At 45.1% G+C, this 133733-nt stretch overlaps 4 protein-coding genes across 4 annotated transcripts in view; 3 read left to right on the forward strand and 1 right to left on the reverse strand.

Annotated features, from left to right (window-relative positions):
* Positions 1–25053, forward strand: part of PDCD4 (programmed cell death 4) — a 25331-nt gene extending 278 nt beyond the window's left edge. Inside the window, exons 2-13 of the mRNA XM_035330371.1 lie at positions 10972–10994; positions 12275–12371; positions 15212–15511; positions 16070–16164; positions 17833–17946; positions 18182–18403; positions 18681–18778; positions 19984–20098; positions 20886–20993; positions 22048–22158; positions 22884–23023; positions 24308–25053. Of these exons, the coding sequence (XP_035186262.1) occupies positions 12332–12371; positions 15212–15511; positions 16070–16164; positions 17833–17946; positions 18182–18403; positions 18681–18778; positions 19984–20098; positions 20886–20993; positions 22048–22158; positions 22884–23023; positions 24308–24368 (1404 nt within the window). The 5' untranslated portion in view covers positions 10972–10994; positions 12275–12331 and the 3' untranslated portion in view covers positions 24369–25053. The remainder of the gene's footprint in view (positions 1–10971; positions 10995–12274; positions 12372–15211; positions 15512–16069; positions 16165–17832; positions 17947–18181; positions 18404–18680; positions 18779–19983; positions 20099–20885; positions 20994–22047; positions 22159–22883; positions 23024–24307) is intronic.
* Positions 23146–25837, reverse strand: BBIP1 (BBSome interacting protein 1). Its single transcript, XM_035330372.1, has 3 exons — positions 25687–25837; positions 25416–25592; positions 23146–23389 (listed from the first exon to the last, which is right to left on the reverse strand). The coding sequence occupies exons 1-2, from the start codon at positions 25730–25732 to the stop codon at positions 25435–25437; spliced, it is 204 nt and encodes a 67-aa protein (XP_035186263.1). The 5' UTR covers positions 25733–25837; the 3' UTR covers positions 23146–23389; positions 25416–25434.
* Positions 25838–35396: 9559 nt separating this feature from the next.
* Positions 35397–101466, forward strand: SHOC2 (SHOC2 leucine rich repeat scaffold protein). The gene is made up of 9 exons (XM_035329818.1): positions 35397–35586; positions 60962–61895; positions 75224–75361; positions 87494–87624; positions 91182–91370; positions 92786–92908; positions 94977–95114; positions 95606–95723; positions 96909–101466. The coding sequence occupies exons 2-9, from the start codon at positions 61193–61195 to the stop codon at positions 97115–97117; spliced, it is 1749 nt and encodes a 582-aa protein (XP_035185709.1). The 5' UTR covers positions 35397–35586; positions 60962–61192; the 3' UTR covers positions 97118–101466.
* A 10727-nt stretch (positions 101467–112193) lies between these two features.
* ADRA2A (adrenoceptor alpha 2A) lies at positions 112194–115829 on the forward strand. Its single transcript, XM_035330472.1, has one exon. The coding sequence runs from the start codon at positions 112396–112398 to the stop codon at positions 113896–113898; it is 1503 nt and encodes a 500-aa protein (XP_035186363.1). The 5' UTR covers positions 112194–112395; the 3' UTR covers positions 113899–115829.
* The last annotated feature ends 17904 nt before the right edge of the window (positions 115830–133733 follow it).

The following is a 133733-nucleotide window of genomic DNA, read 5'->3' on the forward strand; positions in this document are numbered from 1 at the left end:
GGCAGCCTGAAGGAACAGGTTTGCCTTTGCTTACTTGCCTACCTCCGACTCTGCCAGCCTTCGCTTATCTCTGTCAATACAGTGAGCACTCCCCATCTGTTCGGCGTGTCTGATGCAATGCCGCACCACGAGGCCACGGGAGCATGAGTATGTATTCCTGGGGGAAAGGTGCCCCTGCTGTGGAGAAGGTGGGGACTGGGCAAAGCCCGTTGATCTTCCCTACCCCAGCTGGGCTGTCCTTAGTGGAACTGGGTAATGCAGCAGTGAAACAAAAGTTATCTTTTCCCCTTACACAAAAGGAAAACCCATAAGCATCAACCTTCTCACCAGAGGGACAGGGCTGCACATGGTACAGGCCATACTGGTGTGGACAGCAGGAACCCCCCGGCGTTTCTCTTGGCCCCGTTGCTCGACCTCCGCTGAGCTACAGTGCGTGGCAGCTTTATGCAGCACGCCATCTCGCTCTGGCCTAATGAGCTCCCAGCGCCGTGGAAACGTGGCTCCCCAGAGGCTGCGCTGAAACCAGCAGTGTCCAGCTCTTCCTACCTGTTCCCTTTTATTGATAACAGACGCTCCAGAGGGCCTCGCCCGGGGCTTGGAAGCAGGCAGGAGAGCTGCAGGGTCATCAGGACCTACCTGGCATGCTGTGGATGCTCTTGGGGTTCATCTGCACATAATTGCATCCACCTACTGCAGGGGGAGATTTCTAACCAGATACCCATGGTGATTAAAGCCAGAGAGCTCTCACATCGGGCTAACGCTGGCTGAACAGCCGTCTGCCAGGAGCAGCATTTAGCTACCTGAAGTAAGCTTCTTTTAAACTGAAATGGGAGCGTACATCAATTTTTAATTAACTGGGTCAAATCTAAATGAGTGGGCATGTCCAAAAGCTTTTTGTGAACTAGAAAGCTCCATAGGGCAGGCTGAATCCAGCCTGTTAAATGTTTAAATAATTGCCAGGCAGGGCCCTGGCCAATGTTCCTTCAGGTAAGACAGCATCAGCAGCGCAGCCCCGGCGGGAGGCAGCTTTTCCAGCCTGGTTTCTTCCCAGTGCCTTGGAAATGAGGGATCCTGTTTATAAGCTGCCCTCCCCTTATTTCTGAGCCTTGTTTGAGAACATGCTTATTAGTTCCACCTTCCTCAAACACAGCCTTTGTGTCTTTAAGAGGACACAGGAAGCCTGTTTTGTTTGTGGGTTTCTTCTCTGGCTGGGCTGTGTTTGCATTGCAGCTGGGTTATCTTTGGCAGATAGCAACGTGTTCTTGGCAGCAAACTTTCACCTTGAGCTCAGGGGGCGTAGCCAGGCAATGTTTTGCACACCTGTGGTGGGAAATTAGGAGAAATTTGCCTGTTTGCATCACTGCTGTGATGCTCAAACCAGTTCCACAGCAGTGCTATTAGTGCGTGCTTCCTAGCGTGCCTGGCCCCAAGAGGTGGGCACTTTATAGGGCACAGGGTGCACGCACGTGTGTGTGTGTGCAAGAGCAAGGCTTGTGCTGCCTCGCCTGGACTTTAGCATTGAGCAGTTGGCAATCAGGTGTACTTTGCTAACGTTACAATAACAAGTCATAACTTTTTGGTGTGTGCCCAAGCTGTTTTTAACCTCCTTATCTGCCCTGTTTGCTGTTACCTGCCCTAACACAGGGACTTGCTGTGCTGGAGAGGGGGCTGGTTTCTGTGCTACCTGAGGTGCCCCAACCAAAAAGTGCACGGAAACAAGGCAGACCTTACACAGGCGTGCCCACTTCAGGTCTGGCTGTGTGGAAGGCCACTGAGACTGCCTGGAAGAGCAGCTCAGGTCTGTCCTGGTGCTAATGGGGATCAGCACTGCTCTGGCTGGGCTACTCCAGGGCCTATTTCCATCTGAATGAAATTGGGAAAGATTAATGCAGTTAGGCACAATATGCTAGATATTAGATTGTCAACAGGTCAACAAGGCAGCCAGGATGCTGTAAATGATCTCAGGAGCCTTCTCTTTCCTTTTCTCTCACAGGTCAGGCTGGGTGGGAGGGTGTGAGGGTGAGGGGAGCTGTAGTGAGGCAGAATAGGAAAGAGCCTTTGGCCATTCCCTTCTGTGCCAGGCCCTGTTGCTGCAAGCTTGGACAAAAACCCGGCAGAAAGAAGTTGGTAAGCCCTGCGTTCATGGGTACTTCCCACCAGCAGGCCAATGTCTCTGTGGCTGCTCGTTCGCAGGCTGTGTGAATGCTGCTCTGCTTTTGTCCTCCTGCAAAGGCAGATGCTGCCTCTTATTCATGAGCTGCCCCTGTTCAGCCATCTGCATGTCTCTTCCCAAACATCCTCTGCAGACTGGGATCCCAAAAGTAGTAGTGAGAGCCTGGCTGAATCACCACCTGGGACTTAAGGTAAAGTAGGTCCCTTTTCCAACAGTTGAAGGTGAGCAGTGCCTAGCAGTGTGAGAAAGCACTGGGCTCAAGCAACACAGCAAAATAAGGAAAAAAAAAAAAAAAAAGACACATGAAACATGAAGTGAAAGAAACCCATCAGAAACATTTGGTCATGTTCTTCCTCAGAGCTGCTCCATCTCTTTGCACTCTGGGCATGTTCACGCCATGGCAACGAATTACATGAACTCACTTTCATGAGTTACTCCTTGCCAGCCAAGCAAAGTGGGACATGAATTGTGTTTGCTTAAAGCACTGTGCAGGCGCTCTAAGCAAGTGGATGTTACCTCAGAAGGAGCAGGCAAGGTGTGTGTGCACAAGGAGCTGGCGTGGGTCAGCTGGTACAGACTAACCAGCTCTGCTGTGGTATCTTGATTGCTGGTGATTGTGTGAACATGCCTGAGGATGCAGGCAGTACAAAGCAGAGCAGTGCTTATGAGGTTTTTGAAACTCACATCTGCTGTTACTTGGTCCTGGAGGCTTTCAGCAAAGACCACCCACTGAAACAAGAATCATTTTCCTGAAATGCAAGGGACCAAGATGTATTCAGTCTCATTCAATGCCCTTCTATGATCTTGTGGAGCCTTTGAATTCCTCTTTACCTACAAGAGGTTTACTGTGGTGCAAAATGAGTTCCTGGAGCAAAAAGACTCCTTTCTGAGGGGATCTGTGCTGTTAGGGCTCCAGGTCTTTAGTCTTTAAAGATTAATGCTTCAACGTGCATTATCATAGGTTGCTAAAATAATCTTTTTCCCACCAGTTTCCTCTTGTCAGCATTTCTGGAGCTCCAGTGCGTTGCGGCTGCTGTTATGTAAGGATTTATGAATGGCCACAAAGTTCAAAGGCATATTGGCAACCTCAAGTCCTGAAAAGCCAGCACTCAGCCCAAGCCTTGCCCCATTTCCCAAGAAGAAATTATTTGCCAAGTACTTCTTTTCCCAACTTTTTTTTTTTTTTTAATTATTATTAGCTACTGAACTTTAGGATCTCTTTATTCACTTCCGTATTTTGGAGCATTTAAGTCACACTGGTTTCACATTTTAAAATCTTTCATCCACAGCTTTGAGCACAAACTTTGTTTATAAATGGAAGCTGCAGTTCCCTTTTTTCAAGGAGCTGGGATTTTACAATATAGTCCCCAAAGGTTAAAAATCGGGATAAAATAAAATCACAGGAGTTGCCAGCAGCGCACAGAGTCTCCTCTGTTGGGGAGAGGAGGCGTTGGACTGCAGCGAGTTGCAGGCATCAGCTCCAGCTCCTGTTGTGTTAGTGAGTCAAATAAAAATAACCTCATGGTTACATGCAAGCCCTGCAGGCCGAGCTGAGAAGACAACCTCATCTCTTTTTATCTGCAGTGCATCACCAAAGAGCTCCCCCTGTAAACCTCTGGGTTGATTTCCCCACTCCGGGTCTCTCCCCAGAAGGCCCCGGCACCCCTGGCAGGGTGCACTCAGAGTACAACAAGCCCTCCCCGCCATGCAGGGCAGGACGTGCTGGCCGGGCACTTCTGGGACACGTGGCTGTGGCTGCTCCCAAACCAGGCACATTTCGGCCCGAGCGATCTTCCCTTCTCCCCTCTCTTTCCTCTTCACTGCCGCTTTAACTGCAGCTTCGTGCCTCTTTTCACGTAGCCCCCCTCAGCTTGAATCAGATCCCTATTGTCTGTGGTGTCAACACAGCTGCTTAAATCCCTTCCCCCAGATACTCCTGCCTTCCAGAGAGCTCCTGTCAGCGAGGAGCAGGCACCGCTCTGAGCTGGGGGCTTTTTGTCAGGTCCCGGGCTCAGGGCAGATTCCCGTTTGGCCCAGCGTGAGGGCAGAATGGAGCTGAGCTCAGGGAAATAAATCCTCTGCTCCAGCCAAGCCTGGTGCTCGCTGCCTGCACGCTGGCGACTTCTGCAGTGCTCCAGTCCGAGACTGACGGGCAAAGCAGAGAGAAGCGAATGATTAGCATTATTAAAAACGCTTTGCAATTATACAGCGTCTTTTCATCTAAACATTTCAAAGCTTCGCAGCACTCACAAAGTTACTTATTATCCCTGGCATTCAGCAGAGTCAGGAAATGAAGGAAAGCAGCTAAGTGACTCGCCTTAGGTCATGCAGTAAGTCGGCGTCAGAGGTGGGAACGCGGCCCCGAACTGCTGACTCCACCGCTGCTCATGCCCCAGCACGAGGCCACACCTCTCCTTTCGCTGTGCCGGGCCTTCTCCTGGGGGCGCAGAGCTGGGGGAGCTCCCCGAGGGTCAGCACAGCTCAGTCAGGGGGTGCCCGGCTGGGAGCAGCGCTGCCATGCTCCTCACAAAGGAGCCTCTCTCCGAGGGGCTGCTGTGGCTCTGTCATGCCTGGGGCCGCCGTCCGGCTTGTGGTGCAGTCAGCAGCTGCAGCCCCTAGTGCAGGCCCTGCAGGGTGAGGTGTGGTGTGGGGGACACCACTACCACAGCCCCCGTTGCCAGGATGTTCCCTGGCCTGCCTGCTGGCCATAAAGAGGACTTTCCTTTATGGCTGTCTTCCCAGGAGCCACTTCAAGCTGGATGGCCCAGAACGAGCTCTGCAGGAACCGGAGGCGCCCAGAAGCTTCTATCAGCACTGCGCTGGCCGCAGCCAAGGTGCGGCAGCACGGGCTGCCTCCTGACCAGGTGGTCCAAGGCTGCCGAGCAGCCAGGATATACGTTCATACACCCGCCAGGAGACCAGAAATACATTTCCAAAGTGTTCCTCTCCTTGGCTGGCCGAGCTAGCTGTGCTGAGTGGGACGCACCGGGTGCCAAACCCACCTGCCTTGCAGCAACTGAGCTGAAAAAGTCAAATTATATTTTTAAGGTTAAAAAAATATTTCTCAAAAGGGCAACAAATCTACTTCTGCTCTTCCATTCTGTTTTGCTGATATTTACCCTGGAAATAACAGAAAAAATCCACTTTTTTATTTATTTTTTTTTCCTGAAAGACTTGAGATGCTTCAGGCTTTTTAGTGACAACTAGTATCCTGCTTAAAGTATTACATCCTGCGATCAAGGCAAGCTTGACAGATTTCTAAGGTGTATTTAAACAAATAGCATTAACTAATCAATATTATCAGCTTTTCTTCTAGGAGCTTGAGGATTTACATGTCTCAGTGTTACTGGGATGAGACTCCAGGACTGGGAATAAAACTCCAGTTAATTAGGCATAACTTCACTAGGGATAAAACCCAGGCAAGGGGAAAAACCTGAAAGCAGATGCTGCAGTTAAATGAATTTCCACCTCAGAAATGGTATTGAGAATAAACAGTCACTACAAGGAATCATTCTTTAAAAAGCAAAATAACTGATTGGCTATAAAAGCTATGTCTCATAAGTCAGGCAGCGTTTGGATACCAAAGATTATTAATAAAACATTTTTTCTGGTTTCACATGGTTGAAGAAAACAGGGAAGGAGGAAAAAGAGCAGTTACTCTGCAGTGAGAATGGGATAGAGTTCAATTTATATTAGGTGTGTGTAAAACCCGAATTCATATGAACTCTCACTGAGGGTGAGGATGTTAAGCACGTGGCTGCAGCTGAGAAGGAGAATGGGATGGGGCCGTGGAAATGTTCACAGCCAGGACAGAAGAAAATCTCAGGGAACCCTCCTGCACTGAAGGCAGAGGAACGGGCTCATCCACATGCCAAAGCTCCTGAAGAACTGGCCCCAGCGTCTTCAGCAGATTCCTCCAGTGAGGGACCAGAGCAGAGCAAGCACACAGCCTGTGTGTATGAAGTGAACCAATCTGGACAAGAACAGGCATGAACGTTTCAGCTTAATGGCATATGAGAAGCTTCAGAGCAAACTGTGAAGGAAAGGATAGGTAAAGAGAGGGAGGTAAATGCTGTGAGATTAAATGGGTTTATCAAACCCATTTATCTTTCTTGGGTAAGGTAAGGCATTTGCTTAGTGAGGGAACTGGGGTGGATCTCATCCATCTGGGCTTAAATTACACAGTCCTTATGGTGCAATGTGGAAAGTCCTAAAAAAAAGGGTGAAGAGATTTTAGCACAAGGTGTAAATTCAGTAAAGACCTTCCATGAGAAGAGTGCAAGACTGCCAGGCTAAAGGGAAGTTACCAGGGGGTGTTAAACATCACTCCTGGAGATCTGGCAAAGTGCTCTTGTAAATGAGCTCGGCACAAATGTTGGTGGAGAACTGGTGAAATTGCCGATGACAGAAAATACAAAGCAACTTCAGGACAAAAGAGGCCTGAGGTGTTATACAGAAAAAAAAAAAAAAAAAAAAGTAGTCAGCTACAAGGAGAGAAATCAGCAGAAAGGGAAGGTTGTAGGCACAGATGACCAAACCCTTTCCTACAAGCAAACTGGCAGCTCACACTTTGATCACAGAATAGCTGACTTGCCAGCATGGTGGAAACATGAAGAAAGCAATGCTATCCTAGAATACAACGGGAAAGGCACAGCCCAGGCTGCAGTGAAAGCACATGTGTACTCAACAAGAGCCTATTTTCCTTGATTTTGCAGTGCAAGAGGATTTCTCTCTGTCAATACATCATGGAAGTATCTCCCAGGAAGGGAAAGGGAAGACCTAGTGGTACTAAAGGCCAGTACTGGTAGATAAATGAGCAAAAGGAGGCATCGGACATTTTGATCAGAAGACCATTACTAACCATTTGGCAATGTGGGAGGAACAGCCTGACAGTTGCAGTCGTGCATGCAAAATATTAAATTGTTCTGAAGACGGAACTTGGTAAGTTTGTGAGAAGGATTATATCACATGGTGCCTGTGATATGGGACGTGGTAGCCCAGAAGTTCCTGCCAGTCCTATGCACATAGGTAAATATTTTGTAACCCTCTGACAATATGGAGCATGTGATTATACACACACAGAAAGCGGGCACGTGATTTATTAATCACAAGACCTCAGCTTGTCAAATAATAATTACAAGACAATAACACACCTTGTTGTAATAAGTGGCTCCCTAAGATTTTCTCCCACAGTAAACCAGTAGAAAAAGGACAATTATGCTGAGGTAAGGACAGTATTACATGTTTCTGGTTGTTAGCTTTTAAATGAACTCACTGTCTGGAAGTCTTTACAGGCAAATCAAGGGCTCCCTTTTTCTGCACATTTCACAACTTCAGCCCTTTCCTGTAAAGTGTCTTTTCAGAGGCATGATTGTCTTTGTTAAGGCAAGAATGAACAGATGACAACTGTAACACAGAGGAGACATGCCTGAAAGAGTTTTACAATGCAAACCCAAACCTAGAGTGTCTGCCAGGAGGGTGCACTCAGAAACACGAACAGGGATGGGTTTTGTGCACCGTCAGGGTGCACAAGTCACGATACAGACAGGCAAGCTATGGTTTGGGAAAGTGTTTGTCCAAAGACATCTCAGCAAGCGACTCTTGAGTTTCCACACTCAGACAAACGTGAATGTACTCCCCTGCACCTCCCAGAGGTGCCCGTCCCCAGCAGGTGCTGCAGATGCAGGGCAGCCCTGTCCCAGCTTACACACGGGGCTGCAAGAGGATGTTCAAAAGCAAATCTAATTACCGAGCATTAAAAAAGCAAAGGCGTGCTTTAGCATCCTTTCAACCCGGAGCTGACGCTGACTGGTGAGGAATGGGAGTGCTGTGCTTGCAGTTCATTTTATGAAGGCACCTTGAAGCCCGTGCAGAAGACACAAAATAAAAGTGCATTGAAGGCAGAGAAACCAGAAGGCCAAGAGACAGGGAACTGAACAGATCAGATTGATTTAGCAGATACGATACATTTTTGCTGTCTGCGTTATGGATAGAAATCTATATTTTAAGTGACACTGCAACAGACTAGATTGTGATCAAACAGAACTGCTGAGGTTTCAAGATCGCACATGCTGCCTTTTGAAAACACTTAGAACAGAAAGTAAAACTCCGAGAAATCCGCAGTGGGGAGTGCAAAGAAAATGCCCTGCGATGTGTTTAACCAAAGGCAACCTCTCAGCTTTCTGCTGGTCTCTGCGGCGCGGGAGGGCCGATGGCCAACACGAGCCACGGTGGGATGAAAAGCAAAGGCCGGCAGCACGCCCACGCGGGTGCATGTGCTCCAGACCCGGGCTGGGGAAGGGCTGCTCCACGCGTTTTGGGGAACTTCAGCCAATGGTTTCCTCCCCTGGGTGTTATGGGAGGGCTTGGCCAGCGAGCGAGAAAGGGAGGGGAGAGTTTGAAAACAACCCAGCAGGCGCTAAGGGAGGAAGAGAGCTGGGAAGTGACCTGCTCGCCTCTCTTCCAGCACTCTGCTCCAGGTGGAGGGCAGCAGGGGCTCCCAGCGGCTCCCCACGCGGTGTGGCACGGTGTGGCACGGTGTGACACGGCGTGGTGGAGCTCCTGGCACAGGTAACCTCGCGTGGCAGCTGCAGGCTGCCCACAGATGCTCAGAAGGGCTTTTTTGTTGTTTTCTTTTTTTTTTTTTTTTTTTTTTTTTTCCTAAGAAAAACTGGGTTTGGTCTCAACGATGCATGAGCAGGAGGGAGGGTTTTCTGCCCTCTTGTTTGGAGGGGGATTTGGGAGGCATGTTGGCTATTAACACAGCTGGAGGATGGAGGCAGGGAGGGAGCAAGCAGCTCTCTGCAGCTCAGAGATTCATATGTGATTGGCTCTGTCTGTTCAATATTAAGGTTTTGAGGCTAGGAAGGCAAAATGGTGATATCTTTTAGTAGGCTGGTAGATAACAGTGGGAAAATACAAATAATCTTGCATGCACATCAGTCCTTTTTCACGTCACAGTGTCTTAGAAATCAGAAAGTATGGACAGTCAAATCTAGACGAGATTTTCAGTGGTTGATAACCAGGCTGCTAACAGTGACATGCAGCAGAAGAAAGGAAAACCACACTATTTTCTTGTCCGGAGGTGTGCTGGTTGGTTCAGGAGGGTTCATCTTCTTTTGCTTTAATCACCCTGCTTTTGGGCCTCTTGGAAGTGACCCAGTCCAAAATTTAACCAGAAAAATCCTCCGCCAGATTTTCTGCAGTGCTTTACACCAGGTAGCAGCAATTGCCATGGTGCACTGATGTGTTTTGTGGCATCTTCTTGCCACCGTCTCAGAATGCTTTCTCTGCCATCTCCTTTCTCCTCACATTGCACAATCTCTTTCAAGTTCCTCTCCCGTCTTGCTGCAGGGAAAGCTGAAATTCCCTGATCTTTGCTAATGGATAGAAATTATTTTCCAGATTTCCGAGCTGTGGTGGTGGTACGTGCTCCTCAGTTAGGGTGAAAGAGCAAACTAGAAATTATTTTTTGATTGATGGGGGGGGACACAACATAGTTTGAGGCTGCTTCTGGGTTGCTTATGAAAAAAGCCTTGTGTGAGCATGTGGAACTGTCCTGACTTGAAAATGCCTGGAAAAAATGCCTGGAACCTGGAGTCTTCAGGAACAAGAAAGATTTTCTTCCTGTCATTTGCCCGACAGGAGCAGCATTTATCACTAGAAACACAGCAATCACACCGCACGCTCTTTTAGCAGATCACTGTTGTTTTGATTCTTAACCCAACTTGTGATGATTCATGTGGAGCTGGGCCAGCAAATGAATTCAGAGCCTCTTACACAAGGGAAGCCTGGCTTTTAACTCACTCAAAACCACACCGATTTCGAGCAGAATTCTGCTGGAATAGTATGTAACAACCCCATAAAACTCAGCTCATAGGGCATTTATGTAAAAACAGTGTAAAAGCCGGCTCACAGGGTACGAACCGAGGGGGATTCTCTGTGGAGGCTGAAAAACCTACAGGGCAGAAACCCCTCACGGGGCGGTGTGTGGGTCTGGGGGGGACAGGCTGCGTCCATGTAAAACCTGCACATAAGGCAGGAAGGTGGAGGTTTGGGGCCGGGTGACGATGGAGGTGTGTAGGACTGTAGGTGTGTAGAGGTTTAGGACTGTAGGGTGTAGGGCTGTAGTGGTGTAGGGCTGTAGCGGTGCAGGTACAGGCCGCACCGCCCTAATGGTTCCGTCCCCCTCCCCCCGCCCCTCATGGTCTCGCCCCCCTCCTCTCCCTTCTTTGCCCAGCAGCCCGAGCCCCCTCCCATCTCCCCTGCAATCTCCGCTCGCTGATTGGCCGAGGCGGCGGGTGGGAGCCAGCCAATCGGCGGCGCCGCTCGCGGCCGTGTCGCTGGGGGGAAGAAAACCAAAACAAGCGGGGTGGGGGGCGGGGCCCGGCCGAGCAGGGCCGAACGGAGCCGAACGGAGCCGAGCCGAGCCGAGCCGAGCCGAGCCCCGCCCCTAACGGTACCGCTCCGGGCTGAGGGCTGAGGGGAGGCGCCCGGCCCGGCGGGCCCCCAGGGGCTCCCCTGAGGTGAGCGCCGTGTGGTGCTGTGTGTTGTGCTGCCCTGCGTGGGGAATTTCAGCCAGGGCTCTGTAATGGAAACGTATTATCCCACCTAAAACCTAGAGCTCTGTTATAAATGATGTCTCTGTATTAATTGGTGCTAAATATGGGGGTTTTGTCGTTTTTTTTTCGAAGAGGTGCACCAGCTGATGGGACGTCCCGCCGGGCGGTTCGCGTAGACCCATTGCACCGGGACCCACACAGGAGAGCTTGTGGCCAACAGCAACTGGGAACGCTCAGGAGCTGCTGGATGACTGCTTGAGGTAACTCGGAGAAACGTTGGCTTAAAGCATAAAGCAACCGTGTCTGAATTAAGCAAATGTTAAGCAAAATTCTATGGTCTGAATTTGTGGGTAGACCTGTGTGGTGCCAGGAGTTGGACTCGATGATCCTTACAGGTCCCTTCCAGCTCGGGATATCTGGGATGTTCAATGATTAAAAATGGTGTGGGGACAGGGAGGACTGTGCATTATATTAAATTATTAACTGTTGGGGTAGACGTTAGGAAATAACAAGGTCGTGGCAGTTTGATACTGTGCCCTAAACCTTGAGTTCGTTTACTGTCAGCGCTCTGTGATGAATCATTTGCAGTTGATAGGTCTGTGGTAGGAAAGTGGGCAAAAGGGGGGAAAACAAGGAAAGAAGAAAAGCGGAAGGGAGCGATGCCGTTTGGTGTCACAATCTTGCCACTCAACGGTAAGCTGTTCTCAGGGCAGCAACAGATGAGAAAGGGACAGAAGAGCCACCGTATTCTCATGGGACAGACACATACCAGTAATAGTCACAGCGCTACAAAGTGATCTGTGAAAATCTCACAGGTAAAAAAGTGTATGGGGAGTTGTGAGGCTGCTTTAATTTTGTATACATAAAGGGAAGATGGATGAGCTCTTTCACAGTGACCCGTGGTGGTTTGTGGAATAGCAGCTGCTAGGAAAAGAGAATAACAAAAAAAGTGAAATGTTCAAACTTAGACCTTGCTGATTGGCACAGAAACATACGAACATTTGACAGTTGTACATACACACATACATTAAAATATAATAACTGTGTCCTTGAGGGGAGGAACAAAAAATGTCTTGTTTTTTAAGGATTTGTCTGAGCTTGATAAAGTGGTACCATTTTATCAGTATAGTTCAACCTGAAGAACATTTCTCTTGTGGATGCAATTATTACATTGATATTGTATGCTTGTGTAGATAACTGCTCTGCAGAAGTGGACGGTCCTAGGTTGATAGAGGTGACTTATCAACTTAAAAAAGCTGCATACAGTGGGCTTTTACCCTTAACATAACGGTTTTTCTCCTGGTTCCTCCTATATAAGCAGCAGAACTGACAACTGCTGAGACATAAAGGCTTAGATAGATTTGTTTAAGGGTGGTGCTGTCTCATGTTACATCTTCTACCTTCTCAGGAATTTTTCAGTGGCTACTGGTAGTTAAGTATAACTTAAACTCATTTTGTGAGTGAAGCCTTTACAGCTCTGTACTCCTTTTGGGTTTAACCTAGTGCTTTTCTTCACCTAGGCTTCTCCTTTTCCATTTAGGCCCTGAAGGGAAAGTGTTGAGACTTTACATTTCACAGTCAGTTCTGTTAAGCAACTATGGAAATAGAAAAGGAGCACGTTTATGTTAACACAACAGGTAAGCAATACATTCAGTACCTTTCGCTTATATTTGCTTAGCTGACCTAAAGTGTTCTCTGTTGTAAATTGCATTGCCTGTTAATTTTTAACACTACTGCTTTAAGAAAAAAACTTCATCACATATTTACAGAATATGTGTTGAAGTTCTTTTTTAAAAGGGTATTTCTTTCAAGTATATATTATAGTATCCTGCTTGATTATGTTTATTTTGAAGCTTCTCTGAAAATAATAATGAATATAACATTCCTCCCATAAGTTAGTAAATAGTGACTTTCGACTCTGTCATCTGATTTTTCGGTAGTGCAGGTGTGAAGGCAGGTGTGAAACTGCCTTGAAATTGACTGCTTGGTCCATATCGCAAGCACTTTTTATCATGCTTAGTCAAATTAATGCAGTTTCATGTTGTTCTATGTGCCATCCAGAGGTGGTGATAATCTGCACCAACCTTCTTATATCAATTAGTTTTTTGTAGGTTTTAAATGTTTTTCAGAAGAAAGAAATACATATATGTTATAGATGGTATGTAGTGCGGTTGAAGTTGCAGCATCCTCCATGTGAACTCTTACTTTAAGCCAGAATTAGTTTGCTGCCAAGGATGCATTGCTTCTCAGCATTTTAGAATGACATTTGGATAATAGGTGGGAAGCTGCGAGATAGCTAAATTGATCTAATTTGGTCAGATAAAACTTGTAGCTAGGTAAGTATTTGCTGAATGTTCTTGTCTAGTAGTAGTGTCATAAAAGCACAGGCTTCAACTATGCCTGCTAGGCTTAATAGCAGGTTAATTAGATCAATTTGGATAACTTCTTAATACACGGTAAGCACAACCTTAAAGTGTGTAGGACACTGTTCCTGCTTGTATATGCCTGTGTATATATTGAACCTGAGACTGGGACTGTGTATAGGCTACACTGTAGTGTCCCCCTTTTTCCTTGGTAGCCAAAGTCATGATTAACTTGTGTTAATTACTTGTTGACCATTTTCTTTGAAAACAGGGAGAAATAAATGGTCATTGAAGAGTATAGATCCTGTATAGCCTGGTTGCAGGTCTAAACTGGAGAAATTCATGGGAGACTGGGCATGGTGCAGAATCTTAATTCAGTTATCTGAGATGAGCTGGTTCTGCTGACGAGGTCTCCCTGGGGAATAGAAGGAAGGAAACCTGTTCAGTTTTGCTTTTTTGCCCTCAGCTAGCTTTATGCAAATCTTTTATTGTGGTATTAAAATATTAGAAAGCTGAGAATGCTTGTTGTGGGAATTCTTTTCTGTACGTAATGGATGCTTTTCTTTTTTTAGCTTGCTGCAAGCATAAAGGGAATGCTTTTGTGGGAGTAATGAGTGGAAAGATGAAGCTTATATGGGAATGACTGCATTATTGTTCAGCTATAGCATTCACATCTATGAGCACTAATATCTAAATGTTGTTTCTTTGATCATGAAGGAGGCAGTTGCATGAGGATTTCTTCATTTTGTAGTGTAGTATCCTCTTTGATATGAGTAAATACTTTGAGGTTGGAAATATTAGTGCACTTTGCTTTCAAAACATTTTCATGAGCTTGTTTTGAATTGGAAACAAATCCTGTTCTGAGAACTATTGCCAAATGAACGTTTTTAATTAGATTGTATTGGAGTGGTAAAGTAATATATTTGGCTAAGTTCAAATACAAGTTTAAAATACTCTTCATGTTCTGGGTTTAGGGCTGTGAACTTTTCTGTAAAGCAGGTTTGGCACAGCTGGAAAAGCAGCTTCTTCTGTGTGCCTCATCAGTGTACATCCTAGGGTAGGGGCTATAAGTTGTGGATGTGAGACTCTACTGACTGCAAGAAAAGAAGGAAGAGGAGGGGGAAGAAATATTTACAGGGACTTTCGCACTAAATAAAACATTCTGCTGAACCATAGAGCTCATGTGGGGGAGAGCCTAACTCTCTGAAATACAAGACTTTAATGCACATTTAAAATTTGTATCTAACTTAAGAAAATTGTGAAATTATTGCACCTCTCAATGCTGTGAGATATTTTTGGATCCTTAAGCTGTGAGAGGGCTTTTTTCATTGTGCAGAGGGTGTTTTAAAAGGAATCAAGGCTAGTTACCAATTATATATGACTGTACAGGGAAAAAGCATAGCAATTTTTAGAAAAAGTCTTGACCTACCCCACAGTAAGGACAATCCCTGAAGAAGAGAGATCATATTGTTTCAAAATACTTTATTCTGAGTTTCTGTTACCAGCCTCTCCAGATCTTGTATTAAACTGCACTTTATTCATACCTTCAATACCAGAAATTAGTGATCTCATTCTTGTATTCTTTTAAGTGTAAATCATTGTTTTTTCCAGATGGTGAGCTCTGTTTGAAATTCCTTGAATGAGAGGAATGTTGCTTGATGGTGTAGGAAATTAATTTCACTTTGGTGATTATTCTGCTAAAGTTGCTGAGTTCTTACAGAATTTACCGCACTGGCAGATCAGTTTCTTTCCAAGTCAGGCGATGAGTGGGTGGGGTGATAACTGGGCACCTAGATATTCTGCGCTAAGGAATTCTGATAGATTGTTTAACAAGGGTGGAGCTCTTTGCGGTTTACCTGTTTATAAATGGCTTATTCATTTGCTGTCTGTCTCTCGACATAGGCTCTGTTTAGATTGTGGATAGTATGGGGAGGGGGATAAGGAACTCCTTATTACTGTGACATGTGGACATATTTAAATTAAACACCACTGTTTGTTGAATATGAGTGCTATTACATGCTGTAATCCATTTTAAATGCAATGTTCTGGTATTTGGTATTTTAACATAAAAGTTTAGAACAGTAACAAAATTTCCACTTTGCCTCCTTTTTAAGAACTTGAGAATCTAAGTGATGCTCCATTTTCCGGTGACGAAGAAAACGGTGGGTCTGGCGAACGAAAGACTGAAATCAATGGAAATTGGATTCCTGCAACTTCAATTACTGAAGCCAAAATAAATGCTAAAGCCAAGAGACGGTTGAGGAAAAATTCTTCTAGAGATTCTGGGCGAGGAGACTCTGTCAGCGAGAATGGAGAGACACAGAAGACGGGAGTTGTCATACCAACAAGCCCAAAGGGGAAACTCCTGGATAGGCGGTCCCGGTCTGGAAAGGGAAGGGGTCTGCCAAAGAAAGGTTGGTGTAGCTTAGTGAAAAGAGTACTGTGATGACAATTCTGTCAAGAACGTAGGGATTTTGTTGTCATTGAGAACCATACTCATAGCCCACAGTCTGGGCAGGCATTTGATTTTTCAGTTAGTAGGTGGCAATAGGAGCTAATAGTAGGTGGATTCTTATGTCAAAAATGTATGTATATCATTAAGTAACTTGGGACTTTGAGTTAGGTATCTTTTAATAGTAAATTGAATACAAATTTGAACTAGTTGGGGTTGAAGTAGTTCACAGGACTGTTACTAATGTAAATTGAAAGCATGGCTGTATTCAAAAGTACAGTTGTTTCAACCTTCAGTAATTCTTACGCAGTTTCATTCTTCTAGCGTCTTACTGGAAAGTAATGAAAAGACTAGTTGATGAAGTGGGAACATGTCAGAGGGACACTTCTGCCCTTTTCAGCAAATGTGGCTGGAGTCAGGAGGTGGCCACAAGCACAAGTCAAGTGAAAGAATGTTGGGTTGAACTGAAAGTACTGCATGTAAACAGGCTGTCCTTACTTACTGTCCTCTATTTCGCCAGGTGGAGCAGGTGGTAAAGGAGTTTGGGGAACACCAGGTCAAGTGTATGATGTGGAAGAAGTAGATATTAAGGATCCTAATTATGATGATGACCAGGTAGGGCAAATAATTTCCTTGCACAATGTTTGTTTTGATTTCCTTTATTAATTACAATTGCTGTGATACTTATATTAATGAAAGTTTAACCTCACAAGTGATGCGAGTGTTGGACTGGCTGTACTAAATGCTCACTTTTATATTCAGTAATGGATTATTGGCTAGTTAAAGGTGTCTGAAGTAGAAGTGTGGCAGTGTAATACTGTAGATCATACACCTAAGCCTTCCTTCTGTGTCTGACTAGGCAGCGTGGTTTTCCCAGGTGTGTTCTTTCATTGCTTGTTCCCATGGAGGTGAATGTTGCAACGCTGCTCTAAATTGCAGGCAAGCACCATGTTAAAAATACCACACAGATTTTTAAGGTGGGAGTTTAGTCCGTGACAGAATCCGTTAGGGATTTTCCTCTTCCTTATATTTCTCTTCCTTATATTCCCAACATACCCATTTCTTGTATCTGCTTGGTATTTGTTTAGGACATGTTGTGGAACATTGTGCCTTACAGCCACATTATCAGGGGAGAAGAATGGAAAGCTCATTGGGCAAATAGTGCTGTATCAAGTTAAATTGCTGAGGAAGAGAAACACAGGTTACAGACAGGGATTACTGAGGTCTCTGTGACGAATACATTTGTGAGACCATAAGTAAGGTGTGCAGAACATCCCTAGAGTGATGGAAGAATCCTTTGAGCAGAGCTTGCTGCTTGTAACCATAGCTGCTGAGATGATGCTACCTTGGTACGTCATAACCTTCTTTCAGAATCACTTTTTCCTGTAATTCAACACTGACACTAGCGAACATGGCTATTGAAAATGAACCAGATGATTTCATAAAATGAAGTTTCATGAAGAATTAATATTCCAAGAAATACCTGCATGCTTAGCTTTTCATAAACATAGTCTGATGCAATAGAAAAATAGGCTTTTGGTCTTCTGCTGGAATTCTTGACGATGGAAAACTTCCTTCTAATAAATATCAGCTGGAAGCTTCTGGTTTTTAATATTGCTTTGATTACTAGTATTGCTCTGAGTATTATTACTACTGTAGTCTGTGAGGAACTGAATTGCGGTGGGGAGATCTGGCAGTGCTGGAACTCTTCAAGACCAGGTTACACAGGAGGCAGCTGCTGTGTAATTCCTTTTTCTCTTTAGGGAATGTCTTCACTCACAAATGTTCTGAAAATGCCTTTCTCTGTCATGCTATCACCTGTCTGATCACAAAGTCCCTCCAGGGAAGAGGGAAAACAGGCAGGGTTGTTGTTGTGCTGTCAGGGACAGAAGTGCCATTGCAGGGAAGGCTGCTAGAAGTTAAATCTTCTGTTGCAGCACAGCTAACTCAGCTTTAACAGGAGTTTCTGCCACCCTCCCTCGAGTACACAGGTGCTTGATCTGTGTTCGTATGGTGTCAGCAGAAATCCAGTGACAGAGTTTGAACTATTTTCTGTCATTGAACAGTAAATTGAAAATATAAGAAATGTGACATTTAGCCAGCCTTGTCCACACTTAAACTTAATCAGACATAATCTGATGCTTTCTGGTAGAATATTTACTACCAAGACTAAAGCATTAGGGATGTAGAAGGTGTTTTTTTTAATGCTATTAGTGCTGCCTAAGATTTAAGAAGTGACTGCTGTTTACAAAAGGGTTTATGCTTTTGTTCCTTTTGAAATAGGAGAACTGTGTCTACGAAACAGTAGTTCTACCTCTGGATGAAAGAGCATTTGAAAAAACTCTAACACCAATCATCCAGGAATATTTTGAACACGGAGATACTAACGAGGTTTCGGTATGTCACATGCCTTTATTTACTTTAGGGGGCAAACCTGTGGTGTACAAGGGAATCCAGCTGCCGGCTGTAAATGAGTGTTGGCAAGAAATGTGCAGTAAAAATAGCTAAGCAGTTACACTCATTACATAAGCAGAAGCATACGTGTACGTGTGTATACATATTTGTTTATAATATATATTTAATATTAAAATGATGAAATGTTAATCTGTTTTGTTTTTCAAATCTTATTCAGGAGATGCTGAAGGATTTAAACCTCGGTGAAATGAAATACAGTGTGCCGGTGCTGGCTGTTTCCTTGGCACTGGAGGGGAAGGCTAGTCACAGGGAAATGACATCTAAGCTTATCTCCGACCTTTGCGGGACAGTAGTAAGCAAAACTGATGTGGAAAAATCATTTGACAGACTGCTTAAAGATCTACCTGAATTGGTGTTGGATTCTCCCAGGGCACCCCAGGTACGTTTATATATTTTCGTGGTAATAGTCAAAACCTTTTCCTTCTAAATTATGGTTAAAATTGATCAAGCAAATTGAAAAAAGGTTCTGCATTTTGAAAAACAGCTATAGATTATCCTGTTGTATGTAATCCCCTATCCAGTTTCCCAGGCTGTGTTTTCTGCTTTGAGCTGTCTCATTTAAATAAAATCTGAAAACCAAATATGTTATAACTTTCTACTTAAACGGTTTTGAAATTCAAGGTTTATTTAAAAAAATGCTTCTGTTTTTTTTATAGTTGGTGGGCCAGTTTATTGCTAGAGCTGTTGGAGATGGGATTTTAAGCAGTACTTACATAGATGGCTACAAAGGCACTGTGGATTGCATCCAAGCTCGGTAGGTTTCTTGCTTTCTATAGCAACAGTTTTTTCTTTTCCAAATGCCTAAGAAGGAAATCAGGAATACGGGGCTTCAGGATGATCTATGTGGTTCTGTAATTGCTTTACTAATTTCAAACTATCAAAAACCCACATCTGCAACAACAAAATCCAGAATTGCTGAGGTCAGAGGAGAAATACTGAAAGTGCCATAAAACTATATTTGATACACTGGAGTTCAACTTGTCATGCTTGTTGTCTGGCTTATGTTTCGGGAGGGATAACCTGAACTGAAACGAGAAGTGATTATAGAAGTTTGTCTTCTATAGAGAAAAAGCTTTAATGTGACAAAGAACTAATAGCATCAGGACAGCTGCTGTAAATATGTTGTGAAATACACGAGATCAAGTGTTTTGCCTCAAAAAGGTTTTAAGTTTGTGTAGTGTTTTCCTAGACTTCCTCTGTAATGTTTCATTTATCAATAAATAGAGTTGTTTTCAGTTTCAGGGTGAGAAGTTTGAAGGAGCAATCTCTGAGCAAAGAGGGACATTTTAATAACTAGGCATGCATTTTTATTTTTTTCCCTATAAGTGGCTTTCAGGCTTGCTACTGAGATGCTAAACTCATACAACTTCTAATGGTGCTTAACTGGATCTGAGATGTCTTTTTTTTTTTTTCTTTTCTCAAAGAACTGGCAAACTTCCCTAGTTCACAACATCTCTTTGCAACTACGTATCTGCCTTCTGAAGTGCTGTCTTGGCTTAAATTCCCAAGATTTCACAATTCTTTAGACAGAAAATATTTCAGTACAAAAGCCACTTCTCAGCATGGAAGCAACTCAAGCCTCTTGTTTTGAGATGCACATGCTAACCTGCATTTTCTGGAGGAGCCCAGATATAGTTCCTCTCTACAAAAGAAACTATGAAGTTCTTTCCTATGACATTGTTTCAGGTTCTGAACATGACACAGAGGTACTACCATTGTGGGATTGTTCCCTGTCCAGAGCACAGCATAACCAGAAGTGTAAGGGTGGCAGAAAGAGAGCACAGGAAGGGTTCTCTTGCTGGCTTCTTGATCCAGAAGGCCACATGGAGTTACTAAACCTGACCTTTACCCAGAGATAGGATCACTTTGGTCAGAGAATGATGGGGTGAGGGTGTAGATGCTACAGATGTCTTTCAGAGAATTATGAAACTTCACTAAAATTTGAATCTCTCTTTCTAGAGCGGCTCTGGACCGAGCTACTGTGTTGCTGAGTGTGACAAAGGGTGGAAAGCGTATAGACAACGTGTGGGGGTCAGGAGGTGGCCAGCAGTCTGTGAAACACCTTGTTAAAGAGGTAACTCATTTCTACAAAACTTCTCTCCAGAGTTTACTGTTTGTCTAAGCTTACGTTGTTTGGGATGGAGCAAAGAGATGCATATATCCCACAGCAGAATGATGTCCCCAGTGTTGTTTTTTATTTTTTTATAAGAGCAGGTTTTAAAAACTGATGTAGATCACTTTGCGGGTGGAAATGGGTGTCCATAGTGGTCAGTGGTGGGAACATACTAGTTAATATTCTTGCCTGCAAGATTACACCTATTCTTACTATTCTTACTTTAAGCAAAATTTTAAGCACTTCCCTTTTAGGAGATTACAGTACAAAATGGTGAAGTAATAGAGGAGCCAACATGAAACTGGCTAAACTAAACTATCTTTTTGGCATCAGTCATTAAAAGCACAGTAATAACTCAAAAAAGAGGGAGGAGGCAGACACAGGGAAGCTTGGTGGTCCGAGCTGTGAAGCTGGCAGGTTTAAAGGAAACAGTCACATTGTAATTTCTAGGTTGTGAGTGTAGCAGATGACAGGAGCTCAGGGGGGAAGATAGATTTACACAGGTATCTTACAAAACAATGTGCTTGCATATCTGTATTACACTATGGGGCAGGTATTTGGCTTACGTTGTGTTTCGGGTCTCAATTTAATTACTTCTATAAAAACACTAGCTGCAAGTTTCAGGAACTAACTTTCTGCCAGGTTGATTACAGAGCATGAAAAAACAGATCATCATCAAAACAGTTGACAGCTTTTAAATCTTGTATCTAATTAGCGTTGTTTTTGTTTTGTTTTTAAAATTCAATAGATTGATATGCTGCTGAAAGAGTACTTGCTTTCCGGAGATGTACTGGAAGCTGAACGTTGCCTTCAGGAACTGGAAGTACCCCATTTTCACCATGAACTTGTGTATGAAGTAAGGAGAAATCAGTCCCTCTGAGGACTGCCAGTAAAGCCAACAGATTTTGTTTTGATGCGGTCATGCATATAACGTAACTGGAATTTGAAGCTGAGGTTGCAAGTTCTGATGTTATTTAAATAACTAAATTATTTCATGTAAAGTTAATGCTTTATGTGCTCATTTGTGTGTATGTTGTGCAACGAGTAAGTTGCTGGTCCCTCTGGGAAGATCCAGAGTTAAATTCTGTTTGTTGTGTTCAGATCATTACAGATCTCTGAAAAATAAGAGGCCCACTTATTTTCTGCTGAGGAGTAGCAGCACAAAGCCATAGTTTGTACTGGTGTTGATTTGTTTTAATTGCATACTACACCAGATTTTAGACATCTGAGTATTCTAATGGGTGTTCCCTATTTCTGTTAAGTTGGGAAGTTTTCTCTTTAGGGTGGAATTATTCCTACTAGCACATCGGTAAAAAGCTTTGAGATGTTTTAGAACCAGACTACATGAGAGAAGGATCTTTGTTTTATGTGGAAGGTGACTGTTCTGAATTGTACTCTTACCTGCCAAACTGGGAAATGGTTGTTTACCAGTAAGGCCCACAAACTGCAACATTTACTTTTCAATAAATTGACGCCTCTTCAAAAATCCTTTTAGGATAGGAAAACAGATACCTCTTGGTGGGGTTTGTGGAGACTGGTAAATTGTGAAGTTGTAAATCTTCCTCTGAAGTCCTAAATACAAAAATAACAGACACAAAATTCATCTGTGCTGCAGCAACCATATGGGTACAGTCATGTACCTCTCAAACCAGGAAATGTTCTTCGTTCTGTCTAGTCCTTTCTTTTTTTTTTTTTTTTTTTCATACCTTTTATCCTTATGCAAATACCTTTTCATCAGTCTTTCTTTTCAAATAATAATATACTGGAATTGTGACTGCCTGTAACAAATGGACTCGTCTCCCCAGAAAATGCACGGTAACGCATTCTTGCATTTTGCACTTCATGTGCTTACACGTGTACTTGAAACGATATTTCCTTTTTAGTTAAAATGCTTACATGATTTCTTTTAGGCAATTGTGATGGTTTTGGAGTCAACTGGAGAAAAGACCTTTAAAATGATGCTGGATTTGTTAAAATCTCTCTGGAGATCTTCTGTCATCACTGTGGACCAAATGAAAAGAGTAAGTGTGGCATTTACAGAATACCGGGTAAGGTCTTTAAGAACTCGCTTAGTTTTTACCTGCTTTTAAGAAGTATTTATAGTCTACTGCTGACTGCTGCTTTTTTTCCTCCCCTCCCTCCACGGTCACTCTGTATCCCATACAGACAATGCCATTATCTCATACAGACAATGCCATTTTCCTGATACATATTTCTCATGTATTGGAGGGAGTACAACAGAGTTCTGAGCAGGAGTTCTCTGTACAGCTGTGGGGTACAGAATATTTGAATCGTCACTAAAAGATTTTCAACTGATTTTATGCAATTAAATGATAAAAAAGTAATCATTTAGCATGCTGTAATATAGCTGTGTGTTTTTAAAATTACTTTTCTTGTCCAGTATACTTCACAATCAAGAAGTCTATTTTCTTCCTTCTGTTACTACCCATGCAATAGCAGCCTGGCTATCACAGAAATCCAGATAGTACAGAATGTGTGCCTTCTTAAGAAGCTTAAAAATTCAGCTAGTGTATTTATATAGGTGGGTAGTTACAGAATACGGTGGTATTGGTTGGTATTATACCTTGCTTTGCCACTAATTTGCAGGTGCTCTGCTTTCAGTTTGTTTAAACTATCTGAAGTATACATTAAATTACATAAAAATCATCCTCTGAGTGCAAAAGGGTGTTTTAAAATAATGTAATCATAGAATAACCAGATGATTATTTGCGTTCTTACACCGCAGGGCTACGAACGAGTTTACTCTGAAATCCCCGACATTAACCTGGATGTGCCACACTCCTACTCTGTGCTGGAGCGGTTTGTAGAGGAATGCTTTCAGGCTGGAATCATCTCCAAACCATTGAGAGACCTCTGTCCTTCAAGGTACTTGTTTTACTAGAGAGTGCTTTTTATCCCCACTGTAAGTGACAGAAAGCAGGATCTGCATGACCTGGGTATTATAGATTGGAACCCGAAACTAGGAAAGATGGAAGAACAGAGGAGGGTCAGACTGGGAAACTTAAAACTTTTATTAAAAACCTGTAGCAATGTGAAACCTTTTACGTGGAGGCTGGGATAAATATTGGAGCAAAGCAGGCCTCTGTTGAATCCCAGGCAACATGCCCGTCTGCTCTGCTGAGGACAAAGGCCCGCCTCTCCTCTCAGCTTTGCTGATTTCCTGGGCAGAGATCAGTGCATCACTGAGATGCAAGAGTCAGATGTCACAACGATCCTTGCAGGCAAAGCTGGAAGAAAAAAAAAAAAAAAGTAGTTTAAACGTACTAAGCAGCATTAACAGAGTTTGAGGATTAGACAAGAAATTCTTTATTCAAAAGGAACCGGGATATTTATGCAGCGTAAGCCCCACGTACCTGATCCTCTACTATCTGCCCATCATGGGCTTTGTAAGGTGCTTTTTGTTTTGTTAGTGTTTGTTTGAACTGCAGGTCATCAGTATTCTTTCCTCTCCTTACTGGTCACAGTTTCATTTCCTGTGGGAAATGTGTGTAAAAATTTAAATTTGATGTTAAAACTAGGATTCACAATTTTACGCACTGGGAATATTGCTTGTTAGATCTTTTCCAGTCTGGGTGTTTCGTTAGGCTTCTTAAAGCATCTTGATAGCTTGCAAAACAACCAAGTTTTGAAGGTTTAGTGAATTTATTAAAAGCAGCCTCCACATGTGGACTTTAGGCTTAATATTGAGTTGGTCTGTATCCTGATACCAACTGTTTTGTGGGCTTGGGGAGTAGGAGGGTTGAAAGTCATCGCTGCAGCAAAAGCTTGATTATACTTCAATTCCTATGAATATATTGAGAGGCATTTTTGGCTTATGTACTTCAGTTTGGGGTAGAAAAATGCCAATTCTAGGCTTTCAAGCCAGCATCTTTTGCAAGTATGAATTACAAAAATAAATATAAAAAGGTAAACAAAGCAGAAAGTACTTGACAACGCACATTTTGAAAAGCTTCCTAGAAATGAACCAAGACGTCAGATGCAGATGAATTTTCAGCAGTTGAAGGGTGATCGTCAGCTTTATCTTGCTGCATCTTTTACACCTTCTATTTGACTCCCAAGATCAAGAGAAGATTCTTCACAGTGATAGATGAGAAAAAGAAACTATGCTACTGTAAACTTCCTGAAAATACACTTTGTACTTTCTTACAGGGGCAGGAAGCGTTTTGTGAGCGAAGGAGATGGAGGCCGGCTTAAACTAGAAAGCTACTGAATGTGGGAACTGACTCCTGAAGCCTGAAGTTTAAAGGGAAAAGAGATATCTATATATATACAGACACGCGTGCTTTTTGGTGTGTATGTATATATGTATGCACATGTATTGTATACCAGAATTCTAAGAGTTGCTTAGCACAGTTCATATTTTTTTAAAAACACATCTTTTGGGTACAAATCATTTTTTTGAAATAGTTTTATAAATTTCAGAAATAACTTTTTTTTTTTTTTTTGGCATATAGTAGAACAACTGGCCACTCCGCTGCGGTGGTGCCTTCAAATAAGCTACCTTTTTATAAGTGCCATACGTTTCTGACCTAATCATTCCATGTTTGCATCGATGTTTGACTGCCGCTCTTTCTTTCAAGGACAGTGTCTTCGTCATGAAATCACTGGTTTGTACAAAGCTTTATAGAAGGGTAAAGTTAAGCTGCTGTGATCCCATTTTCATTGCTGCTGAAGAAATACTGTGCTTTGGGAGAAAAAAAAATAGCTATTTGTTGTAAAGAGCCCGAGGAAATGGAGTTGGGTCATGGGACAAATTCACCTGTTCTGGGGCAAAACGCAGGTCGGTTTTAGATGTTCCAGCCACCACGTATCAAACCAGTCGGTATTTTTTTTTTCTATGTAACTGGAAAAGTGAAAAGTTCTGGTAAAAACATATTAAAAATATTTTTTGTGAAGCTCTGCTTTCTGCCTTCATTTTTTAAAATGTCTGTTATGCTGAACCGCTCAAATCTCTGACGGGTGAGTGGTTAAGGTGTACATCTATCACACTGCTAGTTAGAATATGTGACAGAGCAGTGACTAAGCAATTAAATTAAGGGTAAGAGTTTTTTTTTTTTTTTTTTTTTTTTTTTTTCTTTAATAAAACACAAAGGGCTTGTGCAGGACAGGGCTCTGTCCTGGATACCTAAGAGAGAGGTGTCCCAAGGGTAAGACGTGAGACGCCGCCCCGTGTCAGCCCTGTTCCCAGTGCCGAGGAGCCCAGGAGGCCGCAGCTCCCTGGCACCACCCCAGCCCCTGTCCCGCCGCCCTACCTGGGGGCCCGGCGGTTCCCGGCGCTAGCGCTGCGTGCCCGGCGCCCCCCCGGAGGCCCTCCCGGCCGCCTCCGCCGCCGCCCGCTGCAGCTCCTCCAGTTTCTCCAGCGCCACCGACTTGAGGGGCAGCACCTTGGGCTTGCACAGCACCATGGCGGGGACGTCCTCCGCCGAGAGCTGCCCTGCGGGGGGGGGAGGACAGGCGTGGGGTGAGCGGCGGCGGGCCGGGCCCTGGGGCCGAGCCGAGCCGAGCGGAGCCGTGCCCGCCGCCCCTACCTTGCTTAGGCAGCACCTCGCGGAACGCGGCCTTCCCCTCCGGCATGGCGCCCCCGCCGCACGGAGAACTACAAATCCCTGCGCGCACCGCGCGGCGCCGCGCTCTGCATGCGGGTCGTCTGCCTCAGTGCATGCTGGGAGTTGTAGTCCTCCGCGGGGAGGGAATGCGCTGGGGAAGTGCACGCTGGGAAATGTAGTTCTTTGCGGTGCGGGCAGAAATGCCGGCAGCAAGGCCCTGGGGTAATCCCCCGAGGTTGACCTGGCCGCCCAGTGTGTGCGGGCCCTGTAGGCGTTACGGGATGGCCTCCGCGTCCTGCCTGCCCCGGGGTCTGTGGTGAACGGCTGCACCCTGCTGACCCGGCCTCTGCAGCCACTTGTTTAATTGTTCTGAAATTCTGGGAGCTCTCTTCAGCCTCCTGCTCCAGGGGCTGTGGGGAAACGCGCAGATGAACCCAATAAATCACGAGTCAGAAGCAAAACGAGTGACAAACACCTTTCTGCCAGCTGTGCCTCTCTGCTGTGGCTCGGTGCAGTCGGCCCCGAGCTTCCTGCACCACAGACCTGTCGGCTGTGGGATCCCAGACGCTTGGGGTCTGCAGCTAACTTTAACTGCCAGTAACAGCCCCTCTCCGACAGTTACGTAAAGCCCCCGTCTGCATTGTTCCAGGGCTGTTTCCTTTTTCCTCTGAGGCAACCTGCGGTAGGAAGCTGGTGGTCCCTCAGGTAGCCCGCTTCCACTCCAAGTCTCCCTCGCCACACGTGAGGCCCGCAGCAACCTGCAGCCGCTGCGCGCGGGTCCCTCGCTTCCTGCCTTTGTGGAGCCGGCCAAAGACAACACAGCCCAGCAGCGGGCCCGTTCGTGCTCTGATTCACTTATTCCACTCGCAGGTCAAAAGATTGGCATCGACGAGGCTATGAAATGGACGTGCTTGCTTGGGACATCCTTCTCTGCCCTTTGAAGTGCACAGAAGCGTTCCCGCTGATTTCGGTGGGAATAGCTGCCTCCTTTGTCTGCTGTGCTGGTCGGTGTGTGCCAATTAGCATTTCCTACTGATTGGGAGAGGAAAGGACAAGGGACTGGAGACTGATTTATGAAGATTGTGGATGTCTGTAGACCAGGACATTTTACACAGTACGTGCAGTTTGCGGACTAGTAACTTGGTAGGTTTGTTTTTCGTTTTCATGTTGATGGGCTTTGGGTGTTTATGTATGTATTTATTTATTTATTTTTGTTATTCGCACATTTATTTATTTATTTTTCAAACTGACCCTTCTAGCATCTCAGCTGGCTAGAAATGACTGGAAAAGACAGCCAGTTACAGGTGAAAGTCCTGCACTGGGAAACCAGCAGTTACTCCTGTGGTAACAAATATGGCCTGCGGAGCAACAGAAGATAAACTGAAAGCCAGATGTTGGAATTAAATTGCAAGATGGTTATTTTGACAGAGCCGATGACCACCTGGAGTCCAGCATTATGTGAGCATTGGCATTGGTAACAACCAGAGCCCCCCTCAGTCTCGTAGGGAATCACTTTCCCAATGCAGTTTTCCTGCCAGCGAGGTTTGTTTGCTTGCTGACAAGAAACAATGGCCAACTCGCTTTGTTACTTGAGCATTTTAGTGACTGAGAAGTGGAATCTGGCTTCATGCTAAATGCATTTTCTTAGCTAATCAAATGCCAGCTTGGCAGCCTGTCTATAAGCTGATAGCACTGAGAGGAGTGGCTGTGGGGATTGCTTTCAGCAGTCTCTGGTCAGTCTACTTTTAAGACACCTTTTTTCCATTGGGGAAAAAACCCGGTTGGCATCTTCAGGACTGGAAGGACTGGATGAGAGAGAGGAGAGAGGTATGGGCATTGTCTGAAGCTTGGTGTCACACTTTTCAAGGTGCCTTACAAGCAGCAATGGGCTTAGCTTTGAGTCAGGCCAGTGTTCATTCACTAGGGTAGTGACAACCACAGTTGGCAGGAGGGGAAAGCACGGCACATAGGACCTAGTTCTGCTCTTGTTGGAAGAACAACAACACAAGATGTGAGTTTTTCAATTACCTGGTCTTATTGGGCGAAGGGAAGCATAGTTATAGGTGGCACCCAGGTGCCTGGGGAACTCGGAGCAGGGCTGTGTGGTGATACCCAGGTCTCAAGTTGTGCACTCGCTGCATGCAGCTTTTTAAAGTGCTGAGACTCGGCCTTCAGATCATAAAATCATAGAATCATTAAGGTTGGTTGGAAAGGACCTTCTTTGCCGGTGTGATAGCACTCCCTCAGACAAGGACAACACAGTAGTTTCCATCCTCGTTTTACTGATGTCGCAAACAAGTTATTCTTGTACACTGCAGAAAGCCTCACAACCACAAAACCAGCAATAATTTTATAAATGATAAGCTTGTTTTCCTCCTCCTCTTCCCAGATATTCCGAGTACAGCATGCAGCAGAGATGTGCATTGCTGGAATCCGGAGAGTTTCATAACGTGGCAGCCGCTTGCTGAAAGCCCTGCAGATACAAAACATTTATTTAAGTCTTGAGAAACATCTTCTCTTACCAAGTAGAAGAAAAAAAAAACAAAACATTTAGGTGAAGCAATATGGCTGGTTCCATTTGTTTACGAGGCTTGTTTTTTGTCTTTATACAATTTAAATGCTTTTTATTAGTATTCTGTTTTTTGAGCCTTTCAAGTGTATGTTTTCCATTTTTTTTTCATACAGCAAGAAAGTCTGGAATTGAGTCTTTTAAAAACAGAACTCTGGTTGAGAGTCCCATATAACCATGTAACTCCAGACACGGCGGGTTTAAAAATATCACTGCTTTCATGAGAATTGCCCATCTTTCAGTGCTAAGTTTAAGTAAGTGCTTTGTTGACAGTTTAAGAAGCTTTTAACAACACTGTCTGTGTTTGCTTTCCAGGCAGATCTCTCTCTTCTTTTCTAAACATTTCGAGCTTGTCTCACTTCTGCATGTGCTGATGGGGTCAGAAATGCAGTGTACCAGCCTGGCTAACGTGTGTCGAATAATTCATACAACTGCTTTTGAAACTACAGGTGTGTGGATTTCATGCCGTTGTCCCCCCAGGGTGCTGAGTGGTACCAGAAGGTACAGAGCCCACCGTCCAGGCAGCAGGAGGAGGGTGGTGCAGCTGTCCTGGGAGCAGAAAGCCCGGTGACTCCCTGGGGGAACCACAAATGCCTTCAGAGCCTGCAGCTCGATAGCCTGATGTTTAACCCAGTCCTTGTTTTTGGAAAGCAGTTGACAGATGAGAAATTTCTTTTAGTTCAGTTTGCTGAATGTAGCGATTTTAAATCTGCTGTGTGACACGGTGCTGTTCCTGAGTTCATCACGAAGGAGACGTCCTTGCTCAGCGTGCAGGTTTGTCTTCCACTGCTGCGTACATACAGGTGCCTGGAAATGCATTATCCAAGGGACGCAGAAACAGCTTTTTGGCCAGCTGCTCATTCTGTTCTCTCTCTAGCCATAACGCCCAGTGAAAGCAGAGCCCCTTGCCTGCCTTACTGCTCTGTAAAAGCCCTGCTCTGGGCTGCCAGGCCCAGGCTGGCATTTCCAGGAGATTACCGCTCTACTTGTGTGGTTTGAATCGCTTAAGTCTTTGGCCTTGTGCCTTCAAGTGCCAGCAGAGGCATGCTGTAATTGCCCGTAAATGCACCGTCTGTCATATTATTGTTTAATTATTCCAGCTTCTCACTGCCACACACTGCTTAGTGTCTCTCTTGCTATCTTTCTTTAATTGAGTGGAAAAAATCCGAGACTTGCGCTTCGCTTACGTCACTTTGTATTTACCCAGCATCACTAGATCCTACTTTGAAGTCCCAGCTTTTGTACGCAGAAGCCGGCCTTCTATGCAGAAAAAATAATGTAAATGTCTAAAGCATATGTTAGAGACAGAATCAATATTTTAACACATGGTAAAGTCGGGCCATAAATCCCTTAACACAGTCAGATGATTGTATTATTTTCCTTTCAAACTCCACTCTGTCCCTTGAGAAACAAAAAGGGGAAAGAAAACCCGTGAATAACCAAGCCCTTGTCCTCACAATGCAGGATTGTTCTTAGCCTGTCACTTTGTCTGTTCCACCTCTTCCTTTTCTGGCTTCTAGCTCGCTCTTTTCTTCTATGCCAAATGCCTTCATCTCCAGGAGCCTTCTTTCCCTAGCCCATCCCTACTGATGGGTTTTAGCTTATTACTGGGATATCAGCTCTGTCCTGAGATCAGCCTGTGTTGAACAGTCCCACTGCCCTCTTCTTACAGTTTCAAACACCTCTCTGCTTCCTCCAAGCTTGCAACAAACCCGTTATTAATGTGTGTTGAAAAAAGAAATCATCTTGCAGAGATCTCTCCAACACTCTCCTTGTCCGTATGGTCTATAAAAAAACTTGGCAGCGTGTTGACTGCTTTCCTTTCCTCATGCTCCCTGTGTCTGCGACAAATAAACGCGTGTCATTTTTCTGGTCTTATTCTCAGTCTTCAGTCTCTGAACCAGAGGAACCTTTTTGTACAGCACCTAGCACACACGATCGGGATCAAGCAGCTCTGTGCTGCTACACTAACGGTAAATAGTAGGGTTGCTGGCACTCTCTCTGGACTCGTTTTCCTGTCTCTAGGCAGAGGGAGTTTCATGATGTCCTTTTGGAAGATAACCGTGTGCTTGAATAGATCTAGCTTTCAGGGCTCTTTTTTTTTTTTTTTTTTTTTTTTTCCATAAACCCTTAACCAAAATTTTCATTCACAGGTGTACTCCGTAAAGTGCCTAGCTCCATGACGGTGCCAGCATCGTTTCTGGGGCTGTGCTTTTGGCTTCCCATAACCGTAAGATTACTCATTTCATACTATTTTCTGATTTGTTTTATTTTTCATCCATCTCTTTCCTGCAGGAAAGAGCAATTTATATAATGATTTCACTGTGGAATTGACTTCAGGCTTTACTGCTATTTGTCACCATTCAGGAAATCCATCCCTGGCTCCAGAAGAACACTCAGTCCCTGCTGACAGTCTGGAAGAGGGAGAGAAAATAGATAGCAGAGCTGAAGCTATTAAGACCAACAGGCACATATTTTATTCCAACTCAATTTTCCCTTCCCAAATACCTTTAAAAAAAAATCTTTCTCTCTGAGAGAACGTGAATTAAGGTTGGTTTTGTTTGGTTTTTGAGGGAAGAGGTGGTTGTAGTTTTTTGTTTTGTTTTGTTTTTCTGGGTACTCTCCTGTTCTTGCTGATCTTCATCTTCTTCCACATTTCAGTAAGCAGAGCTTGCAGCCGTGACACGATGTAATCCCAAGTAAAACTGCCGCTGCCTCTGGCCTTGGTTAACCTGCTGGCAGTGATACTTGCCTGGGCATGGGGCAGCTGGCTTTTTACACAGCTCAGCATGGATATGCTGCCACTCCCAGTCACTTTTAGGACACAGCCGAGTTGTTTTTCTTAAGATTACTTCTTAAGAAAAACATGTAATAAAATGTTCGACCTTCCCAGGGCCACCACTCCCTGAGACCTTTCCCCTTTCCTGGCTTCTGTGAGAGCCTCTTTCCCTCAGCTTCACACCTTTATCAGCTGAAAACGATAAGGGTACAGAACTGCTTGGCTCCAGGCTCTCTCTTTGAAGGACAGGCTGCGCTGCCACACCGCTGGTCCTGTGGGGGACTGGACGATCACCGAGGACAATGGGGAAGTGGAGTCTGCTCCCGCTTTTGTGTGGAGCTGAGGCAGGACTTGGCCTTTAATGAAGTTCGGCAGAGGAAAACTTGGGCTTTTGCACTCACATTCCTGCATTCTGTGCCCTACCCGTCAGCCTGGTGCTAATCTTCACGGACCTTTGAAGGCAAGAAATGACACGCAGCGTAAAGGAAAGCTCCGCCAGGGTATTGGTGCCAGCCAGTTTTAGAAATCTGACGTGAGAGCCAAGTGAAACAGGTACAGTGGCAGGAGATGCCATGTACCACCTGCAGGCACGCAGACCTACGGTGCTCGTGCAGCATCAGAGCCCAGCAGCAAAGTGCGGCCTGCGAGGAGCTGGGGAACCCAGGGCCACATCACGCTCGAATGCACTTTCCCGGGGAGGAAGTGGCTTTTCCCTTGGAAAGCTCAACTCCCCAGGGTCCCTATGAGGTCAATGGAAAAAGTGATTTCTTCAGAATATGATTCAGAGTGCCTGAACACAGGCTTATCGTTTTGACTACCAATGGAGCTTAACGTCTGTAGTTTTACATTAGATTTGTGAGTACCCATCCCCTCCTGCCCCCCTGTTCTGGGACTTATGCTGGCGGTTACTGGTAGGCAGAGTGCCTACCACAATTCAGGTGCTGCAGACCCACAACTTTGTCCACTCCAGCACAGCATGTCCTATTGGATCCTGCTTTGTCCTTGTGGCTTCTGGGATGTCAGAAATGGATCTGCAAGTAGCAGAAGAATAAAATGAAGTCAAGAAATGTTGGTTTCTTTATGGATAGCCTGACTGGAGCTGGAATAATCAGCATCTGTTTCAGTTTAAGTGAGTTTTCATTCCAGCCTCTCTCCCTTTTCAAAGTACAGACAACCGAAGCCTTTAATTTGCCGTGTCTTTCACTAGAGAAAAGTAGGAGTTTCTAACAGCTGATACTATCCTGCCTAGAAATCTACACTACAAAAATACAGTTTATTGTCTGTTGTGAATGAAAAAGCTCTTGCTTGTTTCTCTTGTTTGTAGTGTTGACTTTGAAAGATAAATTGTTTGAACTGGTTGACTCTCAGTTTGTGTAAGTGAAGATTAGCTTGCTTGATAGCTGGTTGGATTTGCAGCTTCCCCTTATACTAAATAAGCTGAAGACCTGCCAGCCTGGGGCAGTTAGGACACAGCACAGACTTGAAAAAGTTGGTGAGCATACTGGTAAATCTGGGAAACTCATGCCTGGTATTCTGGATGTGCCATTTCAGGGTTGGTGTGTCCCGCCTTTCCACCTGGAGAAGCCCTTTTAGGACCTGGGCAGTGCTTCTGAAACCTTGCTACCAGATAGCTTGCTATTGAGTTCAAAGGTAAGGCTGGCAGGCCCAGAACAGTTTTTTACATGACAGTTTTGCAACCCTAAATCATGCTGCTGCTTGGTTTTGAGAACACAGGCACCTTAACCAAACTCCATCATCTTCTCATGTGCGTGTTTGTTTTGTAGAACCAATGGGATGAAAAAAGAAAAAAAAATCTTGTCCCTCAAGTAAGCAGACCTGACTGAACGCAGAAAAGGAACAGGCAGTAAAAATAGCAACATCTTACTGTACTGTAGCCCTTAACTAAGAACCACATTTTGAGGTTCCCCTTCTTTGTATCCTTCTTTGTATTGCAACAGCAGAAGCTTTCGCTCTGGCAGGGCAGAGTCTCTCTTTGATGTGACGGATCTTGTCGTTGGCCACTCTGTCGCAGCGCTGCCCGCTGGACGTTGCCGATGGCTCTGCATGTCCACACGCTTCCCCCAGGTACAGTTCCTGTGCCTCGCACCCTTCCTCTGTCCCCTTCAGCTCCTCAGCTGTGCCAGCTCTTCCAGCCTCCCCTCTCTGTATACCCGTGATAAAGGCAGTAGAGCCAAGATTACGTTCAAGGTGAAGACAGGAAAGCAGCGCTGAAGTCATATGCTATTTCTGTGATCAGTATGACACTCACAAAATGAAACGGTCTTCATCACGCCATCAGCCCTCAAAGCATGCTTCTCTGGTAAACCGATGGCTCAAGAGAAGGGAAAGGCATAGGGCAAGGCAGGAAGGCCGGGGTAGGCTGAGGTGTAGATGGGAGGAAGGCAAAGCCTACGACCGGGGATTTGGAGCTTTGATGTGAAGGAAGGAGGCTGAGATTCACAAAGCAAGTGAAACTGGGAATTAGAGGAGTTTCACGCTGAGACTGGCTGTGCGAGGAACTGACAGCAGGGGAGGGACCGAAGTCAGGGCAGATTTCAGTTTGTCAGTACAACCAAAGTCAGGGGGGATAGGAAGTCAGATGAAGAACTGGACGAAAGAGACTGAGCAAGGCATGGGGAACTGAAGCTGGAGGCAGCACTGGAGGCTAAGAAAGGAGAGGCAGGTGACCGAGTCTGAAAGCCTTGATCAAGCACAGGCAGAGGGGAGGGAGCGGAGCACCGGGGAGAGCTGCGGGCTTGGCGGAAGGGAAAGCTTGGGGATGTGCTTGCTGGGACACCCTGGCAGTGGGACAGAGCTTCTCTGAGGCTGGCCTTCGCTGTGGCACAGCTGGCCAAGAATTTGCCTCTTGTCGGTCTGCCCCAGAAACAGCTAGAATTTAGTGCCCTGGGATGAGGCGGCAGCAGCTGCCTGCCTGGGGGGAGGAGAGAGAGCTTTCTTGTAGTGAGATGAAAAAAAAATACAGTTGGGAGGAGGTAGTAAAAACGCCACATGAACAAGAGAGAAAGGGTCAATTCATTAGTCTGGCAGCTACTAAATTAAGAAAAGGCAAGCAGGGCTGTTATATCAGAGGTATCTGAATTCAGTCAAAGATGGTTCTGAAGTTGCTGTATTGATCTTGTGGTCAGCGTAAGCAAGCTTAACTAATTAATTGCTTTATTTTAGTTCATTGTGTAAGATCTAGCTCCTAATAAATCACACCGCTTTGTAGAAACATGCTTGAAACAACTGTGCAAATACTAAATAGCCTTAGGAATGGTCATATGTACCCAGTGAATAATCCAAATTCCAGGACTCATCCCTCTCCAGTGCTGGTCTAGATAGAGGATAACAGTCTGCTGTCCTCTGCCTCTGTGAGTGAAAGGGGCAGAGGTCTGCGTCGGGCACGTAAAGGTACCAGCACTGCCGATGACCCAGGGAAGGGCTGTGATGCTGTGTGATCCTGTAATGACAGCTGTCCTTTTTGGGAAGACAGGGAGTATTACATGTGTTGAAGGACCATTATTAGGGTTGCAAAGCCAAGCGTTTAAGTTAGGCAACATAAAAATGAAATTGCCTGCGAAACCTTAATTTAGATCATCCACACATGTAGGTTATGAAATGCTCATTAATTTTATTTGCCCTGTTGTTCATTTCGGTGTGAATGGCAGTAATTCAAGATCCTCTCATGGTTCTACAGGTTTTTAGGGAAATGGAGACCAAGAAACTTCTGAGTTACAGTCTGTGGATCTCTCGTAAGGAGAAGTACTCGGCCACAGTACCACCAAGTTCAAAATACGGGCCAGTCACTGTAGTCCCCTGAAGCTGAGGGACCCTTAACTAATATTTTTAAGGATCCTGACTCTCGTGTCTCTCTTCTACCCTGGGACAGGTCTGTGTGAAGCCTCTGGGAGAAGCAGTGCTGCGGGAGCCTGGCGTTAGGCTGGAGCTCAGCTCCCCAGCATCCAGCAGGAGGGTATAAAATTAACTGCTCCATTTGTGCAGATTAAGAAACAATCTTGCACGGATGAACTTGCCTTTGCAAAAACGCCTGTTAGTTTGGATTGTTGGCACAAGCGTTACTGTACTTATCTCCTAAGACATATTTAAGGAATTGCAGCAGAAGGGTGGAGTTATCGGCGTGTATTTGCTGGCTGATTCCCTGCCCAGCGACAGCTGCCCTGCTGTGCTTTACTTCAGCTTCTCACCGCTACGTTTCATCACGAAAAGAGCAAAACCGGTATAAATGAGCATTTTTAATTTCGAACCCCATCTTTGGAAAGCGGGACCCGGGCCCGGCCCCAGCGCCGCCGTCTCCACGGGCAACGGGGGCCGCTTCCGCCCGGCGCCAAGATGGCGGCGGCGCCGTGACCTGGAAGCCGTCGGCCGGGCCGCGCCGCGCCGCGCCCGCCCCCGTGGTGCGGCGGGCGGGAGGGCCGTGGGCGGGGAGTCCCGTGACGGCTCGGGGCGCACGGAGCGGGGCCGCCGGGGCCGGGGGGGTGCGCAGAGCGCCGCGGGAGGATGGCGGAGCCGCACGGTACGGCACCGGCTTACCGGGGAGCGGGCACCGGGCGGCGGGGCCGGCTGCGGGGCGGCGGCGGCTGACAGCGGGCTGGGCCCCGGGGAGGCCGCGGGCACAAAGGCGGGGAGGGCCCCGCACGGGGCTTGCCCCCCCCCCCACACCCCCCGGAGCTCCCGAGGCTGCGGCGGGGTGAGGGGGGCTGCGGCGGGTGGGGGGCGCCATGAGGGGATATGGGGGGATGTGAGGGGATTTGGGGGGGTCCGGATCCGTGGGGGCGCCGCGGCGGGGTGCTGAGCTCCTCCGTGCCGCGGCGGGGTGGCACTGCCCGGAGGAAGGGGGGGAATAAATAAAGAAAGGAGGAAGCCCAGCCTCGCCGCCTCACCTCTCCTCCTGCCCGGCCCCGCGGAGGAGCTGGGGGGAGCGCAGTGACCCCGTCACCCTGCGTGCGCTGCCCCAGCCCGGCCGGGGGGCCCGGCCTGCGCCCCTCGCAGCCACCGCGGCGGCTGTGGGGGAGCCGGGCGGGCAGGCAGGGTCCCCTTCCAGCGCTCAGCGCCTTCCTGCGGTGCCCGGGATCCAGAGGTGGCCCCGAGGGAGCCGAGTGACAGCTGCCCGCGAGTACCCGTGGCTCTGGAGCTTGGTTTCGCCCAGCTCTTGGCGTCTGTCCCTGCGAGGTGGTTAAAAGGCTCTGGTAACCTGAGGTAAGGTGAGCGGCTGCGTGTGCTGCCTACGAGCAGCCTGAGCCGCGGAGAAATTCGGCGGTGCTGAAGTTGCGGGGAAGCGCTGGGCTCCTCGGCCCGCCGGGCTTCGTCAGGAGCAGGTGTGGGAAGGGAACACAAAATCGCCGTGTGGGACAGAACAGACACAAAGCGCTATGGTATCAATCGCAATTTTAGAGGGATGCATCTGAGATGGGGCTGTGGGAGCCTGCGTTTTGTGCACTTCTGCACGTGTGCACGCACAAAGACACTTTTGAGGCAGAATAGTAAAGATGAGGAGTTGTAGTGGTGTGTATTGTCATGGCTGCAGCAAAGATTTCTGCGACTGCTGAAATACAAATTAAACTGGTTTTGGTAATTAGATTCAAGGTTTTAATTTTCTGCTGTCTACTTGTTTGTACAGTCAGCTTTCTACTTATTATTTTCCCTTTTTACCTTCCAAACTGTTTTTTCTTTATACATCTCGCTAGGCGTTACTGGGAGCTTCTATTTATAAAATCAAGGGCTTAAAGTAGGTGGTGGTCAAATTAAGTCACACTTATTTACAGCCATATTTCAGGCATATGTTGTATGGTGATCTTGATATAATCCTAGCTTGGTTTTGGGAAAGATTTACTGTATCCTATGAATTTATTAATACTCTGTTGTGCATACATTTTAATTTTAGTAACACCCTTATCCCCTTAATTCCTTTTGAATGATTTGGGCTTGACTGTCTTGGTTTTCTATGTAATTATTCTTTGTTCTGGGTGAGCAAAATGAAGGGTTATTTTCATAATTTGAAGCTGGATTCCTTTTAATTTAGGCTAATATTTGTAAGTCATCAGGATTTCTGTACGTGTGGCAAGGCAAAACACGTACATTGGGCAAAACTCGTGTTATGTATAATGTTGTAATGCGGAGAGATGATTCCAGACAAAGCTCCCTGCACGTCCACAGCCTTCCTTTGAGGAATACGAGGCATCCTCAGCGAGGATGCTGGCTCCTGCCACGTCCATCTCTCCCGTGCTCTCTAGAGATGTTAAACGCCCCCCAGGTTTTTTTTCCCAGGGGTGATGGTGAGGGTAGGGTCTGTAAAGAGCATCGGCGGCAAGTGGCTGCCGTTCCCGGTGTAGCTTTCCCTTCCCGGTGCTCGACGAGATGTCCGTGAGGCAGGAGGTGCTGGGAGGGGCGTTCCTTTGTTGTGGTGACACCGATCGCCCCGACGGGTGTGTGCTCCTCCAGGAATTTCGTACCGTGGCTGGGATTCCTTCCGAGGATGGATATTTTCTCTGTCTGTCTCCATGCTCTCTTAGCTTTTGTACAGGGGTGAATTTCTCCGGGGACTGCCGTGTGTGTGCCTTTTAGGAAACCCTGGGATTTATTGTTGCTTGGCTGTGGCTTTCTAGAAACGCGTGTTGCTGCTAGAGTGGAGTGTGGCGATCCTGCTCGTCGCCGTGCGGGCCGGCTGCTCCTCGCTAGTGTGCAACGCCCGTGAAAGAGGTGCAGGCGTGTGTTTGTGTGCCTGCGTAATGCTCATGCATATTAATCGAGTCAGGGCCATAAAAGTATCTCCTGTTTCTTCTGGCTGAGAAGATCAAATTTGATCTGTTCTTGATCAGGCTGAGGAAGCTGTGCAAATAACCGAGCTCCCTTTTGGGATGATTTGGGCAGGCGATAAGGAGACAAAACTGCGCTGAGGGACCTCAGATGTAGTATTGCTGCGGAGAATTTGGGTAGGTGCTAAAAATGAGCCGTTTCTCTCTTCCAGTGGGTTTTCCTTCCTGTCTGAGGAAAGACGAAAACTTGCGTGTCCGTGCGTGCGCCTGAAAGACAGCTCTGCCTGCTCTGCCTCCGCTCTGGCCCTGCACAGACCCCACTGCCAGGGCCCGGACCCAGCCTCGGACCCGCTCCTGGGTGAGCAGAGCAGGGCCGGAGCTCAGGCAGCCCGCATCCACCCCGCCTGGCCCTCTGCCTTTCCTACCCCAAATCATTCGAGGCTCCTTGCTTGCTCGTGTTTTTTCTCTTTTGTGGGACAGCTTTGGGGATGCTCTTCTAAGCGAAGCGCTGCTTGCTTTTCTCTGTCACCGTAATACCTTCTATTTATCTTTATTGCAGGCAACTCTGCATCTTGGAGGAGGTATTTCGGTCTTCTTCTGGTGGGTTTGTGTGTGCGAGAGGGAGGGAGAGAGAGGGCTGGGGAGGACGCTGTAGTGAAGATTAAACAGCCAGTTGTAGCTAGATTGTAGAGATAAAAAGAGCCCTTGTTTACATTAAAATTGGACTGCCTGAGACATATTGGAGTCTGTTTCATACAGTAGTCCTGGTGTGTTACAAAATCTCCTGAGATAAAATGTAACAGGTTGTATGAAAAGAGGGAAATGTTTGCGATATTACCCATTGACCTTAATTTGCCTTTTTCTTTTTTTTCCTGCGTTGCTTGGGCTTGGCTGTGTTGTGAAATGCAAACAGCGTGCTATTAAATCTGGGTGTTCTCTGACACTGAGTTTTGCTCAGGAAAGGCATTTGGGGTATAGCAAAGCGACGATCTCTCGCAGAAAGAGGATTTTAATTACCGAGGATTTTTCCATCACTGACCCCCTAGGTAATGGATATGCCCTGTAATTATGCAGTGTTGATTTCTTTTTTAAAAGTAATCCAGTTCCACACAGTTAATTTTAGCCTGGTTGAGGGTGGCTGCAGTTGAAGCTCTTGATCTAGGAGAGAAATGCGGGCGTGAAGCCTGTCCCCATCTAGCGCTGTGGCCGTGCTGATGAGCGTGAGAATACGGGAAGAGGCTGGGAACTGGCGTAGATAAACACTGCTGTGTGTGGTCACACAACTTCTTAAAACAACCTGCCGTGCCTGCGCAGCTTTTAGTGATGCTTTACTGGAGGTGAACGTGGAGAGGCACAGGACGGCCTTGACCACGCTTGCTTTTTGGCTTCCCTGCGGAAGGACAGCCGGCTTTCTGAGCAGATGTACGTACACCAGATCCTAATTTGCACACCCACCTCCCTTTTCTTTACAAAAACCGCTATGCCCCAGGAAGGTCTGTGGCTGTTTGCTTGCCAGTCTGTTTGGTGCGGCCCACGGGCCCTGCCTCTCCAGGCAGGGGGCTGGGGCTGGCTCCTACCTTTGCCATGCTCATCTTCCCCCTGCTTTCCTCCCTGGAAGTGGTCTACGGGGGAGCAAGAGGTCCAAGAGGTCCGAAGTGATCCACAAGAGGGTATTTCCACGGAGCCCTGATGATGCCATAGCTGCTGTATCCAGTTCAGGGGAGCTGCCTGCCCTGTGGTCGGAGGCTTTTTGTTATGCATGCATCCTAATTGTTCTTTCTGCTGGCATTGTGCGGAGACTGGAGGGGCTGGGCACCAATGCAAACAGCTCTTCTGGTACCTTGTGCATTTGCATTATAATGGCTGCATAAATATTGCAGCACATCTCAGTTCACCCTCTCGCTGCTTTGACTGCCATGCTTTAAAACAGGCTCGCTCTGTGGCCTGGATCCTGCTCGTGGCTGGGGTTGCTTTGGAGAGGGGTTCTGGAACACGTCTTTATTTACATGGCAAAATCCCTCTGTGATGCTGAGGTGCAGTTTTACCTTACCCACGTTCTGGTCTCCCACTCCTTCAGCCCACAGGTTGGTGCAGCCGCTCAGAGAGAAACAACAACAAACCCCACCAAAACCCCACGACCTCAAGCAGTTAAGCAGTTTTTCACCAACTATTTCTAAACTGACTATATTTGGGGTTGCAAAACATGTTTGCTGGAGACTTGGTCTTGCATTTATTCTATTTCCAGAATGCCTATAGATGTCTGTGGGAATGTTTTATTCATGAGGAATGCAAAATATTGTGCCACCATTGTTTTGGTGCTGAAATGTTCCATGACTTATGACTAACTTTACCAAAACCACCCTAAATTTCCTTTGAAAGTGTCGACACGGCGATGTGACTGAAACCAGTGCCTGTTTTTGGGAACTGGTGGCACATCGCCATCGCCTACCTGTCATAAGTGTGCTTTACAGAGCTGTTAACCAGAGCAGTGAGTAGTGACACTTACCTGACTCGCAGCCATTAGTAGGTGCCCAGTGACCCTTTTTTAATCATTAAGGGCTTGAATTCACTGCATGTAGCCACAACCTTGTTATTACCGCGTTGTGCAGATTTAGGGGAGGGTGATGTATTGCACTAGTACTTGGGTTTTTTGGCCTGTCAGCTGTGGTCCCAGCGTTTGTTCTGTCTGACATGGTTTAGTTTGCGAAGGCTGCAGCAAGAAAGATGTTGAAATCAAACGGGGCTGTGGTCTTTGTCTTTTTAATTTGGTTCTGATGCCAGTAGTTTGTTGCTCTTTCTCTTTGCTAAAGCGGCAGTAGTTGGTTAGGTAGCTGTTAAGATGAAGGACCCTGTTGTTGGAACTGAAGTCAGTGCAGTTTTCTGAAACAGCAAGTGATGCTGTTGCAAGAACCCCTAAGCTTGCCTGGAAGCTGCATAGTCATTGACTTGGGCGTTGCGTGTCGTGCTGCAAACAGCGTAGTTAGTGCTACAACCCAGCTTTTTAACACTTACAGCGTCAAAAGCTTGTGTTTTGTCTAACAGAAGCTTAGAGGAAGTATTCCATGAACGCAGAAATACAAGGTTAAGTAATTAACGTTGTGAAAGAATAAAAATCACAAAACTGACACCTTCAGATGTAGAATGCTTACACCGTACGTGGGCTTGCGTTTTTGTTACCCATTCGGTAGTGCAGATCGTGTCGGTTCAGTACTCCAAAGAACATTGGCAAAACTTCAGGATTTGCTGTGGTATTTCGATCTGTGCTTTCATTGTTTCCATCCTAATAGGAGTCGGTATTAAATCAAGAAGTTGAAGAGGTGGCTTCTGACAGTTTAAATGGTCAGAGCTCTCTGTTGGTCTGTCGTCTGGTGTTGACTGGGAAGGAAAAATAAACACATCTATTACTTCCAGGAAGAATTGCCTGACTGGCAGCCAAAAAGGACCAGGGCCCGGTATTTACTCACAGACAAGGTGCAGCAATGATCGTGGAAACTCAGGCTTTGCTCTGTTCCTTCCTCTAGTCTGTGTCCCAGTCACCTAAATGCCGTGGACCAGGGGGCTGCTCTCTTTTCTGCTCCATGTGAGGCTTCTCTCCTGTGGCCGGCCGTGATGGCAACCTGTGAAATTGCAGCGTGTGGACTGTCCGGTCTTGTGGATAGTGAGATCTTTCCACTGCTGTATTTTTTTAATGCTGGAAGTGAGGTTATAATCTGGTTTGTAATACATAGCACTGATCGTGCTTATTTATCATTGTCCTGGGAGGAAGTTTTCATGTGTCAAAAAGAAACCCAAATTTAACCGTTGCATATATATACATATATATTTCTGGAAAGAAAGAAGGCATTCAGAATGGCACTAAGTTAAAGCTTGTATAGCAGTGCAGTGAAAGTCTTAGTAAATTTGTAAACAATTGGCCAAACGACACACGGTGCACCTGCAGGTACTGAGTTAAGAGCGTTGTGCTGTGACAGGGTTCAGGTTAGTAACTAAGCTTCAGTCTTATTTTATCATCGTGTTATATCTAATCCAGCAAAATACTGGAGTTTATTTTCATCCTCATTTCAAAAACAAGCAATCCAAACCCCACCAATAACAACAAAACACAGAAACCCAGCCTATAATCTCTCCCTCTCTCCACACAACTCAACAAGGGAAAACCCTGGTCAGCCCTTGGAGAGTAACCCTCATCCTCTTCGTGAGGTGAACTGCTGTACTGCTGAACTCCTGCTGACAGTTCTCTGCTTTTCGGCCAGGGCTTCTGTATTCCCTTCCCCCCGCCTCGAGTCAGCCGCTGCAGAAAAGCAGAAGCACGCGTTTCTTCTAATTGTGAGGGATAACCACGCCGAGAGGATTCTTCACGTTTCCCTGCACGCTCAGTTCTGCTTAGAAGTGTTCAGTTACGTGGAGGCGCGGCGGGTAGCAGAGAGAAAATGACTTCACTAGCAAACTATACGGCTCCTGGAGGCATCAGGTGGCCAGATACGTAAACACAATTACACAGCAGTCTAAAATAGGTCTTCATAAAAAGAAGTAGTTTGAAAAAGCGACCTCCTGAACGAGGAAGTCAGGGGCTACCAGAGAATCCATCTCTGTAGTCCTGCAAAACGCTGATGGTAGCGGAATAGGAAGGACTGGTAATGGAAACCCATCCTGCTCTTGCTCATGATGCTACACTTGGAGTGCACGAGCTTTGGTTTTGCTGTTTCGTGTGGATTGATTGTACAAATGACTGTACAATCAAAGGCTTTAAAAGCAAGAAAATTCCTATAAACTGTGCAGGCTGGAGTGATTTGCACAGTTTTCTTATTGAAGGGATGAATGGGTTAAACGAAGCCTTAGTTCAAATGTGCTCGTTAATGTGGCAATTTCTTTTCTAATATGATTTAAAATTTAATGCCTATGCATATTGTACAGTATTTGCAAAACCTGAAGTATTTCTTATTAAAGGGAATTTTATATAAGAGCGGTTACATGAGCTTCAGTGAATTTCAGGTTTTGCTTTACCTGTTTTCATGAGAGGGGAAATTTCTGCTCGTAAATACTATGAATTAAGATACATGGGGACTTGCGGTTGTGCAGCAAATTTTGTTCTGGCAAGTTCCCCTAATTCCTTTGAACTCCTGTTCAGCGTGCAGAATAAGGCAGATTTCAGGCTATCGTATTTGTTCTGAGTGTGGTGGGCTACATATTTGGCTTTTTTTGAACATTCAAACAATAGTTTGGCAGCTTTCTTGATAGCATATTGTGTGTGGCAGGCCTAGTTAGGAAGGAAACAGAAGTTGAAGTATTATAACCACGAGTTGTAAGTCACCAAATAGATACAACAACCTGGATTTTTATTTCACGAATTCATCCATAAATGTATTCTCTGTGCTTTAGGGGCACCATTAGGAACACCTTTACAATAGTAATTTGTCACCCCTCTTACTTGTCAGAAGTCTTCAGAGGAGTGTTGGTAGTTGTCCCTTGCATGTCAGCTGTACGCTGTTTCGTTTTTTAGAAACGTTTTTGCACTCCAGCTCTCTGGAAGCCCCCGGCCGTACCCACCCAGACAGCGAGGTTTCACTTGCATGCTGTCACTGCGGCGTTATGTTTTCTTCTCCTCCTAAACCAAGATGCTGGTTATTGAACCAATTAGCTGCTGGGTGCAGGCCAGAACTTTCTCCTGCAATCAGAATTAATGAATAAACAAATTACCCTGGGAAGCTGTCTGTTCTCCACGGGCAGTGGCAGTCAGTCCGTGACGAGAACATGCTTTGCGTCCCGCAGCGAACCTGCCTGTGCGCTCGCCCCTGTCCGAAGCGATGGGGTGAACTTCTGAGCAGGGATCACATGTTTGCATCATGTATTTGCCGGTATGTCTGTCTTGGCCCGTTTTTGAACCCCTTCCAGCTCTTCTGCAGCAAGCAGATGGGATGCATACGCCTTCATTAACAGGCAGTTAACTCCGCTGGTATGACTGAGTTTCCATCACGCTCTGGGTCTCTGCCTTGGCTCTCGTTGCGTTCCAGCTCCCGCTGTTTGTTCTGCTCTCTCTAAGAAACTGGTGTAGTAGTGTTACATGCTCCTGCCCTCCTGTGGCAATGAAAACCGAAATGTTTTTCTCAAAATCGGGTTGTGTAAAAATAAAAGAGAAAGAGATGAGAATAGGGAACCAGTTTTCCTCTTCTGCAACAACTTCTTGCATATCTCAAGATGCACGTTGGCTTTTGCTGCACTGTTCTGCTTCAAAAGCGCACACAAAAATCAAACCAAACTTGCTGTTACAGTACCAAAAATATCTTGTAGGCTTTCATGGCTTTGAATTGACCTTCTGACCTTTTCCTGTGATATGCATGCTATCCCTTGTGCACTAGAATGAAGAAGCCAGGGTGCAGAAGTTACAGGGAAGCTCATGACAAGCAGAAATGGAGACTCGATGCTGTGCCTACCCGCTGTGAGCTGGTGGGAGCCTGCGTGGCTCACCCCAAGCCAGGACCGAGGTGGGTTACAGCCAGCTCCCCGCTGCCGCCAGGACAAAGTGGGTGCCAAACAGCTGCTGCCGTGAAATGTTTGCCAGCAGTTAGAGCCACGCAGTGATGTGCTGCATCTCTGGGCGTGTGGTGTGGTGCCTGAAAGGGTCCTGAGGTGGCTGTGGTACATCCATAAGTGACTCCTGGTTTGGGCCAGGTTAGGAGGTGTGAATTTGGAGCATGAAAGCTATTCCTTGTAACTGCTTGTATGCATTCCCTCATCCCGGAGTAATGTGAGTTACACGGCCTCCATTCGTGTTGACCTGGAGCGTGTGCGCGCATGCCCAGGCTTTGTGCGAGTAACTGGTATGTGTGAGCCTTCAACCATCAAGTTACTGGTAGGGAGCCCAGCTAGATCTATAAAGCTTTCAGACAGAAGTAGAGAGATGGAGTACGGAAGGTTTGTATGGGAGTGCTAGTTCCAAAATACTGCTGGTCATTAGATTTCTGTTCAGAGAAGGCGCTAGATAAGGATGTGAGCTTTTCTCATATGCTTTTTCAATGGCAAAGCCCTGATTTGATTTTCATGGCTGGAGACGATAGGCTCCAGAGAGTTCTGCAGAGGCTGCGTGTGGTTGTAAAAGGTCGTGGGCTGAACTTCGGGTTGCTGCCCATTGAAGTGCAGAGCGTAAAATGAGCGCTCGGCCCTCTCTCTGCCTGCGAGGAGTAAGCTTTCTATCTGAGCAGCTGCTTCTGGCAGCGGGGGGTGAGGTGGGTGACAGCCTGGGCTATCTGGTTTAGTTACGAGTTTTAAATTGAAGTCAGCATTGTAGAAAGTGTTTTATGATCGAGATGAGAGACTAAGGAACTTGTTAACAAGTTCACATTTTTGCAGTTGTACTTTGATGGTTCGTCCATGTGCATGGCAGGTGTGTGATCTGTTCCTTCTCTGCAAGCCGTGCTGCTTTTCAGATACCAGGAGCACATGGACAGAGCTTGGCTGATGCTGGAAATGTTCCTTTTTGCCCAGGCTTTGACTAGTTTTAGGGGGGCTGCTTTAGTACGAGGTTTGCATTGATCCATCATAGAGATGATAATGCCACAACTCTAACTCTGATCTAATTCTGATTTTCCTTGCTGTCAAAACTCTAATTCCCAGCTATTAAGCACTGTGAGTTCTGCTACCAGCAGACCAAGGGGGACAGGTTGTACAATCCTTTTTCTTCTCCTGATGTGACCACGGGCACTTTGTATCTGAGAGCACCGTTTGGCTCTGATTGTTATTAACACACAGCTTCTAGCTCTGCCTGGTGCTTACAGACTGATGGAAATGAAATGCCTTGAAAAGTGGTGACAAATTGAAATGAGTATTTTTTTTGATATGTACACTTAAACATGTGATCGTAGGGCAGACTAATTCACCGGTGCAAGGCATTTGATTCTTTTGAATCAAGCTTTCCATTTGCCTGTGAGGTTTGCTCTTCAGCATGAGGTGTTCTCATATGCTGACGCTGGTGTAATTCTACCATTATACGTGAGCTATAAAACAAAAAGGAAGGGAGAAGAAAAAGATTATGTTGCAATGTGGTGGTTTGTGAAGCTTGCCAAATTCACTTGTGGATTGCTCCATGATTTTTTTTTCTCTGATGACATGTAGTGATCCTTGAAGGAGTGATGTGCCTTTTATGCAAGTCTTTTAATATTGGAAAAAATAGCTAGAAATAATCAGTAATGAAATGAGAGCTCCTGACATTAATAGAGGCAAGAAAGAAATTCTAACTAGAACAGATGGTGGGATTTTTGGCTCCATTCAGATTTGTTCTTTTATCTCTTTTTAAACTATTTATTTATTTATTTAAAATAAGACTTGAAGAGTTGAGCATGCTCAATGGAACCGTCTTGCTCTCTAGAAATGTTGGAAACTTTCCCCCCGTGTTTAGGGACACAGGGCTGGACACATCCCTTAAGCCAAGCGGTGTTCTGTTGGTTCGGTGGCTGAAGAACTGGACGGGAACTCCAGGAGGTGCTGGGGAGATGGTGGGATACGGCTGTGCCTTCTGCTTCTTGTTGGTGTAAGATTTTCTGAGACATTTTAATTACTAGATTATTAATTGTTAAATTTCCGTTAAAGTACAGATTTTAATGGCTCAACCCACTTAACCAAGCACAATTGTATTTTCTTCTAAGTCTTCAACTTCATTTTTTTTGCGTTAACGAAGGCGAACAGCTGTGCTTCCTACCATGGGCTCTTTAGTGGAAAGATTTGGTTGTCCGCTGTTGGGTTCATACTTGCCTTTTCTTTTTTTGAGTGTAAGGATACGTGCAAGTTTTGATATTCTTGAAAATATTAAAAAACAAAACCACAAAAACAAACACCCCCAAAAAAACAACACAACATCAACAACACTGTACCTTATCTGAAACAGAAACATTTTACTCTCAATTTACTTTAGCACTACAGTAAATAACCTTGGTTCACTGTTGATTGAGTCGCTTCTGAGAGTAGCTCTTCTGTTCTGTACCTGCGTCTGGGAGCTGTTCGTAAGTATAGGAACTGAGGTCCCCAGAATAGTGATCAAATATAATTACTATTTGCAACTAATTCTGATCCCAGAGGGGAAACCCAAATAGTTGTTTCTTGCCATAGGGGTCTGTAAAGGCTCGAGTTTTATAGTATATTGGGTTTTGTAACAGTATTTAAAAAGGCTTGTGACAGTAAATAACAGAATTCAGAGAGAGATCAAACTCGAATGAATCGGTGCTTAGATACTTGTTTCTCTCTTTGCCAACCTTACGTTGTGGGGCAGGTGAAGCAGACGTCTTCTTGCTTTTTCTGCTCTCGCCCAGGTATTGAAAATTTCACATTGGCGGTGGTGTGCGCAGACATCCAGCGTCTGATTTATGGTCACATGAAATCTGTAAGGGTTTTTTCTTACACAACCCCCCAAACCTTTTCAGTTTAGTTTTAAAACACGTAGGTTTTTTGTTTTGTTTCTGCTGAAGTTATTTTACGGGATCTCTGTCTTGATCTGATTCACACTGAAAAATGTCATCTGCTTGGTGGTGGAAGGCGGTAAGTTCTGTTGCATTTTTAGAGATTTTGTTTCTGTGTGACATTCAAGCTTTTGTCTCCCTTAGCAGCTTCATGTGTTGGGTGTGCGAGCACGAATATTCCGTCCTGGCATGCAGGGCAGTGGAGCTTCGTAGCCATCCACAGAATTGGCCTGAGGGGTACATCAGGGACTCCTCTTTTTGGAAGGGGAGGTGGCAGGGTATTGGGGCAACAAGTGCTTCAAGCACTGAGCTTTTCCTTAGATAACCACTCTGTAGCCTCATCAGTGCTGGACACAGTAGTACAACGGCCAAAGGATGGACGTGTAGGCAGCTTTCTGGTGGGCTCCTGCAGGGTTAAGCTGTGACTGTAAATAAAAGCGAAGCAGTCGTCCCACAAAAGCATCTTGTGAAGATACCACGTTCTTCTGGAGAGTTTTAAGAGCTCTCAAATTAAAACCCAAGTTTTATTAACAAATGCTAGCAGTAGGAAAGAGGTAATATTGAATAGGATTAAGTACGCTGAATGCAGCCTGCAGGAATGAGCCTGGCTGTGGAGGGTATCGGCTGGCCTGGCTTTAGCAGTAACTTTATGTGCTCTGTTAAGGGGCTGGCTGTGAGAGAAGAGAGTGCTGGAGCAGATTCCCCAGACCTGATGTGAAGAGTTTAGGAGTTAGACAGCCCCAGATGAGCATGGGATTGAAACTCTCGGTCCTGCTTCTGACTGCCCGTCCTCCCAGCCACAGGTCAGGTTGACCCTCATGAAGATCCCTCCAGCTGAAACTTCCTTCTTTGCATCGTGTTGGGATTCGCACCTCATAGGACACTGATTTTAATATAAGCTGATTTTAGGTGTATCTTCATTTAAAGACAGAAAAGGAAAACACACTTAGAGCATTTACCTACACTTCAATACTGAGCCAATACCAAGAACTGTCAGACCAGTTACGTTACTCTTGGGCCGTGTAAGAAGTACAGAAGGCTTTGGGTTGGTAGAATTTGTGTGATACAGACGAGCAACGTTCAGCTCTGCGATGGCAGCTTCTCTTCTATCTTCCGTGTGAAGGGTGCCTGCCAGAGAATGAAAGAAGGGGAGAAAGGAGGAGCCGTGGGGGAGCGGAGCTGCCCCCGTTCGCACCACCTCGTGTCCAAGAGTCACAGGAGCTGCAGGCTGCCAGCGAGGAGGAGGATTCATCAGACACATGCTAATCCTCCAGCCTGCAGAGGAACAAAGACTCGCTGTAGTCTGTCTGGCTCTTTCCTTGTGGCAAAGGGAGGGATCGAGAAAGGTTTGGGGCAGCACAGGGCAGCCCCACACCGGCCCCTTGTGCTTTGCTGCCAGGCAGCATGTGCTGGGAAGGGGACACTGGCTGTCTGCCCTGGGAGGGACTGGCTCCCCTGCTTTCCCTGCTCTCTGCCACCCTATGTGCCATGACTTCTCTGGTTCTGTTCCACCCCTCAGGTTGCTGTCCCTACAGGCAGCCACAGCGTACCCAGGCCTCCTGCTCTGGCTTCAGGTAAATGCTGGCAGCTGCTTCTCCTCTGCCTCTACCTGCCCTCACTCTCGCTCATCCTTTGTATTTTCCTTGGAAGTGTCATTCTGTGCCTTTCTTCCTTTGTTCCCCCCTGTTTTGAGAATGGTTGAGTGAAAAAGGAACAAAAAGGTAGTGGGTATTTGTTAATGTTGGTTAATCAGCCTCATCAAACACTTGTTTTTATATTTAGCTGTGTTTTAGCTTCTTTGTCTCTCTGTCCAGGAGCTCTTGCACTTCTTCAGGCCCTCTCCTTGCATCCTCAGGGTGTTCATTTACAAACATGCTATCCTGATTTTGAACATGTTCTGGAGCATATTGTCATAATAAAACTCGTTCAGTCCTCCTAGCAGGTTTGTGAGTCTATATTCCTTTCTGCATGTGTCCAGTACTTCTTGGGTTACACTTGTTTTGAGAAGGGCCAATTCTCTTTTAATCTGGTTGAAATGCTTGTTTGCCTCTGTGCAACCCAGAGAGGAGCAGATGTGGCTGCTCTGAATGCCCCGAATCGTCTCTTCTCAGCTCGCAGTGCCTAGAGCAGCCCTCCAGCCTGGCCAGGTACGGCACGACGTGAGCATCTGCAGGCTGCCGTCACCATCTGGGGAGGCACTGCCTGAGCTGCTGTAAAGGTGGCGTTTTTCTTAGTCATTTGTTTTATAACTTCTAAACGTTCACAGACAGCTCGGGTGGTTCCTTGCTGACTTACACATGTGTGAATGACATCTGTTTTCTGTCTGAAGCGAAGGACAATAAGCTGCAAGGCTGTCATTCATTATAAATAGGCACACAGTACAAGCTGGGTGTTTTATTTTGCTGGAGTCGTGGTATGACCTTCCAAGTAGCTCTAAGCTGTTCTGCTTTTTCATCAGTTTTTAAAAATTTCCTTTATCTTACTTAATTTATCAGAATGTGATGAGGTAAAAGGCTTCTTATGGCATGATATTTGTATGGTGGTGTTTAACTCAGTTTGTTTTTTTTTCCGTGACTTTTTTCGGATTATCATTGCTGCTACTTTCTGCTTTTACAATATACAAACCTTTCAAGCGTGCTAAAGACTGTATCGTGCTGTTGATTTTTGGCAAGCAGAAATAATGTTTTTCACTATTTCTAGTAAAAATGTCACTGAAGACCTTTTTTTTTTTAAAAAAAAAAAAGATGCCTCATCTGAACAGATTTTGAAGAATCTGCTTGGAAGGGATCACAGTGGTTTTCTTTTCTTCCCTTTTATTTTTTTCCCTTGTGAAGGAAAACATCTTTTTCCTGTGAAGATACCCAATTTATCGTGCATTTTCCAGAATTGTTAGCGTGTGACATCTTTCAATCGGGCTCCTACTTACGAGCAGAATAGTGTTCAGCTCATTAGCTGCTGGATGTCTTGACCATCAGGACAAAAAAAAAAAAAAAACACCACAAAAAACAGTTAGAATCTAAGCCTTTCACAACTGCTTTTTAATTTTATTTTTATAGTTAAGACTGGTAATTTAGGCTGTCAGGCTTTTCTTACACTCGTGTAAACCTCTAGCTAACGTTTGAAAGAATTACGCTGCAAGATTGTCCTTGTTAAACGAGATTGTGTGAAAAGCAAAAACAAAAAGGAAGGATATATAAAATCAGTTTGGAGTGACCTAAGATACCCCTCTTTCACTGACTGACAGGCTAAGTTAATTAGCATTTCATTAGCGTTTACCAGCAAAATGTATATAGGCAGGCTGCTTCTATGGCGTGGCTGGCGTACGGGCAGTTCATGACCTGGGGAGTTCACAGGCTCGTGTCCCCACAGCCGCTTAGCGGGCGGTCGTGTTGGGATGTTGGCATGGGGCTTACGGTGGGTGGGAGGGAAGGATGAGCACGAGGGGTATTCGTGGCAGGTCTGGGCTTTATGTGGATTTTCACAGGAAGGTGAACAGAGATCTCTTTTTATTCCGTGTTTATTTTGGCTTTATCCGCTGTCCCAGGAAAGAGATCTCCGGGATCATCACCGGAATCTCTAAGGGTGCGAAAGAGGTTGCAAGAAATTCAAATGTGGTCATTCTTTTTTTTTTTTTTTTTTTAAAAAGCATTAAATGAATGTCTTTTTAAGTGAGAACGATAAAAATACTATATCTAAGGGGTTATGAAAATTAAGCTTGCAGTGTAAAGCAGTCAGAATGAGCCAGGTGTGAAGAAGATGGCCTCCAGTGCTCTAGGTGGCTGTGCTTGTTGAGATGTGTTCAATGCATCTCTGATTGCTACATGCTTCTGCCTTCCTCAGGACCCCTTCACTTACCACGAAGGAGCAGGAATGCCACCCGTGCAATGATTGCTGCCTCCGTGTTTTTATATCTGGGCTCTTCATGGAGTCCCGACCACTGCTGCCCAGGCCCTTCAGCCTTCTGTCCCCGCTCTTGCTCCATCTGCGGCACGTGGCCGCCTGCCCCGTGCTTCTCGGCATGCTCGCGCTCCAGGCTGGCTGCCTGTCGGCTCTCTGCCCCTCGGCACGGCCGCTGTGACCCCACGGGGAGCACAGGAGAAGGTTTCTCAGCCGGATAGGAAGGGCCTGTTCGGCCACGGTGCATTTGACTTGCTCTGTGGGAATGCCTTATATCAAAAGAAGTTGGCGTGTAGGAGTTGAGGAGGTGAAACAGGCTCAGGGCGTATGAAATATTCAGGTCTGTGTTGCCAGAGGAATTCCTTGCAGTTTTCTTATTAGAGGTTTCAAAGTGGCCAGAAGTGGATGTGACAAAATCCGGCACGGCTCAAGACAGCTTCTTAACAGACTGTAGGTCCCTGGTGTAAACCAAGAGTACGTGGTAGGTGTCATGAAAGCATGGTAGGATTATGTTCAACATGAACGAAGTAACATGCTATTAACAGCTTTGTCATAAACACCTGAACTAAATAACTTGTCTTACCTTTTCCCTATCTTCTAGGCCCTCAAGGCCACCTCCCCCTCAAAAAAAGAAAAAGAAACAAACCAAAAAAAAAACCACATTGCCGCCACCACCCAATGGGAAAAACCAAACAAACGAAAACCTTCCCCTTCCCTCCAAGAGTAAACATCAGTTTTGAGGAGTGAAGTCTAAAAAAGTTCAGTGTGGTTACAAGAGCCTTTACCACAGAGCGCTGGCTGCATGTAACTATATAGAGCGCTACCTGAGTCACCTGTAATATGCATGGATTTGCTTAAATAGTATTTGACTGCTTCATGCCATTTATCTTTAATTCTGTTTTGCTCTTGGGGGAAAACATTTGAAAGCTTTGAAAAAGCCTTGGGAGCAATTTTATTCCGCATCACCTTATCACGGTGTATAACGAGCCTGCGTTTGTGTGGTGCTGCTAATTTGGGAGGTTCCCCAAGGTCTTTCCAGGCTGCTTCCCTCTCTCCAGCCGAGGCTAAGCACCATTTCACGCAGCGCTGCAGGACGCCGGGCTGGCCTTTGGGACGGGGAAGCTGCTCGACCACGTGCGGCCAGGTAAGGGCAGGATGGGACTGATGCAGAACCCCAAGGCAGGGGGAATTGCGCAGGCACAGCGCGCTTGGCGTTAGAAATACGTGCAGCAGATGCTGACGAGAACTTGGCTGGAGAGCAGCCCCGGACTGCAGGGAACACACCAGGTCTCGCTGGCAATTCCTGGTTCTTGCATCTGAATGAGAACGCTTGGAAGGCAGAAGTGGTCCGTCACACCGTGCTTAGGCAAGTGTTTGCTGGAAAACAAGATCAGGATGTTAGGAAGTACATTCTGAGGCGTAGCAGCTTCTTTTTTTCTCTTTTATCTGTATATTAACTTGGCCTGAACCAGTTTGCTTTGACCAGGTATAACACGTGTCTGAAATGGTCAGGTAACGAAACCAAACAAAACTGCAATGCAATCCTGCACAAAACACTAGTTCTGCGATAATGGGGGAAGGTGTGTAGATCTTCATATCTGTTTTATTTTTCACTTAGAATATTCTGAATTTGTGAAGTTTTGCTTCCCCGTATTATTTAAATATATAACGTAAACTCCTTGAAAAATGTCCTCCTGGAGGAAACAACTCCAGCTCGTCCTTGTGCAGTTTTAAAATAAATTTTATTTTTATTTAATTTAGTTGTAATGAAGCAGAAATGTACGCTTAAATAGGAGCAAATTTGATTCCGATTGCGGTCGTTATCTCTTCTCTATGAGGAATGCCAATCTTTTCAAAGAGATTTATTTTTTGAGAGCAGGTTAGCTGCAAGATATGCTAATGACTTAGAAAACTGAGGAGATTTATAATTGGAAACTTGTGGGTAAATACGTGGCTTTTTTTTTTTTGGCTTTACCAGACATTGTGTATCTTCCAGACTCATGTATGTTGGTTGGAAAGTAAATCTTCCTGCATATGTCCATTTCTGTCCTTTAGTTATATTTAAACTAGGTGTTCAAGGAAACAAATCCAGACTTTTCTCTTTTCTCTTAATTGAAGATCCAGAACTGCAAATAATCTGAGCTAGAAAAACCATTACCAAGGGCCAGGCTTGGCGCAGTGAGGAGCTGCCATATGTAGGCACTGTGGCTTTGGCTCTCGGTGTTCTGTGTTCCAGCAGACATCGTTCCTTTTCATCTTCAGAATTATGTTAAAAGTGCCTTTTAAGTTGATTTTCAGATGGGCTGTTTTCCTAGCAGAGAAACCCTCTGCAAAGGGATCTTGTGACTTGCAGTCACTAATTATGGTCAGAAAATGCAAGGACTGAGACTCATCCAGCACTGAACTCTGCGAAATGGTCCTAAGTATTACATAAAAGTGTGGTGGAGAAGAGGAGCAAACTTACTGGATCTCATTCAGAGCTGAAATGAGAACTGCTACGTTAACCAATAATTTCGCTTTTCTGCTGGGTAACTGCGTTGCTGGTAGAAGGTTGGGTAGGATGCTACCCTCAGCTGTAATAGGGAAATGTCTGTGTAGCTGGGCTGGGATTTAGCATGTGGCTTGTCCCTGTTTCTGTAAGAGCAACGTAACGTTAGGAGAGAATCTCTTACTCCGTCGTTGCTTTGTGTGTTTACTTTCTCTCCTGCCCGTCATTCTTGTTTTGTCTCCTGCTTGGTTGGTTTGTTTTGAGATGTTGCCTTTATTGCTCAGAGGAGATGACGGATAAAAGAAAAACACTTGATGCTGTCTTAGAGCTTGCACCATCACCTCTGGTGAGACCGGTGACATTTTCTGGGGAGTCTGTGACGGAGCAGGGAGTTCCTTTGTTCCCAGGAATTGTGGAGGGACCCAAAATGGGCCCTTCTCTGTGCTGCGTGCTGGTAATAACGTGGTGGAAAGTAAGATTTTGCTGCAGCAGAATGCTCTGTGATCAAAATAGGGTAATAGGTAGATTCTGCCACGCGCTTGTGTGGAAGGTGGTGTATCACTGCAGGTGCAGAACTTGTATAGCCGTGAAATAAAATAGCGTACAGGTCAAGGAGCTGCTGGTTTATGCTTAACTGTGTCCCAGTCTCTATTGATTTAATTCATTCTGGTTTTGTTCTTGGATTTCCCTAGAGCCACATCCATTTTGGATCACCTGTTTTTAGGCACGTCTAGTTATCAGGACCTATGCTAAGGTGAGGAAACTTGCCTTACCGAGCAGGTTTCAGTTTTCAAATTTCACGTGTTACGCGGGATTGGGCTGCCTGCTGATCCCACAAGCTCCCATGGAAACAGAGAGATGCAGCCTGGTAGGTGCGTGCTGGGGGACCACACATGCAGGAACTCCCTCTTCACAGCTGGAAATAGGCTGCCTCAGGGAGTTAGCAAGGTTCTCTTAGAGTCTGTTTCTACAGACACATGAAGCGGTACAACTTGGCCAACAACTGGGGTTGGTTTTCTTTCTGTAAAGGAGAAAAAGAGCAAATGCTTCATAAAAACAACGTTGGAGCATACAGCATGAATCACAGTAATACATACATGTTTGTATTTGCTAGATGTGCTCAAAGGCAGGGCACAAAAGATTATTTTTACCACCCGGGATCTTAGGGTGGCGGTGACTCTGTCTGCTAGCATGTGACCTTTTTGTCGTGACGGATCTGGACTTTGGTGTGTGACATGGCAGCACCCGCAGAGATTAGGGGATGAAAGATGAATTCAAAAGCTTTGTAGGGGACAGTAACACCTATGCTCCTATGTCTTTGCTGCGGAATCGAGTGTTGTGTAGGAATCTGGAAAGAGATGTCCTGGAGGTTGTGCCTGATTCTTGCAGTTCAAGGTGCTCAGCATCCAAACACCTCGTGAGGCTGACTTGCTCATAGCGGCGTAAGCTATAAATGCACGTAGATTTGTAATTATGTGCTTACAGTTACAAATTTGTCTCCAGATTGAAGAAACCACAAGTAAAACATAAGCAAGCCTTCAAAAAATGGCCCGGTTGTTGGCCCTGCCCTGTTGTGCAGTCTGTGCAGTTGCTCCCTGCACCTCCAGGCTTTGTTGGGATGCCAGATCAGGTCCTGCTCAGCTCTTCTGCAGCTAGCAGGCAGCGTGGTCTTGGCTGCGGTCCTCTGGCAGATGAAGATATCCGAAAGGGCTTAGCGGGCTGTCAGGCTCCGTGCCCGCTCACTTACCCAGCTCCGCAGCACGCAGGCTGCTCCCTCCGTGCGGGAGGGGATTAGGGGCGAGCGGGGCCATGGGCAGATGCACTGAGATCAGGCGAGATGGGCAGGCAGTCTGCAAACTACCATCTGCTGGCTGTTCATCTACGGGACCGAGATGAATTTAATGGCCTGCCTTCTCGACAGAGCCATCCAGTTGGCATGCACCCCATGGCAGCGTTACACCGCCGCTCGCAGTCCTGAGCTCCGAGCTGAAGGAGATTTCTGCCCAAAGAAGGAAAACACGAAGTGTCTGGCCGGCACGTCCTGGGAGCATTCCTTTTGTCAGATCACTTTTGTGATCTATGGCTACGTGATGGCTAGCCGTTCTCCTGCTGCCTCCGAGCCTCGGAGTGAGGTTTGCGTTTGAAGGAGTAACGCGGCCGCTCGGTGACTGAGTCAGCGCTCTGCTCCCGGCTGGGCGGCCGCTGGCTGCAGCAGCAGGAGCTCAGCTGCACTCACACTGATGAAAGCTCTGTGGGTCAGATGGCTGAAGCTGGTAAATTGTAGGAGAGAATTTGCTTTGTTTGCAAGTGGCTACTTGGCTTCGGCTTTTGGGGTTTTGAAATGAAAGTAGTGACCATCGCTTTTTGCATATGTGGTATTGAGAATGGAAGGTCTCTGGCTAAACTTTGCGTTTCTTCCATTGCTTATTTGTGTGGTAGTGCACTATGTAATGTTTGTGAGATATCCCACGCTATCTTAAGTAAAAGTAAGTGCTTTTAAGAAGTACCTTTCTTAAAGTTGTTTGGATGTGCGCAGGTGTTGCTGCAATTCCTAGATAGCGTTTGAACTCTGCCTTCTTGTTAAAAGCCACTCAGGTCTGACCAAGAATTTCCTCAATCAGAATTGCTGCACTTACCTTTATATTATTATTGTTACGTAGTGGAATCATAGTTTGCTTACTCTGGAGTGTCAGAGTGAGCTGATTCCTTATTTCTTTGACGTGGTTAATGCTCAGTGATCCTCACCTGTGATTTGGGTTGGAAAGCCCAAGCCGTGCCGTCTGCCTCTGGGTTAAGTTTAGTACAACCGGAATAAAGAGAAAAATCATTCTTGTTCCCTAAGATAAAATTAGACATGTAATAAGGCATTTTGAGTTTAAACACAGGCCTTTAGGCCTCCTGCTACATTATAAAATAAGTAAAACCGGATTTGATTTGGGTGTAATGTATTAGGCTTTAGTGAATACAATGCCTTAATTTTTCCTTACTCTGGGTACGTGATGTACCTGTGCTTTGAAGCACCTGTTTTGCCTGCTGAAGCACACAACAGGAAGCAGCAGTGTTTGAGCGGTGCTGCAAAGTGACCGTTCTGTAAGGTAAAGTGCTGCGGTGGCTGCTCCGTGGTAGAACGGACTCCTGCTGCTTAGCCTCCTCACCTGAGAGAGAGGAGGTATTGCAGCAGCAGAAGAGGGAAACACTTCTTTCACCTAAAGACATCTTCAAACCGCTTCTGTGAACCCAGAGGACACTCAGCAACCTGTGAGCCTGAGCCTGGTGCATCCCCTGAGAGCCGAGGGACCGGCGCGGGTCAATCAGATTTAAAAGATGTAACTGGGGGAAGGCTTTGCTAAGCTGGGAGGTAATTTTGGCAGCGGATTTGTTTTGGGGAGGGGGGGTGTGGGGAAGTAAAATTGCTCTGCAGTAACAGGTAGGAGACAGTTAAGTCTTTTCACCCAGCTGCTGTTCAAGGAAGGCTGTAAGTGCTGTATCTCAGGACAATATTTTATTAGATAATGACCTGCGAGCACCAGTATTTATTTGCCAAGTTGCAGGTCATTAGTTTAGCAGTATTCCTGGAATTACAAACATTGCTGTTCTTACGTTACTGTGTTTTTTATAAAGCTCTTACTGCACAAATGTTTTGGGTTCTGGTCCTCAAAGAAGCTGAAATCTCTTTCCAATTACTTGTATACTTTACTGAGGTTTCCAGTGTGCACAAGGTGGATGTGGTACCGGCTAAGGAAGATACAGCTTAGGCTGAAATTGTTTCTGAAGCTTTGTCAGTTACAGCTGTCAGGAGAACAGCCCAGGTGTATTGATCCGCTTGCCAGGCATAAGGAAGAGCAAATCAAAATGCTGATGCTGGTTATTTATAACTATTTACCGGTATTTTTACTTACACATATATATATATATTTGGAACAGGAAAGGGATTATATTCCTTAACTTCTCTAAAAAAATGTGTTTTCCTTCATACGCTGCACCAAGCGGGAGCCTTGCTGAATTTTCCAAGATCTCCAGCACATAGCTAAATGTTTTTATGTCAATTAATATTGCCAGGAAGTCAGTTTGAACAGCACTGGAAAATGGAAGTAGTTGGCAAAACTGGCTAATTTCACTGAATTTCCTTTTGCTAAAAATATCTCTAAAAGAAGCTCTCCTTTTGAAATACAATGAGTGCTTGTTGGGCTCTAGTGTAGAATTGATAGTGACTCTTGTCCTTTAATGAAAAGGGCTTGAAAAATATGAATAACCTTTTGAAAAATATTCAGCTTCCTCTGTGCTATGTGCAGTTATGCTCGTGTCCTTCAGGAGTTTGGGTATCTGCTGAACTTTGTCTCTGAGTAACCCTGCTAGCTCGAGTGATCCGCAGCAGCAGTGACCTTTCTGTAGAGGTGCTTATGTGAAGCTGAGTGTTTCATTGTGTAAGTGCTGGTTGGATTGAGCAGAGTTGCTGTGCCAAGTTTTGGGATGGTTGAACTGCAGAATTCCTCATTGGAGGCTTTTTATTTCCCTTCCTGAAGTGCTAGTTCTGATCATTGTATGGACTAGAGAACTATTTGATTTGGAAAGAGACTAAACCACCTCAAACTACTTCGAATGTGTTTTGTGGTCTCAGGCAGTAACTAAAATCCTCAGTACAGGGATAAGAGACAGGTGCAGTACGTTTAATCGCCGGCCTTCTGTCTTTCTGGACAAGGTGTATGTTTTGAAGGCCTGCTGCACTCTGAGCTCTGCTCCCTTTTCTGTGCACTAGAGAGCTACCTCTGCCTGCTGCTTGCTTGCAAGCTGCCTGCCTCTAACATCCTTAACTTTGAGGAAGGGTTGAAATACCTGGTAGTGACACTTTGTATTGATTTTAATCCTCGTTTTTCAATTTTTATCCTTTAGTATAGGCAGAAACTTATTTTTTGTCCCTTACTGTCAAATGAAACGTTAAACGGGCATGCTGTAACGGGGAGCGCCTCCCACCCGCTTTGTTTTTTCAGATTGCAAGTCATTGCTGGTGAAGACAGTGAAATGCACGCAGCTTGCTTGGAGCATTTGCCCTCCTGAGCTCCTTTCACCAGCTCTAGTCTCCCACTGGCTTTCCTTTCAGAGTCTCCTTCAAAACCTGCTTCTGCAGCGCCCGTCAGGCATTAACTGAGTCTCTCTTGTCAAGGCATAAATTTGACTGAACTGAAAGCTCATGAGAGCAGCAGCCTTTTTGGTGGGGGGCAAGAGGGGTGCTTCAGGGGCTGGCTCTGTAATAATATTCTCAGTATTATCAGGGTTTAGAACCTGGCTGTGTTGGTACTGGATTCTGCTTGCTACCTTTAGTACTGAAAACCAGCTGACAGACACTTGAGGCTCTTACCCTTTAGTCAGCTGCGTTTTTGCATGTGGAGTCATTGCATTTCCTACTGCTGGAGGTTTGCAAGCATGTAGATTACACAGGGCCGAGAACAAGCTTTAAAATAGAACGTGGTGAGGTTGGTAAGCTTGAGATTAGGGCAGGTTAATGGATGGTGTAAAAGCTGGGCGTAAAATCTTAATCATACAATAAGGAACTAGCTTGTGCTGCTTTGGAAATCTCTGGTGAAAATGTCAAAATTAAAAGCTGCTGCTCTCAAGCTGCCGTAGCCCTTTACAACAGAGCGCTCCAGCACGCGGTGACTGGAGGCAGCAGGGCTTTGGTACGTGTTTTGGAGCACAGGCTTTGTGATGCTGCAGCAGTAATGGATCAGGGTGGAGGGCTGGAAGCTGCCTCCTGGGGAGGGTTCTTGTGAACTGTGGCAGTAAACAGCCTGATTTGTGGCAGAGGTGAAATGTCTTGTCCTCCTTACCCTGTTCCTAAATAGATTTATTAGGTTTGTTTTTATGTGAATGAATACATTGAGCAAAGTGTGCTTGTGTGTTCTTTGAGCGCATGTTTATACTTGAAGGTAAGCAAACACAGTGTAACCGTGCAATTAAAAATAGCTGCTTAGGCTTTGCTACAAGTTTCTTGTAGTTCTAGTTCTTGATGATGGTTCAAGCATGCAAAATATTACTTAATTAATTTTGATTATCAGCTTTATGAACTGGTGCAGAAGATGGAATGTCATGAAAGAGAAGGGTTCCTGCAGTGCTTTTAAGGAGACTTCAACAGCTCTTGTGGCTGGGAAAAGCAAGGCGCTCTTCTGAAAAGCAAACAGAGCTCTCCCTGTCGATGAGTGCTGCCCAACGAGGGAAGGTTGGCCCTAGGTTAGGGCTAGGTGGACTAACATGGGAACGTGAAATTGTTGCAACTGATTCTCCGTTTCTTTTCTTCCGTGAAGATAACTTCACAATGCTGAATGCTCTGAAGAGGTTTTTGAAGTTCTCGTTTGCGTCCTGTGTTTTGAATTGAAATGTGAATCTGCACTGCTTCCTGTGATGCGTGATGATTTTGTGAAAATGTAAAAGGGGCTCTGCAGGTTTCAGACACTTGTTCAGTTACTAGGCTGCATTATATTCACTGGGGGGAAGTCAAGGTATTTTTCAAAGATGTACTATCCAACACTTAGGAAAAACTCCTTCCTAACTTTGCTTGTCTGGAAGCAAAATGTGCTATATTCCTTCAGAGCTTTCAGCTGACTTCTCAATTGATTTTTTCTTTAATGAACTTCTTCAAATATTTAAAAAATCTTTGTTTATGTCTTTGAGATATATGTGCCCGGTGACAGCACGCTGTTTTGTGTTAAAAGCAGAGACCTGTGGTTCAGAACGGGTCAGGAGGGAGATCTCAACGCGATGTGTTCGTGTTACAGTGCCGTGGCAGATTTAATAGAATGTCCCGAGTTGGAAGGGACCCACAAGGCTCATCAAGTCCAACTCCTGGACTCTAGATCGAATTGAGGCTCTCTTTTGTTGAAAGAATAAACCTGCATAAGTTTGTTTGAAGAGACAGGCACTTAAAATTAAAGCTGATCTTCGGTGACTGGGCTCAGAGGGGAGAGAATATTCATGTTGGTGACCAGGGTGTTACGCTCAGCTCTAGCTGTGACATCAGGTGGCAGCTCATGACTCAGATGGAGTACTGAAGGCAGTGTCATGCTTAAGAGTTGTACTTTTCATTCCTTGTGCGTACTAATTGCCATAGCTCTTCTACTGCAGTGGGTCTTCTGAGCAGTAGGTGTAGTGTTTTGTGTTAACGTTGGGTTTTTCATTGGTGCTGGAAGAGAAGGACAACTTATTAACTTGAGTGAGTGAGTGCTGCCTGAAAGTAGAAATATTTAAGGTTTAACTGGAAGGGAGGTTTTGTATTTACACTGACTTTGGCTTCTTTTCTCTCCTGTGTTACAGAAATACTAATACGGAGTGCTTGACCTTCTAATCCCTAACAGCTGAATCTCCTGAGGATTAGGAAAGAGTGCCTTCAGAACCAATATGTAGCAAATGGGTATCGTACCTCTGAAGCTCCTCCCTTGGTTCAACACGTGCATGTTTTAAGGATCCTTGTAGCCTCAGCAGTGAGTTGTTCTCATTAACTTCAGAAACGGATTTCATGTGGTGCTTGCTAAACATTGAGTCACCATGAGTAGTAACCTGGGAAAAGAAAAGGACTGTAAAGAGAAGGATCCAAAAGTCCCATCGTCAAAAGAAAGGGAGAAGGAGGCCAAAGCCTCTGGAGGATTTGGGAAAGACAGCAAAGAGAAGGAGCCTAAGACCAAAGGGAAAGATGCCAAAGACGGAAAGAAGGACTCCAGTAGCACGCAGCCTGGGGTAGCTTTTTCAGTGGACAATACGATAAAAAGACCTAATCCAGCCACAGGTACCCGCAAAAAATCCAGCAATGCTGAAGTGATCAAAGAGCTAAATAAATGTCGGGAAGAGAATTCAATGCGCTTGGACTTGTCCAAGAGGTCTATACACATGCTTCCATCCGCTATCAAAGAGTTAACGCAGTTAACAGAACTTTATTTATACAGTAACAAACTGCAGTCTCTACCAGCTGAGGTGGGCTGTCTTGTGAACCTGATGACACTGGCCCTGAGTGAAAACTCACTCACCAGTTTGCCCGACTCTCTGGATAACTTGAAGAAACTGCGCATGCTTGACCTGCGGCATAACAAACTGCGAGAGATCCCGTCGGTGGTGTACAGGCTAAGCTCTCTCGCCACTCTTTACCTACGCTTTAATCGTATAACTACTGTGGAAAAGGATATCAAAAACTTGTCAAAACTCACCATGCTTAGCATACGAGAGAACAAAATCAAGCAACTACCTGCTGAAATTGGTAAGCGATTGCACTGATTAAGGGCTTAATTCAATGCTTAAGTTAATTTTGCAATTCAGTTATGTATACATAAACTGCCAGCTGTTCGGGTGCTCTGCTACTTCTAAAATGTGCATACAATTATGGTCCTGGTCATACAGTTGCAATCTTAGCTTATACAAAAAGTAACCAATACCCTCGATGTATATTTTTTTTTAAAAAAAAACAACACCCTTTTTTCTTCTTAATCCATCGTTTTCAAACCAACTCTATCTTGTTTTCATCTTTTGCCTTGTGCTTTCACATATTGTGTCTTTGGAGCCCAGATGGTTTAAAAGAAAAAAGAAAAGATACAGGGGCACATCTTATTTTTGGATTTCTTTATAAATCATTTACAAACTGTTGCAAGTTATAAACACATTATGGGCATGTTAGGGAGAGGTATGGCCACAGCAATAGGAGGCAGAGAAGGTAGCTACATGCTATTACCATGAGCAAGCTGGTAGTGCAGGTTAATGATTTGTGAAAGCCTCTACCTCTTCTCAGTCATGAATATATTAATACATGGAATCTCAATATAAAGTGACCGAATGTTGTATGCACGGTTGATGATTCTTATGACTTTTTAATGAGTAATATTTGTTTTTCCAAGGGTTGTTACAAAAGTTTGAAAGATGGTTACGTGAAACGATACGAAAGTGGCTTATTGATTTAAATAGTTTATTACAAAAAGTGTGGTGGATTGGCTGTATATCAGTAACTCCTAAGTTGTTCCCAATGGGTTCTGATTCGTGGAAAATATCTCTTCATCAGACTGATCTCAAGCAGTGTTTCAGTAACTTATGTGATTCATAAAAGGGAGAGTGCATCATAAGCTTTTTCTCTAGGTAGCTTCAGTTTTTAAAACACAAGCATAGCTTAGGTGGAGAGGGAACAGAAACTTCATGCATTGGAGAAGGTTGGAACAGTTTCTTGAAGTGTGGAGAAAATCTTGTAGCAGATCCTTACTCCTTGTAACACTGAGTAAGAATTCCTAAGCCCTGTGTTTATAAATGGATATGGGACTTTTTCCTGTTTTCCCTGTCAATACACCCGTGCATTGGCTCAATTAAGCACTACTGAAGTTGTCCCGATGTTCACTAATTTTGCAAAGTTTGAGAAATGCTCATTTGTATCCCAAACTGATCTCTTTCAAGCCAGCAGTGTTTGCTTCCTTCTGCACTTTGATATTGGAGATATATAATGTAATAAAGAACTCCTGGGCACTTCCTAAATGCTGATGTGCAGAGGGCTTCTGCTTCATCAGGGAGTGAGGAAATGTAACGAAGCTGTCTGCTGGTGGTGTCAGTCTTTGGCTCCCCGTGGGTGCTGTTGGAGTGGATGCTGTTAGAGCCACAGAAACTCATTTTTGCTAGGCAGATATGGAACAGTGAATACGGTACGTTTTCTGATAAAAGGATTTTTCAGTTGGCAACTAGCATCTTAGCAGTCCTGGGAATTTCCCCTGGGAGAGCTAAGGAATGATAATTTTGACCTATTATTTGACACTTCAGTTTCAGCCTAACGGCCCGAGTCTCACGAATCACAGAGCCAAGCTGAAACGTGCTGCGTGTTGCTACAGACATGGAAGAACTTGTGACCAGTTCAGTTGGCTGGGTTATGTTATGCACTTGTCAGTACTTTACCTGTGTCTGTTCTGTGGCTGTTATTAAATACAATCTAGCAAAGAGTCAGCTTCTGAAGTTCATCTGGGGATAATTCTGCATAAATTTAAATTAATAGTAGTCTGTAAAGAAAAAGCTTTCTTGTGATGTTGCATTCCAGTGTTTGGTGTTGCTCTTTCCAAAGGTTTAGTAGGTGTGTTTGATACTGCAGATATTGTTGCTGGTGGAGCTGCTTTGTTTCTCTGCTGTTTTGTTTGTGAAATCTCATGGTTAGGTTTCCACCCAAATACATGGTTTCTCCACATGCAAGTGGTCAAAGTAGTCTTGAAAGAGATCGTGTGTAACAGTTGCATGGAGAAAATCAGTTATTTCTTTTATTTGCATTTTATTTTGCCTTTTTTCATGTCTTGATAGCGTACTGGCAGAGTTCTCGGTTCTTCATCAAACTCCAGCTTGAGAACACGAACTCCTTTACTTCTCTCTGTGTATCCAGAAGTTAGGCGTTAGTGTTTGTATTGTGGTAATGGTTCTATTCCTTTTGTGGCTCAGCACCTTGCTGTGGAAGGCATTTTAGAAGCACAAGTGCAAGAAGACTCACTCCAATGAAGAATTTCGAAGGGCTTTCACCACGTTTAACAGCAGACTTCATGCAAAGCCCATTTCTCTGACTAGGTTGCCTGTAATTGAATCACTGGAAAAATTAGTTTAAAGGATTTTGAAGTTTAAGAAACACAAAATTTTAACTGTCAAAACACACAAAACAGCTATTTGAAAATCTTTTTTTCTCAAGTAGGGAAAACAGACGAGACAGTTTCACTTCTGTAATTGATTTCTATGCGCTGACTTTCACGTCTCTTTGTTTTGGTACACAGATGAAATGTTTGAGTTGGACACAGCTGAGAAATGAAACTGCTAAGAAATGTATCTCTTACTTTCCAATGGAATTTTTCTGTTTCTTTAAACACTTTTTAGTTCTCTGCATTTTGCATGCACACTTCAAAAAATACTAGTCTTTTTAAGCCCAAATGATCTTAATTTGTACATTTGTAATACAGTTTCCAAATATTACACACAAAGCTGAACTTAATAGTAAACATTCTTGTATTATCGACTTGTAAATAACACAGAAATTTTTGGTGCTGCAGAGCAGGAAGTAAAACGAGGCCATTATCTTTTATAAAGCAATATCACGCGGAACATTTCAAATTCTTTTTAAAAATACCCCATTGTTCTGAGGCCCAAGGCTCACATATCTGATGGTGAGCTAGTGTGCTTATTTGTAGGTCTAAAAATTCACAGATTATGTAACCTGCTGACTTGTCCAGCGAGGAAGAGTCTGGCAGCGCTTGGCTACAGCCTGTTCGTGTAGCTACCCTGGTATGCAAGTATGCGAAGAATCCTTGGTTTACGTTTGGTAGACATGCTTACTAAAAATGTTGCCCTGGAGAAAAAAAAAATGCAGACCCCAGGCTTGAGGTGTGGGATGTTGCTGCTGTCCGGCAGCAAGAAGTCCCTTCACAGTGCCGGGGCTGACTGTGATGTCTTATCCTGGTGCTGAAGAGTTTTGATGGCTTCCACTGACCACACGATATCAGTCCTGTGTAGTTATAAAAGGCTTTCCAACTTTAGGGACTTGCTGGTTTAAAATACAGGGTCGCCCGATTTTGCAAGCAGTCATCCTATTTAATTACTTTTCTAGGAATCTTTAGTCTCCAGCCTTGTAAAATACAATTTGTTCTCCTTCTGCTCTCAATGAAAGAAATTGGAAGCAGATTCTGGAGCCTTAACGCTCTGATGTTTGAGACCTTTCTGCCAGCAGCCAGTAAGTCTGTAACCAGCTGGTTTCTGTGCTTGCGGTGTAGCTCTGTTTTTACATGCAGCACTTTTCCTCTGTTGCTAATATTTGCTCCCCCATTGTATTTGCAGACACCAATCACCTTCTCCCAGCAATTACTCAGGCTTCAGTTTTAATTCTTGCATAACATCTCCGTCCCTTCTGTCACCCTGCTATCCGTTTTCTATATTTTCTCTTGTTTTGAACGGAGAGCATGCTTGATTAGTACGGTTCCAGGTCAGCATTTCCCTGTTTGTGCTGGAGGTAACTCATGGCTCTGGATCATACTGCAGCTTTCAGACTGTCACTGTACAGGTGCTTGTGTGGTCACCTCAGATACATGCACTCTCTGCCTTTGGTGTTCTCCTCTGCCAGAAGACAACCCTGAGGTCCTAGGATAAAGGTAGCATTTAAGCATAGCCTTACTTCTTTACACTACTAAATTTCGTACAGTTTCTATAGTTTTTAGTTACCTGTTTCTTCCAATGCCTTCAGGTTGAGAAGACCCTTGCTTTCTGACTAGTCTTTACTGAAGACACGAGACTGGTCACGAGGTGGATTCTGTAAGAATCCTGGAGAGGTAACCTCCACCCAAGCTGATATTTAACTTTCAGTCCCTTTAAGTCCATAGCAAGTTGCTATCTTGACTTCTACCAGTTGCCAGCTGAGTTTCCTGGTTATTTTCTACATGCTACTACATCAGACATCTTGGCAGAGTCTAGGTGGACTAGAAGGAATTAACTAGGTCTTCAATACTTTTATATAAAGCTGTGTCTAGTTTCATGCCTTTTGTTAATGTCTCCTCCTAAGTCTGGTGCTCTGTGTAGTGTTTAGATGCCCTTTCAGAACCTCCCTTTGGCTTTTCTCCTTTCTTAAATCTTGAATTCTTTTTCAGTCCTGTGGCAGCATTCCTTGTTTGATAGATGTTTTGTCAGAGCCATACTACTGGTTATGTGATTTCAAAATAAGTTTCTAGAACCGCCTACCTGGGCCATCCACTGCTTGCTGTGCAAGTGCTAATACTAGCAATAGATGCCTTTCCGGGAAACCTGAAAATGAAACATTTCTGAAGAGCCCGAGTGAAAGTAAAATATCTTACATAATGTTGTTTGCAAAACGTGTAGTTCTTCAGATTTTAAGACGAATCTGCTCAAAAACTACTGAGCTGCTACAGTATGTATTGCCTCGAAGAGGTTCCAGAGGAGATGAACCTTCCGCCTCTCAACTGTCAGGAAGCACTCTGATACTTGTTTGGTTCTGCTTTGGTCTTTAAAGCATCTTCAGTAGTTAAACAACACCAACTTGGATAAGGTGACTACTGTGGGGGAAAAGCCGCTTTGCATTTAAAGTGAAGTGTTATCTATAGTTAGTAAACAGGTGTGTGTGTTTGTCTCTTTTTTTCCCCCCAGAATGCAGTACATCTTGGTCCCATGCCTCCACTTGCTTTACTATGGGTAGGTAGGATGATGACAGTAAGCTTTTGAGTCTTCCAATATTTGGATTTCCTAACTTTAAATCACAGCTTACTGAGCTCTCTGAGTAAACCAAAGAAAGGAGAAAATATTCTCTGTACTTTGGAAAAAGATTTTTAGGAACTCAGCAAATTCAGGCACTAGGAAGGTAGCAAGTCATTGCTACCAGTCTTTTACTGGACTTCTAACCACTTTTCCAGCAACATATATATTGTTTCTACATTTTTAATGCAACTGAAATGATTTTGATAGGCTGTGTAGTAAGCTGAAATCCTGATATGCATTGTTTTGTTTTCAAATATAAATAGATCTGTTTGAAGAAGATCTAAAAATCCGTAAAAATACATTTAACTGAAAACATACGTGGAAGCTGTTTTAAATCCATTCTTTCTTGAATGTTTAGCTAAAAGATCTGTTCAAGAGTGGCTGAATTAGGGAGGGTTTTCATAAAATGGCTGTGCTGGTGTGCAACACCTTCATGATGCTGAAAAGGGCCGTGTCCCCTCCTGTCCTCCCAGCTGCTCAGTCCTTCTGCCTCGTGCATCTGAATTGTTCCTCGGTGAGCTCATTTTTCTGACTAAACTGGCAGGATATGATTTTGCTACTTTTGTTTTCTATTACATTAATTGAGTTCAACGAAATTTCAGATAAAACAGGCTCTGGTGTAAGAGGAGCAGTGGGACAGCACGGACTGCAGCAGGGAGAGCAGGACTGCGGCTTCTCGCAGCGCTGAGTTGTTAAATCAGCTTGGCTCGCTGCAGCTCACTTGTGAAATCTCCCAGGTAGCATAGCTTGTGTTGTATAAAAGCACATGAAATGCACTGCAAATGGCTTGAGGAAAGATAAGCTACTCTCTACAGAGCCATTGAAAATGCATCACTTTACAATTTCAGAATCTTTCTTCCTTTTTCCTCCACACCTTCCATCTCATGTTCCACAAAATCCTGTGTGACATGGGTGTTCTGGTAGCACCAGCTTAGCTCCACCTTCCTAGAGCATCATTTTATTTATTTATTTATTGGAATACTTGTGAGATTTTAGGTACACAAATTTCATGGCGGCAAAGCTGCTCTTTGTTGCTCTGTGTACCTATTTTTTCTTGTAAGCGTACATCTTGCCCAATATCCTGCTCCTGACTGTGGCCCTAAACAAATACGCTTGTCCTGCTTCTATGCAGACGTATACAAGGCTTAACCTGACTCCTTTCCCAGATCCCAGCTGTTCTCATATTGGGGATTTCCTGAGTCTGGCACAGATTTTCTATTTAAGAATTCTCAATAGACTCCTCTTCCAAGGGCTTGACCATTTTTTTTCCCTTAAAGATTTATAAACTCTGCTCATCCTTGGCAAGGTCCACAGGTTTGCTTTGAGTGCAGCTTTTGATCGCTTCATTTAATGAGCGACAGTTCTCATGTTCCGAGATGGCCAGCAGTCATCCTGATCTCTGTGCCGTTCCCGATTTGGATGTCGTTCCCCAGGTTTTGCTTCTGAACACTGATGGGTTGTTTGAAGCCCATCACCTCATACACGAAGCTAGATACATTTTTTTTCCCTGGTCCCCCACAAGCATTGCTTTAAGGTATATAGGGGAGTTTAATCTGTCATTTTGTTGCTCAGTCACTCAGGCTTGAAGTTCTTCTGCAGTGTTTCACTCTACCCTTGTCCTTATGGTCATGAATAATTTAGTTTCAGTCAGGAGGCGGCTGCTGCTGCTCAGCCCTCGATGGAAAGCTCGTTGTTGTGCACTCGCTGAACGCGTGCACACTCCAGGTGTGGAAGCAGAACCTACCTGCTCGCTTGGCTGTTGAATCTCTGGTGGCATCCATGGAAAAAAAACGTTAACAGGAAGGAGTCCACATGGAAGCTTTGCCAAAACAATCTCCAAGGATAATTGTGGAAATGAATGCACAAGGTGGACTCTGGCTTCATCACCATATCTGGTAAATTGTCCATTCCTCTGGGGTCAAAAAGTTGAAGATTAGAATGGAAGAATGTGAACGCGATGGTGAGTCAGACAGGGAACATGAGAAGGAGGAAAAACAGAGGAACTCTTCTGGGTTGAGGCCAAGCAAATGTTTCGATTTGCAGTCTGCTACTTAAGCTAGCTTTTTGCATTTCTTACATCTAGAGTTTTATTGTGTTCTTTCACTTTATGCTGAAGGAATTGTTTTGCGCAATCAAGTTGATAATATTTTCTTTACCAAGACAATGTTGTGTGTTACACAAGTTTTTGACTTTCTTCTTTTCAGCACAGAGATCAAATAATAATATTGTCAACACAGTTGAAATTGCATCTGCTTAGTTTCTGCAAGTTTCTTAAGACTCCAAATATTGTGTTTTCTGTCTGTGAATGCGACTCTTATTCTGTGGAGAATCTGGTCAGGGCTGTTCTGCAAGGGAAATATTTTTAGATTGTAATTCAGGGAATCTGCCTACACCAGACTTGGAATGTCTCTAAGAGTCTCGTCTGTTCTTCCCTTCCCCCATCTACCCAATATTTAGATCATTTGTGGTTTCTTCACTACTTTGAAACTTTTTCATAACACTTGCACCTGTTTGGTTTTCAGTAGCGTAGACAGCAAAGCAGATGCGTGCAGCTGCATTGCTTCGTGTCTGCTCCATGCTGAATATAGTGCCTCTCTACTCAGTGACTGCTTGGTTGCAAAGCTGCGCAGCGGTGCTCTGAATTTCATTTCCCCTTTCTTGGCAGACCTGACAATACAGAGAAATACTATTTGTACGTAACAACCTCTTTTTCAGTTTCAGCAGTTTGAAAGTTGTGTTCGTGGGCTCTGCTGTCACGCTAACATCCGCGAATCCAGTGGTTGAGAATATCTTTGTATGTTTGTAGTCTAACGTGGTTAAAGCCCGACCTTGGGAACCAAAGTGTAGTAAGTACAGGTTTCCATACACGTGTGCTGTTCCCTAGATGTCAGAACACGACTCCTTAGTTGATGTGGTTCTGGTCACTTTCTTGAGCTGCAGGCAGGGTGAAGAACTTGATTTTGGCCAGCTTCAGCTTTGGTGCCTGGCTTCTGATTGCCGTGAAAGCTCATGTGGGGACTCGGATTTGTCTCATCAGCTATTTGGTAAATTTGTCCTGGTTGCGTTGTTTTCAGACTGGCTTTACGATAATGATTAAGCAGTCCTGCCTCCTTGATCTGCTTGTGGAGCTTACTGGAATGAAGTCCTGGTGGTATTGCAGGGAATGCTGACAGCTTGTTAGAAATCCAGCATTTTTTTTGTATCAGTGCTGCGATTATTTTAACTGCTGGAGTACTTCGTAAGCACTGAGTAGAGGGGCATAATCAGCCTACCCTCACTAATGCAGCAGTGTGTGGTTAGCCTTTATTATTTGTGCACGCTGCTGTTCCTCCCTCAAAACGCACAGGAGCCAAGATGTGACCCCAGGCGCAGCCCCTCCAGGACCCCAATCCTGCTCGGCTTCATGGGGCTGCAAGGCTTCACGGAGCTGCGCTTGCCTTCCTCCAGCTGTGCCTTTCTTCCCGCTGCTTTGTGTGCCCGTCTCCATCCCTGTCTGCAGCCCTTGCTGAGGCTGTTCTGCCTCTGTCATATGTTTAAAAGGTCGTTTGAACATGTTTTTATTTGTATTTCTTCATTGTTTATAACTGAAAGTAACAAAAAGTGTTTTTGCTGTTGTCTTGTTGGAGCTTGTTTTAGACTTGATTTTTAGCCTTTTCACTGAGCTTAGCTTCTGCGTGGTTGAGCGGTTCCCATAACTAGCTTCTGTTTTACACTCACGCATTTTAAATATTGCACTGTGCTTATTTATTTATATGAATATTGTAATTTCGATATGTAAGTAATTTGGAACCATATTAAGATTTCTTTCTTTCTGCTCTATAACTCTTCTGTATAGACTGTATTTTGTCAGTAATAATTCTAATTCAAAATAGCTCTTTTTAACTGTTGAGCAGTTGGTGACATGCAGCAAAAAATTTGTCCTGTCTCTTACAATGATGTACTCAACCCTTGCGTCCAGGGATAAGGTTCTGAAATTACATATATATAATATATATATATATAATATATATATATATCAGAACTCTTAAATCAGAACTCTTACCTGAAATAGTTTTACAGACAGACTTAAAAAAAAAAAAGGTTGCTCCCCTCCCATCAGGGAACCTCATGAGAGATGAATGTTATGATTATGGGAAATACTTGAAGTTTGTTCACAGCGTTGCTGATTTCAGATAATTGTTCTTTACAAATTAGATTGCAACCAGAGTGCTGACGCACCGGAGTCAGGTTCCACTTCTGTTTGCATTCTCCTCTTCCTCGCGCTTTCTGTCGGAGTCTTTATCCTCCTGCTGTGTCATCTGGCCCAGGATTTATCATGTTGTGAAGGATTTCACAATTTTCAATCTGCTTAAGCATGGGCAGGCATAGAGTTAATCCGGAGGAAAACAGCTTATATTGTGAATTCTCCTTGCCATCCAAGAGAATTGCCCACCGAGAGAATTTGTGGTGGGAGACACCACAGCCCTTTTGATGCTGACCTATGCTATCTCCCTACGTTACTGTTAATTTGTGAAGCCTTTTATATTGTGTTAATGTAGCTGTGTGCTGTTTTTAAATGGCCAAGAGGAATTTTCAGTTACGTAAGTCAGGGCACGTAGCTCGGCCCTCTTGTCATGACAGGCTTCCCAGGTTGGCCGTGTAATGGGACTGTAGTTCTGCCGCAGCGTGTGGAAGACACCAGTCTCCTCGTAACCCTGTGTTTTTCCAGCAAGCACATTTAACTCTGTCATACCATACCATTTAGCCTCTGTGTACCTCTCAACAGCAGTCAGGCATTGTTCCTCTCCCCCCCCCCCCCCCCTTTTTTTTTTTGAGCAGTGTACTTAGCTGTGTTTTTAGAGATGTTTTTAACTAGAAAGTAGTTGGGTATCTTCAAGAAGTATTTTCTCTGAAAAGTACATGTGAATTGCCTGAAATTTTTGTCTTGTAGACACTTTTAAATTGTAAGATTAAAAGAAAAAAACCCTACATAATTAAGCCTTCTGTTTACGGAGAAACTGTTCTATGTGTTTCATATGGACATTACTTCTCCTTTAAATTTTCTCATTACCAAGCCTGCTATTACATAACATTTCTGCCTGCTTTCTTGGTAGACTTTGGGTTTCAATAGCCTTTTATGTGTAGATTCAGAGCCATAGTGTTTAAAAATTATATAAATCCATCCCCAACCCTGCACAATTTCCTGGTTTGTTTTCTGATTGTCCTGAGGCTGCTCATCTCTGCAGTGCAGTTGCGAGCAGTCTGTAGAGAACTCTTTGCTCGCTACCTTTAGATGAAAATTTTGGCCACTACTTGTGGTGAAACGTCTTCATTCACTTTACCTGTGATAGCATTTCCCGAAAGTACTGCCTGCCCTCCTCTAATGGTCTCTGGTGTCTGACCTTTGTTGGAGAAGTGATTCTGCTGGCCGGCTGAGGCTTATCTCCAGCTGTGGGCAGCACGTTTCTAGCTGGGGTGGTCTTCAATATGAACAACACCATGAGTTCTCCACTCATTAGCCATTTTTTTTTGGTACCTGTACAAATCTTTCATGTAGGAGACCTCTGTTTTTAATTTCTGACAGCCCCTGCCCTCAACACGCGGAGGCCGGGCCGTGCTGGTGGTGCCGAGGCTGGTGGCACACGCAGGCCGTGGGGCCCGTGCCCAGGAGGCGTTAGAAGCTGAGGCTGACGAGCAGGCATGTCGGGTTGGCCTCATCTGACACAGGGCCTGGCCAGCACTGGTTTATAAAGGATCACACTCCTTGGTTTCCCTATTCGCTCTTCCCATGATTATTCTTCCCAAACCATGCTGACTCCCTGTTTTCCCTTCCTGAAGATCGCGTGGTAAGGCTTGCAGTCCCCAGGTGCTCTTCTTCACATCCCATGGGAAGCATCACAGCCCCACTGGGCTTCCTCTGTGCCTGGAGGCGAGCCCCCACCATCTTACCCAAACATTTTTCCCTTTGTTATGAGAAGCATATCTGATGGAAGAATTTTTTCTTTGTCCTGGAGAACAGCAGGATAAGTATACCTGGCATGTTTTCTGTTGACTTGCAGGGTCTCGGTGTTTTACCTCAGCAATCCACGTTAAAGTATTGAAAGAATTTCACTTCCCCTCCCCTCTCCTTCTGCCTTTAGGCTAGGAAGGACACTTTGGTGAGATGCTGTCAGACCACAAGTGTTCTTACATCCAGGAGCAAGATTCCTTACAGAGCAATGTGAACTAAAAGCTGAATAGTAGATACTGAATAGTATCAATTGAAATTGTTCTCCTTACGTCTCTGTACTTCATGATGGGACTTTAACTTTGGCTTGACTGGCTACATAAACCTGAGCTTCTCTTTTTTTTTTTTTTTTTTTTTTTCTTCTTCCCAGAATTAGCTCTGAGATGTTTGTGGCAACACGTTATCTTGCTGTTGTCAAAGTTTTCAGCAGGTGCAAAAGGGAAATGCAGCAAATGGTACTGCAGAAATCCAACTCTCTCTTCCACTTCAGCAGATGTAGAGTGGGAAGAGTCAAGTAAATGAGAAATCAATGTGATGAAATGAAATTTGTGCCACGTTGAGTTTGACATCATTGTCAAACTGCAATGCAGGTGTGCAGGGAAAACAAATGGAAACAAGATAGTCAGGACTGAACTTCAGTAGTTGTGAGGTGAAAAATCCTGACCAAAAGTGCTATCAAACTTGTTGGGTTTTCTTATTAAATATAATATGGAGTTCTTTTTTGGCTCATTTAAAGGGAGAATAAAGTCTTCCTCTAGGTTTTTGTCCTTCTTCTACTGCCTTCTACACTTTTCCCACTTCTTTTCATGAATATCACGCAGGTGCTTCTACCACAGAATATTAACTCTTGCTCAGCCTTCTTGAGTTTGCTTTCTTCTGCCTATTAATGGCATTGAATCGTGTGGTTTATGCAGCAAGGTTGGATATCGACTCTGGTTGCCTGAAATACACTTGAATGCTGACTTGAGAGGTGAGCGCACACAGCCATGAAGGCAGTGCTTAAGGATTACACTTTCATGTGCCTATTTTCTAGGAAAAACATCCCAATTTGGGTCAATAAATGCAGATAATAGTCACTTTTACATAAACTTCTTTTGGCTGGATTTTCACAACTGTTTTCTGATAATCAATAAGAGTTTGTGCTACCCGCAACTCAGATACAGAGTCTTGAGTTCATAAATATATTAAAATTTAATAAATTGTTATTTGTGATCTGCTGATGATGTAATACATAGACAGTCTACGCATCAGAACTTGCCCAAGCCCAGCCTGCGGGAAAATCCCTAAAGGATCATGTCAAAGATACAATACTGAAGCTTAAAAATAGACAGTCATCCCTCAAAAGGAATTTGCTTCTTTTCCAAATTTGTTACTCACTCAGTGATGCTCTGATACACAAATACAGTGACCTTTACTGGATAGAGTTGAACCTGTTCAAATCATTTGCATTAATTTCACCTCCATTAGATCCAAAAAATATGAGCACATGTACCTGGTACCTGTGTTCATGCATGCATGCACTTTTTCTCAAGCAAACCCAACGACCATTGCTCAGAATGCAGTTTTTGCTGTTAACATAGGTGGAACTACTCTACAGAGAGCTGTGTCTAGTTGAGCTCTTCAGTTGCTATGTAAGAGTCAGGAATGCAACAGAGCAGCAGTAAAGCTGCTCCTAGGTCTAAGCAAGTACACTCCTTTTATCCTTTTTAAGGCTTAACAGATACATCTTTTATTTCAAACTTTTATTGGCTATACCTGTGCTTACATATATATTATATCATAATCTGTATAAATAGTTTTTACAGTCTTCTTATGATATGTTGCCTTTTCTTGATGACTAAAATGATTAAAAATAGCATTTAGGACTTTGGATGAGTTTTGTAGGGTGTCAGCCAAATAATTTTGATGTCTCTTAAGCGTTCATTTTGTGTCTGAACATAACGTATGCTATAAAAGCAGATCTTGGTTTCTCATAATTCAATACAATCCACGTACTCCATGAAGTTTTAAACTTCTGGTCAGCACGAAACAAGTGTGAGGAATGGATTTTGTACTCCTCGTATTCCATGGCTTGAAGTGCTAGAAGAAAATCAATAAATAAGATTTCTTTAGAGAATCTATAAAAAGCTTTATCCAAGTTTTTTTTTAAAAATGTAGATCAGATTTTAGATCTTACTGATAAAATTATGATACTCTAATGCCTTAGTTTATATTTATAATTTCATAGTAGCAATATATATTTATATTATATTATATATGTTTATATATATTTCAGATCCTCATGAAAAATCTCTCCAGATCTGTACGTTAAAGAACTTCATGTTTTGATTTTCCTTGTGTGCTTCTAGGTGAGCTGTGTAACCTCATAACGCTGGATGTAGCGCACAATCAGCTTGAACACCTTCCAGAAGAGATTGGAAGTTGCACACAGATCACCAACCTTGACTTGCAGCACAATGAGCTCTTGGACCTGCCAGAAACCATAGGTATGTAAGGAGGCTGGGGAAGGGAAAATAAATCACTATTTCAAACTGTTCAGTAAGAGGAGCATATTTACAAATAAGTGCTTGGTTGGCAGCTGTAGAACGACTGGTGTTCTGCTCAAGGAAACTTCACCATTGAGATTAGAAGCAACGTGTGTGCCTTACTTTAAATGTAGCTTCTAGTTTTTGGAATTATATTATTAAATGTAGCTGCGTCACAGCGTCTGTGCAGCATTGTCTAAGAAGGAGAGTTTTATACAGAAACAAATCACTTCTAACTCTGATTTAAGGTATTCCGTGAGCATGACTAAGTATTTGCAGCTTGTTTGTCCATTCTGTAATGAAATTAAGCATTTAAAGGAATTAAAGGCTAAAAGAGGATTAGCTGAAGATAAATACTTTGACAGATAGTTTTAACTAACACCTTTGGCTAAAAGAAAAATAAAACCGAAAAGGTAAATGTTTTCAATGAATTCTGTTTGCTTTATGCTTTTGGGTAGAAAGTTAAAAATATTTTTTAAAAAAAGACTTCTCAAGTCAACAAAGTAATTATGCTGTGATGCAATAAATACAGAGGGTTTGTGACTGAGGTTGGGAGGCTTTTTGGTCAGTTACTTAGAGAATCTCATGTAGGAGATTCTCTTATTTAATCTGTTTTAAACAGATGGCAGAAGATGCATGCTGTGACTTTAAAAAGATAAGAAGAAAAAAAGGACAAAAACCAAGGCCATTGTGATTTTAAGCCCTTCTTTGTCACCACAACATACTCAAAAGAATATACATGATCACTTAGACAATGTTTAATGTTCCTTAATGTGTAGTGAAGTGAAGAACCACTTAAAAACACTCCAGCTTTTCTTTTAGCAGTAAATTGTTGTCTGTAGTTGCTGTGGCTTTTTGATTAGAAAGTTTGACTTGAACGGGGTTTACATTGATGAACTATCCACTCTAGCTAAATTTCCTTCCTGGTTTGGTGGTCTTTTTAAACTCTGGAGATCTTTTTCCATCTGGAATTTGCATCTAACTTACACAGTTTGTAAGCACAGCCTTTATTTCTATAGCCGTCTTGTAAATCTTACTGAAAACTGTTTTAAATAAAATTTACATGTACTGTAAATGTCATATTTAGGAAGAGTTCTCTGGATAAGCTGTTAATTGTGGAAAAAAGTCTTTAAACAAGTTGGTGGTTTCCATTGTGCTGTATGGTGCCAAAGATGTACCGAGTTGTTTCATGGTTGGCAGTCATTGAGCTTCCTTGCTTTACAAGGAAAGGTCCTTGGGTGTGAGACACTGAGTTACTTAAGCAGTTAAGCCATTTGTGATAGATAGGAGATTGCTGACTATGCAATCAAGATAGTTTGGACTCTTCTATTTCTCTAGGAAGTTACTGTAAATGTAGGTTGCTTGCATTGAGTTTATAGCTGGTCAAACTGGATTTCTGCATGTTTTCTTTGTTTTGTTTTCCCATTGCATTGTTTTTATAGTGTTTTGAAGTCATTTATTTTTAAATGCACACAGATGTCTCTTTACACTGCTTATCGGAGCTGAACATCAGTGCTGTGTAGCTCAACAAACCACCAAAGACAGATGAATAATTACAGTGCACTCTCCTGCCTTTAACTTTGCACTGGTTAAGCTTTTGCGCCACTGGAAAATCCCTGTTGTTTGTACCGATGAATGTGTCTGGTAGCTGAACACCATATTTAAGTGAAAACGAGAAATCGGTATTTGTGTCGCATAAAGTGTAGCTGACAAATGGCCAGAACTGGAAACTTAAGGCAAAAAGGTTGAGCTCCAACTTAAATGATAATGATCAACCTACATTTATGCATGTTACAGAAAAGGCAGCCGTAGCCAGTTCAGCAGCATTGGCTTTATTTCTTAGTCATCACAGTTTTGGTTCAACATTAAAGCAAGTTGTGGCTTGATTTTTAGATTACAGCTTACTTTGCGGTTAGGATTGTTCAGTGAGAGAATTTGAGTACTGAGAAAAACACCGAGGACGTCTCCCGGCCCCGAGACGCAGGGGCTGGGCTGCAGGACGCCCTGCCCAGCCTCTCGGCCGCTCTCGCCAGTTCCTGCCTCTTCCCTCGCCCGCCGATACCTGCCTGGCGCTGGGCAGAGCTGGCACGTCTTGCAGCGCCTTCCTTCTGCCAGGTTTTGGCATATTTGGTATATAAACACTGTCAGTGCTTCCCTAATTTACATGAAGTGGTGTGGGGGTCGCATACTTGGTACAAAAAAGACCAAACACATTTGCTCGTTATAAATATTTGATAGGCTACGAGCCTCCTGTTGTGGAAGAGACTTTCCATTACTGCCAGATCTGTCCCCTCCTCCCCCACTGACACCCTTCTGACGGAGGCCTGGTTTTGCTCGTGAGAGATGTTTTTGTCAAGCTGCTTTGAAAAACCAGTGGCCCCTTTCGTTTTCTCTTTCTCCTCCCCCCCTTAAACAGACACCCCTGACAGAAAAGGTGAAAAACAAACAAACCTGGAAAGTGCTTACATTTACTGCTGCTCTGTCTAACCAAGTTTTGGTTTTACCACAGAAAGATTCCTGGAACTGCCAATAATAAAATAAAAAGCTAATACTACCAAGAAGCTGTTTTTCTAGCTAGCAGTACCTCCTGAACCGAGGCGGCGTTGGAAGGCAGGGACGCCGAAGGGTGACACGCAGGGGAGTGGCCGGGAGGGGATTATGCATCAGCAGTGATTACAGAGGCAGCAGAGCCAATATATCCACTCTGTAAAAATACAAAGTTCTCGGTTCAGCTAACACTTCATAAGCACGCCTTCTTGCAGTAGCAAATGTCAATTTTAGATATTAGTTGTCAGGAAGTGACCTCATGTCTTGCTTTACAGATATTGGCTCAATACATTCATATCTGTATCTCTGTTGATTGAAAGCTGTGAAGTACTTTGTATATTAGGTCACTTCCTGGAAGAAAAATGAGCTTTGTGGAACAGCTTAGCACATTCCAAGAGTTTCAAGTCCTAGAATCAAAATCATAGTGGGATCTTACCTTCCCTGTGCTTTAATTGCAGATTGCCCCCCTGCCCTGGGTGTTTTCTGGGGGGGCGTGGTGGAGGAACTAAGATCTGGTTTTACTTTCAGGGGTTTGTCTCTGTATAAGTAGCTGGTGCACTAATAAGAGGGGTTATCCAAAAAATATATAAGGAGGTGAATTATCAAAATTAATCATTGGACTTTTGAGATAGCAAATTTGGGCTGGAAGAAAGTGTTCCTGTTGGGTGACCATTGGATTAAACTAGCTTAGAAAATGTTGTGCTGCACATCCCACGTTGTGAGTGTTCGCTCTTTTTTGAAGACTTTATTATAGCATTCCATATAAATGTTTGCAATTTCTTGTTTAAAAGCTCAGAAATGGTTGTTTGAGAATGTAATTTTGTTTCTGTTGAATTTCTGCTTTTAAAGAACCAGATTCTTCAACTGTTTTGTAATTTTCCACTTCTGTGTGTTTACGTGTGCAGCTTGATTGTAGTCAAATGTGGCATATTCATAGACATTTAAGGCAACAGACATTTTAATACGAAAAAGAATAGTCAGTTGTAAATGATCCAAAATGATGCTTTAAATGCACAAAAAATTCTGTCACTGGATACGCTTTCCAGTGTCTGACATGGCACTGTTCCTAAATGTTCCTAAAATACGGTTAGGAGAATGAGAGGCATACTCAAAGCCTAGAATTCGTGCTCTTCGCTACGACGGAAGAGCTCAGAGCTGAAATCACAGCTTTCACGAAAGCAAATACTCTGGGGAGAAGCTTTGCTGCTTTTGTTGTTGACATTGAGCTACAAACTGCTTCGAGCTGCTTTACCTTTGGAGCACTGCGCTGCTTCTGTGCACGTGGTTGAGAAAAGCTGGGAACAGAGCTGCACAGCTCATGCAGCTCGGGTTGTACGACTTGTTGCTGACACCTGTAGGTCCCTAGAATTCCTCCTAAAGATATTTTCGTAGACAAGTGAAACGACTTCAATTTATCTATTTATTTATTTAAGTACTGCAGGCTTAGCAAAAGCTGGAGAAGCCTCGGTCTGAAACTTCTGGTCTTAATGAGAAGCAGGCGAGCACCGCCAGCCCTTGGTGGCAGGGCTGCTGCTCAGGACCCGCGCAGCTGATCGCTTCCATTTCTTGCCATCCTGGTGGAACAGAGGCCAGGCACCAGCTTGGATGGCAATCTTCATGTCCTGAACACTGAAGCATGTACGTGTAGTGCTTTGGTCAGGCAGGGTCTACGAGCGTTCAGTGCTTTCAGGATAAAAGCCCATTTCCAGTCTCGAGAGGAGAGATCTGGTCAGTGCTTACTGTTCTTGGACTGTGCTGTTAATGGAGCATTTAAATTAGATTCCGTTCATATTTGGCAATCACAAGAAGCTTACCTTTTCTCTACCTCCTCAAAAGCAGCGGCTCGCACTCTTTCAGTTTACAGGTTATTACCAACCTTTGTTGTTTTCAGGGTGTTCTCATCAAGGGAATGAAGCTTCCTGTCCTCGTTGGCTTCACTTCTAGGTTTAGCAAATACAAAGCAATGAAACTGTCCCAAAATCCTGGGTGGCATGGAGGTGGGAAGTGCCTGCTCACTGCCTCCTGGGGGCTGAGGGTGTGGAGCAAAGCTGTTGAGTTGCCAGCCACCAAAGGATTAAAAGCAGCCCGCCCTTGCTGTGACTGGTAGGTAACGCTTAGGTGTCAGTGTTTGTACAGCTTGTTGTGGATGCTGAAAGCTCCCAGGCTCCCAGGACAGCATGACAGTTCCGCAGAAGAAAACTTTATCAGTTGCTGCTAACTCCAGGAAGTTTGCGAGCCACACGTTGAATCTTCCCCAGGCTCCAGGGGAAGTTTCAGGGTGTGCTTTCCCTTTCCTTAGCTGCTTCTCTTGGCGTTGGCTGTTGGGCTTTTTTTTTTTTTTTTTTTTTTGAAGAGAAGATACTTGTGAGTTAGGTATACATTGTTCTTGGTGATTAACCTTTTTGTGAAATTAAAGATCTGTATAAATGTTTTTAATGCGCAGTTGAAAAGGAAAGTAAGACTGCCAAAGAAAAAATGGGTGAAATAAATTTCAGTTGCTTTGTGTTGTTGTATGAAATATGAATTGAGAAAAATGTAACAACTTCACTGGTAATCCAAAGCAAGTCCCAACTGTTGCTTTTTGACTGTTGCAGTCAAGTGGTTTTGTATCATTTTCGTATAATTTTCAGCTAACTATAATTTCCATTTTTGTTTCAATAAATAATCTTCAGTGCAAGCCTGATATATAATCAGATACACGTGTTCTTCTGTAAAAATTAGGCTTGCTTCTATTGGCTTATTAATTCTGAGTTTATTGATTTGATCTGTATTTATGAAAAGAAGTCTTATTTTGTATGTTGGTTTTATATTCTTTCTGGTGAGGCTGGGATGGGGACTGTTTATTTTAGCGAATGTGCATACCATCCCACGGTAATGAGATGCAGAGACCGGTATGCAGAGATGCCTTATAACTGCAGCTCAGCATTTTCAGGGTGATTTGTATACTGGAGGAAGAAAAAGCCCATAATCTTATATGTAAGAAGCAGGCAGGAAGGAAGAGTGATTCAAAGGAATCAAGGCAAGCAGGTCTATTAGCTAAGTGCATTTTGATGAACACATGTTAAAGGAAGTTGAATTTTCATGGCTTAGAGACAGTTTCAGAAACATGTTGCTCTTGTTTGTGCTCTCTTGGCTTATACAGGTGTTGTGTATAGTACATGCCAGATACTTTAGCCTCTGCCACTCAGTTTTTGCCAGTATCTTGCATCTTTCACACATACACTCTGCAATGATTCCAGTCTTGAATCGCAGTTGGAAAAACAAGCAGTGGTCGTGCTTTTGTCTCCTTGAAATAATGAAGGAAACCCATCTTTGGTTGATACTGTTAGACCGAAAATAGAGGAATCTCCGGTCTCTTCAAATGGCATTTAACTTGATAAGAGTTGTAGGTTCATTTTAAAGTGATGATAGATTTTTAATAGATTAACATCTTTCTGGAGAATTTCTCAAGAATTTCTCTGGAGAGTTGCATAAGGAGGATAATGCTCTTTGGTTTGAGCAGAACAAACAATGATGGGCACTATTGACCTCGTAATTGGAGAGTCTGAATCTGCCTTCTGCACGGGTCTGATGCATCAAAAGGTAATGTTGGTCAGAAAGAAAAATTAAAGTAAGTTTGAATAATTTTTCTATTAAGACAGTACTATCCAGAGATTGCAAGTAAAACTTGCTGTTGTTCAGCAGTCTTAAACCTACTGTACCTTTGCATTTGGAAAAAATATGATTGCATTTTATTCATGCTGTGGCTTTGGTAGTTGGTAGCACTAATCAGGAGGAGTTTCTTTGCTACAGTTTTTCTGATTTGTTACTTGCCCTTGTCCTCCAAATCTCCTTTCTGTCCACAGCCGCAGTTCTCCTGAAACATCAGTGATTAGGCAATGGAGTGTGAACCATCTCAGATGAGCATCAGATGAGAAATGACTGTAGGATTTTGTTCTGCTATCCTCTGCAGCATGCTTACAGAGATCAAGTTCAGGATTTCTTGCCTGGCCAGTGGCTTCTCGCTCTAGCAGTGCTGGATGTCTGTAGGCATGTTGTGCTTGTGGAGTGCAAATGAAGATTAAAATGGTTTATCTAAAGCCTCTATTTTACTCCATACCTATCAGGGGAATTGTTTTCCTTTCTTACAGGAGGTTAGATTGTCAATGACAATGATGTCAACATGTCTACAGCTCTTCTCACCTAAAAATCTGTAAAAACTGTTCAGCAATTGTCATGGAGTATGACTAACATCTGGAAAAAGTAATACATACTAAGTACACAGTGTGATATAGGCATCTTCTAGCTTGCATATTGCCTAGCTTGGCTATTTTAGGCTGTGAGCACTGCTGAAATGTTTGAACGGCATTTAATCTCTATCCATAGTTGGCCATCTCTAGCTTGCCTGGTCTCTCCTTTAAATTTTTCAACTCTTAAGGCTCTTGGTCCTACCTTGTTTGGGTTTTATAATTTTTTAACACACTCGCTGAATCTCTTGTGACTTTTTCTTCCATATTGTCATCTTTGTTATTTTACACAGCATTAAGGATATGCGGTGTTTTAAGGCTAATCAATGACATGTGGTACCCGTTGTGGGTGAAATAATTTATCTCCCTTAGAAGAAAACTCCTTAGTGATTTAAGTGAGCTGAGCTGTATGAAATAATATAGTGTAATGTAAAATAAGTTCTTAGGCTGCTACTTCAGGCATGAAGAGTTTAGTCAAATCGGAATCTAAGAATATTTATCAAAGTTAGATAATCAAAAATACTCGTGAGCCATGTTTGTAGTTCAGTCTTGTGATTATCTGTTCCATGCTGAAGTTCATGTATGCTTATCACAATCTTTAAGGGAAGGGTTTTTGATGTGCGCAGCTCTTTTAGTTAAGTTTGTGTGTTAATGCTATCTGCAATAGGATTTTCTCTAGCAAACAGATTTTAAGTTGATCAGTACGTTTCTGGTATTTTTTAGGAAAAAGCAACTGGCAAACTAGCTTGATGCGTAAGTTGCATATATCAGACTAATTGTGCCATGTTTTTGTAATGATACAGTAATATTTTGCACTAAGTAACGACTCTTCATCTAAGGATAGGGAATTTGAAGGATTATTTTAACTGAGGAAGGGAGAGAGAAATGTCATGAATCTCAGAAAAAAGAGCATTTGTCACCCCTTTAGATGGTGCTGGTAAGACTTTGAAGTAGGAATTTGGATTTCTTTATATTCTTGGATACTTTGGATCCCATTTCTCTTAATTTTGAAATACTCAAGGAAGAGATGTTGCTCCTAATTAGAGAACTGCTTCAGGTGGTCTTTCTAGAAAGTGTGTTTAGGTGAGCATGGTTTTCCGCTTTTTTCAGTCTTCCCTTTTTGGGATTAACTTGCACTGAGTTTTTTTCTTTAATGTTTTTGAGGTATCTTTAATAAAGAATTTAATTTAAACTGACTATTTAGAATCCCATTTGTAGCAGCAGGATTTAATAGTTTTGGATTTACCTGCTTCCAAGTGACTTTTAATTAATTTCTGTGTAAAGTAAGAGACCTGCATTCCCCGCAGTGAGGTGACCGGGAGTTCTGCGCTCAGGTCGCTTCAGAACTGAGCTCTGTGAGATGGGCGTCGCACCGGGCAAGGTGAAGCCTGCTGATGGGTGTCAGTACGACTTGCCTGTAATAAAATATGACTGAAGCAATTGCTACAAAGGTGGCTGTGTGAAAAGTGACTCCTAAGAGTGACTGTTCATACAGACAGTTGAGCTAAGACAATTGTACAGTGACTTCCTCATGCTTGGCATGAGTTTAGGGCTTAGATCGGCTTTAGTATGATGTTGAGAATTACCTGTGAACGGGGTAATTGAGTTTACAAGCTCTGTTTTTGGAATGGGCTTCCTAAGAAAAACTCTTGGAAGGGTTTTTAGTTGTTACTTTTTTTCTGCTAGTAGCTGCTTTTCAGTTGTGGTTATCAAACTGTCACATTCGTGAACATCTAGTGCTGCATCTTCTGAGTCACCCTGCCTGCAAGGGGCTGTTGGAGAGGAACCACGGAGGTATGGTTTCGGTGACAAAAGTACAGCCGCAGATGATCCTGATTGTCTGACTGCCCCAACTGATCGTGATCAGCTGGTACCTTCCGCGCCTCACTTCTGGTGTTGCAGATTTGGCCTGACAGCATGCAAGTTGAGGGCTTAATGTCGTGCCATATCACAAACCGGCAGCTAAACTGGAGAAGAGGTAGGGGAGCACGGGGCCAGCGAGGTGGCTGTGGAGCTGGGTGAGGAAGATGGCAGCAGGCCGTGCTGCAGGGCCTGTGGGCCTTCGGCCCTGCCTCCTCGGGCCCCCCTCTGACAGCTGCCGGCTGCCGGTATCGCTGCGGCTCCGGGCAGCAAAAGCAAACGTCTGGAGACAAAACTTCCTGATGGCACACACATGCACAAATAAATAAATAATTCTGACCCTCGTTTTGAAGAACGTAGGCATCCCTTTTGGGGCAAAAAAAAAAAAAAAAGGCATGGAAGAGCTATAAGGATGATCCTGTTTTGTGAAGAGGAGACTGCTGGACAAGCCATATCTTACCGAAATAAAAGCCGACTGGGCTGCTCACTGTGATACATTCACAGCGAGGTGTGAACGTGAACTCTGAAGAGGATGTAAAGATACCTGAGTCTTGTTGACACGAGACTAAATGGTGATGAGTTGGCCATAAAACTGGCTTGAAATCAGAATGTGGCCTGTGCTGACTGGGTTGGTGGGTGCAGGACAGCTTTTCCAAGAGCAGGATTGGTGCTGGAGATGAAGCTCCAGCTGAAATCTTGCTGCTTGTGTTGCCATTCCCACATTCCCAGGAAGAGCTAACCATATTATTGCGGTGCTGTGTAAAACAGTCAGGAAAAGGTAGGACACGTAGGATGTGTGTTCTGCTTTCATGTGGTGTGCCTTTCCCGTGGAGGAGGAAGATTTCTGGAAAAGAGAAAACAAAAGGTTATTTGAGAAATGCTGTTTGTGATAAAAACTGCATTGAGAGCTGCTACTTATGCCTCCTTTCTGACAACACTATGAAGACAGCCGATGGGTATCGTGGAAAATTAAGGCATAATTTGACTCTCTGTAACGGCTGCCTTGTTTTGTTTTTCTCAAATGCCACATTGCTGGTAGGAATGGAGCCATAGCCATCCAACCTGTGCTCGCAATCTGGAATCGGCGCAGCGACGTTGTATTGCTAAGCAACAGTTGGCATCACGCTGTCTGCTCGAGCCGAGCCCTCTTTGTTCTCTTTGAGAGTGCCCAAAAAATCAAGATCTTCATCCAGCTCAAGGTTTAAATAGTGAAAAATAAATAAATTGGTATCTTATGTTGTGTAAAGTTTCTCTCTTGTTTTATAAGTGAAGTCTTAAAAACTAATTCAGAGAAACACAATCAGGATGTGCTTTGTTCATCGTAGAACAGCGAATCCTAATGATCGTGGTGCTTTGTGATAGGAAGTGTGTCTTTTGGAGCAAGGTCAGTATCCTGTATGGACGGATCTTGCTGAATATGGCATGAAATAGCTACTTTGCCCATGAATGCACATCTTGATACTAGTGGAATGTAGGTTCAAAGGTCTTAAGTATTCTGCTTAGTGTGTATATATGAACTGTAGGATTTAAGACCAAAATGTGACAATTTTGTGCATCAGAGAGCAATACCGATAACCCTGGATTTTAAATGCCTTTTTTTGGTTAAGGGAAGACTTACTTTGCTGCTTCTGTCAAAGTAAATTGTAGACTTGCTCAGAAAGAAAGCACTTACACAAATCCCAGTGGGAGTTGGTGTTAGTTAAGCAGCTCCAGGTGGCTACCTGTTGTTTAAACTTTTTTTGATTATTGACAATACCAAGTGAAATTTGTTGCTAAGCTTGTTAGCTAGACAACAGATACACACTGAAAATTTGTCGTCTTTTCTTTCTTGATTTGTAAGACCTGCAATATTTTTTTCTGTGGAAGGCTTTTTTGGACGTTTTTTGCCTCTCACTGTTCTTATGAATCTCCTTTTTAGTAACTACAGTGAATCATTCAGCATTTCCAGTTTTCAGTTTTTATTAGGTACGCTACCAGTTTAACTACTCAATGATTTAGGGTCAATTCTCACTGTATATTTTCACCAGTCCAGAGTAGTTGAAGAAAGAGGTATTTTGCATTTCATTTGCTCAGACTTTTCCTCTGTCTAGTGGATTTCATTATGTCATTTCTATTAATTTTCATTCTCCATTTCTTTTTTCAATTCATCTCCAGCTTCCAAGTGCATTTCATACACTAATTTGCTTCTTCATTTGCTGTGTTCCGATAACCTTTGTCGAAGTGCATATGTGTAGACATTAATATATCCTTCGGTTAATGAGTCATTGCTCAGACTATACATATAAGGCTCCCTTCATTTTTTATTTGTATTTTAAAAATATTTTTGGTTATTCTTGATACTATTGAATCTTTTCTTCCTTTTATTATGTGTCTTTCTGGTACTTCAATATGCAGAAGAAAAGCTTTGTCCTACGCATGGTTGTAAAAATGTAAAACAGTATAAAATAGTGAATGTTTTGCAAGGACTAAGTGTGTGAATTTGTTCATAAGCTTCTGCTGCTGAAACATACACGTGCACAAACATGCTTTCTAAGCACATGGATGAGACAGAAAGCTTTGCACTGTTCTTCACACTCTTTGCCAGTTGACTTTTTAGAGAAGTTCTGTGCTGTGTTACCTGCAGGAGAGTACCAAATGCCCCAGGACTGTATAGGTCAAAGACATCCTTAAGCACTTGATTTTGGCCCTGAGTGCTTGTTAGTTGCTAAATATTGCAGCTAAAGGGATCTTCAAATAGGAAATTTTCAAGATGCAAACTTCTCAAGGTTTTTTCTCTAGACAGAAATACAGATCAGCTGGGACTGCAAGCTGCATCTTGGCAATATTAGGAAATATTTTTAAAGCACTATTGTCCAGAATTTTGCAGATTTCTCCCAGACTTTTCCCTCAGTATCATTTGAAAAAGTTGGAAGACTTTTTTTTTCCATTTTCCATCATCACTTTTTAAGGACTGTGTTGTTTTTGGAGGATAGTAAAGTCTTAGTGTTTTGTGGTTTCTTCGCCCCCTGTAGAGGAAATTGTTTTGCCAGAACCTAAGCTGTGTGAAGTATGCCCAAGCTCTGGTAATACGAGGCATGGCATTCAGTGATGCTATGTGTAAAATCTTTTTTGAAAAAAAAAAAAAAAAGTTATTTTGGGTATATTGTAAATTAGAGTTCTTCGGTAGAAAGATCAGGATAGAATACTTCTACAAGAGGATGTAGGCTTTCCTTTCCTTGCTTACCGTTTCATGCACAAGTTAAGAATGACACGTGGCATGTACAATTACTTCTCCTGCATTGTTGGTGTCAGCATTGGAAAGCACTGTAAGCCCTGAATGTATTCAGGGATGACAGCTCCATTTCACCCTATGAAAAGTTTGAAGTGTAAAGTGTGAGACTGCAGAAGAATCAGAAGTCAACAGTTTTCTGTTCCTTGGTGTTAATATAATGATGTATTAATAACTGCTTCCTCCCTCTAGGAAATCTGTCCAGTCTAAGTCGTCTTGGCCTGAGGTACAATAGGCTGTCAGCAATTCCGAAGTCTTTAGCAAAATGCAGTGAACTTGATGAGCTGAATCTGGAGAACAACAACATTTCTACTTTACCAGAGGTGAGAGCTAGAGGGGAGTGGGTTTGGGAGGGAATGTGTTGTAAGGCATCTTTGTTTTGCAGAGGATTTGGAACATGTCAAATAATTCCATTTGGCCTTGCAACTCTGAGGAATACCCTTTGTTTTAATCTACATGTGTAACATGAAATATTGCAATTCTGTACATATTAAGTTATTCTATAGTAATTAGATATGCCGACGTCACACAACTCCTGTCAGAAGTAGGAGCAGTACATGCGGTCGAATTTGCTGTCCTGAGTCTCTTCAGGAAACCTTAACTAAAGAGCCCAGGTTCCCATCATTTGAGCTGTATAAGAGGTGTTTCGTGGAAAAAGTAGAAGTAGAAAAAAAGAAAAAAGGATAACTGTCCCTAATTGAGGCAAGAATGACCTTTAAGAGAGTGAATAAAGTGTGCTTACAGCTACTTACTTGGCTTTAGTATTCTCATTTTAACGTGGAAAACCATATGCTGTTTGATGATACCCCATCAGTGCCAACAACTCATTGATGCACCTTTCATACGTTACAAAAAAATAAAAATTTGCATAATGCTTCAGTTTCCAGCGACTCTGCAAGGATCACAGAACAGGGAAGAGAATCAGTTTTCATGCTTTTCTTTTCATAGTTGTTGCACTTGGTTGTTTTACCCTGGTCTCTTGCTTCAAGCTTAGTGTGGGAGCAAAGAAACAGTTCATTGTTAGCAGTTCTGGAGTCACCTTTTCAGTCTCTTCAAGCAACACATTCCCTGAATGGACTGCTTTGTTAATGCTGAGGTGGAGACACAAGTCCTAGTCCCCAGTGCATCTTTATATTTGTCTGTACTCCTTCTCAGAAATTCCCTGAAACATGCCTCATTGGCCTTCAGTTTCACAGTCCTGGATAGGTGTGGTAGTTGGTTACAGGCCATTTTTTACAATATACTTTTTGTGTCTGCATACTTTCAATCTATTTATACTGCTGGGTTATACGCTTCATCCTGATTTTTTTCTTCCTTTTCATAATTTCTTGAGACTGATTTATCTGTGCAGCAGATTGTAAGATGCTTGACTGCATGCTTTTGGTGCTAGTAAACATTTAGAGGAAACATTTGAACTGGAGCATTAGTGCCTGGGCAGAATTGCTTGGACAACAGAAAAAAATCTGATGTGATTTATTCTTACTTTGGATGTTTCTTCCATTGATTTAGAACTGTTTGGAGATTAAAGCTGCAAGACAAAGCATAGAGTTTATATTCTCTTCTGTTTTAATGGTGGTCCAAACTGCTTTCCTAAGCTGAAAAAAAAGATTTCTATAAATCACTAGCATCAAAGAGGCATATAAAAACTATACATACAAGAAAAAACTAAATATATTTAAATTTGGAATTAGGCAAAGGATTCGTAGTAACAAAATGTCGTGACCTTTTTCTTTCAGATAAATTTTTAAACTCAGCAATGATAGACTGAAGGCAGTTTAATAAATGTTTGGATAAAACTATCATTTAAGGAAATGCCACTGAGTGAAAGCCACCAGGCTGCTTTTAAAGTGAGAACTAAACTAGCCCTTCTCACCCAGACATATTATAAAAGGAACTACAATGTAATTACCAAGAGATAATGTGAAGATGATTGCTTGTTATTGAAATATGTTCAGTCCTAATACAAAACTATTTGAGACCACACTGACTTCTTTGCGTATTTGCCAATAATTTGTAAACACCTTAGCAGCTACCTTGAAGAAGTGTATGATTTATACTGTAATCAGATTAAAATAAAGCATTCCTTGCTATAATACAAAGAACTGTATTTGTTGAAGAAACTTTGGAATTTCAAAACATAGCTGAGGCTGCTGACACAATGCCTAATAAATATTTTATCTTAAAAGGATGGGCTGGGAGAAGGCAGCACTGCCACAGTTTTCACAGGCATAAGAGCATTGTTCTTTTTGTACTGCCAAAGCTCTCTTGCTTCCCTTCAAATGTGTTTAATTACTCTAGGCTATTAGAGTGTATTAGCTAACAATTTAAATATTTTTTTTTTGTATGGATGCAGACTTTTAAAAATGGCTTTAGGAAATGCCAAGATCCATTTGAAGCCATAAAGTGTTTCTCTAACAGAGCTCAGGGACTGCCTAACCCTAGGACAAAGAATATCAGTTAAGTAAAGTATAGCTAGAAGCAGTACTTCCTAATCAAAGGTTGTATTAGTAAATGATAAGGTTTTAATGACTAATACTGATTTATAGATCCATTATTTTGTCTTTAGGGGGAAATCTGCTTTGATGCTTACTGAGATGTCCCCAGAATTGTATTTTGATGCTTAAAAGTTTTAGCCATGACATGCAGACGATTCCCTATTTAATCCTGGTTTACTTATAGCAATGTTAATAAACAGCTTAGAGAAAACTGACCAAAGCTTTCCTGGTGAAAGCAGCAAAACCGTGTTCTTAAAGTTTTTTCCAGTGCATGTAGCACTGTAATTGCAATCCAGAAAGACTGACACTAGAAACGTGGTCGGAATCATTATCTTGTTACCACTCTTCCCTGATTGCAGATGTTACATTATTTACGGTACGTAATGCCACACATACATCTCCAGTTCCTGCAGTACTTAAGCAAATAGGGCTGAATTCAAGTTGGCATGGTAATAAGCAAAGGTGACACTTTGAGCAGTAATTTAGCTCTCAATATTCATCCCCATGGTTCCAGTAATGTGCTTTGCACGTAACTAACGGATAAACCCTGTGGTCCGTGCTGCTGAGAGTTCGGAGTCAGCTTAGGTGGTGAGGAGGGGTACGATGAGGCTGTGCACTCAGCGGGCACCCATTGCCAACTAGTTAGCTCCAAGCCTTTTGCTTTTCCTTTCTGAAGAGGGATGAAAAGAAAGGTGGAGTAATAACTATTTAGGAATATTTTGGAAATAGGAAGAAAAAAAAAGATTTGCATAGCATTCCCGTCCCCATTCTTTTTCTATGTTCTGTCCAACTATCTGTAACCACTGTAGCCTTGGAGGGAACTTCTACGAGTTGTGTTTGCTGTACAGGTTGTTGCTAAATACAGAGATTTGAACTGGAGGCATCAAACACACATTTGAAGAGCAGTGTGTGCACTTTGGTACCTCCTTGGGCCCCGCTCTGAGTTGTGAGCAGAGGTCAGAGCTAAGCGATCTGCAGCTCAGCGCCGTGGGGTGTGCATCCCCCAGAGCCAGGACATGCTGCTGGCTGGGCCTGTGGGCTTCAGAGCTGCCCAAGAGGTAGCAAGGTGAGATTGAAAAATTCCTTTCCGAGGAGAAAAGAGTTACAAAACCCCCTCAACTTGTGCTTTCACATGTGGTGTCTTTGCTTTTTTGTATATATCAGTGAATAAGGAAAACGGGGGAAATAAGGTAAAGAGTGATGACTGTGAGGGGAGATTGCTGCTGATGGAAATTTTATCAAATTTAACACTGTGCTGTGTGTTGCAACATGTATTCGGGGGATAGACTTTGGGGGGAAGCATTTCTAATTAGACCCGTGAAAGGAAAGAGCTGTATTCAAATAAATCTGTCCTAAGATCCCGGGTGGTTTTCTTCTCTCTGCAGGGTCTTTTATCCAGCCTTGTCAAACTGACTAGTTTAACGCTGGCCAGGAACTGCTTCCAGTCCTATCCTGTGGGTGGCCCGTCCCAGTTCTCCACAATCTACTCTCTCAATATGGAGCACAACCGCATCAATAAAATCCCCTTTGGAATTTTCTCTAGAGCTAAAGTATTAAGTAAGCTGAACATGAAGGTGAGGCACAGAAACATGCTGCTGTTTGTAAAATCAATGAGGAGCACTGTTCCCTATTCCCTGAATTCTGGCAAGCCTAATGATTTAAGGAATGAATTTATCATGCTCAAGTGGGCACTGCTGCTTGCTCAAGTGGGCACTGCTGCTTTTAGATGTTGAAACCATTCTGGATTAGTTTAAAAATGTACTGTCAAAATGTTATTGAGTTGTCTTTATTTTTGGTTGTTAATCTTTTGTCACATTTGCTGGAGTCTGAACAGTAACGAAGTGGGCTGCAAAGTTTTCTAATAATCATCTAATAAGATGTGAGCATGTATTGCAACTTATTTAAAACAAAATTATGTAACGTTTTTAAAATATGTTCTTTCAAAACCTAAGTTTGGAGCATGCAGGAAAAATGACCTTTAAATCTGTAGATTTAAAAAAAACACATAAAGAAAAGAGTGAAGAGAACCAGGAAAAAAAGATGATATTTTTCAATAAATGGGTTTAAGTTCTTGAAACAAGTTATTAAACAAAGTTTCAGCCATAATTAAGCTCAGCAACTATCTCAGAAAAATTTTGGCACACGTGTTCTCAGTTTGCATTATTACTATTTTTTTGTAGCACGTACCCATCTGTAACTTTGCATGTTTACAAGGACTTCGATTTTTTTATTATTTTTTTTTAATATATGGTGTCTGATCTAGAGCATAGGAGCATTTTGAGCAGTAGGATGTTTAGATTAATTTCAGATGATTTTACTCTGAGCCATATATTTCTGTTGTGTATTTTTCTTTTTTTTTTCTTCCCCACCTCCCCTAAACCACGTGTATCTGCTGATTTCAGACTGAGCTATGAAGCATTGCTGGCTGTTCCCTGTGTCCCAGCTTGCTCAGCCACGTAGTCAGAGCCTTGAGTAATGCCTTTGCTTTTGTTGTTTTGTAATTACCTCGCTTGTTTTTTTTTTGGTTAAATGGTTGGAAGAGGTGGTGTTGGAGTTTGTGTGCGTTTTTTTTTTTTTTTTAATCAAGCTCCATATATTTTTAGTATTTGAGCATTGCTGTTAACAACTTTGGAAGTTATGGTGAATTCTGTCCTTTTTTTTTTTCTCTCCGTTGTATTCAGCAATGAAAGGGAAAAATGTTTTAACTACTGGGACGTGCGATCTTGGGAAATACATACTTGTGATTTTAACACTTGACTTAATGTTAGTAACATAGGATCAACTGTAGATTGTAACTAGATTGGGGCTGATTATTATGTTTTGAGGAATTTAAAAGAAAAAGGGGGCAGTTGTCACCTTTTTATTCTTCTGATTTAATTAGCTACTATTTTGTTGTGAAGTATTTTATAAGCCGTTTGTTTAATCTCTCAGATGCCTTGTTGACATCTTGTAAATGCAGACCCTAAATGTTTGATATGTTAAATCACAGGACAATCAGCTGACCTCTCTCCCGCTGGACTTTGGAACTTGGACTAGTATGGTAGAACTGAACTTAGCAACTAACCAGCTCACAAAAATCCCCGAGGATGTGTCTGGGCTTGTTTCTCTTGAGGTGAGAAGAGTATAAATGAACAGCTACTTGAATCCCTGCAAATGAGCATTTTGTACTCCAGGTATAAGTAATGTTATTTTAGTTCAAATAAGGCCAAACAAATACGTGTAGGTATGGCATTTAAATAGATATATTTGATTTCTTTATGGTTGTTGTGAACTTCTTTAGACTGTAGATGAAAGTGCACAAAGGGTTATTGTGTACATGTTTTTAACTATATAGAAAGAAAAGTTTCAACAGAAGGTTATTGCTGGAAATTGAATGGCTCTGGACTCAGTTTCTTGGAGACACCAGCATGGAAACGGGGGGGATCAGGAAAACATAGCGAATTGGTCTTCAGTCAAAAATGGCTCAAACGTAGCACTGTGAACCTTGTAAGCAGCCATGTGGGAATTCTCCTCAGCCCTGAAGGGGTAAGAGCTCTGTAGGTGGAAATCATGAACTACACCTGGCTTGTCCCCGATACCTGTTTCTCAAGGTACCGTCATCAGAGATGGTCAAACCTCATTGTCTTGCAGGGACATAAGATTAGAGGTGATGGGGCAGCTCTGACGTTATTAGGGGACTTCACAGCCTCTGTGAGCCAATGGGAGAAGTCTGTTAAAGTACAACAGCAAATAGTATATTTGAAATTGCAAGTTTCCAGTGTGGCTGCTGCTCTGAATAATTAATCATTTGTTTAGTCTGAGGCGAAATTGATACGGCAGGGCAATAGCGCTTTAGTAGCCCAGTATTAAGTTAAGGCTCGGGCTGATTGGACTGGGAAGTTGGTAATCTCTGACAGCTGGATCTGTGGGTGGTCTGCTAGCTGCTGAAGCTAGGGAGCTGTACAGTCCACAAAACCATTAGTGCTATCTTTCTCTGTAATTAAAGAATCAAATACAAAGAGCTATTTGGGCAGTGTTTACACAAAAGTGAAGGTTCCCACAGCAGTGCTAAGTCAGCTGCCTTGCACGTAGGTAATATTTTCTGTTCCTGCCTTTGTTTCTAGATATGCGATTAGAGCATTATTATTCTTACCGTTGTATATCTTAACACATAAAGGAAGGCCACTGTAATACTGCTTGTGCCAATGCTAAATTTTTGGCTTTTATTCATTTTGATTTTCACTTTTGATTTTATCCTTGTTTTCTATTCTGTTCCTGCCTTCGGTGTTTCCAGACTCCGTGAAGCTAGTGAGAGTGAGGTTGTTGAACCTTGGCATTTGAAACTGTCCAGCCTAGCAGGGATGAGGCTCTGCACTGGGTGCTCTTTCACACTTTTGTTTTGGCCTACCATGTTAAATAACTAGATGATAGCATTGTTTAATCAGTGATTACCTTACTGCTCACTGTGTTATGAGGCTTGATTGCTTCTAAGGACTGTTAGGCTTGTCTGAAGCAAAATGGTTTACTAGTATAACTTGTGGCTCAATGAATAACTCTGTTAGTTGACATTGCAAATGAGGAGACGTTTGCTGAATGTAGGATATTTATAATCCCACTTAGAAAGAAGGAGAAACATGAGAAGATAATATTCTAGTAGGGGTGAGTGTGTGGTAGGAGACCATTTTAGAAAGCCAATGGATATCTACACAGTGTTCTGCTTAGGTGCTCCGATCCGTACATTCACTTGCTGCTACTTCTACTCAAAAAGACACAGAGAGGAAAGGAATTACTCAGCTTTTCAAGGGGGACCTGGGAAGTCCAGCAAATGATGTAAACTATGGGTATGAGGATAGCTATAAGAAAAGATTACAACGTCATAGGGAAGCCCATGAAAAAATAGTTTTTCTTTCTTTGTTTGCAGAAATAAATGTTCTTTGGTTTTGGTCTGCATTTATTATTATTCTGTAAAATAATATTTGAAATAGTGCTGCCATTGATCGATAGATTTGTACCATTTACAGTCTTTTAAAATAATCACTAATTTTTTTTTTCAATTTGCTTCCGTAAGTTGTCTGTACGCTAGTCTTGGACTTTATTACTTAAGAATTTAAACAATCTTGTCTTATTATATTATTATATGGCCTGTCTTGTCGACTGCTTATTACATTGCTGAAATTCTTTTTTTTTATTATTTTTTGAAGGTTCTTATATTGTCAAACAATCTCCTAAAAAAACTTCCGCATGGAATTGGAAACCTACGGAAACTCCGAGAGTTGGATCTAGAGGAAAACAAACTGGAATCCTTGCCAAATGAAATAGCTTACCTCAAGGATCTGCAGGTGAAACAATAATTGGCAGAGAAACATCTTATGTCCTTTATTTACACCATACTGTTTTCATTACAGCTAGTTTGGTGAGGGAAACCGTTCTGGATGGATATAGAACCAAAAGTTAAGAATCCTTCACAGCTTCCTCCCCAGTCTGTCCCCACTAGTTCTTCCCCAGATTCATCAGCTGATTTTGAACAAACAAATTTTAAAGAGCTTTACTGTGTTGCACCGTGAGTACAATACTATAACAGGAATAGCTTCTGTGGTTTCAGTCATGTTCAAGAAAACTTTTACATTTGGGATGCAAGGTGTGTGTTTTAATACTATGTACTGTTATATTTTTGTTTAGCGATGCCTAGTAGAGTTCTGAAATGTTGAGATGTAGAAATTTTTTGTTCAAGTGCTGGAGATAGAAGCCACCATGTTATCAGCCATGTATCTTGTTTTTTGCTGTTATTTTAAGGCACAAGTTAACTTTTAAAAATGTATTTTTTCCTTAGAAATTGGTTCTGACTAATAATCAGTTGACCACCCTTCCAAGAGGTATTGGTCACCTTACCAATCTAACGCACCTTGGGCTTGGAGAGAATCTTCTCACACACCTTCCTGAGGAAATTGGTAAGACCTCTTTTTTTGTTTGTTTTATGCAGTGTGGCTGAGCAAAAGCAGTTACTGACACAGAAGATAGGCATCTACTGTGCTCACAAGTAGAGCCACAAAATTCTTGTGAAACTTCCAGATATACACAACCTGATGTGAAAGATGTGCCACTGAAAAAGCACTATAAGTGTATGATACTTATCTCGCCTCAGCAAGCTGTAGTGGAATGAACTAGCTTTTTTGAGTTGTTCTGCAGAGAGCTGCCAAATGCATGCTAACTTGGAGTGGTGAGATGCCATTTATCCTCAAATTCTTCCACAAGCTGCATGCTATCGATCACCTTATAAAACTATTCTTTTTCTTGGAAAGAGGTCAGTGTTAGAAAATACACAAGTCCTAATTCCATGGTGTTGACAAAAACCTTGTGCCTTGCGTAAGGTGTAGACAGATGAAGCAAATGTTTCTGCTGATAGTTCCTCTGCACACGCTTCCATTTGTAAAGCATCATGCTGTATTTCACCTTGAGTAGATAAGAAAAGTAAGCAAAGAGATCTACAGAAAGTAGGGGAGAAGTAGAATTATTCTTTCTGTTTACTTGAGACATCCTGCCCTGGCTGCTACCCTTTCTCTCAAGGGAAATGAAATAGTTTCTTAGATTATAGAAGATGTGTATGGCGTGAAAGATGGGAAGGTGGGGCGTGTTGTAAGGAGGACTTGTATGTTTGGGGTGTAATTCAAAGATATATATTCCTGTGTCACACTGCAGTTACAGTTTCAGGTCTGTAATAAATAGGTTGTAATTATGTAAAAGGTAGGGTATAGATATTTTATTAGAGATAATAGATACCATGTGGGATGAGTAGTTTCTAGGCCCTTCTAATTTGAGCTATTTAATGTTGACTACAGTTTCAAAGTGCTAAGCTGAACAGTTAAGGTAAAATCTCTATCAGTTCTTTTATTCTGTGTATTCTCAGTTGCTCTCTGAGGGAGATGTAATCGCTATTTTCATGGGAAAACTAATGTAGGTATGGCTCTGGTTTAGATAATGGTGAAAAGAAAACTTGCAGTTTAGGAGTTCAGATGAGTAATTAACTCTAGATTTTATATTGTGAAGAGTCTCCAAGTGGGCTTAGAGCTCCTGTCTAACAGTTAAAAACTGCGTGAACCAAACCATACCACTTTGTATTATTTTATTTTAACCAGGTACACTGGAGAATCTGGAAGAACTGTATTTGAATGACAACCCCAATCTGCACAGCCTTCCCTTTGAGCTGGCTCTTTGCAGCAAACTGTCAATAATGAGTATTGAGAACTGCCCGCTCAGCCACCTTCCACCTCAGATTGTTGCAGGAGGACCCTCCTTCATCATTCAGTTCCTAAAAATGCAGGGACCATACCGTGCCATGGTCTGATGCTAATCGGATTGTCCAATACACTGTACAAAATACAAACTGCATTAATGTTGTAATTGTCTGCATATGTATATATAATATAATATATGTGGTTTATATTATATTATATATATATAAATATATAAATAATATAAAAAGGCGAATTTAAGACTGCATTATGTGTTTCTGCTAATAGAGGAATCATAGCCATTTAGATTTTTTTTATTCTGTAAAAATGCTTGTCTAAGTTTTCTTTGCTGAATTTGATGGATGGATGTCTGAGTAATCTGGAAATGCCATTTCATTTAAAGCAATTGCCAATGAACTCAAATTTAAGGGACAAAAATAGTTTTGCTTAGATTTGCTTTCAGTTAAGAGAAACATGTAACCTTTATATAATGAACTCTTCTGTTTTACTCCCTCTTTTTTGTGTCAAAGCCTGAAAGGGTCATGTGTCCTGAGGTTGGGATTTTCTTTTAACTTATTTTGAGATTTGAAGCAAATGGTGTTTTTATATTGTTTACAGTCAGAGTAAATCACTGGATTTTGTTTTATTTTGATTTGCTCTGTTTTAATCAATCATATCTAGAATTTATATGCCTCTGCTGATGAATTTTTATCAACTGGTTTGTATACTAAAGACATATTCTCATCAGAACAACTGGCAGGTGAAAAGGATGCAGTCAAAACAAAAAGAAAAGAAAAAAAAAGCTTGAATTCTAAGTCTTGCTTCCCTGAGTTATCAGTTGCAGGCATAACATATCTGAACTGAGCCTTTTGCAGTTGGTCTTTTCTAGCACAAGTAAACCTTTTCAGACTGGTAAAATCATGGAGTATCCTCAGTGAAGAGCGGTTTTCATGTTGTGAAGTAACGATTCCATGAGGTCTAACAGAACAGTTAAGTGGCAAGGAAATAATATATATGTACATTTTTATTACAATGTTGAGTCATAAACTACAACAGGCAATTTTAAGGATTCCTTCTAGTCCTTGTACAATAAATGAATGTGTCTTACTTTTAAACACTGCAATATATGTAAGTTTTAAGGTTGGTTAACAATGTACTATGGTTTTATATCTTGACTTGCCTTGTACCTCCTTCCATTACGGAACTTCTGTGTCCAAGCACAATATCTTCACACTGTGCTGTTTTGCTGCTGAACTAAATGCACTTTTCCCCACAGCTGGGGCACTTGCTTCAAAATATTCAGTTCAGTATCTTGATTATTCTTTTTTAACTTCATCCTATCTGTTTCAGTATTAAACTGATCTATTAAAAAAGAGGCACCTTTTTCATTTGTGCATAGATTTTGATAGCTCAAGAGAAACACTGTAAGTAGTGGACATTCAGTTTTATCACGACTTCCTTGGTTGCTCAAAAGGCAGAAGAAGATGCTTCAGGGAAATACACACTATTGCTGCACTTGCAGGGCCAGTTGTCCTTTTCCAGGAGGGCAGGAGCTTGAGGCGGTTGCATTCCACGTTTACTGAAGAGCTGTCCAGTCTGTAATCATTGGAGTTGCTGCTGGGGTAGCGTGGCTTAGAGGACTGTATCTTTTGAACAAAATGAAATCAGCTGATGCCATGAGAAATCTATTTCACATGCAGAAGCTTGGGAAATATTATTTCTGGCTTTCAGGCATGCTTACTTATGTATATTGCCTTGATCTATTGTTTTTTTTTTTGGCATTGCATTCTGTTTTGTCTTACATCTTTTCATTAACAAGGAGTAAGTTTTAAATGGAAGGCAGGTGGAGATATAAAACCTTAGAAGGCTTAAACATGCTGTAAAACTGTTGTAGATGTCACTGGATTTTACTAAGTAATTTTTTTCTTTCTCACACGTTCTCTCTCTGCCCCCCATGCCCCCTCCTTTTTTTTTTTTTTTTTTTACATCTACTGTAGCTTTTCAGTTTAGACTTTAGTTTATAAAAGGCTGTTTTCTTACAGTTCTGCCTGAAGTTAATCTTTCTCAGCATTAAGGTGTTAAAATATGAAGATGCTGAAGTGCATATTTTTAAGACTGTAATCTAATTTCTGGATATACTGCTAAACCCGTATTTGTGCCCTCAGGTCACTAGGGGAAACTGGTTTGAGAAATACGGTTCCTTAAAACAAAAGTGGCGACCCCTTGTGTTTTAAAGCATCTTGGTCTCATTCCCTGTCTGCTTCTCAATCCCATTTTTATAAGAGCTGACGGGATTTAATTTGTTTAGGTTGTAAATATGTTGATTATTCACCTTGTTAAGGTACACGGTTAATGACTGTATGGTTGGAGCTGACCCTCTCTCACATACGTTCTTGTGGAGAAGTTGGCTACCAAAATAGTGCTCGTTACACTCGCTTAAAAACGTAGTATTCTTTTCATTACACTTATAGGAATAAATAAAGCTATGTTTTAATTCATTGCTATATTAAAAACAGGATATTTTTTCAAGCTATCTTTGTACTAGTATGGTTGTTGCAGTGCCAGATAATCCCGATCCCTGTTTTAGAAGTTTAATTTTATACATTCTGAGGTGAGTGCTCATTTTTTCAGTGTCTCAGGAGGGATTTGAATAAAAGCAGTGTGAGAGAAGTTCTGGTACAAGAGAAATTTAGTCAGAAAAAAAATGAAACTCTTAAAACTAGCCTAAAGTTTACATGTTAGATGTGTGTCATGGCTTGGGAGTATGTGCATATAGATCTCTATATGCACATACGGGGATTTATATCCAGATCTATTCGCAGATCCATATAAATCCAGCTGTTGTGACCATTCAGAACAGTCTTATATCCTGACATAAGACTTCTACATTTGTCAGGATGCTGGACTGTTAACTGGTGCAGTTTCTAAATTGTATTTAATGCCCGATGACATTCAGTTGGACACATGCTGGTTCATACATGTTTAAGTATTTTCTTGGGCCTAGTCCATTAAAGTATGAATGGAAATAACTTCATCCTGACAAGTGTATGTATGCGTACATACATATATGTGTATCTGTGTGTGTATGGAAGCATAGACGTGGTGGTGAAATGAACTCTTCAGGGCTCCTCCCAAATAAGGATGGGAAACAGGTGATTCCCAGATACATTAAATATCCTAAATCTTCCTTGCCCTACTGTTATCTTCAAAATAATTTACAAGGGTTATTGAGAAGTGTGACAATCTTTACTCGGGTGAATATCAAGACCTTTATTGCTTGCCCATGGACAAAATGTCAATTTGTATGTCTGCCTATGTACATAAAAGAAAAAGTGCATATACAGGTGGTCTGTAAAGACACTGTCCTGAACCACGCCTTGACTTCACAGAAGCTGAGTTACCGTACGGTAGACCAAACTGTATTATGGAACTTTGATAAGGTCTAAAGCAGATAAGGGATTTATTAAATAAAGAAAAGAAGGCTTAAATGCCATTGTGACTCGTTTTGGTCACATATTGCATTTAAATTTACTAAATAGAAAGTTGGTAATTATTAAGTTATGTCCCTGGCGGTCCCATATTTAATTTCCTAAACAAATTTGTCTAGTAAAAATGCAGTGGAAGTGCTGCATGTAAAGCTGGGGTCACAAAGTTACGTGGTTGGCACTTTGTAGTTTGTCAGATGTTATTGGACACTTCTAAATTCATGCCCGCTTTTTAGAAAGAGATTCGTGCTGTAGAATATTTGCTTCAGTGCCTCTTCGGGATTTTAGGTTTTCTCTGCAGTTTTGTCCATCTTTTGCTAATGTTGTGTGAGTGCATGTTCAGACTTCTTGAAGGTCGTGTTTGTACATGATTTAGTAAAGTAGTACTCGGACTGGCTGGCTGGTTAGCACTTAAACCCGTTGTGTCACCTGAAATTCAAACATCTCCAATCTTGGGAGTTGGGAAAGTACTTTTTATTTAAATATTAGAAAACTTCATCAGAGGTTTTTTTTTTTTTTTTTTTTTTTTTTTTAATTTAAACTTCTGAATCAGTGCAAACTCGTAGCTGGGGAGTCTTCATACCTGGATACAACAAAGAATTTTCATATAGTCAGTATCACACCTCAGTTGTATCAAATTAGCACGCCAGAATAGCTTCTAATTAGATCTGCAGTTGGCAGTAATTTGCCCAACACGAACTTCAAGGCACAGTAAGGACAATTACAAACAAACGATAATATCTGCAAGTGGTTTTTGTTTTTATGCTGGCAGAGATCAGAAAATTATGTTTATTATTCTGATGTTTAGGTCTTAACCAGGACTGCACAGGACTTTTGCTGTGGAAAAATACCAGACCACGCTAATTTTGTGGTTACAAGCTAAACAAGAGTGTAAACAGTCTACAAAAATGTACTTTTAATCTGAATTATTGTAATGTTGATTGTTATGTCTATATAAAAGATTGCCTTGCTTTTTTTATAAGAGTCATTCTGTATCAATGCATTCGTTATAAATAGTATATTTGTAAATGAGCTGCCACTGAGTCTTTTGAAAGTTTTCTAGTATTTATAGTCCAACACGAGCTGGATGTAAGTCATACTTTTGCAGTACCCCAAATTATCAAGAACTGCCTTCTTGTTATATACTTGTCACTCTTGAAAAGATGTTTTTTTTTCAAGTAAAATACAGATTTTTCATGTATAGCAATTCCAGGAAACTTCAGAGTTGCTTGACAGTAACTACTCAAAAGAGACGTGTAAATTGCACACCTTTATAAAGCAAATGTTGGTAAAATCTTTTGCTTTCATTTTTTTTTGTAGTACAGTAAGGCATAAAGTAAAACAACAACAACAAAAACTTTGAAAAGGAAAGTAAGTCTTGGATTTTAGTGCAAAATGCATTTCAGCAACAACAACAAACTTGAAATAGGTTTAGAGCTGTGCTGCCTGCCAGAAAGTCACCTGCATTTAACTTCTGGTGTAGTACAAGGCAGTATTTCCAAGCTGACCTGACTGCTCTGAAGTGCTGTCCTTTAGCTCTATGAAGCTCCCTAGGATAGATGCTCTATCAAGAAGGTCACGGCTTGCATCGTCCTACAAACAAAAACATGCTGATATCCTTTCAAACCTAATACAGAGGCCGCAGCAGTTCAGGTCTGGTGTCGAGGAGGGCACTGAAGCACTTGCTGGTGTAGCATGGATGCGATCAAACTGCCCCGTGGTCTGTCTTTGAGCTGAGGACATCCCTGTAGGTTTGGTGACCTAGCGACCTGAACACAGTGACTCTGAGGGATTTGCCAGCTGTGCTGTGAGAGCAGCTGTGCCCTGCCGTGGTGCTGGCCACGTACAAACCTTCCCCATCTCGTGGTGCTGAGTAGCAGACGTGTAAGGACAGCAGCAGGGACTGCAGCTCCTCTGGCACCCTGCCCCGGAGCTCACCAGCCGAGTCTGAAGGGCTCGCCATGCGGGAAGCATCATGGCATTGAGTAGCCCTTGATAAATTTGGTAAATTCACAGAAGTGCTCTTTTTCTTTTTTCTTTTTTTTTTTTTTTTTTTCCTCCTAAATCTATTTGTATTTCTGGCCTCCGCAACATCCTGTGTCTAATAATTCTGCAATATGATTATGTGCTGGGTGAAAAAGGACTTCCTTCTGTTTGTTTCAAACCACACCACCTTATTTCATTTGGTGACTCCCAGTTCTTGTATTCTGAGATATTTATCAAGAATCTCTTTCCTGTTCATCTGCTTTTTACTATTCTTGAGGGTTTTTCATAAAGGGGAGGGTTTTTTTTTGTTCCTCGAGCCATAGAGCTCTGGCTTCTTTTTTTTTTATTATCTTCAAACAAAACCTCTTGCATTCTGGGGTAATTCTTGTTGCCTTTCTCTGTAGTTTTCTAGCCCAGCTCGGACAGTTACTTTTTTTAATTATTTTTATTTTTTTCTTCCCTAATTCAAGGCCTTCAGCAGGCTATTTTGTTCTTTGCCTTCTAGTTTGTGAAATAAAGCTACAGTTGTCATGAAAAACTGAAGCTGACTGGGGATGAAGTTTAGTGCTAAATTTCAGTGGAGAATAATTTTACTACAGACCGATCAGATTGGGATTTAGATTTCAGAGGCAAACCACCCGCTGCAATAACAAATTGTTTCCTCTGATTAGCCATAACACTGACTTTCAGTGTCTCTTGCAACTAGATTTGACAGACAAATTTGCGGTTAAACTTTACGTGAGTGTGCTGATTTAAATAATCATGCTAGCAGGAGTGCATGGCTTTAGAAGACAGGACTTCAGCTGGCCTTTTTAAACAGTCCAAGTGTCACATTTTCTGAAAATACTGGGAAATTTCTAGTGTTATTGTTTCTTTTTTTTTTAGTTGCAGGTCAACGCTGCCTTGGTTGGGTTTGATTCTCCCAAGGGGGCCCTGCCAGCCATGAGCACTTTCTGTTCAGATGCTTTAAACGAACATCCCCAGATGAGCCTGGCCTCGGAAGAGGGCTGCATCTGAGTGAGAAGTGAAGAGCGTGTCTGTTCCCGGCACCCTGTGTCCTAAAGTCTGTATTAAGGCCTCGAAAATGTACAGGCAGTGTTTTGGGTACCTGGTGAGACAAATGGGTCGTGTTTTGGTGTAGTTAACCCAGCCTAACGCGCTTCTGAACCCCGAGTCTCCCAACACTGCTGTCCAGAGGCAGGTCCTCACTCGCATAGTGCATGTTGAGGTGCGTGGTGTGCAAATACCGTAGGAAACCCGGACCTGAGGCAGCGTTACAGATTATAGCTAGTGCTTTGAGTTGGAGGTGGTGGCAAGAGCAGCCTATGCCAGAAAAAAAGGTGTTAAAGAGCTGGAGATGGTTAGCTTGGATACAATTAGAAGAGACAGAGTGCCTTGAAAGCTAATTTGTTTTGGTTTTGCAAGCCATCAGTCAAATAAAAGACATCATCTCTTCATACAAGCCCTGCCTCACTTAGGCTTGTAAGAGTGGGAGATAATTTGATTACCAAGATCAAATGATGATGTTTTAGAGGAGGAGCCATCTGGAGCATTCGAGTGAGCAGCTGGCAGCCTGGGCTGCACGGTTAATTGTCTGACTGTGCCTTGCAACTATTTTTCCACTGCAAAACCTTTTAAGAGTCTTTAGAGATCAATCTACCCCACTGCTCTGAGTGAGATGCTATCTACAAAATTGCACACTTGTTCCCTTTTAAAAGGGAAAGAAAAAAATGTTCCCTTTTAAAAGCTCTTTCCACAACACCATTTTTTTTTTTTTTTTTTTTTTCCTGTTGGTAAAGTATTTCTTTGTTAAAACTGACAATGAATCCTTAATTTGCTGTAGCTTGGTAGTGGCTTCACTTGAGGTCGTTGCTGCTTCTTGTCCCGTGGTGTTACAGTTGTGTGGCCTCAAGGGATTGCCAAACTTCATCTGCATAGTTTTTACTAGAAGTGCATTTTTTATAGAAATTCTTTTAAAAAATCTTAAAACACCTGGATGGGATGAGAGGCACTGGAGGAAGTTCCCTAAAAGAAAGTTGAGCAAAGTGGTGCCCGTGGCGGAGCTGCGGGATGCAGCTGGAGGCCCTGGGGCCGGCCCAGCAGAGCAGAGCCCAGGCAGGGTCCTTGGGTCCGTGGCTCCACCAGGTGGGTGGGCTGGAGCCAGGCCACTACCAGTTGTGAGGAAGGTTTTGGAATCTGGGGGAGGTTGGGGTTGCACTGAAACAGAACCGCGTTTGGAAGCAGCAGAATCATCTGTGAAAAGGGGCGGCTTTTCCAGCAGCGCTTGTTTTTTCCTTACCAGCTTCTTCAGTGTCACTTCTGGTCTCGTCCTCTTGTACTCTCACCTCCCATCGCTCCTACTCCACGTTTCCCACTTGTTGCAGCAAGCCTGGTGTCTTGGCCCAGTGCTTTCCATGCTGTGCTGAGTGGAAGTAAGTGGAGAAGGGCAGGGAGAGAGAGTTGGTACCTAGTGGCTTCTGATCCATATACCTGCTGGTGCTTCCCAATCCTCATCTGAACCTGCTTCGTACCGTCACGGCGCCCTGTTCTCTAGAGCTGTTGCTGAATGGAGATACCAGGAGGAAAAGAGGATTTGGGAACAGGTGGCTGGGAGGGAGGGAAATAAAAGATGGATTTGCTGCATCTGGCTCAGCCGTGCGTTGGTTTACTTTTCTGCTAGCTCCTTGTACACGTGATTTATGGAGTGCAGCTGGGTTTTTACACGGTGTCCCGGAGCGAACCTGAGTCCCTGTGAAGGTTTTGATGTCTGAGCACTCGCTGGATAAATGGCTTGGCCTGGGGTGTGTGCCGAGGCTTGGAGAGGAATGAATTTTGATTAAGTAATTCTGTGGCTGATCTTTGCTCCAAACCTGTCAGGAACAAGGATGAATGTCTTAGTTCCTGAAGTGACACAGAGCGCTAAGCGGCCCTGAAAGGGCTCTGAAATATGTGTAACACTTAGTAATACTCATTGCTTCTGCCGGGGAAAACCCACACCCTCCCACAATTAAATCATTTGTGAAATATTAATGAGAAAATGATATTTTCATTTTGTACAGGTATTTAGTTCCCCAGAAATGTAAATAAATGAAGAGATTTTCTTAAAAAAAATGTTAAGAAAGATGGAAAGTGTTAAAGCTACCCTGACTGCTCCTCGCCACTGCTGTCTCTTGCTCAGCTTAAGGACAATTAAGAGTGGGTTGCGGTGGGGGAACAGTGGTTTTCAGCTCCAGAGGACTGGGCTGCCCTGGTGCCCAGAGACCCAGGAGCCCTCCTGAGTGGCCCCGAGCCCAGTTCTGGGCTGGGTGGAGAGCCCCATGATGGTTGCTGGGTGGCCAACGTGTCCCCAGAACAGCTTCGCAGGGCTGTCGGTTATAGCCAGATGAAATCCGTGATGTGCTGTCCTTCTGAGGATCTGGGGGCTATTTCTAGCCTGGCTGAAATGAAAGGGTGTTGCTGAGTCCTGATTTCAGTTACACTGCTTTCCTGTCAGTGCATCTGATTGCATTTGGGACTGCGCCTCCCGTAACGCTTGGGTGCCGCCTGGCAATTTCCACTTCTTTGCGGCTGTGACCCAGCAAATTGCTTGGACTCCACAAGTGGAAAGCAGAGTTCAGGGAGGGTTCAGCGCTCCCCATCCGTGGGGGAGCTCGGGCATTTCCTATCACGGCTGCCTTCTCTGTCCATCCTGCCCTTCGTTTAACTCACACTGACGGGCTGAACAGCGGGGCTGTCAGAGGAGATTGCTCCTTTCCCTCTTCCCGGCTGCGGTGCCCATCGCTTGCTCCCCAAGGGGCAGAGGTGATGGTGGCGATGGCACCAGCGCTGCTGGGAGCACCGACCTGCTGCAGGCTTTGTCCCAGTGCCGAGGGCCTGGCGGGGGAATTTGCTGGTTCTGCCCTGTGTGGGGCTGGAAATTACTTCCCAGGAAAAAGGGAAGAGAGTTTGTTTGTAGCAGCAGAGGTTTGTGCTTGCCATTATGTGCTTGTTTTTTTGTGGTGCTTCAGAGCAAGGCATGGATTATTTTGCTTGTGAGTTCTGTCCAGTGAATATTTCCCTTGCTACCTGTGGTGTTTCAAGGGAAAAGGAAAACCAGAATCGAGAAGCACAGGCGGAGATGCGTTATGGCTCTGCTCTCAGCACCCAGCGTGTCAGCCTGCCTCCTCTAAGTGCCTTACCCTGGTTACACAGCACCGCCCTCGGTGTAGTATTCCCAGATAGGATAAATGGTTCCTGGGGAGAGACCTATTGTGCGTTGCTGAAAAGCAGGTGATAGTGCTGAATAAGCAAATAAATCAGAAGCTGGTGTTTAAACTTAATTTGAGCCTCTCAGGAAAAAAAAAAAAAAAAAAAAAAAAAAAGTACCTTGTAATCCGTACAGAGTTAATTGTATAAGGAGGGGACGGCCGCAGTCACGATGATGGATTTCCCTCAGCGGCACGTACAGGCAGCATCTGCAAACCGGTGCCAGGACGGGAGCCCCAGCGCTGGAGAGAAGCAGCCGCCCCGGCGTGGCCGTCGGATGCTTCTGCCTGCCTGCCCCTCGCCTGGTGCCCGACACTCCAGCAGGAAGGAAGGTGTTGGACCAGGGGCAGCTGCCAGCAAGGCACAAGCTTTCCTCAAGGGGAGGATTGCCCGTGGCCTTGCTGGCACCAGGCCCATGGGCTGCCCTTGTGGCTGCTGAGGCCAGGTGGGCGCCGTGTGGAGGTCAGGGCTGCTGCTGGGGATAAGAGGGGGTCTCTGGGGACACAGCAGCAGGACAGAGGGCCCTCGGGTGGTGGTCAGCCTAAATGTCAGCCACTGTGGTTTCGTACGGGGAGACTTGAGCAGCTCCGGGTAGTGCCCTCTGACATCCTCCTCCCTGTCTGTTGTTGCTGCTGTGGGAGAGTGGGAGCCCAGGGAGGGCTGCTGGGCCGTGTCCTGGTGCTGGGCCGTGTCCTGGTGCTGGGACGTGTCCTCAGGCACCTGTCGGGACACCGGGGAGGAGCTGGCACACAGAGAGGCTGCGGCTTCTGGATGATTTCTCAGCGTTATTTGCTTTAGCCACTAGATGGTGAAGTAAGTAATAAGTGAGAACACCTAAAGTCTTGCTGTGCTCCCCAGCGGCCTCCCTCCTCGTGGAATCATGCCAGTGTGCTTTGCTTTCTGGGAACCTGGCAATTTCAGGCAATTATCCTCTGGATGCTTTATGCGGCTCGGCCTCGGAGCACTGCTGCTGCCATGCCAAGCCCTTTGATCTCTAACTCCAGATTCACTCAGACAGGCCGAGCTGGGTTAAACACAGAGCAAGCCTGCCTGATGCCGGCGTGTGTGGAAAGCCACCTCTGAGAGCTTGCTGTGGGAGCTTGCTTGTTTCATGAGGAGGGGCGATGGCCCAGACCCCCTTCACGGTGACCTGCGCCTGCTGTGAGACCCACACCTTGCCGGCTGGGCACTGCAGGCCCCTGCCTTGCCTGCCGCCTGCTGGGCCCTCTCTGTGCCCGGTCACTCGCATTGCTGGCAGCTTTTGGGGCTGCACGTGAGGGCACGGCTCACCTGGGGCCCTCTGAAGGAGGGAATCATGCTGACTGCGGCCCTGGCCCCAAGGCAGCGTCACTGTCAGGGCCTCAGACTGATGGCGAAGAACAGGGAGGGCAAGGGCAGGGACGCAGCCGGGCCCTGGGGTGTGCGGCTTGAACGAGCAAGTTACGGCTTCCCAGCTGACTAATTGGACGTTAGCCTCTCCCAGTTGTGAAATTAAACGCTTTAAAGCCAGGCAGCCTCAATTTTGCTTTAAACACGGGCCGGCTCTGCTGATGAAAGGTAACTTGCTGAGCTGCAAGAACCTGGGTTGTTTTCATTCAGGGGAGGTTACAAGGAAAGGCAGCGGCACCCTGCCTCCCTCCTGGCACCTCTCCGCCCGCCCCGGCCTGCCTGCCCTCGGAAGGGCAACGCTGGTGTGGGTGCCATGCCGCAGACGGGCCCTTGGCCGTGGGTCAGTGCCGGCTGGGGAAGCTGCCCAGTATGGGGTCTTACGGGAGCTGCTTGTGGTCTGTTGGGTTCGTGCTTCATCCCCTCTGTGCCCATTTCAGCTGATGCATCCCGTGGGCAGGCAGGGGGGAGGCCTGGGGAGGGACGGGGCTGGCCCCAGTGAAAACCTGTGCTCAGCGCAGACGTGTGTATCCATACCCACAGGTGCCACAGAGACAACATGCACTGTTGTTTCTCTCTCCACCCCTGGCATGAGGTGCCCGAGAGGTGTGCATCCTGCTCCTGAGGTGAGCCTTTAGCGGCACGGGGGCCACCACGGCACAGAGGGGAAATGGTACCTGGGGGAGGCTCATGTGAGCGCCGTGCCTGCGCTCAGCCTCACCCCGCGCTGTGAGCACGGAAATGCTTCTCTTGGCTGTTGATTTAGGGCTGTGCAATCAAACCTGGCAGTTACAGTCCTGCCAAACAGGGCAGGCCACCCCGGTGCAGCTGATGAGGAAACGCGAGCAGGGTTTTAAGGCTGTTTGTGAAAAAAATGCTGAGGGAGCAGGTGGTCACAGAGGATCTGTCTTGCACTGGTTTGGGCCAGACATGGGGCAGGGAAGATCTGCTATGATCGGTAATATTCAGCGTGCTCCTCTCCTCCCTGCCCAACACCCGACACCACGGCACCGTCCCTCTGCTCGCCGGGGGATTAGGTGCGAGCGCCGGACGCCGTCGCTGCCATCCCTTCCACAATGGTTTATTCAAATAATGCGGGAAAGTACATCCAGCAGCTGAGTCCAGACAAACTCCGTTAAAAAACACAGCTTCTGGGGAAGGCATCACTGTCAGGTCAAGGAAAAGAGCAAAATCTACAGCTGCAGTGCAGTGGTGGATGGGGAAGGGGAGGTTTGTGAGTTTGAACACATGCACAGGGCCAAGTGCTTGGGTTCCCAGAGCAGCTGGTGGGGACAGACGGGTGGGCGGCCAGACCAGACACGGTTCTGATGATTTTTTTTTTAAGTATTTATTATTATTATTATTATTTAAAGAAGAAGATGATGAATCACAGCACTTGCACTGCCTCCCTGGAAATGGATGGTGCGTTTGCTGACGTTGGTATTACAGGGCAGCAGCACTGTGATGTACCCAACCACGCCAGGTTTGCCTCCTGAAGGTCTTTGCCTCTTCTCTGATATTTTTTTTTTCTTTCTTTTTTTCTTTTCTTTTTTTTTTTTTTGGTGTAGCTTGGGTGCAGTTTGCTTGTCACGGGGGAAAGCTCTCCCCCCTGGAAGGTGTTAGGAGGGGCTATTTGGTTGTTAGTCCAAGGAGCATCCCAGGCCACAGGCTCTCAGTGCGTTACCCACAATAAAGCCCAGTTACTAAAGCAAACCTCCCTGCACAACACCCTGTTTTGATTTATTCAGACAAAGCCAGCAGCACAAGCAAAACCCAGAGCCACAACCAGGGCTTCCTGCCATGTGTATGCAAATACAGAGATCAGGGCGAGCGAGCGAAGCCCAGGTCTCCCCGTACACAGCCGACGGAGGCAGCTGCTCACCTCTGCTGCAAGCACCCGCAGCTCCCTCCCGCAGCCCGCACAGAGCTGCTTCCAGAAGTGTTTCTGCACCGTGGCTACTGCTTGCCCCTTTCCCCTGGTCCCCCACCGGCCTGAATCCATCCTGACTCCATCCCTATTCCCATCCCCTGATCGGTGAGCGATGCTGCCAGCGTGGCAGGAGGATGAGCTGTGTGCTGGGCCCTCTCATCAGGCACTTGGGGGGGTTTGAGCTGCAGAGACCTTGCTGCTCACACCAGCGTTGTTAGCAGCTCGCATTCAGAAACTGAGCATCTGGATGCAAATGCCAGGGGATTGATATAAAAATTTTATTTACTATTTGTTTTTCTTTCCCCTGAAGCTTTTCTCTCCTCTTCCACAGGCTACAAATTCACAGTTCTTAGCAAATCCCAGGACTCTGAGAGCTGAGGCTTTATTACAAATTACCATAAAGTGCGGGATGAGCTCATAATACGGCGTCCTGTAGGAGCTGCAGGCTGCTGTGGGGCATCCTGGGGGTGCTCATCCGCCCTGGCGCTGCCATGCAGAGCTATGGGATGGCCTGCAGAGGAGATAAAAGGGAGATGTGACATTGCTGAGATGTTTTGCAGGCACCACTGGGTGCTGCCGGGGCTCCGGAGGCATCAATAATGTCACCAGGATGTCACACACATGGCTGTGGTGGTGATGCAAGGAAAGTGTGTTGATGTGCGGGGTTTCCTCTAGATGAGTACGCTATGCTCCCAGCTGTCCCCAGGCTTCTGCTGGGGCGATCTGAACCCCCTGCAGATCCCGCACCCTAGGGAGACCAAGCCCTGCTGCTGGAGGCAGCGCTCCATGTCCTGCAGAGCACGCAGCTCCCAGCGGCCAGCAGAAAGCAGAAGATGGCCCCAACGTCCAGCATCTCCTCGCCCCTTCCCTGGCCTTGCCACATACCCAGGTGAGTCCCTGCACCCCGTGTGCCGCCACCTGCCCCTTGCTGTGAAGTCAGTGGTTATAGCTCATGGCTACTCCGATGGAGATCTCTCCATGTGTGTGGAAAGGTGCATGCACGTTATTTTGGGTTCAGTGTACAGGTTTTAAGTCACTCCCCATGGACTGCCACATTCCCAGGCATGCTGCACAGTGGGTCCCATGCTCCCCCACCTCTCCATCCTGTGCCAGCCCTACAAGCTCTGCTCTCTCGGGCCCCATCTCCCACCCTGCTCTGTCTGCCGGGCATCGCCGCTCCTGGGCCTGGCTTATAACACCGGCATGGCGTGGGGCCGAAGCTGACAGGGCTTCCTCCATCTCGCGGAGCAAATCCGTTCATTGGCCCGAGCGCCCGGCGCGCCGATTAATTACCAGCTGCCTGGCTCTGGAGCACGGCGTGAGCATCATTAGAGCCGGCTGAAAATGAGAGCGAGGAGCCCGTGAGGGTCAAGGCTGGAGCTCGTGTGCCGTAGGGGTGGGAGAGCTGTGTGCGGGGAGCTGGCATCCTTGGGGCCACCAGGTACGTCACCTCTGCTTTCCGATCAGAAACGTCCCTTATTGCTGCTGCTGCCGCCGGGCAAAGCCCCTGGGCAGGCGTGGGGATGGGAGCCCCCTCCCATCCTCCTGCTTATGGGGCTGGGGAGAAACAGCGGGGAGCTGGGAAGGAAAGGGGCAGGAGGACAAGCCCCGGAGGCGGGGGGGGGGGGCTGCTGGGGCTCGGCCTTGGGCCGGGAGCTCCCGTGGGTGCCGCGGCCCCGGGGGCCGAAGCGTGCAGTGAGGCGATGCGGCCAGCAGGTGCCACTGCCCCCCCGCGCTGCCCGCCGCCGCCCGGCCCCCCCCCCGGCCCCCCCATCCCACCCCACCCGGAGCATCCCCACGGCACGGGGGGCACACACGGAGGGGCGGCGGCAGTGCCCCCCCGGGGCTCCCCGCGGGGACATCGGCTGCGGGGACCCCACGCGGGACGGGTCGCTGCTGCCCCCACCGTGGGGGCGCACGAAGCCACGTGGGGAGGCGGCTGGAGCAGCCCCCCCCGTGTCCCCACCCCACGGAGAGAGCCGCGGCTCCGTAGCGGGGCGCGACCCCCGTGGGGTGGGCTGCGGGGAGGATGGGGGGAGAGCGGTGCGGAGCGGGGCTGCGCTGCCGCGGGAGGGGGGGAATTTTGGGATGGGGGGGTGACAGTAGGGTCGGGGGGCGGTGGGTGCGCATGGGGGTGGGCACGGGGGGCTGGGGGGGTGGGGGCGGAGCACGCGTGTGCGCGGCGTGTCCGTGTCCGTGTGCGCGCACCGGGGGCAGCTCCCTCCCCACGTGGGGCTGACGCGGCAGCCCCGGCCTGATCCGGGGCTATAAAGGGGCCGGCAGGCGGGCGAAGCACGGCAGCCGCCGCCGGCTGCAGCCCCGGCCCCGCTCCGCTTCCCCTCCGCCTGCAGCGCCCGGCATGAGCCGCGGCCCCCCGCGCCCCCCCGGCGCCCCCCGAGCCGCCCCGGCCCCGACCGCGGCCCCCACGGCGGGGGCCCCCCCCCCCCCCCCCGGGGCCCCCCCCCCCGGAGCCCCCCCGAGTTGGGGCTGGGGGCGAAGGGCGAGGGCGGCCGCGCAGCCGGGGTTGATGTTTAACCGGGAGCGCCCGTTCACGGAGAGGGGCCACTTCTTCTCCTCCATGGAGTACCAGCGGCAGCTGGGGGAGGAGGAGGGCTACCCGCCTCCCGCGGCCAACGGGAGCTTCAACGACAGCGGGGCCGGGCCGGGATGGGGCACGCCGTACCCCCTGCACACCACCGTCACCCTCATCAGCCTGGCGGGCTTGCTCATGCTCTTCACAGTCTTCGGGAACGTCCTGGTCATCATCGCCGTCTTCACCAGCCGGGCGCTCAAGGCGCCCCAGAACCTCTTCCTGGTGTCCTTAGCCTCGGCCGACATCCTGGTGGCCACGCTGGTCATCCCCTTCTCCCTGGCAAACGAGGTGATGGGGTACTGGTACTTCGGCAAGGTGTGGTGTGAGATCTACCTGGCCTTGGACGTGCTCTTCTGCACCTCCTCCATCGTGCACTTGTGTGCCATCAGCCTGGACCGCTACTGGTCCATCACGCAAGCCATCGAGTACAACCTCAAGCGCACCCCACGCCGCATCAAGTGCATCATCTTCATCGTCTGGGTCATCTCGGCCGTCATCTCCTTCCCGCCACTCATCTCCATCGAGAAGAAGAGCGGGCAGCAGGCAGACCAGGGGGTCGCAGGGTGCAAGATCAACGATGAGAAGTGGTACATCATCTCCTCTAGCATCGGCTCCTTCTTTGCCCCCTGCCTCATCATGATCCTGGTCTACGTGCGCATCTATCAGATAGCCAAGAGGCGCACCAGGGTGCCGCCGAACAAGCGGGCAGAGCGCCCCGAGAAGAAGCAGAACGGCTTGGCCGACAAGGAGGACCTGCCGGCCACAGCCCAGCTTAACGGGGAGAAAACAGCCGGAGGCGGCGACGGGCAAGAGGGAGAGGTCAACGGCATAGACATGGAGGAGACCTCCTCCTCCGAGCACCAGGACAACAACCAGTCCAAGAAGTCAGAGAGACCGTCGAGAGGAAAGGCCAAGACTAAGCTGAGCCAGATTAAGCCTGGGGACAGTTTGCCCAGGAAGGTGGAGGAGGAGAGGACCACCAAAGGGTCCCGGTGGAGGGGCAGGCAGAACCGGGAGAAGCGCTTCACCTTTGTGCTGGCAGTGGTGATCGGTGTCTTTGTCATCTGCTGGTTCCCCTTCTTCTTCACCTACACACTGACTGCTGTCTGCAAGAGCTGCTCCGTGCCCGACACCCTCTTCAAGTTCTTCTTCTGGTTTGGTTACTGCAATAGCTCCTTGAACCCCGTCATCTATACAATTTTCAACCACGACTTCAGGCGGGCCTTCAAAAGGATCCTCTGCAGGATAGAGAGGAAAAGGATTGTTTGAAGGACCCCCTGGTTTGGGCAGGACTAATCATTCAAGACTCTGTAGGAGTGTAAGGCATGGCTCTCTTGGGCTGTGCTTGCATGGGATGGTTTCCTTCAGCCTGTGTGCAGGAAACCCTCAAAACCTGAGACGAGCCTATCGACACTCCAGACAGCAGCAGCAAGGAGCAGAAGGCAAGTGGAAGTCCGAGCTGTGGCATTCGGCTTTCCAGGGGAGGATGGCTTTTGACTTGCTTGGTTTACTTTGCTAGTTTTTTTTTTTTTTTTCTTTTGCCAGAATCTCTCAGTGGATATTTTCATGACTGCTCAGTTTGACTCTTTAAAGACAAGCTCCGTGCAGCTCCGTGAGATGAACAACAAAGAGGGAGGATGCCACCTCAGAGGTGTCGGTTTTTTATTTTGTTGTATTGTGTATGTAATTAATATTACCCCCCGTGTAAAATACAGTATTGTATCCCTGAATCTGAATGTCTTAATTTTTGTAAGGCAAGCAGCTTTGAAACTGTGAATGCTTTAATTATCTTTGATACCTTAAAAGTCCCTCTCTTCCCACCCTCCAAAAACTCAAAACCACTGAAAAATTAGAGCCTTTTCCCCTACCCATCAGTCTGACAATGTTACCAACATTTCCAGTCTTTTTTTTTTTTTTTTTTTTTAAAGTATCACACATCTTGACAGACTGCCTTTTTTCATTTTTTTTCTTTTGCTGTCATACCTGATTGTATTTAATTTTTGTGTTGCCCGTGCTATGATACGGCTGAGCTGGGAACTTCCCAGCCGTTACGAGCTAGAGCAGAGCCGAGGAGTGGTGGCTTTGCCGTGCAGTCCTTGGGGGGCTGTGTGGTGGGCTCCTCGCCGTGCAGTGGGCTCCTTCTCACGCCATGCGAGGCTTGGGACCCAGCCAAGCTCCCAGCGAGTTAATCTCGCCTGATACTATACCACACTGCAGTGACGAAACGTGTTCGGCACTAACATGCTTCCCCCACCTCCAACTGTAAATAGATAACATTTCACAGCAAATATCAGGGCTCTGTGTATCATGCTATCTTGTATTGATTTTTTTTGATGTTTTAAATCCTGCTGGGTTTCCTGCAGAAGCAGAGGGGCTTTGTTTGCAGAGGTGGTTCCAACTTTCTGAATTAACGGAGGAGAGTTAAGTTTTTAATCTGCCAGACTCACCTTTCCTAGGAAATACTGAAGCATCCCTCTTTCAGCCTTACACAGGGCAAAACCCTGAAATGGCAAACTTACTGATGCTTTCCCCTGTATTTTATAAGTCTATTATTATTTTTTATTTAAAGAAATATGTACATATTGTGAGATTGGAGCAGGAGAGAGAGTTATACTGCTTTTACGCTCCTTTCCTGACATGTCTTTCAGCTTTTTCTGCTACAAAATAAAAACTAAAAAGAAAAAAAATGAACAGAACAAATGTAACATCTTTGTGCCATGAAGAAATTTATGGAGAATGCTGAAAGGAAAAAAAAATCTTGATATGTCACAGTAAATGCGTTGGCAGGAGTTTAAATGTTATGAAAATAGCTTTATCAAGTGCTGACAAATCATAGAAATTGTTTGAGAAAGCCAAGTTTAAGACTCTTGTATCAGATGAATTTGCCTTCTCTGGAATTTTGTGGTGCAAGGAAGAGACTTTAAAACAATACCTTTTTACTTTTGGAAGTGTTCTGTTGATTTTGCTCTCTCTTTGGCTTTGTAATTAACTCTGAGGGTGCCCGGCTGCATCCTGGGACCTGGAGAGCAATGTTTACATTCACTTGCATTTTCAGAGATGAATCCTCAAGACGTGAGGAAAGCAAATAAACAAACTGTGCTTTACTGTAAAACAAACCAACAGAAAACACAAGCAGAAGTTGCTATAATGGATGATTATTTTTATTAAATAAAAGAGCGTTTACAGATCAAGTGTGAAAACCCTCTGAATAATCTGTTAGCTGTAATTTTTTCCAGCCGTTCACCGATTCTCCAGCAGCATTGGTCTTGACATTTTTTTTCAAGAGCGCATTGGGAAAAGCACTGGCGGTTTCTGAAAGGCAGTTTTACCCCAGGTAGGGAACAATGGCTGGCTTCATTGCACAAGGGCAGAATAACAAATGAGTCCTTGATGTTTCTTGTTCTTCCCCCCCCCCTTTTCCTGCCACGGTAAGAGTGTTCACGTGCTTCTTAAAGGAAAGAGGTTAGGTGTGGAAATGCAGCCTGGCCCTATTCCTGCCCCTCGCTGGGAAAGCCAGGCTGGTGCAGTTTTTGTAGCTCTTTTGTTGAATTTTTTTTGTGATAATTAGGTTTCAGATGGGATTAGAAGTGCTCGGGGTGGAAGGCAGTACTCCTTTACTCCTTCCTATATGCAGGAGTGCCCACCTGTCCAGCGTAGTGGCATTTGCAGGCCAGGAGGGCTTGATGGAGACAGGGTGTCCTGCTGTCCCCTCTGGTGGCCTTGGGGGGTTTTCCGAAGTAGACCCAGGGGAGATGTAGGGGTTGGTGCCTTCCCCATCCTTACAGCTCTCTGCTGTCCTCATGGCCGAGTCTCTAGCACAGACAAAAGCATATTTTGGTGGGTTTGGGGGTGGGAGCTGTGGCTTTGACGGGCTATCGGTGAAGCTGTGTGCAACTGAGATGTGGCCGATTGCTTCCAGTTTTCTATAAAATATAAAAGCAATGTGCTATTGGGGTTGTGTCCCTCCCAGTGTCCTCACAGTTGAGCCCAGCCCAATAAAATACCCCAGGGACTATGTTAGGTGGGGACAGTGACTCCCTGCATCTGGCATGGAGCTGCCTGCCCGTCCCTGTGGCCAGTGTCTGAATTTCCACCGTCCTGCTGCCTTTGCCACCTTCTGACTCGTTTTTGTGTTTAATTTCCCTGAACTGTTGGTCATTTTGGTTTCAGCTCTGTCGTGGGCCCTTTCTGCCTGCTGAAGGGGAGCATGTCCGAGACACAGGGGCCTTGTGGGCCGTGTTGTGCTGGTTATGGGGTGAAACCAACACTCTTCTCCCTGTGTGGTGGTAAATGTGGAGGTAAACCTCCACCCCTGCCCTACATCTTGCTGTGGGGCTGAGGTCTTGCAGCCCAGGCCTGGTCCCAGCCCTTCGTTTTCCCTGTTCTACATTCCTCCCTCAGATCGGAGAAAGTGGCCTCAGCACTCCGGCTCATTCCCATGCAAATGCCACATTATGGGATGTAATGAGCTGTGGTTGTTTTTTAATAACCTTTTATGTCAGGGCTGGAATGTTAACCGTGCGGGGGCGGGGAAGGTGCCAGCTCAGGGACATGGATGTGCGCCCACGAGGAGGAGGCCTGGCATGGCAAGTGTCCCCAGATGTCCCCATGGGCGATCTGCAGGAGCAGCAGGGTTGTCCTTGCAGAGTCCAATGACAGCCTGCCCAGGGCTTGTCGCTGACCCCTCATCCTGCTGGCATTCACATTTATTTCCATGGGGTTTTGCCCCCATTCCCTGGGACACGAGGAACTGTTTATACCGAGGAGCCTTTTTCAGGGTGATCCAAGGAGGGATGGGCTTGGCCCCAGGCACTCAGCTCACAGACCTGGGGGAGCCCCTGTGAGTTTCACCCCATGTCCCTCAGCTGTGCCATGCTGGGTGTCCCCCCAGCACAGCACCCTGTTGCCCAGAGCTTGGTTGCTTGGGTTGGGTGGCCAGCCCAGCTGTGGGGCAGCCTGGAGGCTCTCCTCAGCTGAGGCTCTTCACGTTATTTTATTTCTGAATATTCCCTGCTCTTTCACTGCTGGAAAAGTTCAAAGACTGCAGAGATTGCTCCTTGATTACAGCCAGTGCCCTGGCAGACAGCTCCGTGTGGAGCTGTGGCACTGCTTCTGCTGTGGACCTCACTGTGCAGCTGGTCTGTGGTAATGTCTCTGTGATGTGCCAGGTATCCGTAGCTGCCGCCGCTGTGCCTTCCTTGTGGTGGTAGAAATGGAGTGAGGAGAGAGCAGGGTCAGCAGAGAGCATCCATCAGCTCACAAATGCTTCAAGAGCGGATCCTGACCCCTCTGTGAACTGCGAGGGCTGTAGTCTGAGCCCCAGGAAGACAAGGTGAAATTACAGCTGTGGGGGAGTGCCCTAAATCATGCTTCCTTGGGTTGTACCGTGGCTCCTGAGCCTGGCCAGTCCCAGGGGCAGAGACAGCAGAGGCCGCTGCGTGGTCCCACATAGGGGGTGGATGTCCATGTGGCCCAGCAAGCCCCAGCAAAGCCATGGCTTTGGGCTTCTCTGTGTGAGGAGGGAGCTGGGCCCAGACACTTTATTTCTCCTGCATGGTGCCCTGGTGATACAGACACAGCTTTTGGCTTTTCTCCTCCCTTGTGCCATTCCTGGCTTTTCTGAACTGCCTTGACCTGAGCATGAGGTTTGTCTCAAGCAGAGGAGGAGATCTGCTGCTGTGGGGTAGGGGATGGTGGGAGGTGTTGAATGGAGATGCTGATGTTTCAGCTGGTCATTCAACATCCCTTTCTTCTCAGGGGACTTTCTTGATATTTGAGCAGTCTCCCAGGAGTGCTGATTTCCCACAGGAGACCACCAGTGTGTGAGGCCAACATCTCAAACCCAGGCATGTAGGGAGGTAAGATGGATTGCAGAACCCAAAATCCAGCAAAGCAACATGAGGACAAACCAGAAAACAGAGCAAGAAGGCATCTCCTTCACTTGTGCAGAGGCATAGATGTCTATCAGTAAAGGCATAAACTTGCTGGTTTAATTTGGCTTCACACTGCTTAAGCTGGCACTGGGTTAGTCTGTTGGTGTGGTGGTCAACTCCATATTGACCAGGTTAGGAGGCACCGTCCATGCTGGGACGGATCTGAGGTTCTGCTCTCCTGCCATGGCTCTGAGTGGCCAGCAGCAGATTTTAGGGAACATGGAGGAGCAAGACCCCTTCCCAGGAGCCTCGGGGATCACTGGTTCTTCAGGGACTTCCTGGGGCTAGTGGTGCCTTCTGTGTTAACTGAGAAATTGCACTAACATGTGTTTCCCTTCAGCAGTGCTCCATGTCAGGAGGTCTGGATGGCTTTCAAAAATGTTTTTGAGTTGAATGCAAGAGTCATGGGGTAAATGAGGTTCTCCAGGAGCTGAGGTGAGCTGATCTAAACATCCCCACTTCCCTGTGTGCCATTCTTGCAGCATTTGTTCTGTATCGGTTCAGGCACAGCCAGGACATTGCATTTGCAGGAGCAGCCCTGCAGTCCTCCAGAGCTGTGTGATCTGCTTGCTGTAGGGTTTACTCCCAGAAATGAGAAACATTTGTCTTAAATCAAATTCTACATGAGAGAATTGATTGCTCCTTTGCTGGTTGAAACACTTGTGCTTTGCTGGGCCGTGACTTTATGGCATTTTTCCTATTTGTTTTTCAGTTGGTCTCCACAGAAAAAAAGAAAGGCACCACTGGACATTTTTGACAAAGTAATGCCAGCTGAAGGCTGCTTTGCCTTCAGCTGCATGCTTGGAGTTGCTGCAAAGCATTTGTGTGAGGCTTGCAACCTTAAGGTGCTACTGAAAAACTCTCAGAGTAAAAAAATAAAACAAATGTACAGATCAATATTGAAAACACTGAAGCCAATATTCTGCTTTGCTGCATTGACCAAATGTCTTTAAAGAGTGAAATGCTGAATTCTGGCCTTTTATCACTGGAATGACATTTGCCATCAGGAAAATGTGGGCAAATGACTCCTGTTCCTGACCCAAGCATGCAGGGTCGGCCGCAGTGATGCTGATCCATGCCCCTCACCTCACGATTACCCCACAGGGGTACTTGAGTTATGTGTGAAGCAGATATGTGACCTGGGATGGCTCCTGGAGCTGGGTTTGCCAGAAGGAGCTTGCTGTTGGTGCAGGCATGGCTGTGCAGGGTCATGCTCAAGCGGGGTCCTGCTCGTCCTCCCAGCACTTCCCCCTCAGCCATCAAGCTGCTGGGCTTTGGGGCTTCCTCATGCCCCAAATGCAGAGGTGCTGGGGGGTAGGAGCCCGCTGCAGGTTACAGGGTGCTTCTGATTCCCTTGGTCATGGGTATGACCAGCAACCCAAGCACAGAAGACTTAACTTTCAGAGAAGTTACTTAAAAGCAATCCTGCACTTATTATTTTCAAAGACTGGCTTTTAAGCCCCAGATTTTGTGGGGCCAGAAGAGCTAAAATAACCAGTATAAACTGAATAACCTGACTTTCTCACACTGAAGGATTTACTACCATCAGGGCTTCGGCACTGCTGCCCCAGGATGATGAAGATGCTTCCAATACATTTTGAAGAGCAGCACAATTGCTTTCATCACCGCTGCTCATCGTCTGGGTGAGATGCCTTTAAAACTGCTCAGCAGAGAGGAACAGAAGCGTTCAGTGCTGCCCTGCTAAACCGGCCATGCACTGAGGAAAGCAAGGTAAGCAGTGCTGTGTGCAGGACAATCCTTCATCGCTGCTGGCTCTACTGGGGCTAATTAGAAAATGAGTTCTGGCTGGTGTGACTGGTTGGAGTGGGGCTTGGTCCAAGCAGGCTTTCCTGCCAAAGTAAGGTGCTTTTTGCAGATGCAACGGTGGCAGCTGCCTTCATGGCCTGGTGTTAATTGGCTTCAGTCTTTTGTGGTGGAAATAATCTGTTCCAGTTTTAGCCCTCACTCATCACCCCCGGAAGTGCCCATTCCTGGCCTGTTCCCATCACCTTAGATTCAGGGATTCCTGTGGCTGGGGATGCAGCATTGTCTGGGAGTGTGTGTCTGTGGGGATAATGGTTGGGGTAAACCTGAGGCCAACAACCTGCCATTGCGATTGCAACAACTGGCACTGTAAAGATGGAAAAAAAATTATTAATTGCCATCTCAGTTGGGATGGCATAAACTGTCACGTTCACGTTATCAGATATTTGGAGGAAGAGGTGAATTTTTAGCTGTTGTTTATTCAGACCAAGATTTAATTAATATTAAATAGATTAAATATTTGATGAAAGAGACTGGAATTAAATATTTAGCTCCCTCTTTCCCCCAGATAGCAGCCCCAGTGGAAGTTTGTGTGGGCAGTAACGCAACAAACATCTTCTGAACACCAGAGAGTGTTCAAAGACCCAAGCTGCATGGGAGCATCATCTGCAGATGGGGATTAAATTACTCTGGGCCCCTCTTTCTACCAGCCTGCATGGGAAGATGGCAGCCCTTCTTCTGGGCCTACTAATCCCGATGTGCTGGTTGTCACTCTGCTCTCCTGCCATGTCTGTCTTGAACCAGCAAGGAGGCTTTGTGGGGAAGGGCTTTCTCCATACGTTAAGAAATCCTGGGACATGCACTGGGCATTTTTTTCCCCTGTGGCTGCTGGTGATCTCAGCGCTGGACTGCCAGCCAGCAGGTCCCCAGGAAAGGTCCTCCTGCGTGGGTGGTTGTGGCTTAATTGGGGAAGAAAACATAATAAAACTTAATGCACTTGGCATTTCCCTCTTTGTCAGACCGGAGGAAGAAAACCACAGCAAAACTGAACTTTCAGCCCTCGATTTTTGCTTGCAGCACACTTTGAACAGGCCAGTGATAAACCAGAATATCAAGAAATCCATTCTGAACTGCAAATATGGTCTTGTAAATTAGGCATGGGCCCCTTGAAGCCTGCCCCAGCACCTTCCACGCTGCTCAGGTGGTGCTGGTTGGATTATTTATTGACTATTTTTCTTATTGAACGTGAGCTTTGCCTCTCCCTCTGTGGCTCTGCACAGCTCTCCTTTGGTCAGGGCGTGCCTTGTTTTGTAGGTGGTGTATCGCCTTTGGAGGCATTAGGACTGTGATCCCTACCTTCACCCTGCCCAGGCCTCTGTGGGGCTGTCAGAAATCAGCTGCTGGGCCTTGGGGGTAGATGTTAACCAGAAGCAGTCTCCTGTGCCAAAATGCACCTGCCAGTGAGCAGAGACTGAAAAAAGGGCTCGTGGTTTGGGCAAACCAAAGGTCCCTTTGGAGCTGATGGTGCTGCCTACCCGTGTGCTGGCAGTTCAGTACGGTTCTGTATAGAAGAGAGAGGAATTCATGTCACATTTATAAACCACGTTCAGGTATCTTATAAATATTGCAGCACGCTGCTTTATGTGTAAGAGCCTGGCATTGCTTTATAACCCAGAGTGACAAATCCACTCCGCTCCTGCAGCAGCAGATAGGGTTTCATTTGTTCGCACAAGGCTACTTACTTAGTTAAATGATTTAGAATTTTTCATGCGACTTAAAGCACGTTGGGTTAGCGGGCTTGGGCAGCTGGGGCCTCTCCAGGCACTTAGAGCAGGAGGGGGATATAAAGGATTTTTGTCCTAAGGGCACCTTTACCAGGTCTGCTCTCTCTATTGCTGGGTAGTGTCTGACCGTGCTTGGCACCACGCTCAGGGTCGTGCCACCTCCATGTGGCTGACACGGGGGTAGTACCGGGCCCGTGAGGTCCCATTTGCCTCACCTCAGATAGAAATGTCCCTTTACGTGCCATAGTGGGTGATTTGCACAGGTTGGTATGAAAGGGGCACACAAGGAATAGAAAGAATGGGTTGTGCTTAGCCTGTGGGAGCTGTCTGAGCTCTTAAGGGGACTTTGAGTGGCTGGGGCAGTTCCCCACCAGGAGTAAATAGGTGAAGCCCTGTTGAAGGGCTGATCTTCAAGCCCAGCACCGACGCTGAGCCCCATTTTGCAGAAGGTCAGATGGCAAAGATTTAGAGCTGGTCTTCTGGGGCAAGAGGCTGGATTAGATTATTCCCAAACTCCTCCTCAGCCTGAGTTTTTTGAGCCTGTATGTGTGCGGAGGGAATTTTGGGTGGCATAAAACCGATTTAGGTCTGAGATGCAGATCCTGAGCCCCAAGGGCATAAGCTCTGCCCTCCTGGCACCTCTCTTTCTGGCCCTGACACCTGCACTGGGGCTCTCTGCCACCTCCCTCACTGGGGACCTCAGAGCATCTTGTCCTGTGCCCAGGGGAGCTGGTGCCCCCCGAGCAGGCAGCCCAGGGTGCTGGAAGGGGATGGGCTGGAGTATGTTCCCCTCACTGCCCAGACTTTCAGTGCTGGTGTTTGGCCCTTTATGGAAGGAATAGCTCCCTTCTTTTCCCACTATCCCATCCTACGGCAGAATTTAGGCGATACGTTCTTGGGTTTGGGTACACTAAGCTTACTTTAAAAATATGCCCAACATCCTAGCAGGATCCATGTCTGTACCTGCCGTGGTGGGGAAGGGAACCCCGACATGGGGCCTGTGGAGATGGTCCTTGCTTGGGGCAGGGGCATCCCCAATGCCTGCAGCATAGCCAGAGCAGTGATGGACCTGTGGGTCTCCTCACACTGCAGGACATGTGTGGGCACCTGCAGATGCATGGGGAAGGAGTCCAGCCCCATGGCTCCCTGCCTTTTTCTGCTCTCTGTTCCTGTGGATGCAGGCTGCCCGAAGCTCAGCCCAGACATGAGCCCCCCAGCTCGCCTTGCCACTGGATGCTGCTGCAGCACCTCCTTATCCCAGGCCCTTTTTCCACGAATCTTCTTAAAAAAAAACAACATCAACAAAAAAACAACAACAAAAAAAAAACACCACCAAACCTGTCTTTGTTTCTATCGCTCATCTCCTTGCCGCTGAACTGCCTCCAGCTCGGTTGCCAGCAGGGATCTCTTCCCCCTCGCCCTGCCAGGCTTTCAGCAGAGCTGAAAACATAGCCAAGCAGAGAAAACAGCTCCCCAAGCAGATTGCTGAGTGCCCCCAGGTACCGGAGCCGGGAGGGCAGGTCAGCACCCGGCACTGTGGGTCCTGCTGGTGGCTCCCCTTTCCATCCGATGGGCTGCACGAGGCTGAGCCGCGGTGGTTTAAGGGACAGGTAAGGGCTGGCTCCCCGCCGTGGTGGGCAGGCCTCGGGAAGCGGCTCCTCTTGATGCAGGGATGTCAGTGGCACCACGCGGACGCTGACTGATCTCGCCATCACCCATATATGGCCCTCGGCTTGGGGCTTCATCCACTCGGTAAGAAAATTAGGTTACGGCTGAGCTGATTGTATTTTTGCCATCTGACACACATGCAACTGGAGCCCACGGAGAGTCTGATTAATGCTCTTCCAGGATCGGATTGTCTAATGCAAACAGCTTTAAAAATATGACTAAAGTAGGAAAAGAAACTTGGAAAAGACCCCATTTGGGATAAAAGCAAAGAAGGCTATTTTCTGCAAATACCAGTATAGCTTCTTCTAAAAATATTATCTTGGATGTCTGCTAGAAAATGAGAACCAAATGTGATTCCGAGCAGCCTAACACAGCCTGCCACTTCAGAGGAGAAGGGAAGGCAACCTCTCACCGTGGCAGGGGAAGTGCTTGCAGGCACCCAGGGGCATGGGTGGGTGCAGTCCAAAGCTGTCAGCTTTGGAGAGAAACACAGGTAAGCATGGTTTGCCCAGGGACAGCTGAATTGCAGGTTCATCAGCTGGATTGCTGGCAGCCATCTTGAGAGTGTGTAAGGGTTTCTAAGGAAAGGAGTTGCATGCTGTTAAATTTATTTATTTTTTAATTATTATTATTTGTTAAAGCAGGAGTGGCATCATAGAAGGAGAAGGAGGAAAGATCCTTGCAAGGGAGGCCAGATCAGAGCCGTCTTTCTGTTCAACCCCTTAAGCTAATATTTTGCCATCCTTCCCTCTCTGGCGTGCAGTTTCTGAGACTCCCAGAAGCAACGAGGTGGCTTTTCCCTCCTTTTCACGTGTTTCTTTGCCTCAGCTTCCCAAGCAGTTTCTTTCTTAAGCCAGCAGTTCCAACAGCTTCTGCGAACACTGTGTTCAGAGTGAATCCAGGTTGTAAACAGAGATGCTGGTGCCAGAGCCCTGAGAATGATTGAAAACCTGCAGGGTACTCCTTGGTAGTAACTCAGACAGCATGCAAGTAGTCTTGGAGTGTTTTCCATCTAAACCTCTCACTAATATAATATTAATCTCTGCTCCAGCTTTGCCCTTTCCAAGCAGTGATCCAAAAGTCCTCTGGTCCTCCTTGTAAGATCTTATAGGGGATTTTTTTCCTTTGGAGCTGATGAGTGTGAGAGTGTTTTATTTGAAAATAGACAGATTACATGCTTTTCCACCCCCGTCTGATGGTTTCACCTCATCTCCTCGGTGTGTCAGGGCAAGTCCTGCCTGCTGCCTTCACCACCAGAGCCTGGAGAGCGCAGTGACAAGAGGGTGCATCGTGTGGCACTGGGGGCTTCCCTAAAGGACTTGTCTGCGGCAGAGTACGGCTCCACAGGGAAAAATCTGTCTTGGACCTGCCTGATGAGATTCACTTCATCTGCCTCTGACTGTGCGGAAGCACGGGTGATGTCATGGTGGGACCAAGAGGTCCGGATTGCGTCAGCAGTCAGCAATGCATGATCTAAGAGGAGGTCAGCGGGTGTCAGCTGCACGTCCCGAGGGGCTTTGTAGGGGTCTCACCTTTGTTAGACCATTACACAAATCCTTTGGTATGATGCAGAAGAGAAAGGGAGATGTAAGGTGGCACGGGGAAGGGCAGGCGGTCAAGTCCATCGAGTCCCTTGGGTTGAGGGGGGTGAGCAAGGCAAGCTCTTCGCCTTGGCAGCTCAGAGCACCCTCTGTGGTGACTGGCAGGTCTCCCAGCTGACTCGCCCAGGAACATATTAACCTTCACGGGACTTAAATAGACCCTGTAAGCTGGAACATGCCATGTCGTGTGAGCTGGGCATCTTCAAGATAAATCCTCATTTCTGAAGAGTCCTTCCACCCAGAAACATGCCTGATCACTGTCATAGGAAGAAAGCTGCTTCAAGCTGTTTAAAACAGATAAATAACCGAAGGGAGTGCTGGGAGCTTTTCAGAACCCAACTGGGATGCCCCCCACAAAAACAACAAAACAGCACCAGAAGGCATTTTTCTGGTGACATGTTTTGCTTCTGTCACTCTGTGTATTTTCTGCGATCACTCTGTTTTACCTAACTGTGTTGCTTGGGGCATGGTGGGGAGGAAAATCCATCTTTCAGTAAATACTCTTCAAACCACCTGCTGTCACAGCAGATTGCTGTGTGTCTCTGTATTCCCAGAGAACAAAACAATTGCAAGCCTGAGCTTCCAGGCCATGTTGCTTACCTAATGCTGGCCTGATTCTTACAAGAATCTGGATTTCCAGGCTGGAGGAAGAGGAACTTGCTTCAACAAAAGCACCTGCGAGGCCCTGTCCTTGTCTTTCTCAGACATCATCAGCATGAGGAGAGACTTTTGCACTTCCGTAGGAAGAACCCAGAAGTTGTGGTCACAGTTTTTCTCAGACATTCACTGCCATTTGGCCTGGCACACAAAATGTGTGTTTCTGGATGCTCAGGTGCATTAGGAGCCTTTGATGTTTTTTTATTTGAGCTCTAGGTTTTCCCTCTTCTGGATCCCCACTGTCTAGCCCTGTTCTGCAAAGGCAAGGACTAGAAACCCGCTCCCGAGAGTGGATTTATTTACAGTGGCTGTATCTATGCACAAAGCAGCTGACTTTGGAGGCAAATGTTTGCTCATCTTTATGCACGTCACAGCTTTTTAATGTATGGCACAACCACAGTGCGTCTGGAAATAACCCTGCACTAACTGCTTGCTTCCTGGCCTTGTCACCAAATCCTTCCTGCCAGGTTATCTCCACTTCATATCTCCTTTCCCTTTCCCTTTCCCTTTCCCTTTCCCTTTCCCTTTCCCTTTCCCTTCCTTTCTTTCCATCTTCTTGGCAGAACCATTCTTGGTTGATGCAGCAGCTGCTGGGGAGGAGAGCTTGCAGGGCCGTGCTTTGGAGGAGTTTGTGGGCTGAGGATCAAGGTTTGTACTTCATTCTTTGCTTGGAAGCACAAGCTGCCTCCCTGTGGTGATGGCCAAATCAAGCCTGAAATGTGACAGAGCCCTAAATTAGACACATGCGATTTCACTTTGTCTCCAGCACCCAGTCCAAGCTGGCGATGCTCTTCCACGGCTTCCCACAAGGTGGTCTAGGAACCTCTTTAGTGACGTGACCAGTCAATCCAGAGCTGGAGGCATTCAGCCTCAGATGCTGGCACGAAGGGGAGTTGAATCACTTGGAGCAGTCACTTTCTCTTGGCTGGTGGTGAAGGAACCTTCTGGCCAGCTTGCTGGGGAATGCTGGTTCTGCGGAGCTGCCAAGCTGGCAGGGACAAACCCCGTCAAGGAGGGAATAACCTGCTTTCCTCCTACTTCTTGTCCTGATGGGCTCCATCCCAATCTACCATGAGAGGCTGACCATTTGCAGCTTTTTATAAGTTATTAAGCATTTCCAGAATATTTGAATAAGCACAAAAACATCTGAAAATGTGCAAAGCTTGGCAGGTATTTCTCATGCAGCTAATGTTTGGATATGCAAGTTTGGAGTGCAGCTCTGGACAGGGACTATAGTAAGAATGCAGAAGATGACAGCAGTTGCTCACGCACCTGCTTGGACTTCATGAGCGGAGAAAAAAGCAGGATGTTCTTCGGGTTTTGCTCGCTTGCTCTGCTAAGCCCAAAGCCATGCCTAAGTTCTATGAAAAGTTCTTTTTCCTCCATCTTCCCATCTCCTCCCCTTCCCCATTTCACACTGCTAATTGCACCGGCAGGATGCCCTCCGGGCTGAGCCTATTCTGAGTGCAGGGTGAGAGGAGGGTGCTGAGAGGAAACAGCAGGCTCTGCATTTTCCTTTGCTAACGTGATTTGGCTATGATTAACGCACGTGGAAAATAATCAGCACATTTGGCTTAATTTTGCAAAATTATTAAAGGAATGAGAGGAAGGTGAAAGGAGAGATGTTTCTTCTTTTAATTTTTCTTTTTTCTATTTCATTTCCAGGAAGGAGGTTGGATGTTGTGTGAACATTCATCATTAAACCATCACAGTCTGTATTAAAAGGAAGAGGGGCTTTGGAAACTGGGATTGTTATGCCTTACCCTGAGCTGCTGATCACCTCTCAGCCCTTCCCTTCCCTTTCCAAGTGCTTGCTGCTCAGCCTTTAAGGGGATGACCACAGCAAATCACTGCTGGTTCCTGAGCAAAACACGCTGTGTCTGAGCTGGGTCGTGCAGATTGCTGGAGCTGAGCACATCACAACAACGCTGGCCTTTGCACAGCCACTGCTGACTTCTGCATCCCAGCCCCAAATTAAAGAGGGCAGGATGCATCTGCTCTCAGTCAGTGCTGCTTCGTTACAGGCTGAAGTAGTGGGGTCAGCTGGGCAACCTCGAGTGCCCAGGTGCCTCTCATCCTTACACTCATCACCAAATCTATTTCCTTTAAAGCCAGGTTGGATTTAGCTGCTTATGCTGTGTCCACGTGTTTGGCAAGAACATCTTGCTGATGGTTCCTGATGCTGGCGAGTTCAGTGCTTCTTGGCACTATCTTTCCACTTAGAAAGGAAATCATAATCTTGTTTTGTAGGCTGGAGTTTTTATAAATCTTTCTTCCCCTCATAGCTTTAAATAATGAAACATCGACTTACTGGAGAGATTGTAATATTTCACCAAATTTTATAATGCACTAAATAAACACAAAAGTTACTGATATGAAAAATATTAGAAAAGCCTATTCTGTGATTATAATTGCATTTCTTTCTGATACAGGGAAGTATGCTGGCTGTTTCCTTTAATTGTGCTTTTTTATTACTTTGAATTTGCATTTTTATTTATTTTCCATTTCTTATAATTCCCATTTACCAACACAAAATTAACACTTCTTGTCCCTGCTGAGCTCACTGCTATTCCCTTCAGCTTCCTAATTTTGCAAATACTGGCTAGGGCATTAGCCTGGTACATTTCTGTGGGTGCCCATGCCTGATCAGGGAAATCATTGCCCCAAAGTGCTTAATTGCAGAGTCCACAGATCTCATTTAGAATACAGACAGGGATCTTTTGATCTCTGAGTCAAGCTGCTGAGAGCAATTGGGTGCTGTGGCACTTGACAGTCTGACCCTCAGGCATTGCCCTGTCGCAGCTGAGTGCAAGGTCTGGGATGCTCTTCCTTTGCCAGAGCCGGAGGTAGCGTGGGTGTCCTGCTGCCTTTTGGGGCACGGCAAAGCCCTGGGAGTGGTACATCAAGGGAACATCCCCACCACCATCCTGCACGCTGTGGTGCTGGTGGGGCTCCCAGGGGGATTTTGAGCACGTAGCTGGGAATTGGATGTGGCACTGACGCTGCTGCCCTGGGGAGGTGGCAGCCCCGGTGGGCCAAGGCACAGCGCAAACCCTGCTGGGGCTGGGTTTCTCGGGACAGCCTGAGCATGTGAGAGCAGCAGTCAGTCACGTCATGGTTAGGCTTCTTCTTCCAGATGTTCTGCAGTGATCCCTTTTGTCTAGAGGGTGGAAACTTGCTGTTGCTGTTGACCCATCCTTGCCCATCAGGGTGCTAATCCTGGCTCCTGCAGGCTCCCCTTGCTTGCAGAGCAGGGTGGGAGGCTGCAAAGGACCTGTGTCCTTCCTCAGCTGCTCTGAAAGATGCGGGACTGAGAGAGAGGCATTTCCAGGGGCTCTGCCCTTGGAGCTGTTTTGCCCAGGCTGACAGGGATGAGCTACCAGGTGGCCTGGAGGATGTCTCTCGGAGCTCCTCAACAGAGAGGCATCTGGCCAGTGGTGAGAGCGTTCATCCCATCCCTGTGGAGAGACCACGTGGAGAGAGGTGTGGGCTCCTGCTGCAGATTTAGGACCTCAGCAGGCAAGAACAAGTACAGGGGTTGTTCCTGGAGCTGTTTTCCAAATGGATGAATGTTCACCATCCTTATAGGGCTGCAGGGCGTGTTGGTCTGGTACTTGCCCAATATATCAGAAAGGAAAGTGTTTTTTTTTTTATTATTATTTTTATTTTTTTTTTAACTGGTGAAGCCTGCCCTTGCAGAATAAATGGTAGACTTTTTGTCTTCTCTTTCATGACAAGCAAAGAGCCTGCGGTGGTCACAAGATCACTTCAGCAACATCCTGACTCAAGCAGCTTGTTGCGTTGTTTGTAAAAGTCCAATTTTCTTTTTGAGGGAAATCAATACAGCTCATTACTTAGCTGAGAAAAGATCCCTGTGTCAAGCAGCTGCTCATTCCACTGGAAGGCAGCCCCCGAGCGGGCTCAGCCACTTTTCCTAAGATGGACAACAGGTTGATAGCCTTTGTCTTAAATTATCCCTTCTGAACTAAAACTGCCCCACTGAGAAAACCGATCAGCTTCCCGCGGGCTGCCAAAGAGCAGCTCAACAAGTGAACACCACCAGCGCTGGGCAAATTGTGTGCTGGAAAAAAAACCACCCCCACAACAAAATACGTTTTTACAGCTGGTATAATGACTGCAAGTTCTCATGCTGCTTCTACGTTATATCCTTTCTTCTGGGCTCTGGCTACTTCATTTTCGGCTTCAGTGCTAGGATGTGGGATTCAGTGCTACGAGGCTAATAGCTATGTCGTCTTTGTATAGCCTGTCTCGAGTGGTGAGGTTGGTCTCTAAGTCTTGGCTAAAACTTAGAGCAGGTTTAAGATCTTTCTGCAAGTGCACGAGGTGTTTTAAAGCAGCTTTGGAGGCTGAGAGGGCAGACAGAACCCCTGCCTACCTATGTGCAAGGCCTTGGGGACAGCACTATCAGCCACCATCAGCCCCCAGCCTGGGAGTGTTCTCACCTGCCTTCCACCGTAAATATGTGGTTGGTTAATTGTGAATTTATAGCTAGTGAAAATTACTCCTTGCTGCAGCCCAGCTTCAGGATCCAGTCCTCCAAACCCTTATCATAAGTTGCTAGTTTAGAAAGTTGCAGGAGAAAATTGCTCCCGTATGAAATGGAGAACGAGGAGAAAAGCACATTGTGGCTGCTAGGAGTAGGACCAGGGAGTACAGGCTCATTTCTTCATTGCTTGGTCTGAGTTCTGAATAACAGTTCAGTTCTAACAGCAAGTTTAGCTGAGACCTTGTACTGAGCTAACTTAAGTGACAAGTTCAGTGAGATACCAGGGCCTGTACAGGGAGAATGACTGACCAGGGAACTGGAAAGGGATATCTAAGCTTTGGGGTACAGGTTCAGCTGGCCAGGAGGAGATCCAAAGAAGGGTGCAAAGAAGGTAAGTTCTAAAAAAATTCTCTGCCTTTACTGCTCTGAAACCAAAGCAGATGACAAAAGTAGTAGTGAGGTGTATTTTAGAAGAGCCATCAGCCAACAAATCTGTCTTCTCTTTCCAGATTGTTGTTGCAGCCCCTTGCAGCGGGTGCCCACAGGAGCAGGTCGTGGATGTGCTGAGCATGGACGAGTCCATCCCTCTTCTCCCTGTCTCTCCTCTGAACAGAGGTAAGGGTCTGCTTCCCTCCCTCACCTTGGGTGAGCGGGCTACACTTCATGAGCTGTCTTTAAGAACTTGTTCCACGTTATAGATCATTTTGTGTGGACTGTGAAGAGACAAAGTTGCTTGTGTTACCAGACTCCTCTGGTGTTTGATGATGGTTATGATTGCAGTGTGTTGTAGCATTATTATTTGACTGCAATTACAATGGCATGGGTGGTGTTATGCCTGACTAGCTGATTAATCATCTGGAGAAATGAGTGAATCTTCCTCCTCTTTTATGATAATTAATATGTAGATCTGGATCATAGTCGTCTGAGTGAGTGTGGAAGTGCTCATGGCAAACTGAGACGTGTGTGGCAGCTTGGGGCTGCGGGAGGACAAACACACGGAGCTGTTGGGGCAACTTTTCCCTCTCTGCTAGGAGGTCTGGAGTGAGCTGGCTCTGACCCACCTTAGGGAGCTGTACTTCAGTGGTGGGTGTCTGAACTGCCAGAGACACGTCGGGCCAGTCAGAGTCATAAGGAGATGCTTTGGTTGCAGGGATGCTCAGCAATGCCTCATCCTCCCTTCCCCTCTTGAGGTGCCTGGTAGCTGATGCTGCTGGGCTTTCTCCCACCACAGCAAATGTGCAGCCCGTTTGGGGGCGGGGGCAGCAGGCACCAGGAGTAGCAAACAGTGGAGTTTGAGTGGATTTACTGGGATTTGGTATGTTTTCTTGGAGTATTTGCATGGGATGATCATTCCTTGTGTTTATGTATAAGCGTGTATAGCAGGCATCCTTGTTTCTAGTCCACCTCTTGTTTTTCTGTTTGACCTTGGTCCAGAGCCTCTGGACCACCTTTGCCTTTCAACACTGTAAAGTTTGTTTGCAATATTAACTGTCTCTTCACGTGTGTGTGTATGTGTACATTAATTACACCAGTCATTACCAAAATGTATGCTTTTGTTTTTTTAAAGGTCTGGCTTTGAGGACAGAGCCATTTAGGGTTGTGGGACATAAAGCTCTTTCCTTCTTGCAGTGGTTAACCAAAGAGCCCTGTGCCAGCATGTCTGTAGCTACCCAGGAGTGAAGGGAGGAGAGAAATTCATTAGTGTGATTGGATTAAATACCTGCTGTGCTGGGGACCTGCCATGATGGCTTAGTGCCACTGTTGTCTCCAAGCAGGTGGAGTAGCTCTCTGGTTCTCCCTGCAATCTGGGTCAGATATATTCAGTACAGATTGTCTGAAAGTAACTCATGGTTTTGCTTGTGGGAATTTACAATTCAAATCAAGAGCAGTTGCAGCGTCTCTCTCCCTCATATTGTGATTTTTCTTTACTCTCCTGGTAGAGCAAAGATCAAGATGAAATATTAAATGTCCTCCACAATGTAATTATATCTGGCTGCTTGCAATCAATTCCCTCTGCCTCATACAGTTTGCTACTGCTTCTCCCTTCCCTTCCTCTAAAAGACACGGGGCTGATTCTCATCTTCCCTGTGGGCTGGAAAGGAGACATTGCCAGCTCCTACATGGACCCACCAGCTGAACAGGAACAACTTGTGGAAATGAACTCTCATCAAGAGCCCCAAGCAGCGCACAGACAATGTGGAGGATGCAGCTAAGCTCAGGTTAAAGAAGAGAGAGAGCAGGGACCTTCCCAGTTTTTCTACCATAATCTCTTTATGTGCCCACTTCAGAATATTTGGATTAGAAAAAGCGATGGTGACTCTACTTGTCAAAATAGTCCATATATATAGTCAGACTGGACTCTAGTTTTCATAAAGCCCAAAGCAATGTTTTATCTGTTAGGCTGCAATTAAACAATGGTTTCCAAAGCTCAGTCTCTTTCAGGCAAATGCCTGTTTAACAATACTGTATATTTAAAAACATTTTTTTCTTTTCTCCAGAGAATAGGTCTGGAAAGGTTTTGTAAGGCAGAAAACTTTATGTGAACTTCTCCTTTCCCTGGTGAAGAGATCAAGGTTATTAATATACTCATCAGCCTTTTCATCCTTCTAACATGTCAAACAAAAATCCAGCACAAATCCCCATTATCAGGTGCACAGGCTTGTACTATCATTAGCAGGTCTCTTTAGGAAATTAAGGCCATTATTCAAGTCACTGGTGACTGCAGCTGTTGGTTGAGCTTGGGTGGGACTGATCACCTGCTTGTGGCTAGCTGTTTGCTTCTGTGCTTTGCTGGATCAGTTTTTCATGGCTATTGAGCAGCGGTTTCACAGAAAAATACATAGGTCATTTTCTGAGAGATTCTTCTTGGGGCTCTTGAATGACAATATGATCTGTTTGTTAGTGCTGAACACCAGGCCATGATATATTTAAGTTCTGTATTTCAGAACTTTATAAACAACTCATCACCTATTTGGGGTCCATTCATTATATATGGAGAGTCAGGGCAACCAGTCTTGGGATACTCCTCCAGGAATAAACCAAGCTGTTGGAAAATGGATAGAAGAGTCTATTGTAAGACCCACCACCTGCCTTCTCTAGTTTGGAAACTTTATTGGGTTTTGGAGCTTTGAACCTTCTGCTGTAGGATACAGGACTTTTCTTCCCAAACCCAGCAGCTCATCATCAAGAG

Source organism: Oxyura jamaicensis, chromosome 6 (genome assembly GCF_011077185.1).
Source record: "Oxyura jamaicensis isolate SHBP4307 breed ruddy duck chromosome 6, BPBGC_Ojam_1.0, whole genome shotgun sequence".
Taxonomy (NCBI): Eukaryota; Metazoa; Chordata; class Aves; order Anseriformes; family Anatidae; genus Oxyura; species Oxyura jamaicensis.

Coding starts and splice junctions, on each gene's coding strand:
- ADRA2A (XM_035330472.1), top strand. CDS start 112,396: ATGAGCCGCGGCCCCCCGCGCCCCCCCGGCGCCCCCCGAGCCGCCCCG.
- BBIP1 (XM_035330372.1), bottom strand. CDS start 25,732: ATGCCGGAGGGGAAGGCCGCGTTCCGCGAGGTGCTGCCTAAGCAAG. Junction 25,593..25,686: donor CGAGGTGCTGCCTAAGCAAG/GTAGGGGCGGCG, acceptor CCCCCCCCGCAG/GGCAGCTCTCGGCGGAGGAC.
- SHOC2 (XM_035329818.1), top strand. CDS start 61,193: ATGAGTAGTAACCTGGGAAAAGAAAAGGACTGTAAAGAGAAGGATCCA. Junction 61,896..75,223: donor GCAACTACCTGCTGAAATTG/GTAAGCGATTGC, acceptor GTGTGCTTCTAG/GTGAGCTGTGTAACCTCATA. Junction 95,115..95,605: donor CTTACCTCAAGGATCTGCAG/GTGAAACAATAA, acceptor TTTTTTCCTTAG/AAATTGGTTCTGACTAATAA.